A 144,179-nucleotide genomic window follows, 5' to 3' on the forward strand; every position below is an offset into this window, starting at 1 on the left:
GTTGGTGTATTGAAGGTAAAAACTCCGAAGGTTCAATTGACGCTGAGTCTAGGATTTTTTTTTTAAAACCAAAATTTATCCATCTTTCACTTACCCCTAGCCTAGCCACGTTACAACCCTGATAAAGACCTATTGATTCAAAGTCCTCATGCTACCTACATTAGTGGAGAGAAATTGCTACGATCAACATATGAAGACATAAGTTAAGCTTAATGATTGCAGCTTAGTCTCTAATAAAGGAATAAAAATCAAATTGGTAAGGATTAACATGTCTTTATTACAAAAGCATCTAGTCTAAATTTTGCTATAATAATAAGTGGTTGAATTTAATTTGAACAATATGCATACTTAAGTAGCATAACTAACAGATTTCTTGTCTTTGAGCATAAATATTTTAAGTTCATAATTTTGGGAAAAATGTTGTTCTGAAGGAATTTTTCAAAGGTGTTTCCGAGAGATTCTTTTCAAAATTTGCGCATTACTCGAGACGAGCAATGAATTAAGTTTGGGGGTGTGGAAACACAAAAATTTATATACTTTTTCATACCCGATTCTACTTAAATTCATGCAAATTCGGTTAAATTCTTGTCAAAAAAATAATTAAATATTATAAAATAATTAACTTAAGTTAAAAATATGAACATTGTGAATTTTAATTAATTTTATAGTTAATTTTTATTAAATTTGGTTATTTTTGACAGAATTACACAATTGGAGAAAAAGGGCCCGGTGAACACTGCGAGAAGAACAAAGCCGAGAGCAATTTGAATATCGAGGCCAATTAATTTCCAGCCCAAGACGGTCCAGAAATGTGTATTAATTCATAATTAAATTAATTTTAATTTATTTCCTATTTAATTTAGGTTAAATGAATTAATTTTAATTAATTATGAAAGGCCTAGTGAACCGCACTGGTTGAACCGAATGAAGTGAGCTGAACCAGCCACTAATTGGGCTGACCAGAACTGTCCATTGGCTGAACCAAATCAGAAAATTAGCTGATAAAATATTCTTGCAAAAAGGCCTTGAAAAACCTCCAAATTGCGTTCAAACCCCACCTTTATTTTAGGCTTTGTAGATTTGCCCCGGCCTATTTTTAGCAAGGTTGAAAGCTTCAACCTTGCCATGTGTGTGGCCGGCCATGGGAGGGCTCTCTTGGCTGCTGAATTTGCTATTTTTAGCAGCCCACTTCAGCTATAAAAGCCACCCTATGCTGCCCATTTCAAAGCATGCCTCAACATCCCTCATTCCACAACATTCTCTCATCCTCTCTTCACTTCTCTCAAGTTTCCTCTCCATTTTTTCATCCCATTTTCCCTTACTCTTGTGCCAATTTCCTCTCTTGAGAAAGAGGTGTTCTTCAGCCATCTTGGGCAGAAACAAAGGATTCATAGAAGCCTTGCTCGGCAAAGACAACAGAGACTAAGAACGGAGCAACAGTCGAGCCGCAGAGAAACACTGGATTTGCTTCATGTTCCCTTTCTTTTTAATTTTTGTTGTTTTTATGATGAACATATCTATGAAAAATATTGTTGTTGAAATGGTTATTTTAATCAATTTAGCTTGAATTTAATTCGTGTTAGGTTGATTATATTTTTCCTACTTGAATTATTAAAATAGTGTTTATGCTGTTATAGGCCTCAGTGAAATGCTTGATTAAGTAAATTCATGCTTAGGTTATCTGGCATTATAATTGTTTAGATAACTAAAGAATTAATTGTTTAAACAGATTGAAATTGCAATTAATGGACTCATTACTTAATCAGTGCATGTTTAATTCTTGTAAGGTAACTGAAAATTAAATTAGCATTGTATTTGGCGATACATATGCCTTGCATAACTTGCAAGATTGTTGTGATTAAATTGTTTCAAGGTATGGCTACTTTGTTACTTCACATAATCTTTTACATGTTTATTAAGTTGAATTAATCGGTTGAATCGCATAGGAATATGCGAGAGATAATTTAATTTAATTAGTATGTATGTGCGATAGCATGTTTACTTTATTAAATCTGTTTAGTCGGTTGAATTGGCATAGGGATATGTTCAAGAGATAAATGGAGTTTTTTAATTAGTAAATATGTTCATAAGTTAGCAAATTATTGGGTTGCCGTGAATTTACTCATAACAGCGTAAGCTCGAATTTAATATTTCTAAGTTAAAAAGGTATAATTAATCCAACACAATTATATCATATTGATTAAATCTTAATTGACATCGTGCACTAGAACTCTTTTATTTTATTTAAATTGTTTGCTTAGTTTTAAAATCTTAGTTTATAAATCACTCTTTTCAAACCAAAATTATTTTTACCTCACCAAAGTGTTTTAATTAAATTCATAAATATAGCTTTTTTACAGTCCCTGTGGGTACGATAACTCGACATTTACTTGTCACTTTATTACTTGTTACGATTGTGTACACTTGCACATTTCCACAGTTCCAGTCCCTCACCCGTGTTGAATTATCTGGATTTATTTTTTTTCATTTTGAACATACAGGGGTTTTCACACGGCCAAGCACACGCTCGTGTCCCTCACACGGCCTAGACACACCCGTGTCGTCGCCCGTGTCTAAAAACCCGAACATTCTATTTATAACGTCATCATTCATTTTGAGGCACATACCCATGTTCTAGGCCGTGTCCTCCACACGGTTGAGACACATGGTTGTGTCTCTGCTCGTGTGTTTACTACCATGTAAACTGACCTAAAATTTAAGGTGCAGGGGACACACGGCTGGGCAACACGACTATGGGGCTGACCGTGTGTCACACACGGCCTAGACACATTCCCGTGTGTCTACCCGTGTAAACGTTTTTAGGGTTATTTCGAAGCCTTTGGTCACCCTCTATCACCCATACACATTTAAAGATTTCAATGGTATTTAATATGACCTAATTATACTCTTAATCAACCTTGGCATAACTTATTTCATGTTAATCTGATCTTATCGGTTTAGTACATGCTAGATTATCCTTTTCGAATTAGGGATTAACATAGCACATTTTACATTTTACACTTAGGCCACATTATAACTATATACCATTATATGCTATGTCCACCCTCAACTTATTAGGTCCCATTTCGATCATCCATCCATGATAACCCTTATCATCATATCTTATGAAACATTTAAACATAAACATGCATCATTAGTATGTTTACAACCTACATCAATATGAGCCATATCTCATGGCCATATACAAAAGAATAAGTATACCATTTAAACCCTTACATTGGCTAGCCAAATGAAACATATAACAAAATAACCAAAAACCCTATACATGCCATTAAACAAAATAAAAGTATCTATATACCAAAGCGGGACAAGTAAATAGTGTGTTGATTCTCCAATCGTATTCCAATCTTCATGAGTCCATGAACTCTGTAAGACAGGGAAAAGAGAAAGGGGTAAGCATTTATATGCTTAGTAAGTCTAGATAACTGGAAAGTAAACTTACCAGTTAATTAGCATACAACCATATTTAGGTAATAATTCCAACAAGCATGAAATAGTTTCCCTATCACATATACTCAATCATCAAGTTAGTCTCATAAAAATACATCATGTCATTAGTCTTAGATGAGGTCATCAATTCAATATTTCCATTCTTTACTTCTCATGTTAATCCCGCTGAATTTCTCAAAAATCTCGATGGATAGCCCAATTACCATCTAGTCATACAAGTGATCATCTCACGTACGCTCTTTCGCGAACCTTACATCTTACGGCGGGATAACCAGTCCAAGTTAAATTCCCTCGTAATAATAACTCATAGAGTAATGCCAGGATTACCAGTCCAGGCTAAATCCCTTTTTATGACAATTGCTCCTATAAGCTCGGATCTGAATTGCCAGCCCAGGCTAAATTTCAGTCCTCAATCGAATTACCCGTCCGGACAAAATCCATATTGCACCTATATTCTTCGGAAGGCTCGATCACTCAAGGAACACCTATCCGAGCTAGGTCCTTTCTATTTTGAGATCATCGGATTACCCATCCAGGCTAAATCTTTTTTCTGCAACACATACAGGATCTCATGTCATGTAAGCCATAATTTATCCATCGGATTTCCCTTTCTATTTCACCCGGAACATTTATCATCTTTTCATTTACACTAGCACATTTCATGAATTATCATGAAGTGAATATCTAAATTTTCATATGTTCAAGAACATGCATTATTTAAAGACATTAAAAGTTTACTTCGGGTTATACAAACTTACCTGGTAGTTATTTTGGATTCGTGTCTCGATTATTTCTTAAACCTTTCGTTTTCCACGGTCGACCTCCGAAATTGGTTTCTTAGGGTTTATATCAATAAAAATAAATTATTAATACCTCCCATTGTTCATTTTAGGCTTAAGACTCACCCCCGGGAAAAATGACCAATTTGCCTCTAACCTTTCACACTTATATAATTTAGTCTTACGACTCGTATAATGAAATGCATGAAATTCCTAAGTTACCCAAGCCTAGCAAAATATTTTTCTTGCCTATAGCAGCCCATATTTTCTTTCATTTCACATTTTTCTACCCTTTCATTTTCGGTAGCCATGGAGAAGAAATGACTGAATGTTTCTTCCTTTTTCCCTTTTTATTAATTTTATTACCAAATGACCAAAATGCCCTTCCTTACTAAATTTTCAAAATTTTCCATTCATGCCCATTTTTGTCTAAAAACTCAAAAATTGGGAAAATTACTCTTTAAGGACCTCTAGTTAACATTCCAAAACAATTTCATACAAATTGCTTCTAGAACCCAAGTTTTGCAATTTATTCAATTTGGTCCTTAATTTCCAATTGGACACCTTACACATAGAATTTCTTCATGAAACTTTAACATATGCTTATTTTCATATCCTAGACCTCATAATGATCATGAAATAATTATTTTAACATTGGATTAGTGGTCCCAAAACCATTGTTCCAACTAGGCCCTATTTCGGGCTGTTACATTTCTCCCCCCTTGGGGACTTTCATCCTCAAAAGTCTTATCAGTAAACAAGTTCAAATATTGACTTCTTATAGTTTCTTCAGGTTCCTATGTAGCCTCTTCTACTCCGTGTCGATGCCATAAAATTTTCACTAAGGCTATATTCTTATTCCTCAACTATTTGACTTCTCGAGCTAAAATCTTGACCGGTTTTTCACCATAAGTCACGTCCAATCTAATTTCAACTTCCTTAGGTGAAATCACATAGGAGGGGTCTGATCGATATCGCGCAGCATGGATACATGGAATACATCATGAATCTTTTCCAATTCGGGTGGCAATGCCTAAACGATAGGCTAATGGTCCAAGTCTTTCAGTGATCTCATATGGTCCAATAAATTACGGACTTAGTTTGCCTTTTCGTCCAAATCTCAATACCTTTTTTCCATGGAGACACTTTTAATAGCACTTTATCTCTTACTTGAAACTCGATCTCTTTTCTTTTCAAATTAGCATATGACTTCTGCCAATCCGATGCCACTTTCAAGCAATCCTGTATCACTTTAACCTTTTCCTCAGCTTCCTTAACTAGGTCAACTCTGTGAATCTGGTTTTCTTTGAGTTCTGTTCAATACAATGGAGTTCGGTACTTCTTGCCATACAAGGCCTCATAGGGTGCTATTTTCAAACTCGTCTGGAAACTATTGTTGTAGACGAATTCCACCAATGGTAAGTATTTTTCCCAACTACCCTGAAATTCAAGGACGCAACACCGTAACATGTCCTCAAGAATTTGAATTGTCCGCTCAGACTAACCATCAGTCTACGGGTGAAAAGCTGTGCTAAAACTCAACTTTGTACCCAAGGCTTTCTGCAGCTTCTTCCAAAATCTCAAAGTGAATCTCGGGTCCCTGTCTAAGATAATCAATATCGGTACCCCGTGTAATCTCATAATTTCAAATACATACAAGTCGGCCAATTTTTCAAGTGAGTAGTCAGTCCGTACTAGAATAAAGTGAGCCGACTTCGTTAGCCTATCAACCACAACCCAAACAACATCTTTCTTTTTCAGGGTTAACAGCAATCCAGTTACAAAATCCATGGTAATTCCATCCCATTTCCATTCGGGGACTATCACAAGCTGTAACAAACCTGAAGGTACTTGGTGTTCAGCCTTGACTTGCTGACATATCAAGCATTTTGATACAAATTCAGAGATGTCTCTTTTCATGCCATTCCACCAGTACATTTTCTTGTACTTATTTATCAAATGGCTTTCATGTGCATATTTATCAGAAGATTCAAGCAATAATTCAGATTAAAACCGAATTCAAGCCTAAAAATAAAGTCATCTCCATTACACAAAATACTTACCACGACACACACCATCATCAAGAATAATCGCACATATCATACCAAAAAACAAGAAACATCATAACCAAGCACACACATAAGACCGAATCTAAACATATATATAACAAGCCATTTTCGTATGGCTTTTAATACATAACCAAAATCAACACTTCAAAACATATGTTCCAGCCTATACATGCCATAATACGAGTTTGATTATTTAAATACCAAAGCTGTAGATAGTGTGTTTGAATTTGCTGACGATCCCCGACCTTGTAACTTGAATCCAAAATCTATAAAACAGAGTAACCAGACACAAGGTAAGCTATCTTAGCTTAGTAAGCAATAAGCAAATAAACAGTTCAATAGTAACCACATAAGATACAATGATACATTTCCAAACTCCATTACTTTATATCTTTACCGAATGCTTACATGGACAAATAAATTATCACCATTCAACATTTCGGGTCCAAAATGTTACCAAATAATTAAGCATGATTACTATGTTAATAAACAACTTCCGAACCAAATGGACATAATAAACCTTACATACATTTACTCTCATCCACAAACTCAAGAAATCAATAATTATCAACACACATATATATAAGTATTACTTATATGACCGAATATACCAAATCATATATGCACATACATGAGAAACATTTCAATGATACACAATTTTATTCGTTCACAAGCTGAATATACACATCAAATACTCATATATTCTTCATTTGCAATGTGCATGGTTTACAACAAAAGTCCATAGTACTTACTTACCTTATCCCTAGTAAAAATCAAGTTAATTCATATCTAGCCATTTAACTCGTAATACATATCTGTACGCAGTTTACTTTTTTCCCGATGAACCATTCAAAATTGGATAGGACACTCGGATAATCATATAAATCGTACAATGCCAACGTCTCAGACGTGGTCTTACATGTAGCCACATATCGATGCCACTGTCCCAGACAGGGTCTTCCTCGAAACACATATTGGAATCACAAATCGATGCCATGGTCTTACTCGCACACACATATCGGAATCCTATGTCATGACATATGTATCCTAGCTATTCCTAAGGTTCATACGAGGCTTTCGGACGTCATATCTCGGTAGAAACGAATGCTCAAACATAGTTATCAGGCTTATACACATTCGGCATTTACATGTATAAATTCATACAAAACTTACTAGCATATATATTTAGCATTTAACTACATTTAGGCATGTCTATTTGCTTATAAACTTACCTCGGACGTCGTAAAACGGGACGGTGCTGCTAGTCGACAACTTTAGCTTTTCCCCGATCCAGATTCGATTTCTTTGGTTCTTGATCTAAACATATTCAAATTAAGCTCATTCAAACATATTTTCATTCAATTTGATCCAAAACACAAATAGGAAAATTACCAATTTACCCCTAACATTTACAATTTTTACAATTTAGTCCCTATTGCACAAGACACAAAATACACCAAATTTCTCCATACCCAAGCTAGGCCGAATATTACCCATGTCAACACAAGCCCATATAATTCATCAATTTCACATTTTACTCCCTCAAATTATTATTTTTGTAATTAAGTCCTAATTACTCAAAATCATCAAAAACTCCAATACAAAATATGTTAATCTAAAACATATCTTTCATTTTTCATCATCAAACAAAAAAAATCACAAGTTATCAGCAATGGCACAACTCAAAATATTCATCAAAATAAAAAATTAAAGCTTGAGTTTTGTAGTATTCGAAGCAACGATCTCAAAAACGTAGAAATTATCAAAAACCGAGCTAAACTCATACCTTGATTGAGCTTCAAACTGACCGAACGCTAGCTTGGTTTTTCTTTTCTCTTTTCTTTGTTTATATTCAGCAATGGTGAACATAAAAGTATGAACACTTTGTTTTTATGATATATTTTATATTATACTAAGTTATATTATTAATTTACTTTTTTAACCTTATTTAAATTATAACAAATTCACATAATATATGCCTATAGCCGTCCATTCAATATGTCAATGGACTATTTACTACTTAAATCCTTCATTTTTAAAAGCCACTAACAACTTGACCATTTATATATCAAACTACCAAATTTTCAATTTACGCGATTAAATCCTTTTATTTAATCGGACACCTAAACGACAATATTAAATCGCGAAAATTTCACAAATATAAATTCACACAAAATAAACACATAAAATAATTTTAAAATATTTTTCTGACTCAGATTCGTGGTCCCTAAACCACCGTTCTGATTGGGGTCTAATTTGGGTTGTTACAAAGCTCGTCATCTCCTGGTACACAGATCCTATCTCTGAACATCAAGCAACCGTCAGGACCGATCTGAAAATCTGATTTGGTGCCTAACTCGTATTGAGTTCTCTTGGCTTGTAAATCACTATCATTGACCTAGGCTGTACAAATTTCTTGTAGAAACGTTGGTCTGGCTCTTAACTCTGCCAAAACCAAACTATCGTCTAACAAGGCCAACTACGTGTTCAGGGCTCTCAAAGCAAACAAGGATTTGCTACTTAGTGCATCTACAACCACATTCACCTTTCCCGTGTCGTAGTCAATAATCAATTCATAATCTTTAATCAACTCTAACCATCTCTGCTGTCTCAGATTCAATTCTTTTTGAGTCATCAAGTACTTCAAACTCTTGTAATCAATGAATACACGGCATGTCTCACCATACAAATGGTGTCTCCAAACCTTCAGGGTAAATACAACGGTTGCTAGCTCCAAGTCATGTGTTGGATAATTTCTCTCGTGTGGTTTCAATTACCTCGAAGCATAGGCTATCATTTTACCTTCTTACATCAGTACGCAGCCCAGTCCATTCAAGGATGCATCACTATAAACCACAAATTCCTTTCCAGGCTTAGGTTGTACTACTACTGGAGCTTCGGTCAGCAATGTCTTCAATCTCTTGAAACTCTGCTGACACTTCTCTGACATTCAAACTTAATGTCTTTTTACAGCAACCTCGTCAAAGGAGTTGCAATCATCGAAAATCCTTTTACAAAGCCTCAGTAGTAGCAGGCCAAGCCCAAAAAGCTTCTAAGCTCGGTTACATTCTTTGGCGGCTTCCACTCAGCAATAGCAAATATTTTGTTTGTATCTACTTGGATGCCATCACCCGACACAATGTAACCCAAAAATCCTATCTCTTGAAGCTAGAACTCGCTTTTGCTGAACTTAGCATACAATTTCTTGTCTCGCAAGGTCTAAAAACAGTCCTCAGATGTTTAGCATGCTCGGACTCATTACGGGAATAGATCAAAAAATCGTTAATGAATACCACAACAAACTTGTCCAAGTATGGCTGAAATATCCTATTCATCAAGTCCATAAATATAGCCGGTGCATTTGTCAACCTAAAAGGCATCACAAGAAATTCATAATGGCCATACCTCGTTTTAAAAGCAGTCTTAGGTACATTTGACTCTTTTACTCGCAACTAGTAATAGTAGGATCTCAGATCTATCTTAGAAAACACAGTGGCTCCCCTTAGTTGATCAAACAAGTCGTCAATCCTAGGAAACGGATACTTGTTCTTGATGATTACCTTGTTAAGTTGTCGGTAGTCTATACATAGCCTCGTCGAACCATCTTTCTTCTTTACAAATAATACTGGAGCACCGCAAGGTGAAAAGCTCGATCTTGCAAAACCTTTATCCATCGGTTCTTTCAACTGTGCTTTTAACCTTCCTATATGGAAAAATAGTGATAGGAGTTGTCCCTGGCACCAGCTCAATACCAAATTCTACTTCTCTAACAGGAGGTAATTCGGGTAGTTCTTCTGGAAACACATCCGGGTACTTGCATACTATCAGTACCAATTCCAACTTCAGCTCAGATTCTTTAGTATTCAACACGAAAGCAAGGTAGACTTCATATCCTTTTCTCAAATACCATTGAGTCATCACTGAGGTAATCACAATCGGCGGAGTATCCAACTCGCTTGAGTTAATTCAGAGAATCTTACCATCTGAGCATTTCAATTCAATATACTTGCTACCAAAATTTACAATCACATCATGCACAGCTAACCAATCTATGCCCAGTATCACATCAAACTCATCTAATGGCAATAACATAAGGTTAGCCAGAAAACAATGACCTTGAATCGTCAAAGGACAATTCTTACAAACTTTGTCAACTAGGTCTGACTTGCCTAAAGGGTTTGACACATTAATCACAAATTTCGTAGGCTCTACAGACATATCCATGCTAGACACCAATTTTATGCAAATATACGAATGGGTTGACCCTGGATCAATTAAGGCAATGCACGAGTATTATAGACAGAAAATGTACCCGTGATGACATCGGGAGCAGAAGCTTCCTCTTGAGAACGTATTGCATAAGTTCTTGCCAGGGCTTTAGCCTCTGATTTTGCAGTAGCATCCTTAGCAACAATTCGACTGCCACTTGTACTTCCGAGATGTCTCAGAGGTCTACCTCGAGAAATAGGAGCATTCGGCTGCGGAGCTAATTCAACCTTTTTATTAGCTCGCTCTGGGCAGTCTCTGAGAAAATGGTCAAAAGACCCACATCTGAAACACACACCACTCTTCATTCGACACTTTCCAAAGTGAAATTTGTTGCAGCTTTTACACTTTGGCTTTTGATCATCTATGCTTCCCACACTAGTTACCATAGGGGAAGAAGACCTCAGGTTATGCCGCTTAGAGCTTCTTGCTATACCTGAATATCCTACTAAGGAAGTGGAACGTTCTTGATGACTTCTTGATTTCTTTGTGGGGAAAGAGTGTGCTCTACAGCTAGACCTCTTACCCGAAACTCGAGCTTCTCTCTTAGCTTGCTTCCTTTTATTATTTAGCTCTTCGGCCTTCTTGGCCTAGTCAGCTAATGAGGCAAATTCTCGTATCTCAAGTATCCTGATCAGTAATTTAATTTTCTCATTCAAGCCTTCCTCGAAGCGCTTACACATTTCTATCCTGATTGGACCCACTCCGTTGCATACTGACTTAACCTTATGAATTCCCTTTCGTACTCTGACACAGTCTTATTTCCTTGTTTAAGTTCCAGGAACTCTTTTCACTTCGAGTCTAAAAACCTTTGACTAATGTATTTCTTTTTAAACTCAGCTTGTAAGAACTCCCATGTAATGTCTTCCTTCAGTACCACTGAGGATACCGTATTCCGCGAATGGTATGCTGTATCTTTTAGAAGAGATACAGCACACTTCAAGCATTCCTTGGGTGTACATGACAATTCGTCCAAAACTCGTACAGTGTTCTCGAGCCAGAACTCAGCTCGTTTCGCATCATCCTTAACCCTAGCCCTAAACTCTTCAGCCCTGTATTTCTTAAGTTTACCCACTAGGGCCTTACCAATTCTCACAGGTGCCATACCTTGTGGCACTTCTCCCTCAGGCTGAGTAGGGGCCGGAGGAGGTCGTGGTATATTGGGGTGGTTTCTCAAGTAATCCCCAAACCATTCATCCATTATCTAGAAGAAGGTAGCTCTTGCCTCTTCTCGGCCTTCAAACATAGGTCGTCTACTACTAGTAGTAGTATCTCGCTGAACAGAAGCTGGAGCATGGCTCTCGACTCCCTCGGACTCATCTTGAGCTTGATTGGAAGACATTTACTATATTCAAATACAATTAAAAACGGTTAGGAGATATCACACTATCATAACCTGTGTAATGGCATGTAGAGCTGTACTCAATACATGTTATGTTAGTCCTAGAATTTACTAAATCGTAGCTCTGATACCACTAAATATAACAACCTTTACTTGTACCTGAGACTGGGACAAATTACGAGCTGTTATCGGACATATACTCAGACACTTTAAAAAATATGGGTTATAAAATTTCATTCTAATCTAAAATCGATCAAACAACATCATAGTGTCCTGATTATAGACTTACAAGGTCCAAAACATACATTAAAAGCGATCCAGGACTAAACCTAGAACTATAGAAAATTTTAGTAAAATTCTTAGGGTTATGTCTCACACGCCCGTGTGGAGGTAAAGCACATGCCCATGTGCTTGAGGACACACCCGTGTCCCTCACCCGTGTTGAATTATCTGGATTTTTTTTCCATTTCGAACCTACAAGGGTTTTCACACGGCCAAACACAAGTCCGTGTCCCTCACACGGCCTAGACACGCCCGTGTCGTCGCCCGTGTCCAAAAATTCAGACATTCTACTTATGACATCATCATTCATTTTGAGGCACACGGCCAAGGCACACGTCCGTGTTTTAGGCCGTGTCATCTACACGGTTGAAACACACGGCCGTGTCTCTGCCCATGTGTTTATTACCATACAAACTGACCTAAAATTTTAGGTGCAAGGGACACACGACTAAGCAACACGCCCATGGGGCTGACCGTGTGTCACACACGGCCTAGGCATATGCCCATGTGTCTACTCGTGTGGACCTTTTTAGGGCTATTTTCCAAGCCTTTAGTCACCCTCTATCACCCATACAAACTTAAAAATTTCAATGGTATTTAATATGACCTAATTATACTCTTAAACAACCTTGACATAACTTATTGCATGTTAATCTCATCTCATCGGTTTAGTACATGCTAGATTATCCTTTTCGAATTAGGGATTAACATAGCACATTTTTCATTTTCGGCTTAAGACTCACCCCATTTTTCATTAGGGAATTGGTTCCTCAAGATTTATATCAGTAAAAATAAATTATTAATACCTCCCATTTTTCATTTTTGGCTTAAGACTCACCCCCGGGCAAAATGACCAATTTGCCCTAACCTTTCACACTTTTACAATTTAGTCCTAAGGCTCGTATAATGAAATGCATGAAATTTCTAAATTACCCAAGCTTAGCCGAATATTTTTCTTGCCTATAGCAACCCACATTTTCTTTCATTTCACATTTTTCTACTCATTTTCACAACTTTTACAAAATGGTCCCTTAAGCCATTTCCATGAAAAACTACTTAGTAAAAGTTGTTTACTATCCTTTAAACTCATATTCCACCATAAATCATCAAAACAAAAACATCTCATGCATAGTTAAATTTTTGAACATGAACCTTAGCTTGAAATATGGGTAGAAATAGAGAGAGCATGTCACGAGGATCTCAAAAATACGAAGAACGTTAAAAACGGGGCTAAGAAGCACTTACTATTGAGCTTGAAAATGTTGAAAACCCTAGCTATGGAGACCCTTTAATTTTCGGCAGCCATGGAGAAGAAATGGCTGAATTTTGCTTCCTTTTTCCCTTTTTTATTAATTTTATTACTAAATGACCAAAATACCCTTCCTTACTAAACTTTCAAATTTTTCCATGCATGCCCATTTTTGTCCCAAAACTTAGAAATTGGGCAAATTACTCTTTAAGGACCTCTAATTAACATTCCAAAGCAATTTCATACAAATTGCTTCTAGAACCCAAGTGTTGAAATTTATTCAATTTGGTCCTTAATTTCTAATTGGACACCTTTGCACATAGAATTTCTTCATGAAACTTTAACACATGCTTATTTTCATATCCTAGACCTCATAATGATCATGAAATAATTATTTTAAAATCGTATTTGTGGTCCCAAAATCACTGTTCCAACCAGGCCCTATTTCGAGATGTTATAGTTTTAGAGTTGGCACTAGCGAACCTGCTCTATTGTTTTGACTGGAAATTACCAAGTGGAATGACAGAGATGGAAATTGACATGGAGGAGGAAGTATAACCATTGGTAAAAAATTTCCTCTTATGCTTATGCCAATCAACTATGACATGTGGGAAGATGATGAGATAAAGCATTGCTGAATAACACATCCGGATTTCGGAAGTTTTAAGAATCTGTATGATTGAAGTATATATATAGAAAAATAATTATGCACTGGGACCATTTGGAAGAGTGTGATTATTGTATCAAAATATATGGACGGCAATACATATAATTAGTTGCATCCATTTTACTTATCCTTTAACGTGTTTTTTATTCAATCTTTAAATTTAGTTTTAATTCTTTCTCGACTCTTAAATTTAAAAATTAAACTTATTTAAGCGTACTTAAACTTATGTTTTATTATACTAATAATAATATTGATACTAATCAACTTGTCATATTGAAGAATTAACATCTTATCCAATGTATCATGGACCTAGACCGGAATTTTTGTTATAACCAAAGTGTTAAAAGAGTTATAAAGTGTATAATTAGCTATTAAATGTTTGATTTTGTACTTAGTTCTTTTTCTAAAAAAAATTATTAAGATATTGAATGGTGTTCGGATTTTAATTTTTTGAATCATCTTACATTTTCGAACAAATGTGTACTTGGTTATTTATATTCGGTTTTATCTTTAGATTTTGTCTTTTGTTTTTCCTTCAATAGGTTTACAGAGTAGAAGTGTCTTCATTCACTAAGGTAGTAGTTAAGTTTCTCAGTCATGCTATTATATGGCATGGATTCAAATCCCACCAAATGTAAATAAAAAAATTAAACAAATTGGTTTACAGAGTAGAAGTGTCTTCATTCACTAAGGTAATAGTTAAGTTTCTCAGTCATGCCTATTATTATTTATTTGATTCCAATAAGATTTGAGTTTTTGGAACTGAAAAACTGTTGTTTTATATAAAAAAAATTATATAAAAAAAAAACTCTCTGACGACTTGTGATCTTTCTAGCATTGAAAACTAAAAACTTTTGAGTTTTTCAATGTCAGAGGATTAATATTTAATCTAAAGTGTTAAAAAAATTTTATCAACAACTTATAATCTTATGATTGTCCATCTCACTCAACTGATATTTTCCCATCTCAATATCAAATTTATATTTTGAAATTATCAAAATAGGTAATTCCCTCACATGCTAACAATTTACACATTTCCTCTAATGATGTTGAACACATAAATTCTTCTCTCTCATTAGAAACACTAATCTATCTCGGGGTCAAGTTTCAATAAGTTTAAAATAAAAATTAAGAACAATATAAAGAAAGTAAAGACAAAAGGGACCTACAAGTAACAATCATACCAAAAAAAAAAATAGACAAGGAAGGAAATCAAATCAACATTGGTAACAAATATAAAAAGATATAGATTCCAAAAAAATAGAAAACTCGGTAAAAAGATGATGACATTGCAAACCCTTATCCCTATTTATAACTTAAAGTAAAACCCTTCAACTATTTCGAAACTTACCAAGTAAGTTACTATGCGCTCACACATGCACTATTACTTATATACAAAAAGTTGTACCAATCAAGTCCATCATGTGTATCCAAACAATAATACTGATGACGGTTTCATTGGGTACCCAATAATATGCCGCAACATATCGCATATTTCACCAACTCTATAATTAAATGTATACAAAACTCCATATACAAATCTTTTAATCCCTCCATAAGTCCAAAGGACTTACAAAATTCAATTATTCAAATTTCAAAAAATAAAAATCTCCATACAATGAATAATACTTCAACATTGATGTCAAATTAACTATCCAAACGTTCATTACCTATATCTATATTGCAGACCTCCCCTACAAGCTCGCTAAGGTCATTTTATAACCTTCACTTGTCCAAGAGGCAATTGTATACCTTGTGTAGCGAAACTTGCAGACCTTATAGTGTTCCTCATGAACCTCACAGCATACTAATAGAGAGCTCGACATGTCTCCCAAGAGAACCAATGACACCGCAGACTTAGGGTTAGTTTGTGAATCTTAAATTAACGAACTTTAGAACTAGGCATCTCGACTAATACTATGTGAGGGCCATGTGGAGGCTTAGAGTGATTGATTGCTAATCACCCTAAAACGTCTCATCCTAGGACATAGCATCACCATCGTTGTCAAGAATATTAAATCTTACTTCCACATCAATAATCTTAGGACATGTATCTAAACTCGTCCCTCGCTATAAAAGAGTTGTGCAAACAAGTAATACAAATTCACGTGAAGACTCCTTCCTAAATTCCCAAACCTTTCCACAAACATAAATCTCTTCCAATTTTCACCCATCCTTCTTTTAACTACCGTCTTCCTCTCTTATTCACCTCACTAGTTAATAGAAAAAAAAAAGTCACTCAAGACCTTCACCATTTTATCATCAGATAGAGTACTTTTTTTTAACCATCTACAATCACCATAAATACATAACCATTACGATTCATCATTCCACAATCCATCATCACACGTCCTATCATCACAGGAACTCATATTTACAGAAACCAAAGCAAATTCAATAAAATCTAAGAAAAAAACAACCCTCGAATAAGCAAAAGAAAACGGGAGAAGAACTGAGCAAGAAGGGAGAAGTGCCACTCAGATTGGTTCTTGCATATTGGAGTTATGTCATCTAAACCCCTTGGTAATTTTTCAACTTTAAGCTATGATCTTTTTAATTACTCTATTTATGCCCTTATAATAAATGTTTGCATCAAGATGTAATTGTCATTTCGATATACATAAATTCTGTATGGTTAATTATGATTGATATTATTTTATATGTTTGTATGAGTGTGTGTAAATCTATAGTATTTTTCAGTAGTAAACTGCAGCCTATATGTTTCTACTTTTGCTTGGTTTAATGCATGTACACGTATGATATTGTGGACATTTTTGTTTGTTGAAATTTTAATTTGTTTAAGGTAATGTTTTATCTATATTTTTTATACTGCATGCGGAATCATTCAATTTTTTAAAAATAATATGACAAATTTTTATGCGATAATAATATTGAAGGTTATTATCCGGAATTTCACTCGATAATTATTTATTGTGAAACAAAATAATATTTTTAAAATTCTATTGAGAATTATTTTCGGGATTCTCGTCTTGAAAAACAAAAGTTATCCATATCCATGTTAGCTTGATTATTTATCTATTAAATATAAAATGTTAGTGTCGAATTTCTGTCGGGACCTTTGATAATTACTTATATAAAAAGTATATCATTTTCACAAATAAAATGATTTTATTATTATTTTGAGAACTACTTTCGGATTTCTATTGGGATTCTCATTTTTAAATTTTTTTTTTCTATTTTTATTATTCAAAACAAAACAAAAATTTTATTAGAGAGAATTTCTTTTAAATATTAAACTTATTTTCGATATTTGATGGTTAATGATAACACATAATTAAATAGTATCGCTTTTGTTAATAGACTTTGTGAGAGTGTTAATATTTTTTTCACGCGTAACCGTATTCCCGAATTAGATTCTTGTTTCGTTGACTAAATTTTTTTAATAAATTTTAAATTTTTTATTAAAAAGGTAATTTTTAGGTGGCCAATCACACCTAAGTACAAAAGATTAGTGGAGACTCTACATTTTTTTAATTCATCTAACGGACCTAAAAACAATTATATATGACATTTGCTATTAACATTAAATTTATTCTATGGACAAAATCAAGAACTAAACACTAAAAAGTTAACAATATTATTTTTAGGTACTAAAATATATAATTTTTTACAAATACAAATACTAGATTGAACCAAAAAATAACATAAATACAACATTAAAAAATTGTATCAAACTTAAATATCAAATGATATATTAAAGATTTCATCAACAACTAATGAATCAAAATTCTAGTTCTTTGACATACAAGTAACATTCATTTATATATATTTTGTTATTAGTAGTATTGTTATTATTAGTTGAGCAAAATTAACATTTTGCCTATTACTTTCACTCAAAATGTTACTTTTATAATAACTTTATCATTTTTATCAAATTCTCCTTTCAAATTCTCCTTAATCCATAACTAACACATTTTAATAATAAAAAAAGCATCATTTTTCTTCTTTCTTTTTCTTGTCATTTTGATCACAAGAGAAACCCTACCTGCTTATACTCTTTACCCATTTTATTTATTTAATAAAGAAAATATGAAATTAGTTTACTAGTTACATGTATTATTTATCAATAAAATAAAATTTTATAAACTTCAACATTTTTACAGTGTATAGTAAAGAAAAAGAAGTAAATTTTATGAGAAAAAATTATAGTAAAATGTGTTTTTAAATAATTTTACATTTCACAAACTAAATGATACAATTTTACATCAAATCAAATAGATCAAACAAAGTAATGTAGCATACTTGATAATATGCTAATAGAGCACTTGGTTTGAATCATGTAAAATTCCTAAGGGTAATGTGAAATTTTGGCATAATATAATCATGTTTGGTTTGCAAAGATTACCTTGAGTCAATAATCTTACATTTTCCAAAGATAATTTTTTCATAGAAGTGTCTTTTGGTGAAGTTTAAAATGGGTAAAAAGTTTTAACCATTGTTATTTGAATTGAACAAGATCGACTGATCGGTACAAATTAGGATACTGATTCGAAGAGAAGTATTAAATTTGTTGACATGTGAATCAGTATAAAAAAGTAAGTTGATTTTTTATTTTTATAAATTATTTAGTTAAATTGATTGAACCGATAAACTAATAACTTAACTTATTCGAGCACCAAACCTATATGAAAAACCTTGGTTTTACCACAACAGCTCAACTAGATGGCACAAAGCGACACAATCCAACAACTGTTGGATGAGAACTAGTGCATGATATATAGATGGACCACAAGTAATATTGATAGAGCAGCTGATTTACTGACTGGCATCGCATCCTCTGGTGGTGTCCTTAGGAACCATATTGATGAGTGGGGTCCTTGGCTAGAAGAGAAATATCGGAATAAGCTTAGTTTTAGTATGGAGCTTAGTTTTAACTTTTAATTATGGGGTCCTTTTGGCTATCGATTTATTCGAGGACAATATGGATTACTGGTTGTTCCATTACACATATATGCACGCGAGATTGGAGAGTTAACATAATTCAAACTTTCTGTGAAGCAAATCAAGTCGCAGATCACATGGTGAAGCTTCATACCAATGTTGAGACTGCTTTGGAAACTTCTTGAGGTTCCAGTACTGATAGTGGCTGACAGTGTTGGCACTAAATACTCAACAAGAACTGTGTTGATAAATACAAAATCAAACATTCACAGCTCATTATGAACACCTTATAACTCTTTTAACAATTTGGTTATAACAAATATTCCGGTCAAGTCCATGATATATGTTAAATCAGGATAAAATATTATTAGTCCTTCAACATTTCAAGGACAAGTAAAATGGAAACAAATGATTATAATGTAGTATCGTCCATTCATTTTGATACAAATATCACACTTTCCTAGATGGACTCAGTGCATAATTATTTTCCGAATTGTGTTTTTCAGCAATGCTTAATCTCATCATTTTCCTACATGTTATACTTGATGGGAATAAGCATAAGAGATGTGTTCTTACCAACTGTTAAACCTACTTTCTCTTCCATGTCAATGTCTATCTCCCTCATCCCAATTGGTAATTTCCAGTCAAAAAAGTAGAGCAGGTTCGCCAGTGCCAACTCTAAAACAGTCATTCCCATGTTAATTCCAGGGCAAATTCTTCTACCACCACCGAACGGCAATAATTCGAAATGTTGCCCCTTCAAATCGATTGCATTGTCGATGAACCTTTCGGGTATGAACTCTTCAGGGTTGTCCCAGATATCAGGATCTCGTCCTATTGCCCAAACGTTTACTGCGATTCTAGTTCTGGGGTTGATATCATAATCTCCAATCTTTATTTGGGACATAGTTTCTCTTGGAAGAAGTACACCTGGAGGATGTAATCTAAGAGTCTCTTTAATTACCATGTTGAGGTATGTAAGCTTGCTAACATCGTTTTCTGTTAGTTTTCCTTTCTTCCCAACGCAACTTCTAATCTCATTTTGTGCTTTCCTCATGGCTGTTGGCTTCCTTGCTAGCTCTGCCATTTCCCAGATCATGCTAATTGCAGCAGTATCTATTCCAGCTACGAAGATGTCCTAATGTTGAGGTTTAAAGACAATATTTTACCACATGATTAAAAAAATAGATGAATAATAATAAATAAAAAAAGGTAAGTTTCGTTATCTACCATAAGGATTGCGGGTGGGTTTGGGGCCGCGGCGCGATACGGTGTTGTGTGTTTAATTTACTTTTTTTTATCTCACGTTACAGTTTCGCTACAGTATCTAATCTTACTGCCACAGTTACTTTTACTCTAATTTATCTGCACCGCTCATTTTAACTCACCCTGCCTTGATTTGATCTTGAATGGCACCCTGCCTTGATTTGATCTTGAATGGCATCATTCTGGGTTTGATCTTTTTCCATTCTCAGCAGCACATCGACTATGTCTTCTTCGTCGTCCTTGGTCGGTCCCGAATCAAGATGATCTTTAATAACCCGCTGGAAAACAGAATCAAGTTCATGAAAGCTACTCTCAAGCCTTGTATGAAAACCAGTAAATCAGTCAATCACTTTTCCCACGTACGGGAGAAAATCTGAGGCACAAAAGCTTCCCAACATAGCTTCCGCCTCAAATACCACTTTTTGTAACTTATCGTTGTCAAGTTCACTTCCTTGAAATTGTTTACCGAAAACAATCCTAAAGATTATGCTAGCGGTGAGCGAAAAGGAACATTTGCTGAGATCTACCGGGTTCGCTAAAGTAGCCGATCCTGAGACTGATTCGATTAAAAAATCAACCTCTTCTTCCCTAACAGATTGAAACGACTGAAACTTGTCATGCTGAAAAGCTCAGCAACACAGATCTTTCGCATCTCTTTCCAGTAATGTCCATAGGGTGCGAAAGCAACGTCTTGGAAATTATAAGTAAGCCTTTTAGGGCCAGTTAATGGAGGTCGACTGCAACATTCAAGATCGTGAATTTTCAACACCTCTTTGGCAGCTTCAGCTGAGGATACCACGAGGGGGGGCGTAGAACCGAGTTGAAGAAGCATGATGGGGCCGTGTTTTTTCGAGAGTTGCCACGTTGAACGATGGGGGAATGGGCCAAGTTGATGCAAGTTACCCAGAATAGGAAGCTTAGGAGGGCCTGGAGGAAGTTTACCCTTTTTTGCGGTTAATGTCTTTATGAATATCAGCAATAGAGAGAGCAATAAGAGAAAGGGAATTAGCAACATTGTTATGGAGAATGGGGAATAAGACTGCAAAGGCGGAAGTTATTCTAGAGGAGTTTCTTCAATACCTTGGCCGCCGAACAAGATTCCCTCGACAATCATTATATAGTATCTATTGACGGTGAATAGACTTGTTGATAAGTCCAGTTGAGCTGTTTCAATCAGAAGATTCTTGGCCACAAAATTCTTGCGCAACCTAGGCGGCGAGTTGCAAATACGTTGATTTCAAATAAAATTTAGTGGAATAGATTATTTTTTTAAAAAAAATTAATGAAATAGGTCAATTTGGGGTTTTACTGTCACATAAGTAAAAGTGTGCTAAAAACACCTTTAGCAGGTACGTTTTTACTTGTGTCACTTAAAAAAAATTTAACCGTTGGATCCTCAACGGTTAAAAATATGGACCATCGATTTTTTAATGTTTGAACCAACTGTTAGAAACTGGAAAATGAAAAGGCTCTCAAACTCTAGCCCCGTATAAGCCCGTACACTTATCATTTTCTTTATTAAATTTCATCCATTTTTTCTCTCAATTTCAAATTCCTTTTCTCTTAATTTTCTATCCTAATCTCTCAATTTTCTCTCAAATTTTTTAAGGTTTAACGATATATTTTATGCTAAATAAATTGTTAATTTAGTGGTAATTTAATAATATTATAAAATTTTAGTTAATCTCATTGTATACATTTATGAATCTTATCTAATTTGATAAACATTACAAATTTTAAAAATGTTAATGTCTCTAATTTGTTTGAATCACAAACACATATCTGATTCCAATTACAAATGGTAAGAAAATATTATTATTATTTTAATTAATATCATTATTATGTTGTTAATATTATTGTATTACTATATTATTATGTTTATATAATTAGGACACATATTAAATTGTTGAAATATATATACACAATTGAAGTGCAACAACACCACGTGTCTCGTATGTTCGGTGGGGTTAAATTGGAGTTCACATTTATCAATGCTTTGTGGGAGAGATGGGGACTCGAAACACCCACATTTCATTTTCTATGCGGTGATTGTACGACTACACTCGAAGATGTAGCATTACAACTCGATCTACCGATTGATGGGGCAGTCGTTTCGGGGATAGTGCACGATGGGGATTGGAGGCCAATTTTCCACTAGCTATTAGACAAAGTGACATGCAATTTGCTCGACAACTCGACTTGAAATGGTTAGAAGATAATTTCTCACATCTCGACAGCTCTTCTAGTGCAATTGAAAGACAATAATTTGCTCAAGTATCCATATTTAGGTTGATCATGGATCTTCTAATACTAGATAAATCTCAAAACCGGTACATTTGAGGTGGCTCTTAGAACTAATTGATTTAAAAGAAGTCAAGTGACTTAGTTGGGGATCTGCTATCTTGGCTACATTGTATTGAGATATGTATCGAGCAACTAAAGCACAAAAAATTAAAATTAATGGTTGTATACTCCTTCAATCATGGGCATAATATCACTTACCATTTTTACATAATCGAGTAAACTTCCCTTATCAATTTCCACACGTAATAAGGTAAAATTTATTTAACAATATAGTTATCATATTATTTTTTCATTATTATATTTTTGGAATAACATTATTTGAATAGGTGGAACGTGGCGCAAGTCATGTGGGCATATTGAATGAGCTTGAAGACATTCGATTTTTATTAGATCACCTCTCAGAAAGTGGAGGTTAATTTTTGAAATTTTCAATTAAAAAATAATTACGTAAGGAATTAAAATCTAATATTAGGTAAGTAATGAAATTTATAATTTTGTATTGCAGTTTGAATGGATGGCATACTCTAATTTAGGGTTGAGCAAAACTCGATTCGACTCGAAAAAATAAAAAAAATATGAATTTTAAATTATTCGAATCGAGTTAATTAAGTCAACTCGATTTTTTTTTTCAAATTTTAAGTTTGAATCGAGTTGAATTTTCGAATTCGAATAACTCGAATAATTCAAATAAATCGAGTATTAAACTATACCACCCCCTACAAGCCCCCTTTTTTGCCTCATCAACTCTTCTCTTCAATTTTTTTTCTTGTCCCTCCATTCTTACCCCAAAAATTAAATCCCCACAAATTTTTTATCCCCCTTACCTCCAAAATTTTTTACTCTCCCTCCCCTTTTACTCCCAAAAATAAAAATCCCCCAAAAATATTTTATTTCTCCCCTTTTACCCCCAAAAATCAAAGCCCACTTATTTTTTTCATCAATTACTTTTATTTGTTAACTTCAATTTTACTTTGTATGATCATTTTTTAAAACTTTATAGAAAAGTATTTTTAAAAATTACATAAAAATAAAAAACACCAAAATCATTTTTTAAATTAACTCGAACAAATATATTTGATTCGAATTCCATCTCACTTGACTCGATTCGAGAAAATTTCAAATCAGTTTAGAATGATAAAATAGGATTCGTCAACTCGGCTAACTCAAATTGTTTTCATTTGATTCGATCGAATGCTCACCCCTACTCTAATATGAGAATTGAAGATTGTATTATAACACCCCTTGTCCAACCCGATCGTTAGGTCCGCGCTATAAGATGCTACAGTCGTTGTCGGAGCAACTACAATTAAATTCATAGTAAAATGTTCATATGCACAAGTGATTCAATCTTAATCATATTCATTTCATGTTAAATAATCAAATCTGGGTTTTAATTAAGCTTACAAAAGCTCTTTTGTTAACCCAAGTACGAAATAGGACCAAATTGTAAAATTTTAAAAATTTAGAGTGTTGGATCTGGTGCACTAAGTGTAGTATTTTCATCAATATACACTTGTCGTTTTTCTGAACAAATTGGTTAATAAAAAAAATTCATTGATTACATTAATATACTTTGTATAATTATCCTCACATGATTTTTGCACGCAAAGCAAAATGGAAGCAAATGTTGCTCATTAGTGGTCGGATTGTAGTACAGAAAGACAACTTGTATTAGTAAACGAACCTAAACATGTCCTTAGTCTAATAAAAAATTAGCAAACCGATTGAAAGGCTAATATGTTGTCTATCAAGTCCAATTGGGGAGATGTTTTTTCTTGGGCATCAGAGCGGATGACTCCTAGAAGATAGAGACATAAACGTGACTGATTGGACTGGCAGCACATCGGATATGTGATCTGCCATAATTCTGTGTAATAGATTAAACTAGTTTTCACACTTTAGGAGCTTGAACAGAAGCATTTTAGTTAAGCTTTAATTACGTTTTCGTAAGTTTACTTAAATTCAATAAAGTGTGTAATTTGAGTCTTTTATTAACCTTAAGGGCCGAATGAGGCCTAAGGGTGAGCTAATATACTTCATGAGTATGCAAGAGACTATTAAAAGGCGTGCTAACATGATACTTGTCGCTATGTTACAACATGGAGAGCTGGATGTCACAAAATAGGGAGCAGAATAAAAGAATTCCAAGACTGCCTTTAGTGTCGTGATACATCCTGAGGATGTAGCGACACACCCTTGAAGACACCTTGAATATGAAGTATATTGTCCTCGATGTATCAATTACATATTTATTTTGAGTATGATCTTACTAATTTGAGCTATTTATGGTTTTTTATCTTTTAGGGACTAAATTAAAGGTAAAAGAAAATTTAGGGGCAAAAAACGTGAATTTAAAGATAAAATGGGCCAGCGTGCGAAGTAGGAGAGAAGTGGTGCCGAAAATGCAAAGTATGGATGACTTGAGGGCAAAAGTACAAAGAAGAGATTTTATAAAAACAAGACTTTATTTTAATTATATTAGGATAATTGTTAAAGATTATTATTAGATTTAATTTTAGCTTTTATCTTCATTTATTTTTAATTATCTTTATTTATTTGTATTTATCTTTTAGAATTTAATTAGGAATAGACCAGGTTTCCTAATACTATAAATAGGGGATAGAGTGACACAAATTTCACACATCTTTTTCTGTAAACACTCCTTCTCCCAAAAAGCTTAGCTTTATTTCCTTTCATATTATTCAATAAAAATTCCATTATCAGTACATTTATTTCTTTTTCCCCAAAAATCATGAGCCACTAAACTTATCTAGCCAAAGAATGTCAAAATGCCCCAAAAGGGTTCATGAGACTTAGAATCCGCGCTTAGCCTTTTCGACGAGTATTCATCGCTTCTCAGTACTACGGGATTAACGCTTCCGTCCATGTCCCTTCAAAACTGATATTTTCAACTTTTGCAAAGGTGGCCGCTTTGTATGTTTCAGGAAGGTTGCACAGTCGGTTTGTTAGCTTATTGCGTTAGTGGTTGTTGAGCCTAAGAGAAAAAATGACGTGGCATTCGCCATTGAGAAGTGATGATCTAGTGTAAGACAGTCCCACAAAAGTGACGGTTGGCTAAAGTTGGTTGGCTAGAGTCAGTTTCCTCTAAATCATAAGTCTAAAAATCTAAGTGGAGCTAGTTGTCGTAAACGTCCTCTCCTACTATAACTAGCTTATTCTGTTCAAGAATGATCACCTAAAAGTCGAGGATTGAGCCCAAGGAGGATCGAGACAACCGGAGGCTATAATCTCTCCATAAAAAACTCTTTTCCCTCAACTCTATTTATCTTTACAATTTTAATTTTAATTTTCGTAATTTCAATTCAATCAACCCTTTAATTCTATTTTTTTTTATTTTTTCCAAGTACACAGGTTTTCTTGGGCACGACTCTGTCCGAGATCTCGAGGAACAGGAATTTGTGCAAATTCGGTCCCTAAGGATTTGACCCTACTTCCCTTATACTATTCTTTTCATTATTTTATAGGGATAGGATATTTTTGGTGCTCTCAATGACGCATCAATAAAGTATACTGTCCTCGATGTTGTGACATTTGTGTGTTACGACATCACCTTTGTATAAATAATAATAATGAGCTAGGGGCATTTTGGTCGGCACAATCAAATGTTAAGCATGAGGACAATAGCTGACTTAAGGTTAAGGACGACGACCACTCTAAAGTCTATAAATAGGGTCAGTTAACACATGTTAGGGACATCTTTCGTATTGTATAATTTTCATTTTAGATTTTGTGATCTATTCTAACAATAAAAAAAGAAAGAAAAATAAATAAATAAATCACGAGAAATCAAATAATAGAATATATCAAATCTACGAATGCGTGATTAGCTCGCTTCGGTAATCATAATCAACTATCACTTCAAGTTTTCTTGTTCAATCAACTAGTCGATATCCTAGTAGGATCTTCTGATCTTCCACTAGAATAATGAGTCAGCAAGAACTACTTATCTCTCGACCTCATAGTCCTGACTGGTTCAGGGTTAAGGTGTTCACAAATAGGCCATACCAAAATTGGGTTAATTCCCACCTTAATGACTTCCTAGAGTTTAGGTTCTTCCTTTCCTAAACAACTGATTCGCTAAGAGAACCTTACAAAATAGTTAATTAATCATACATCCACTCGCTAATCCCTCACAGGAGGATTAGTTCTTCATGGACCTCATAAACAATATAAACGTGATAGAATTAGTAGATATAAATAACAATTCAAGAGTATAAAGTTTAGAAGAAGCCTAATTTGTATTAGAATTGAGTGCAGAATCCTCACAGAGTTGATTATGTTTCACAAATTTGATTTCTTCCACAAAAGTAGATAACAAAAACTGAAATAAACTTAAACCTAAGAAAAGAGAAAAACTAAAGACTAATCTAGGAAGAAAATTATACAATATCAAAAGACGTCTATAACATGTGTTAAATGAGCCTATTTATAGAATTTAGAGTGGTCGTCGTACTTAACCTTAGGTCAGCTCCTGTCCTTGTGCTTAATGTTTGATTGTACGAGCCAAAACAACCCTGACTCATAATTATTTCCCATATAGAAGTGATGTCACGAGACACCAGGTCCTATGTCGCGACATCATCAAGCTTTGTCGCGACACTGAAGGCAGTCTTGAAATTCTTCTATGTTATGACCTCTAGCTCTTTATGTTGCAACACAACAACCAATATCGAATTAGTATGTCTTATAATGGTCTCCTACACACTCACAAACTTTATTAGCTCACCCTTAGGCCTCATTCGACCCCTAAAGTCAATAAAAGACTCAAATTACACACTTTATTGAATGTAACTAAAACTACGAAAACATAATTAAAATGAAACAAAAATTATTGTGCTCAAGCTCCTAAAGTGCGAAAACTAGTTTAATCTACTACATCAAATTACGACAGATCAATTGTACCCTTTACGTCTTTTCTTTTCATGCGATTTTTTAACATGAAAATTGACCCTATGCTTTATGTTATACCACTTAACTGCAATAACATCTTTGGAAGAAAACTTCATTCAACTTGTAAATCGCCAAAATTTGTAAAAAAAACTCGTATAGCCCAATCTTCTATAAGGAAATTTTGGAAATTCTAGCCCATCTTGAGCATCAATGTCGACATTAAGTATGTAGGTGGAGGTTCATACATAGTAAAATCCAGTTGAGTTCTTTCAGCATTGTCTAAACCATCACTATCAAAATCACTCCCCTCTAGTTTAGTAGGAATGGCCTCTGGTTCAGAAATAATGTAATTTTTAAAATATCGAGCACAAACTCCTGGATTAGGTCATCATCAGTTTCAACTTCCTCTTTGTTATTAACCTCAGTTGCGGTTTCATGTACCAGATTAGATGTCCTTTTGCCGGTGCAATTTTTAGGGAGAACATCATCTGTTCTTGTCAACCCTATGTTAAAACCAATATTACTTACGGATTGTCCACCAGTGTAACTTAGTGACATACTCATATAAGTGTTTCCAACATAGAACAATGACATTTTGAAGTTGAAATCAAAAGCACTCACAGAATGTTGTGCGTGAGTCTCCACATTAGGTTTACCAACTATCACACATTGGTTGGAGAACCGGATCAGTTCGGGAGACTACGCCAGCGAAACCTGTATAAGTTATGAGACTTAGACTAAATAAGGTTGGTAACTTTGTAGCGGAGTGCTACAAAAAACTTCACCAAGATTGCGGAGTATCTGAGCGATAATGAGGTTGTAGTTAGGGTGAAGACCTTATTAGATAGACTTTCCCCTAATAAGATCACCACCCATGTTTTAGTGCCATCACTTAAGTAAGTACGATGGCTTGTAGGATTCATTTAGGTCACCATGCATCCTAATGGAGGCTACGTGTTAGTAATTAAGACACTTGTAGAGCCTCGTTAGATGTGATTAATTAGTGGAAGTATGTAAGGATAAGTAATGATTATAGATAATCTTGATTGGGATTTAGATGTAGGTAATCTATAAATAAGATAACGTGGAAGTGGAGAGAAGATTTTTGATTCATCCTCTCCAATAGACTTTGCTATCATCGAATGAGTCGGAAGATTTCTTCTTTGCTAATAAGGGTGTTAACTGTAAGAGCCTAGGAAAAAATTTGTACTAGTTGTCTATTGGTAAATTCTTAAACCTTCCTTTAAGCTTTACTAGGTAGACAGAAACTAATTTAAGAAATGATTGGAAGGAACTTCTTGGAATAATAGGTAAGACGGAAACTTTTACCTGAAAATTGTTTGCATGTCTATAAATTCTTGCTAAATCATGAAGGTTTAGTCATTTTTTACTATTAAAGAAGTTGTTTTATTGTTTTAGCCAAAGAAACAAAACAAAGTCCTAGTAACAAAGGAAAAGAACCAGTAGAGTAGACAAAGCTCTAAGTAATGTATTCTGGTGAGTTCCTCTGTACCTTGTGTCTGATAACTGTGCTAATTCATTTACTCCTAAATATCGTACAATCTGGTAAGTGATTTTGTTAGTTGTCACTGGTGTTCATGTTTGAGAAAACCCAATCAAAGAGTCAATGCATGCATGGTTAAATGTAGTTAAATAGAACTAGAAAACCTAATATATATATAGTATGAGTACTCCTTGGTTCTCAAGCTCCGTATCCATATAGGTGTAAGGAGGTATAAGATGGATTTTGTGTATTACTGATAAAGAAGACACATGATAAAATGTTTACATTCGGTATGACACTTAGATGTAAACCGTGATTGGTGAAAACCCAAACCTTGCGAGAGAACACTCATATGTTCGTACAAGGAGGGGAGCTAGGAAGATATGAAGAAGATGTTATATAGCTTAGATAAACAGATATGGAGATACTAGAAAAAATTAGTTCTTTGAGAACCGGGATCAGAAGTTAGCACAAGGGAAGGATACGTGAAATAAAAAGGTGCATGTGGTAGTACACGTTGCATGAAAACATAAACAGTAAGCCTATTGGTCGTAAATGGTAATCCACACAAGTGGCGTATTCAAAGAACAAATGAGCCTGTAAATGTCTTATATGAGTTTAGAAACCAATGTTGTTCGCTAATGGGCTGAGATTGATGGTGGTATCGTCCGCTAGATGATCTACAGACTAGGGTAATGTATCTGTCAATTATGGCAAAGTAGTTGAAGCCTTTCTTTTTCTTAATGTCTGGTTGTAATCTTGGTGAGATTGTTCTTACTGGGAACTCACTAAATTCTTACGAACTTACCTAGTGTCTTCTTTCTCTCAAGTTCTTAGGTTAAGTATGGTGATGGAAGGGATATAGCCAAATCCACTACTATTTTTTAGCCTTCTTAGTTATGTGGATAACATGTATTTGTTTGGGGTGATAGGTCAACTATTAGAAACTACCATTTTGAAACTATTAAGATTTATTGAATGTTATTTTGAACACTTCGTATGTTAAATGGAAGCCTTGACGACATAACATTATTTATGACCTATTGATGTGATTTTAAGTAGCTGCCAAAGATTGATTTGTGCATCTATAAAACCTTAAATTTGGCAGGTTGTCATTCTAAAGACGTATTTTCAAATATAAGTGGTCTTAACCCCAAAGGAATACTACTACGGCATAGAGGGTATCCACCAAAATGGATAATGGTCTTTTCTCGATAAAAGGGTAAAATGTGTATTTTCTATTCAAGTTAACCTGTGACGCTCCATACCTAGATGGGACGACCGATTCGGGCGAGGGGTGTTACACCAATTAACTTCGACTATATCAAAAGTTGAAATCGAAGGTTGAAATCAATGAATGTCTTCCCATTAATGATTTTGGCATTCCCTGATACGATATTTGCAACAACACCATAAAACCACCACACAACCGTGTGGTTGGACTTTCTACTTCTTGTTCTTGAAATAAATTAACTAAAATTGTTGTTGAACTCGAATCACCTTCCTCTACAATGAAAAACTGGGCATATAACTCTAGTATAGCATGAGCAATATGTATCAAACATTAACTCGACATTCGTGTCACCTTTGAGCTCAAATGTATCATATCTTACAAGGTTCAATAACATTAGATATCTATATTTCAAGCTCAAAATTCTTCTCCAACTTGAAGTAAAGACTTTCCTTCCAATTCTTGACTGAAGTTCATTTAGTTTGATGCTCTGGTTAGATTGGGCTAATACAAAAAATAGCCACAATTTCAATGTCACAAATTTGACCGTTGTAATAAATCACGGCTCTAATGCGTTTACTCATCTTCGTCAAAAAAACCTATTTCACATGTTTACTATAAAATTAAAATGAAAACATTATAAAGAAAAATAAATAATCATTAACCAAATTCAAACAACGACGCCAAATTTACTTACTTGAACTAATTTACTTTGTTGGGTTGATTTTCCAACTTCAAATCTTTAACATCAACAATCTTCTCCTCAACATGCTAGTTTTTTACTCGAAATTTAACTCTGAAAACCTCTCCATATCAATATTCATTTTATAAGAAATGCTACCACCGAATATGAAACATTTTTCAAAATGTTGGAAAAGATCGAATCTACTCACAAATAAAAAAAATGCTTTTTTGCTAGAAGGATTTTTCTAAAAGTTTTTCTTTCATAAGATTCATATTCTTATGACAAAATTTTTCCATGGAAAAGACAAGATGAATTGCAAATTTTATCCCAAGATTTTCAAGTTTTCCGAATATTATTAATCTTTTCTCGATTTTTTCAAATTTCAATCCAACTGCTAATTTCTTTTATTTTTCTTTCAAGTTTTAATCCCACAGCTAGTATTTTTTTTTTTGCTAATGTGGATCACCAAAAAACACTTCCTGCATGGAGTGTTTTTGTCACCCCTACCCCAAATTGACCTATTTCCCTAAATTTCAAAAAAAAATATTCTATTTCCCTAATTATTTTTTAAAATCGACATATATGCCTAATTTCTCCAATTTTAGCATCCCCAAAGGGATGGAAAAGAAATTAATTTCAAATCCAAGCTCTACAACATGGCCTGGTTGAATTGGAAGTGTAGAAGATTTTCTTTTGGTATATATAACACTAGTGTCTTTATCTGTTTTGTGGTCTAAGTCGAGTCTTATTTGAACTAGGATAATATTCAAATAAAGCCCTCCCAATAATGACAACTCCAAATTCGAATTTAGTCCAAATTTTGAGGAAGAAGTCCACCTCCTTTTTGTGTCACAATATGTTTAAGAATAATCTAATTATGAAGTTAATCTATCATGAAGTTAATCTATCTTCTATTCAAAATTTTAAATAGTACGAAACTTTTTTTATTTATTTTGGGAGTGATGTATTTTATATGTTATTAATAGTATTAAATTGGGTCTTGAATAGATTATTTAATTGGAGGGAAATAGGACTCGATCATGTGGCCAAGAACTAGATTGGAAATTGAAATGGAATATGAGGGACTTAAAGAGAAATTAGACAATTTTATGAAAGACTTTATGATTGTGGGAAGTGGCAATTAACCCAAGCAATGCTAATCTTGTAATGGGACACTGGAATGATGATATAATTGGCACCTACCATTAGTTAAGGGATTTTTCTTTTTCTTTTTTCTTTTTAAACTGTCATCAAGCAACGAAGAATCGGTGGTGAAAGGTGGCAAACAAGATACTATTGGCCAATCTTTAAGCTTTAAGCATGGGTGAAAACGTGGGAGAATGATAAGTATGAAGTAGCAATTTCCTTTTAACTTGCTTCTTACACCGATTGTATGGGAGGTAGGTGTCAAATTGTAATGCAAGACTAGGTATCTTAAAAAGAAAGAGGCAAAAATCCCATATATGCATGGGAAGCATAGGGTGATTGAGAGGAAAAATGATGATAACATTTAGGATGGGGTTGGAATAAAGAGAAGGAACCGTAAAGGGAAGAAACACATTTGTCTACAATGGGCCAAAATGAGAATAGAGAAGAAACTTACAAAAGCCTGACCCTCCACCTAAAATTTCATGAGTTTTGTCTTGTACATAAATAAAACTCCAACACTAACTTAAACTACCAATTGCTACCTATGAAGAGACTTGAATGGAAGCAAATAGTAGAGAACTTAAATCCTTCAAGGGTGAAAGTAATTTAGAGTATAGATGAGAATTTGTTGAAACTTTGCATTCTTATATATAGAGAGACATTAATTAAAAAACAAACTTTAGTTTTAGATGAATTTTCTAATTGTAAAGTGTCATCCTTCAAACACCTAAGCAACTTTAAGATTTAAATTAATGGGTTCATTTGTATATATTTTATATATTATAAATTTAATTGGTAAATTAAAATAATCATAATTTATTATAAATTTAAAAATTTTACTATCAAATAAATATATGATTTACTTACATGCATAAATATATTTAATTGATCATAAATTTTAAAAATAGATGTAAACCGATGCATCAGTTAAACCATCGATTAAACTTTTTCAATTTATAATTATATATTTATTAAAATAATTTATTTATTTTATAAATTTAGTAAATAAATTTTCATATCAAAATATTAGAATGAATTTAGTAAATAAATATATAATTATAAATAATTTAATTGGATTGACAACTATTAATTACCATAAATATAAATCTTTAAAAGTTTTAAATTATAATTCCTTATTCTAATTTCTTTTAAATTTTTTTTTATTCTCCGGATCCTACTTTAATTCTTCCAAAGCTTCAGTAATTTAAATGTTAAAATGTAATCTCAAAATTCCATGTATCTCTATTGCTTTTCCCTTTTTTTTTTAATTTAATTTATTGTAAGGGTTTAAATTTATATAGGTATCAATTGTAATCAACTTCAATATAAAAAGATATCAATATGCTTTGTATAATTTAGTTAGGGTGAAAATAAAAGAAAATGTTTGGTGCAGACATACTAAAACCAATATAACATTTCAATCTATATATTGGCTTCTTTTTATATTAAAAGCATAAACAAAATAAAATTTAATGGGGTAACACATTTTTCACTTACTTTTTTTATTTTTATTTTCAAAATATATTTTAATTTTGTTGGTAGAGTCTTCAGACTTAAATAATTATTTCTAATTAATTCCGACTTTTATAAAGAAAAATGTTAGATAAAGATACTGTAATTTGGTCATCAACATGGTTGAATGTATTAATACTTTGCAAACAAATGAATAATTAATCGCCAAATCTTCTGTTGCGATTTCAGAAGCTAATATTACTACAATAAAAGAATAATTAGTTAAACACCAAAACTTTACAAATATAGCATCATAAAAGGTGAAATGGAGGTGTGAAATTTTGCAAGAGAATGAACTCTTGCTCCTCCACAACCCACGCCGGTGAATGCAACGTTCAGAGTGGAGAGACTTTTTATAGTGTCAGATTTAAAAGTAAGAATCCCAATTGACTTTTTTATATTTTATATTTATTTTTTTAGGATACAAACTAGAAACCCAATAATGCATAAAAAGGAGGAGAGTAGGTTCTATATTTTATATTTTATGGTAAAAGTATTAGGGAAACCGTGTGGATTTTATTTCGACTTTTTATTTTAAAAAATAGATAAATTAGTTATTATACATTTCAAAACGTGCAAATTAACATTTCTATTAAATTTTATGTGTTTAATAATGATGTGAAATGTTAAATTCATGCTGAAATTTTTTTATGGGTAAATTAAAAAAAATGGTCTCCAAATTATGTCTTTCGTTTTATTTTGGTCATCTAACTATTAACTTTTTTCATTTAATTGCTAACTTTTAAAATTAAATATTTTAGTCACTTGAGCTTACTTGAAATTTTTTATTGGTCTAGTAACAAAATTAGCCCTCTAATGTTTACACGCTCTATCAATTTGATCCTAAATATAAAAAATTCAATAAATTTAGCACTCAGTGTTTACAAAATTTGTCATTTTAGTTCTAATTCTTAAAAAAAAATTGGCCCTCAATATTTATAAAGTCTATCAATTTAGTCCTAACTCTAAAAATTAAAAATATTTTAAAAAAAATCATTTTTAGCCCCTTATTATCAGCTAACCTATGTCAAATATTAAAATAAGAAAAAAAATACCTTCTTTGAAGTCACTTGTAGAAGAACTCTAAAAAGTTGGGATAAAACACACAAAATTTAATATACAAAAGAAAATAAATGCATTAAAAATGTCATATGTTCGAGTAGTAATGCAGCCAATTAGTCCAAATATGTTCCAAATAAATAGGTTTGCTCCAGTGCGAAACTCAAATTATAGAAAAAGAAATTGTTGCAAATTACTTGAAAGAAGGTACTTTTTTTTCTTATTTTTATACCTCATCACATGGGTTAGACGATGTGTTATAAATGGTTAAAAATATTTTTTTAATTTTTAGAGTTAGGACTAAATTGACAGATTGTGTAAATATTGAGGGCCAAATTTATTGAATTTTTTAGAATTAGAACTAGAATGGCAAGTTTAGTAAGCATTGAGAGCTAAATTTATTGAATTTTTTATATTTAGGATCAAATTAATAGAATATGTAAACAATAGAGGGCTAATTTTGATACTAGACAATAAAAAAAGCCCACACCAGCTCAAAGTGACTAAAATATTTAATTTCGAAAAGTTTAGTGACTAAACTGAAAAAAATTACAGTTGAGTGACCAAAATAGAATGAAAAACATAATTGTGTATAGTTTACTTAAAAAAAATAATTTTCAGTATGAATTTAACGTTCCAAATCATCATTTAATAGATAAAACTTAACGAATGGGCAAATTTACACGTTTCAAAATATAAAAGGCTAATTTGTTCATTTTTCAATAAAGAGACCGAACTACAATCTTCCTCTAAGTACAAGGATTTTCCTTGTACTTTTACCTATCTTTTATACATATTTAAGGTACATGGGAAGATGTGCAATAAATGTCTATATTTATTTAATATATTAACTTGTATAAATAAATATGTGAAAAGTGAGCGTCAATAATAATGAATCACAAAGAAAGAGAGAAAATAGAGCATACAAAATTTTACGTGAAAACCCTTTCGGGGAAAAAATCATAGGCAAAGGAGAAGAAAATTCACTATGTCAAATTTGAATGATTATAAGAGGAGTATAGACTATGTCTATTTATAGTTTTGTAAAACTATATTCTAATCAAAGTATAATAGAAGTAATGCAGTAATGTTAAAAACACCTTATTCTAATCAAATATCAAATAGAGGAAGTAAACTCCAATACGGATTCCACTTGTGCAGCCTGTACCGTACCGCGGGGGCCTTGGCCCCCGTAGATCCCGTTATCTAATCACTTGTATTTTATTTTAATAGGAATTTGGGTCACACAACTCTAACAAAATATGTAGGATACTAAGTTAAAGTAATAGATTTTAATGTTTGACCAAAATTAATATATATTAAAAATTAGTTCTTTTAAACCAATAGCCCCCAAAACTATTAAATATAAGATTTGGGTACATAAATAAAAAAACATTCCTAAAGTAACATCTCTAATACTTTTAAATTAGAGATAAAAGGGAATTCTTTTTGTCATTCTTTTATCCAGTCTCTAAAACTCTTTAACTTTGTAGTGATAATCGCTTAAAAAGTTGAAGTGATCATTCAAAATGTAGTGTATTTTAAATTTTCTTTTGTTTTTTCAGTATTCTATTCTTATTATTATTGTTAAATATTGAGTTTCGATATTACTCATTCTCATTTTTCCAATCAATATTTTTTCTTAACTCGTAATCACATATTTATTAAGGTAAAGTTTGCAAAATTCAAGAGTACTTACCTCTTTAGATGACAACAATCAAAACAAGGTTTCTTTTTATTTTCTTAACACTTGAATCCACTTAAGCATTTATTCAAAGTCTATTTTTCTACCTATTCAACATTTCTCAACACTAAAATATAAGCAATTAAAATACACCTTCAATAAATTTTCTCATACTAAATACCTCAAATAACTAAAGTGTAGATGAAAAAAAAAAAATACTTTCTTACCTTGATTTGGAGTTTTCTCTCACTAACTGCAACTTCTCTCATTAAACCATAAAAACCTAAGTCTTGAATGAAGATTGTGGCAATGGAAAACAACAAAAAAAGATTGTTTTCTAGTAAGGAGGAAACTTAAGTGTTAGAGTGGAGTTTTATTTGGAAAAGGGAAGGGGGGAGGGAGGGGAAGAAATAGCCATGCAAAGGGAGGTATGTTGAATTTGAGGAAGAAAGGGTAAAAAAAATTAAACCTTTCTTTTTTTATTCACTAATTAAAAATTGGTCCTAAGTTAAAAAGTCAATTACTTAAAATGTGTCAATTACTTAAAATGTGTAGTCCACATTATATTTTCACCTAATTCCAGTCCAATATTTTGAAATTGGTTCTAAAAATATAATATCTCCCTATTTAATATTCCTAGTATAATATTCACCAAAATAGCTTCTTCTTTTTTCTTTCTTTTTTTTTTACGAAAAATTACATTTTATCCCCTTATTACTTATTATCTTTCTCTAATTTCATCCTCAACACTTAGTACTTCAAAAAAAAAATTTAACCAAACTTGTCATCCTCAATTATTAATGGCTTGTGCAAAATTTTGCATTTATGACCTTTTTTGGTAAAGTAGAAATTTTACAATTTAGTCTTGGTACTTTTTACTTTCATTCAATTTAGCCCAATCAGAAAATGCTTAGTAACAACCTGATTTTCGTCGGTGTCAAAAAAACTCGGTTCAAGATTGAATTCTTGAAAATCGAGAAATTTAGAATGTTAAGCTGAAAAGTTAGCAAGTTGTATGTGATATTAATAAATAGAACTGAATAGTAATTAAATAGATTAAATTTATTTATAAAATAGTTCAGGGAATAGATTATAAGATGAGTAAAAGAAGATAATTTGTTTGAAACTTTGTGCATGTCTTTTGTAACAGCCCGATTTAGACCCTAACAGAAATGGTGGTTTCGGGACCATGAATTCGAGTCATAAAAATATTTAAAGATTATTTTCTGTATTTATTATGTGTGAATTTGTGTGTGTGAAATTTTCGTAATTTAATTTTGTCGTTTGAGTGTCCGATTAAATAAAAGGACTTAATCACGTAAAATGAAAATTTGGTAGTTAATGTAGAAAGGGGCCGAATAGTGGTTGTTCTTTTAATATGGAGGTTTTGTGTTGCAATTAAACCATTGAAATATTGAGTGGACGGTAATAGCCAAGGTTGATAATGGTTTTATATTATATTATAAAGGTTATATATGTAATTTAGTTAATAAACTTATATTAATTAAAACCAAACTTATCATATTCATTATTTATCTTTGTTCATCAACCGAATATTAAATAAAAGAAAAATAAATAAGAGAAGTTAGGGTTCGGCCATCTTTTAAGCTCAATCAAGGTATGTAACTAGCTCGGTTTTTCATAATTTTTACGTTTTTGAGATCGTTGCTAAGTTATCTTCAAGACCCATGCTTGAATTTTTTATTTTGTTGAATATTTTGATTTATTCCATTGTTGAAAGCTTGTGTTTTTTGTTGTTTGATGATGAAATGTGAAAGATATGTTTTGGATTAACATGTTTTGAATTGGAGTTTTTGATGATTTTGAGTAATTAGGACTAAATTGCATAAATAATAAATTAAGGGACTAAAATGTGAAATAAATGAAATATATGGACTTGTATGAACACTAGGAACATTTGGCCTAACATGGGTGTAGTGAAAGTTTGCATATTTTGTGTTTTGTGCAATAGGGATTAAATTGTAAAAAGTGTAAAATGTCAAGGTAAAATGGTAATTTTCCCATTTATGTGTTTTTGGACTAAATTGAATGAAAATATGTTTGAATGAGTTTAATTTGAATATTTTTAGATCAAGAACCAAAGAAATTGGATTTGGATCGGAGGAAAATGAAAGTTGTCGACTAGTCGTCCCGTTCTATTTTACATCATCCGAGGTAAGTTTATAAGCAAATAGACGTACTTAATTTTAATTAAATGAAAATTATACATGCTGAAATGGAATGTGAGTATTTATATGCAATAGCTGAATGTGAGTAAGCTTGGCAACTATGTTTATCAATTCGTTCCGACCGAGTTACAACGTTTGAAAGTCCCATATGAACCTTAGGAATAGCTAGGATACATATGTCATGACATAGGATTCCAATATGTGATGTGCGAGTAAGACTATGGCATCGATATGTGACTCCGATATATGTGTGCGAGTAAGACCCTGTCTGGGACAGTGGCATCGATATGTGATTACATGTAAGACCACGTCTGGGACGTTGGCATTGTACGATATATGTGATTATCCAAGTGTCCTATCCAATTTCGAATGGTTCATCGGGCATCAATAAGTTATGATTGAATGTGTAAAACGAGCTAAATGACCAGGTATGAGTTAGCTTATTATCTACTTGTAATGAGGTAAGTAAGTACTTGATATTTGTTATAAATCACTTATGAGGTAAACAAAGAAGGAATGTGAATATGAAAGTGTAATTAGCCTTTGTGATGTATATTATGAATATCTTTGAGATGATACTTGAATAAGTGTAAATGGGGTAATGTATATTCGGCCATATAATTAGTATATATATGAAGTTATATTTTGATTCATGAGCTTGTGTATATGAGTGAACGCGTACTTGGTTATATAATGACATTTTGGCTATGAAAGTTGAATGATAATTTATTAATTTAACTATATGAGCATTCGGCCAAGGTAGTATTTATGTATGAAAGTATATATATATATTATTTATGAAATTGTAAGTTTGAGATTAAATGTAATATTGGTATTATAATTTGGTTTAGTCTAATTGAGTTGATTATATCATTGGGTTGTTTATTTGCTTACGACTTACTAAGCTATAAAAGCTTACTTTGTGTGTGTATGTTTGTTTTTGTTTTATAGATTTTGGATTCAAGTTACGAGCTCGGGGATCATTAGTAAAGGCTATCACACTATCGACTGCTTTCGGTATCTTTATAAGTGAATTTTTGAATCTATGGCATGTATAGGCTAGATTATACTTCTGGAAATGTTGGATTTTGGTTATGTATAATTTAAGCCATGCGAAAATGGCTTAACTACTAAGCTTGAATTTGGTTATGTTTGGTCATGGTTTAATCTTTTTTGGTTATAATGTTATATGCTATGAATGAATGGTATATGTGATAGGTGTTATACGTTTTGGAAATGGCTTGATAATGGTTGGTGAACTTCATTGTGGTTGATGAGTCGGTCATGGTGTATATAAATTTTCATAAGTATGGTTAGATGATTCGGCTATGGTTGTGTATAGATAAAGTATATATGAAATTGGTTGTTATGTTTGATATAGGTGTTAATATGTGAATGGGCATTAAATGATATATGTTTATGTTCGAATATGGTAAAGGATTATTATGATATGTTTTGTCTTGTAAATGGTCTAGTAATTTGGCTTAACAATGGAGCAAGATTGATCATATATATATATGTACATGTTTATGTGTGTGTAATCGAATGATGCTTGTCATTATGATTCGGTTTGTAATGGAAATGTATATGCATTTATTATGCTTATGTGGTTGGTAAAATAGGTACAATTGATGAAGATAAATATTGAATAGGTATTAGGTATGTTTTGTTAGTAAATTGCATATTTAATAAGTAACAAGTATATATATATATATATGTATTCGGGTATGCAATTGGTAAACTTCTTGTTTAAGATTGACTGGTGGAATTGGTATGACTTTAATGTTTTATGAAATATTTTTTTGATCAGTTGTGAAGTTGATAATGCCATATATGCTGAGGGATCAAATGCCTTGTGATATTATTTAATTGGTTAAATATGCGCATGTCTAGAATTAAGAAATAAAATGTTTGATTTTTATTGTGGTAATCGCTTATCAATAAAGTGATGAACCTGTGATTCGTATATGCAATATGTTTTTATAATGTATGTTTAATATTTAATTAGTTATATGCTCTACATATATATAAGAATATGACCTGTGTTAGCATGAGAATGTCCGGAACTGTGCTTATGTTCAGCAATGCCTCGTGACCCTAATCCGGCGACAGATACGGGTTATGGGTGTTACATCCTTGATGAGTAAATTGCCATGTCCTTAAAAACTATTGGGAATCGACCCATATAAACAACGAGATAGTAAAAGTAGAGAAGAACGAACACAAATATTTTACGTGGAAAACACTCAAAAAGGGAAAAATCACAAGCAAATGAGGTATCGACTTTTCACTCAATAAGTAAACAAACGAGAATATAAGATGGAGAAAATAACTTAAATGCACAACCTGTACATTACCTAAAACCTTGAATATAGAGCTCAAACTCTCAAATAGAAAATCAGTAAACAAAACCCTAAATCTCATAAGGCACTCACAAAAAGGGTATAAAATACTATCCATAATTACCTCGAAACTCTCACCAAAACCCATATGTGACTACATCTTATCGCCCTCAAAGAAAAAGCCTACGATTACATCTTGATTAGCTTAACAAAATAGGGATATAGTGGCACCTTTAAATAGACTAAGATTAGAGTTCTAAGCATACTAAAATATCCCTAGAATAATCAAAGTCTAACTGGGAGAAGAAGTCCTACTTGAAGTCTAAAACGTCGCTACCAAATAGAACATGTCGTGACATCGTTTTTGCCTCATCGCAACGTCGCCATCTGTTTTTTCAAAAATATGAGGCACACCCTATAAATCTCCACCTTGACTCATATTTATCAAGCCTTTTTTTCATGCCCCATCACGGGTCAAACTCGAATTTTCCAGTATGTCAACCAAGTCTAAATCATGCTTGAACTTGGGAAATGAAAGACTCTCAGTCTTCAAATCAAAATTGTATAATGTAACAAGGGCCAATAATACCCGAACAATAAAGAAAACATCACCTCTCTCCACCTAACTATAACCTTCTGCGACCAACCTTACTTCAAATACTCTGCGAACCATTCAATTCCTAAAGACCAAAGAGAGGATGAGATTCTTCTCTAAATCAGGCACATGTCTGACATTTAACACTACTCCACCTTCAATCGGATTATGTAAAGAGCGATGAATCATCACCCTCATTCTCGGCCACATCAGCTACTTCTGTAATTATTCGAAACTACCAGAAACTAAAATTTGTAATTCGTCAAACTTTTCGATATCTAAGAAAGTAGTTGTTTCATCGAATGAATCAATCTGCGAAAGTTGAATTGTAGCTTTGATACCAATTTGTTGGGGATCGACCCGTATAAATAATGAGATAGTAAAAGTAGAGAAGAATGAACACAAATATTTTATGTGAAAAACCTTCAAAGAGGGAAAACCCACGGGCAAAAGAGGTATCCACTTTCCACTAAATAAGTAAACAAACAAGAGTACAATATGAAGAGAATAACCTAAATGCACAACCTGTACATTACTTAAAACCCAGAATACAAAGCTCAAAATTCCAAAGAGAAAACCAATAAACAAAATCATAAATCTCATAAGGTACTCAAAAAAGGGGTATAAAGTACTATCCATAATTACCACGAAACTCTCACCAAAACTCATATACGAATACATCTTATCGTCCTAAAAAAAGCCTATGACTACATCTTGTCGCCCTCAAAGAAAAAACCTATGACTATATCTTGATTAGCTTAACAAAACAGGGATACAATGGTCCCTTTAAATAAGCTAAGATTAGAGTTCTAATCATACTAAAATATCTCTAGAATAATCAAAGTCTAACTGGGAGAAGAAGTCCTACTTGAAGTCTAAAACGTAGCTGCCAAATAGAACACGTCGTGACGTCGTTTTCACCTCGTCGCAATGTCGCAATCTGTTTCTCCAAAAATACAAGCACACTCTAAAAAACAAATATTCGTAAATTAAAATCAAGCTAGTGGCCTTACTTGACCATGGACATAGAATTCCACTTATGTAATTATGTTATGATGAGAGCCATTAATTTTATGGTAACTTTTAATTAAAAATTTATATTACCATGATGATATTAGTGGAAAGAAAGAGAAGAAAACTGGATACTCTTATTCTCCATTCGTTAAAACAAAAAAAAAGGAAAGAAAAACATCTCCTTTAAGATCTTATCATTATCGTGACCCCATAGCTATTTAGTAAGTTTTTTTCTTCTTTCAAAATTTAGTTAAAACTTTAATGAATAATATTACATAATGGAAGCAAATATAATAAATCTAAGAATTAACAATTTTTTAAGTTGGATTTCATTGTTAAAAAGCTTTAAAACATTTGATTAAGGTAATTTGAAATTCATGCATGAATGGGTTAATTAAATTAGGAAAGATAATGTTTTAAGTATGATAGATGGTAGTGAAACAAGCTAAAATTAAGATCATTTGATCAATTATGAAATTTTAATAATCTAATTAAATAAATTAAAAGCGACTAAAATTTTTTGTAATAAATTGGAAGCTACAAGACCCTAAACTATATTTATTAGGCAGAACTAAATTCGATTGAATAAATTGCGCAATATGGATGTTTTGAATATTAGGGTTGTAAGGATAAATTGAATTGAATGCATCATGTTTGATTTCATTGAATTTGTGTTGAATTGTGAGGCTAATGACATTTCTGTAATTGTATTTTTGAACGTAGTCAAAGACAATGATGGAATGTCAAAGGTAAAAGGAAAGAAAAAGACAAACGTCGTAGAGCTTTTTTGGCTTGTTCTATAATTCAATTTTAATAACTTGTTTGTACTCTAGTTTGTTGTTATAAGAGAACATAATATAAATGTCTAGCTAATCGTATCTTTCCCAAACTATGAAATGATGAATTTAATGTTGTGATTGTTGAAATCAATCTTGAATGCTTGAATTGTGTTGTATATATGTTGTATTTAGACATTAATATTATGTTGATATGTGTTACAATTATTATTACAATGTTAATTTCCTGTTAAATGGTGTTAAACGTAGTGTCGGGTATAGTTGGCATGCCATAGGGTCACCATTATCAGTGGTTTATTAGCTCCAATTCCCAGAGGGTCTTGGGCAGATACTAAAAGCCATCATTGTTGGGCAACCCGAGGTGACAAAATAAAACAATCCCAATTTTCATAGGGTCATAGACTTCTCTTTATATAGATTCAAGTATTCATTCTAATGTTTATCGTTGATTAATAAGGGTTGAAAAGAGTAAGTAACGAAAAAGACATTGAGTAAGATGTTGAACCATTGAGTACGTGATGATATAGAATTATGAAATATTGAGATAAGAAATGTAAAAGCCCAATTTTGAGCTTAATCAGAATAGTGGTTTCGAGACCATGAATTCAAAGTTAGAGAAATTATTATTTTATTATTATTTTGATGTTATATGATTATATTAGTGCATAAAAAATTTGGTGAGGTAATTTTAGCATTTGTGAGCTTAATTTTGAAATAAGACTAAATCGCAAAAAGGGGAAAAGTTGTGATTTGCTAGTCAAAGGTGTTTAATAGATAGAGAGCCATAATTGGAGGCCTTTAAAGTGCAATTAGACCCCCTTAAAGAGGCATGGCCGGCCATAGGGACAAGAAAATTAATGGGTCAAACGGTTAGGTAAATTGATGACCTAATATATGATAAAATAATACCCTAAGAGCCTAGCCTTCATCTTTTTCATTTTCCTTTCTCCTCCACCGAAATTTTCAGCCATTCTAAGGGTTTTAGAGGATTGAACTTTCATCCATTCATCTCTCTCTCAAGTAAGTGATTTAGATGGCCATTTTTGATAATTTTGGTACTTTTGGAACCCTTATAGCATGACCTAGCTAATGGGGGGACAATTTTGCAAAATGGTTGATAGTCTAGGGATTTTCCATGAAAGGATTTATGATGTTTGCTGAGTTTTAATGAAGAATATAAATCTTAGTTGTGTAGTAAACAACTTTTGTGAAAGAACTTCTCATGAAAACTCTAAAATGACCATTTTGTAAAGTTTGTAAAATAGATAGTAATATTGTAAAAAATGGGAATTTTGGGTCACTATAAGAGTAAAAAGGGTTTGGCTAGTCTTAATATTTGAATAAATTTGATAAAAATTGATTTTCGAGCCTAGGGGTAAAATGGTCATTTTATGAAAGTCTAAGGGCAAAATGGTTATTTTGCCAAAAATGTGAACTTATGATTGCTTAAATTTATTTAGAGGTTAAATGAGTGAATTTTTATTATTTTAGATCAAAAAAAAAGAAAATCGGACTTGGACTGGGGGAAGGCCAAGCAAGTAGAGTAAATCATCTAGCTGCCTACATTTTATAATCCGAGGTAAGTTGTACGTTAATAATTCAACTATATTGCTATGATGTATGAATGAATTGATATTGCGTAAATTATTTGATTGTGATTATGAGAATGCATGTCGAGAAATTAATGTAGTAAAGACTTCCGATTAAATATTTAGAATGGACTCGGATATTCGTACCATGACATTGGTTGGTATGTGAGCTAGTGTAAGACATGTCTGGGACATGCATCGGCATTGAGACGAAAGCTAGTGTAAGACATGTCTAGCACATTCATCGGCCTCGGGATATACAAGCTAGTGTAAGACCTGTTTAGGACATGGCGTCAGCTTGTTGTGTGACAGTGTAAGACCTGTCTGGGACATGGCATCAGCCTCGATATACGAAAGTTATTGTAAAACCTATCTAGGACATGGCATCGGCTTTAATGTACTAGTCAATGTAAGACCATGTCTGGGACATGGCGTCGGCATCTTATCCCATGTTTGGGGTTATTGAGTATCCTGTAATATTCCAAATAGTTCAACGGAAGATTTCTCAATTATAACAAAATGAGAAAAGTTATGACCATGTGGTGAGTGGTACAGGTAGTTACTTGAAATGTATGAGATGTGGATTTAGTACATGCTATATGAATGGTATTGGACAGTGATGAGTAAGTTGTGCTTATGTTTATTTATTGTATTCGAGAACAAGCTATGAAATTTTTATGAGCATATTGTGGTATGATGATTAGTTGATGTTTATTTTCATACAACTTATTAAGCTTTATGCTTACCCCTTTTCCTTTCCATTTTCTTATAGTGCCGCCAAAGTAGCTCGAGGATCATCGCTTACATCGGAGAAACCAGTCACACTATCCTCTGAAGCACTTGGTATAGTCAGTTCTTTTATTCTGATTATGTCATGTATAAGAACTTTTTTCTTGTTTTAGTGTCACATTTTTTTAGGGCCAAATGTGTTGGCTTGTTTTAGCATTTGACTCATTTTGTATAAGGCCATGAAAAATGGCTAATATTGAAAGTTGTTATATGAATACAAAAAGGTCTTTCATGAATGAAAAAATTGTTGGTATGGTTGAGTATGTGAATTTCAGTGTATGGATAGAAAAGTACATATATTAGTCGCTTAAACATATGTGAAATGTATATAGGTTTTAGTTATGGTTGCTTGATTGGGAAATCATGTTATGATAGACTTTGGTGTGATGGAAGGTATTGGATTGTGTTTTAGGGTGGCAAAAGGCTTGGTAGATAGCCTTATATTGTCCACACAGGTAGACACACGGGCGTGTGTCTGGGTCGTGTGTGATGCACGGTCAGCCCCGTGGGTGTGTTGTTCAGTCGTGTGCCTCCTGCGCGTAAAATTTGCAAGTCAGTATGCATGGTAATAAACACACGGGAAGAGACATGGTCGTCTGTCTCATCCGTGTGGAGGACACGGTCTCTGGACACAGGCTTGTGCCTTGGCCATGTGCCCCTAGTTTGTTGCTGACGTTAGAAACAAAATGTCAAGGTTTTTAGACATGGGCTAAGACATGGGCATGTCATGGCCGTGTGAGGGACACGGGCCATGGACACAGGCGTGCATCAGGCCATGTAAAAACTCCTGCATGTTCAAATTTGGAATTTAATTCACACGGGCTTAGGACACGGGCGTGTCCCCTTATGCTTAGGCCATGTAAACCATAAAGGCCTTTGGCGCGGCCAGGTCAATAGGGCCATACGGGCATGTTGCCCTTCCACACGAGCTTGTGCCCTGTTTCAAGTGATATTTTCCAAAGTTTTCATAAGCAATCGAATTAACCCCAGACCGTTTCCAAAATATGATTTGCCTCGTAGGCCCATATTAAGAATCAACATACTATGAAAGAAAAGTTTTAATTTGACCTAGTTTTTACATTTTAGAAAAGATTGAATGCATGCGTTTAAGTCAGGTAATGCTCCGTGCCCAGCTCCGATCTCAGACTTGGGTAAGGGGTGTTACATTTAATGGTATCAGAGCTGTGGTTTAGTCATTTTTAGGACTAACCTAGCGTGAGTACGAGTTTAGCTATACATGCCATAATTGTATATTGATAGTGTGACAACTCCTAACGAAATAAATTGTGTTTTTATATATAGTAAATGGATCCGGACGTAGCTACAGCGAATGACGTGGAAAGTAATGCGCCGGCTCCCACTAAAGGGACCGCGCCAGTTGATAATGGGCCCGTGACAATAAGTCAGGGCGGAGGGGCTAGAGAAGCTTACCTCCATATGATGGACGTGTGGTACTCGGAGTTTATTCGTGCAAATCTGAATACTCCACCTCCCCCACCTCCTCCAATTCCTCAACCCTTTCATATAGCTCCTCAAGAAGGAAACATAGCTAGAAGAGAGAAACCTCCAGTGGATAGAATTAGAAAGCACGGGTCCGAGGAATTTAGGGCAAATATTGATGATGACCCAGAGAGAGCAGAGTTTTCATTGGAAAATACCATTAGGGTATTTGATGAGCTATCACACACACCCGAGGAGTGCATGAAGTGTGTAGTGTCACTCCTACGAGATTTGGCCTACCAATAGCAGAACACTCTCGTGTCAGTCGTACCGAGAGATCGAGTAACTTGGGGATTCTTCAAGGAAAAATTATGAAAGAAGTATATTAGTCAGAGGTTCATCGATCAAAAGAGGAAAGAGTTTCTCGAGCTAAAACAAGGCCACATGATAGTGACGGAATATGAGTGCGAGTTTCTGAAGCTCAACAAATATGCGCGGGAGTGCATATCTATAGAAGCCATTATGTGTAAGAAGTTTGAAGATGGTTTGAATGAAGACATCCATCTACTAGTTGGCATCTTAGAGCTAAGGGAATTTGTGGTTCTAGTTGAGAAGGAACCTTTCGGATTCGTTGATAATTTTTTGAAAGATTTCTTCGAAAAGGTTTCATTAAGGCCGAAGAATTGGCCAAAAAAAAAGAAAAGCTGACATTGAGTCTTGTGACTCAAAGAAAAGACAAATGGGGAAATCATACCAGACCTTATCCAAGAGATCGAGGGAGCTTTCTGCTCGATCAATTGCATTAGTAGGATTTTCGAGCAGAAACAATAGCAAGCAGCATGCAGTGTCTAAAGCTCAAACCACTTCTATCGCAAGTGTTGGTAGTGCTAGACCAAATAGACCAGAATGTTCATAATACGGTAAACGTCATGTTGATGAGTGCCGAGGTAATGAAAAAGGCTACTTTAAATGTGGGTTATTGGACCATTTTATTCGTAGCTGTCTCGAGATGGTCGAGAAATATAAGGATCAAAGTGTGAGATCGGGTAATGCTCCTTCAAGGGGTAGACTACCTAAGAACTCGAGAAGTAGGGCTAGTAGTAGAGGTACGCCTAGAGATGCTGCAGTGACGTCCAAGGATAGAGCGCTTGCAAGGACTTATGCTATACGTGCCCGTAAAGAGGCAGAGTCTCCCGATGTGATTATGGGTATCTTTTCTATCCATGATATATCTGTTGTTCCTTTGATTGACCCGGGGTCTACCCACTCTTATATTTGTATGGAATTGATACCCCGTACGAACATGCTAGTCGAGTTCAATGAGTTCAATGTGTTAGTTGACCAAGTGTGTAGAAATAGCCCTTTGACAATTAGAGGTCATTGTTTTTTGGCTAACTTGATGTTATTGCCTTTTAATGAATTTACTGAAATCCTTGGGATGGATTGGTTGACTTCTCATAGTGTTGTAGTGGATTGTGGAAGAAAATCTATTGAGTTGACATGTAAAGACGGGGATGTTCTTCGGGTTGAAACGGGTGAATTAGACATTTTGCCTGTAGTGATACCGTCCATGTCGGCAGTGAGATATTTGAGAAAAGGATATGAAGCTTATCTTTCTTTTGTATTGAATACTCAAGTATCCAAATTGAAGATCGAGTTAGTACCAGTGGTTTGTGAGTTCACAGATGTATTTCCGGAGGAATTGCCGGGACTGCCCCCAGCGAAAGAAGTTGAATTTGGAATTGAGTTAGTCCCTGGTACGACACCTATCTCGATTGCTCCGTATAGGATGGCTCCGATGGAATTAAAGGAGTTGAAAGTACAGCTACAAGAACTAACGGATAAGGGTTTTGCGAGACCGAGCTATTCTCCGTGGGGTGCTCCAGTGCTCTTTGTGAAAAAAAAATAGGTGGATGAGGTTATGTATAGACTACAGACAGCTTAACAAGGTGACAGTGAAGAACAAGTATCCCTTGCCAAGGATTGACGATCTGTTTGACCAATTGAAAGAAGTCACCGTGTTTTCCAAGATAGACTTGAGGTCTAGTTATTATCAGTTTAGAGTAAAGGAGGAAGATGTATCGAAAACCGCATTTAGGACGAGTTCCTTGTGATGCCCTTCGGTTTAACAAATGCCCCTATGGTATTTATGGATTTGATGAACCGTATTTCTCAACCGTATTTGGATAAGTTCATGGTGGTCTTTATCGATGATATATTGATTTATTCTCGAGATGCAAGTGAACACGCGGAACATTTGATAACGGTTTTGCAAACTTTGAGGGATAAGCAGCTGTATGCCAAGGTTAGTAAAAGTGAGTTTTGGCTCCAAGAGGTCGAATTCTTAGGACATATAGTTTTGGGTGACGGAATTAGAGCTGATCCGAGTAAGGTCTCAGCTATTGTTGAGTAGAAACAACCAAAAAATATTTCAGAGATTAGAAGCTTTCTGGGCTTAGCTAGGTACTACAGAAGGTTTGTTAAAGGATTCTCGATGGTAGCCACTCCAATGACTAGACTGCTACAAAAAGATGTCAAGTTCGTATGGACGGAGAGGTGCCAACAGAGTTTCGAGAAACTAAAGACCTTGTTAACCGAAGCTCTAATTTTAGTGCAACCAAAACCAAGAAAGGAATTCGTAGTGTACAGCGACACTTCCTTAAATGGATTGGGATGTGTGCTCATGCAAGAAGGCAAGGTAATATCCTATACCTCTAGGCAGTTAAAGCCACACGAGAAAAACTACCCGACGCACAATTTAGAGTTGGCCTCTATCGTGTTCACATTGAAAATTTGGAGACACCATTTGTATGGCAAGAGATGCCGAGTGTTCATTGACTATAAAAGTCTCAAGTATTTGATGACTCAAAAGAAGTTGAATTTACAATAATGGAGATGGTTAGAGTTGATAATCGATTATCACTCGGGGAAGGTGAATGTATTCGTTGATGCTTTGAGTAGAAAATTGATCGCGTGATTCGTAACAAGTAATAAATATTTATAATTAAGATCAAACCTAGACTAACTATTATCACGACGAAAAGCCAAGCTGACCTATCGAACAATAGTATAGTAATGGCAAGACCAGGATATCGTACCCAAGGGAACCAAAAGTATTAGTAATAACTATCTTTTTATTATCTAGCCTAGAAATAAAGAAGGGCTGTTTATTAAACTAATTAACTAAACTAGGAACGCACAGAGAAAAGAATTGGGGAATTGCTTTTGGGAAAATCGATTGACTTGAGACAATACCTAAGGAAAAATCTACCTAGACTTTACTTGTTATTCTGGCTCCGAACTGGACGATGTATTCATTCAACTTGTTCCGTAGAGATCCCTAAGTTATGTTATTATCGCTATTCAAGACTAATAACGTCTAATCCCTAAATTGAATAACCGATACTTTTCTCTAATTAACACTCTAGGGTTGCATTAACTCGCTCTATGGATCCCCTTATTAGGTTTCACCCTAATCCGGCAAAATCTTGTCACCCTATTTCTAGGTGCGCAATCAACTCCGCTTAATTATGAAAAAAGTACTCTTAGACAGGGTCTAGTCCTCCTCTGAATAAGAGCATGTCTTGAATCAGTATCCTGGGATATAAAAACAAGAATTAAGTACACATAATTAAGAACAAGTTAAATAATTATCATACGATTCAGAAAATAATAACAAGATTCGTCTTAGGTTTCATTCCCCTTAGGTATTTAAGGGATTTAGTTCATAACTAAATAAGAAAACATCTCAGAAGAATAAATAATACAAAACATCAAGAAAACCCAAAACTCCTAAAGGGAAATTGAGGAGAGATCTTCAATCTTGATAATGAATCTGGCTTCTGAGATGGATCAATCGGCTTCCTTGGGGTAATTCCTTACCCTCCTTCTCTGTCCCCTTTTTCTTCCTCCTCTAGTGTGTATTTATAGGCTTTGGAACGCCTAGAAACCCTCAAAAGTGGCCTTTTCTGAATTGGACTTAACTTGGGCTCGACAAGGACACGCCCGTGTGACACGGCCGTGTGACGTGATTGCTAGGCCGTGTTTGATCTGTTAAATTGAATACAACCGTGTGGGTCAATGGCCAGGCCGTGTGAATCGTGAAAGCCTTGGTCGACACCCTCGAAAGATAAGGGCGTGTGAGCTGCCCGTGTGGCAAGGCTTAGGCTGTGTCATCTTCTCGATTTGGTCCGTTTTATCCCTTTTTGGCTCCTTTTGACTATTGGTGCTCTCCTGAGTACAAAACATGAAATTAAAGCATTAAGAGTATCGAATTCACCAATTCTAATGAGAAATCATCTATAAAATGCATTAAACATGGGGTAAAGATATGTATATTTTACGGTTTATCAAATACCCCCATACTTAAGCATTTGCTTGTCCTCAAGCAAAATCCTCAACTCATAATCAAAATAAATTCTCCTCAACTTATAATTCTTATCGATAATATCTCAAAATAATTCATAGGTAATCATACATTGAGAATCCAACTAAAAGAACATAAAAGTTTCAAACATTCCAAGTTGAGTATTTAATCATGCAAACATAGGTGTCTCTCCACATCTAAGTGATTACCTTTGATTCAGAATATGACAGAGTTTCACATCCTTACTAAAGATTCACTCAAATCACTCGAGGTGTTTAAGGACAATAAATGAAGCACTCAATAGTCAATAATGAAAAGTCATTACCATAGGCTTGCATGAAAATCAAATCTCCACCACTGTAATTTAAGATGATACATCAATGAAAAGGTCTTTAGAAGGTTGTAATGAGGCTTGGTTAGGGGGTGTGGTCACAAGCTGAAAGAAAAGGTTAGAATCGAGATTGACTTGAAAAGTTGCCTTAACTAGAAAAAGAGTTAATCTTCACTTGCGTATAATAGAGCTTTTCTCAGAATATGAAATTACAGATATGTATACATAGTTTTTTTTAAGAACAAGTTAAATAATATAGACTAAATATCAAGACAAAACATAGCTAGGCAATCCATTCGACTCAAATCTCGACAAAAATAGGGATTAATTTAGGGGATTTGAATAATAATGGGTTAAAGGTTAATATTAAGGGCAATAAAAGAATTGGTTTGTTGGGCTTAAGGGGGTTTACTAGAGGTTAATCGTGGAGGTAGGCTTTTCATGGCATGAGTGGGTTAATCTTAAGTGCCTTAATCATTTTGATATATCAAATCAAATGGTGTGGTCTCAACATGCATAATCAAGTAAGTTCTACAATAACAGTTCAATACTGACACACTCAAAGCAATAATAAAAGTGAGCATGAAAGGATGAATAGATGCTCAAAAGGCTCAAAAATCTCACAAAAAATTATGGCTTTTTGATGTTTAGACTCCTGAATTCTAATTCAAAGTAATACCTAGTCTTGGGGAAACAACCTATAATTTTAATTTCTTAAAAAATCAACTTATCATGCTTGATTCTCTAATGTCTTAAAGTTTAAATAATCAATGCATAAATCCCTATGTTTTAATTCAAGATATATCAATCAAAATCATAAATCAATTAAAATTTATCCTAAATATGATATGAGAGTTTTTCATTAGAACAAGGTGATTATTCAGGGATTTTTCTGATAGTAAAATAAATACCTCCCCACACTTAAGATGTACATTGCCCTCAATGTACAAAGATAGATGTTAGAGAATAAAAATAAGATAGGGAGAGAAGTGAAACTTCCTGTATGATGAATTCCTCGAACTAGAGTTTTGGAGAGTGATCGGTTTGAGAGTGGAGGAGGATACTCCGGCGGTCGTAGAGGTTCATTAGGCCATAAGTCCTGCGCCAAAAGAATATTATATCTAGTGGTAGCTATGGTCGTGGTCGAGCAGGACATGGCAGTCGTGAAGAACCTTCCCCGGTGGAGTTGTAGTTCCTATGTGATGATGAGCTTAAGAGCTCTATATAACTGTGATAAAATTAGGAACTTTTTAGGAGATATTAGGAAGAATAAGGACTCGAAAAGAAATAACCAAAATTAATAATAATAAATAAAATAAAATTCTAAAATCTAACAAAAATAAAAATTAGTTTCGATAAAAATTAAAAACATAAAATATTAAATAAATATTTCTAAACATCTTCATCGCTGGATGGTTCGTGAGGTGGGACTGGCGATGAGATGTGGATGTGCTGGCAAAACTGCTGTAGAGTAGCATTAATGTTGTCAAATCATTGAAAGCACTGTTGCCCGAATCGGATGAGGCGCTCAGAGACGTCAGCATATGAAGCCGTCGCATGAACTGGACGAGAGGGTGGTGGTGGCTGAGTCGATAGGTCCTCGTGCTGTGGGGAGGTGCACACAGCCTAGGACCACGCCCGTGTACTCTGAAGGTGAGCCCGTGTTTTTCAATTTTTTTGCAATTTAGGTCATGCCTGGCTACTATCCCACACCCGTGTGTCTTAGGCCTGTGTGGCACACGACTATGTCGCACAACCGTGCCTAGCTTTGTTCACTTCTTCCACGCCCGTGTGTTATTATAGCACGCCTGTGTATTGTTGTACACGGCTGAATGGCACAGGCGTGTCTCACTCCCGTGTCGAAGAAATAGAATCGAGCCTTGTCCTAGGCACACCCGTGGTTTTCTATTCCCACGCCTGTGGTCTCTTATCAAGTTCACCCACGGCCATGTCGCACGGCCGTGGGGATTTATCGCATCCCGTGTTTTGGGGAAATCATGTCCCGCTTCAACACAGCCGTATCGCATGGTCGTGTCTCTTCCCCTGTTTGGCCATGGCTTTAGGCACGCTCGTGTGCCTGGCCGTGTGTGCTGAAAAACTTTGCAATTCAAAGATTAAGTTAATGATTCAAAGTGTTGAAATTAAAAATAAAGAAATCAAAATATGTTAGTGCTTGGGCCGCCTCTCGTGAAGCGTTTATTTATAGTCTAAGCTCGACTTACCTTTCCATTGAATGATCATGGTGGTTTGAGGAGTTCATACTCCTCATTCCTACTATCAATCTTAAAATAAGGTTTTAATCGGGTGTTGTTTACCTTAAAAGTACCGAACTTGGGATGACTCACCTCCACCGTACCGAATGGAAAAATACTGAGTACCAGTATGTGGGATTTCCTTATTTGGTGTGGTAGTGACAATATGGGGATTTGTGGCATCTAGTAAGACTTTATCGCCAACCTTAAGTTGATTATGAGAGGTATCGGGCTTGTTTTTGCGTAGTTTCGGTTTATCATATGTTCTCAGTTTGTGTGCTCGCCATTCATCTAGCTCCTCTATTTGAAGTCTTCGTTCCTCATGGGTGTCTTTGTTCGCTACTTGATAATAGTGAATTCTCTCCGTTGTCTTAGTTCGAGGAGGTTCCTGCTAGGACGATTGAATATTATTTTTATCATCGACAAGTTTCATAGCGTTATCTTGAGTCTTAGAAGTTTTGAATAAATCGCGTGCTTGGAGTGTTACTGCATCATTTTCTGCACGAAGTGTTAGCTCTTCTGTGCCTACATTAATAATGGTTCTGGCAGTTGCTAAAAAGGGTTGTCCTAAAATTAAAGGTACCTCGTTATCCTCATCCATATCTAAGATGACAAATTCTACTAGGTAAATAAATTTATCAATTTTAACGAGAACATCTTCAATAATACCTTTAGGAAATCTAATTATTTTGTCAGCCAATTGTATGCTCATCCTAGTCTGTTTGGGTTTACCGAGACCTAGTCGTTTAAACATTTTATACGGCATAACATTTATACTTGCCCCTAGATCACCTAAAGCATTATTCACAGATAAACTACCAGTTAAGCAAGGAATTGTAAAACTCCCTGGATCTTTCAATTTGTTAGGTAGCTTATTCTTTAGAATAGCTGAGCAGACTGCATTGAGTTCCACATACGATGTAGCGTCTAAATTTCTTTTATTGGTCAGAAGTTCCTTTAAGAATTTTCCTGAGTTGGGCATCTGTGACAGAACTTCAATAAAGGGTAAGTTAATATGTAATTTCTTTAAGAGTTTGAAAAACTTACCGAATTGTTCTTCTATTCTGTCTTTCGTCATCGCTTTAGGATATGGCACACGAGGTTCATGATTCGTACTTACCTGTTTAGGATCATTATCGTTTACCTCTTCTCGACCTTTGTTCATCGCGTTGTCTTGCTGTAATTCTGGCTTCGGTGTAATGAATCATTCCTTATTTTGAGTACTAATTGCATTGAGGTGTTCCCTCGGATTAGGTTCAGTATTACTTGGTAAGCTACCTTGTAGTCGTTCGGAGATTAGTTTGGATAGCTGGTCTATCTGAGTTTCGAGTCCTTGGATCGATTCTTGTTGATTCTTAAGTGCTGTCTCAGTATTTTGGAAACGGGTTTCTGACACTGAGATGAATTTAGAAAGCATCTCTTCAAGGTTTGGTTTCTTCTCTTGTTGATAAGGTGACTGTTGAAAACCCTGAAGATTTTGTGGCTTTTGATTCCCTTGACCACCCCAGGAGAAATTTGGGTAGTTCCTCCAACCTGCATTATAAGTATTACTGTATGGGTTATTTTGAGATCGGAAGTTATTGTTACCCATATAGTTGACTTGTTCTTCTTCAGTTGTAGGATTGAAGGATTGGTATTCTGTATGAACACCTCCGCCACTTGAGTCACACCTCATTACTGGATGTACCTGCGTAGAACCAAGTAAACTGTCAATCTTTTTATTGAGAAGTTCTACCTGATTAGAGAGCATGGTGACTGAATCGATGTTATAAATGCCGGCTGTTTTCGTTGGCTTTGTCCTCATAACTTGACACTAATAGTTATTCAGTGTCATCTCCTCTATAAATTCATAGGCATCTTCTGGTGTTTTATTGTTGATGGTTCCGCTAGCAGCTGCGTCAACCATTTGCCAAGTCGAGGAATTCAGGCCATTGTGGAATGTTTGTACTTGAGCCAAAGCGATAACCTATGGTGAGGGCACCTTCTCAGTAAGTTCTTGTATCTCTCCCATGCATCGTAAAGTGTTTCTAAATCCATCTGCACAAAAGAAGAGATATCATTATATAATTTAGCCATTTTAGCCAGCAGAAAATATCTTAGTAAAAATTTCTCAGTCATTTGTTCCCAAGTAGTGATAGACCCTCGTGGTAATGAGTTCAACCACTGTTTAGCTTTGTTTCTTAGTGAAAATGGAAACAACCGAAGACGTATGGCATCATCAGAAACGCCATTGATTTTAAATGTATCGCAAAATTCCAGAAAGTTTGCTAAGTGAGCGTTGGGATCTTCATCCTGCAAACCATCAAACTGAATAAACTGTTGTATCATCTGAATAGTGTTAGGTTTTAATTCAAAAGTATTTGCAGCTACAGCAGGTATAACTATGCTAGATTCAGTTCCTGTTAAAGAAGGTTTAGCATAATCATACATAGTATGTGGAGCAGGATTTTGATTAGCCGCAATTACAGGAGGTAGCTGATTGCCTTGGTTTTCAACCATCTCATCGGTTGGGGATTGAGTACCGTCTTCTCGCTCGTTCTCCGTGTATTGTAAGCTACGCCTTATCTCTCTTTGATTTCTACGAACTGTGCAATCGATTTCTTCGTCAAAAAGTAATGGTCCTAACGGGTTTCTTCTAGTCATAAACTATAAAAACCTACCAAGAGAAAAAATAAGTAAATTATTGAATAATAGTAATAATAAACTAAAATTAAATTGCAAGAAAAACAAATGGCTAAAGTAATAAAAATTTAGCGTTCCTAATATTTTGAATCCCTGGCAGCGGCGCCAAAAACTTGATCGCGTGATTCGTAACAAGTAATAAATATTTATAATGAAGATCAAACCTAGACTAACTATTATCACGACGAAAAGGCAAGTTCACCCATCGAACAATAGTATAGTAATGGCAAGACCGGGATATTATACCTAAGGGAACCAAAAGTACTAGTAATAACTATCTTTTTATTATCTAACTTAGAAATAAAGAGGGGTTGTTTATTAAACTAATTCACTAAACTAGGAATGCACAAAGAAAAGAATTGGGGAATTGCTTTTGGAAAAATCGATTGACTTGAGACAATACCTAAGAAAAATCCACCTAGACTTTACTTGTTATTCTGGCTCCGAACTGGACGATGTATTCATTCAACTTGTTCTGTAGAGATCCCTGAGTTATGTTATTATCTCTATTGAAGACTAATAACGTCTAATCCCTAAATTGAATAACCGAGACTTTTCTCTAATTAACACTCTAGGGTTGCATTAATTCGCTCTAAAATGCACATGGTCGTGTGGGTCAATGGCCAGGCCGTGTGAATCGTGAAAGCCTTGGTCGACACCCTCGAAAGACATAGGCGTGTGAGCTGCCCGTGTGGCAAGGCTTAGGCCATGTCATCTTCTCGATTTGGTCCGTTTTGTCCCTTTTTGGCTCGTTTTTGGCTCTTTTTGACTCTTGGTGCTCTCCTGAGTACAAAACATGAAATTAAAGCATTAGGAGTATCGAATTCACCAATTCTAATGAGAAATCATCTATAAAATGCATTAAACATGGGGTAAAAATATGTATATTTTACGGTTTATTAGAAATCATTGTTCACCTTGAAGGCTATGAATACTTAATTGACCGTGATTGACGATATTTCGATTCTAGCCGAGATGAGAGCTAGACCGATGTTCCTTCAAGAGATTTGTGAAGCTCAGAAATGTGATAAGGACTTGCAAGCTAACATGGCTCAGTGTGAGACAGGAAATGAATTAGAATTTCATATTGGTATCGACAGTTGTATGATATACCAAGACAGAATTTGTGTACCCAAGGATAATGAGCTCATACAAAAGATTTTACGAGAGTTACAAAGTGTTGCTTATCTATCCATCCGGGTAGTGTGAAAATGTATAACGACTTGAAGAAAATGTACTAGTGGTCGGGGATGAAAAGAGACATTTCTGAGTTTGTTTCTAAGTGTCTAGTTTGTCAGCAAGTGAAGGTTGAACACCAAGCACCTTCAGGTTTACTTCTACCCGTAATGGTTCCCGAATGGAAATGGGACTGTGTAACTATGGATTTTGTATCAGGATTGTCGTTGACACCAAGGAAAAAGGATTATGTTTGGGTTGTTGTGGATAGGCTTACCAAGTCGGCACATTTTATACCGGTGCATACAGACTACTCCCTTGAGAAATTAGCTGATTTGTATGTTTTTGAAATCATGAGACTTCATGGGATGCCCTTGTCGATTATCTCAGATAGGGATCCAAGGTTTACCTCGAGGTTTTGGAAGAAGTTGCAAGAAACTTTAGGGACAAAATTGAATTTTAGCACAACTTTCCACCCACAAACCGAAGGTCAGTCGGAGAGAGTAATTCAAGTCCTTGAAGACATGTTGCAGTGTTGTGTTTTCTAGTTTCAAAGTAGTTGGGAAAAGTACTTACCGCTAGTTGAATTCGCCTACAACAATAGCTATCAGCCGAGTTTGAAAATGGCGCCCTATGAGGCTTTGTATGGACGCAAGTTTAGAACACCCTTGTATTGGATAAAACTTAAAGAGAATTAGATTCACGGGGTCGATTTAGTCAAAGAGACTAAAGAGAAGGTTAAGGTTATTCGTGATTACTTGAGAGCCACTTCAGATAGACAGAAATCTTAAGTGGATTTGAAACGAAAAGAGATCGAGTTTCAAGTCAGTGATAAGGTGTTTTTGAAAGTATCCCCGTAGAGAAAGTCCTCAGATTCGGTAGAAAGGGCAAGCTGAGTCCTCGTTTCATAGGGCCTTATGAGATTACCGAGAGAGTAGGGCATGTTGCCTACCGACTGACTTTTCCATCAGAGTTGGAAAAGATTCACGACGTGTTTCATGTGTCCATGTTACGTAGAGATAGATCGGATCCTTCGCCTGTGATCGCACCAACTGAGGTTGAAATTCAGCCGGATATGAGTTATGGCGAAGAGCCGATTAAGATTTTGGCTCGAGAGGTTAAACAATTGAGGAATAAGAGTATAGAACTTGTAAAAGTGTTATGGAATAGACATAGAGTTGAGAAAGCCATGTGGGAGCCCGTAGAGATCATGAGAGATCAATACCTGAACTTATTCACCGGTAAGATTTTCGGGGACAAAAATCCCTCAGGGGGAGAATTGTAACAGCCGAGTTTTAGGCTTAGCCAGAATAGTGGTTTTGAGACCACAAATTTGAAGTCAAAGAAATTATTTTATTATTATTTTGATGTTATACATGATTATATTAGTACATGAAAATTTTGGTGAGGTAATTTTAGTATTTGTGAGCTTAATTCTGAAAAAGGACTAAATCGCATAAAGGGAAAAAGTTGTGATTTGCTAGTCAAAGGTGTTTAATAGATAGAGAGTCATAATTGGAGGCCTTTAAAGTGCAACTATACCCCCTTAAAGAGGCATGGCCGGCCATAGGGGCAAGAAAATCAATGGGTCAAATGGTTAGGTAAATGGATTACCTAATGTATGATAAAATAATACCCTTAGAGCCTAGCCTTTATCTTTTTCATTTTCCTTTCTCCACTGAAATTTTCATCCATTCTAAGGGTTTTGGAAGCTTGAAATTTCTGCCATTCATCTCTCCCTCAAGTAAGTGATTTAGATGCCCATTTTTGATAATTTTTGTACTTTTGGAACCCTTATAGCATAACCTAGCTAATAGGGGACCATTTTGCAAAATGGTTGATAGTCTAGGGATTTACCATGAAAGGATTTATGATGTTTGCTGAGTTTTAAGGAAGAAAATGAATCTTAGTTGTGTTGTAAACAACTTTTGTGAAAGAACTTCTCATGAAAACCCTAAAAGGACCATTTTGTAAAGTTTGTAAAATAGATAGTAATGTTGTAAAAAATGGGAATTTTGGGTCACTATAAGAGTAAAAAGGGTTTGGCTAGTCTTAATATTTGAAGAAATTCGATAAAAATCAATTTTCAAGCCTAGGGGTAAAATGGTCATTTTTTGTGAAAGTCTAAGGGCAAAATGGTTATTTTGCCAAAAATGTGAAATTATGACTGCTTAAATTTATTTAGAGGTTAAATGAGTGAACTTTTATTATTTTAGATCAAAAAATAAGAAAATCAGACTTGGACCGGGGGAAGGCCAAGCAAGTAGAGTAAATCATCTAGCCGCCTACATTTTATAATTTGAGGTAAGTTATACGTTAATAATGCAACTATATTGCTATGATGTATGAATGAATTGATATTGCGTAAATTTTTTATTGTGATTATGAGAATGCATGTCGAGAAATTAATGTAGTAAAGACTTCTGATTGAATATTTGGAATAGACTTGGATATTTGTACCATGACATTGTGTGGTATATGAGCTAGTGTAAGACATGTCTGGAAAATGCATCGGCCTCGAGATATACAAGCTAGTGTAAGACCTATCTGGGACATGGCGTCAGCTTGTTGTGCGTTAGTGTAAGACCTGTCTGAGACATAGCATCGACACCGATAGATGCGAGCTAGTGTAAGACCTGTCTGGCACATGGCATTAGCCTCGATATACGAAAGTTAGTGTAAGACCTGTCTGGGACATGGCATCGACTTTAATGTACAAGCCAGTGTAAGACCATGTCTAGGACATGGCGTCGACATCTTATCCCATGTTTGGGGTTATTGAGTATCCTATAATATTCCAAATAGTTCAACGGAAGATTTCTCAATTATATCGAAATGATAAAAGTTATGACCATATAGTGAGTGGTACAGGTACCTACTTGAAGTGTATGAGATGTGGATTCAGTACATGCTATATGAATGCTATTGGATAGTGATGAGTAAGTTGTGCTTATGTTTATTTATTGTATTCGAGAACAAGCTATGGAATTGTTATGAGGATACTGTGGTATGATGATTAGTTGATGTTTATTTTCATGCAATTTACTAAGCTTTATGCTTACCCCTTTTCCTTTCCATTTTCTTATAGTGTCGCCAAAGTAGCTCAAGGATCATCGCTTACGTCAGAGAAACCAGCCACACTATCATCTGAAGCACTTGGTATAGTCAGTTCTTTTATTTTGATTATGGCATGTATAGGAACTTTTGTCTTTTTTAGTGTCACACTATTTTGGGGCCAAATGTGTTGGCTTATTTTAGCATTTGACTCATTTTGTATAAGGCCATGAAAAATGACTAATTTTGAAAGTTGTTATATGAATACAAGAAGGTCTTTCATGAATGAGAAAATTATTGGTATGGTTGTGTATGTGAATTTTAGTGTGTGGTACATAAATTAGTCGCTTAAACATATGTGAAATATATATAGGTCTTAGTTATGGTTGCTTGATTGGGAAATCATGTTATGATAGACTTTGGTGTGATTGAAGGTATTGGATTGTGTTTCAGGGTGGCAAAAGGCTTGGTAGATAGCCTTATATTGTCCACACGGGTAGACACATGGGCGTGTGTCTGGGTCGTGTGTGACGCACGGTCAGCCCCATGGGCGTGTTGTTCGATCGTGTGTACCCTACTCGTAAAATTTGCAAGTCAGTATGTATGGTAGTAAACACACGAGTAGAGACACAGCCGTGTGTCTCAGCCGTGAGGAGGACATGGTTTCTGGCCACGGGCGTGTGCCTTAGTCGTGTGCCCCTAGTTTGTTGCTGACATCAAAAATAAAATGTCAGGGTTTTTAGACACAGGCTAAGGCACGGGCATGTCATGGCCGTGTGAGGGACACGGGCCATGGACACAGGCGTGTGTCAGGCCGTGTGAAAACCCCTGTAGGTTTGAATTTGGAATTTAATTCACACGGGCTCGGAACACGGGCGTGTCCCCTTATGCTTAGGCCGTGTGAACCACACGGGCCTTTGGCACGACTAGGTCAATAGGGCCACACGAGCGTGTTGCCCTTCCACACAGGCATGTGCCCTGTTTCAAGTGATATTTTCCAAAGCTTTCATAAGCGATCAAATTAATCCCAGACCATTTCTAAAGTATGATTTAGGCCTCGTAGGCCTATATTAGGAATTAAAAAACTATGAAAGGAAAGTTTTAATTTGACCTAGTTTTTACATTTCAGAAAAGATTGAATGCATGCGTTTAAGTCAAGTAATGCTTCATGCCCAGCTCCGATCTTTGACTCGGGTAAAGGGTGTTACAAGAAATGAATGACAATTTTGGGAATGATATGATTCTAGATTTTGTAATATAGTAAAACAAAGTAGCTAATGTTATATTTATGTATTTGTTTTAATTTAGTTTAAATATATTGAATTTGATTTGAATTATATTAGCACCATTGAGTATTCAATACTTCAATACTCAGTGTACAATCATGTTTATTTCCATGCGTAGGACTCGATCAAGGATTTTCGTAGATTAAAAGTGTTCAAGTATTTGTTTCAACAACTCAACTCGGGAATCATTTTTCTACCTATTTTGTATGTATATATGTGTTTGGGTTGAAATAGCATGTACCTGGGTTATTTTAATCATGTTGCTTAAGTTAACATTTTGGTATATTTGATACTTAGCCTATAAGGTTTATAAAGGTGAACTTCATCCCTAGATTAGTAAATAAATATCCTTAGTTTATATGAGTTTGAATATGTAAATTAGTTGGTTAATTAATGATGAATTGATTGTTATGATTTGATGATGTTTGCTTGTGTTAACATGTGCTAAATTGAGGGTCTTACATTGAGGTAAGCTTTAGCTGTGTTTAAGGTACATTTTGGTATGGTTTGGATACTTGAAAATGTACATTTAGGGTCCCTTTACCATTAAGTATCGAGACAACATGAACATGTCTCAAGACCATAAGAACAAAATTTATCTTATTGTTCAACCTCTATGCTTAGTGACTCAAAACTTGCAAGCTAGTCTCGAGACAATCCCATTTATGTCTCAAGACAAGTGGTTTTTGTCTCGAGATAAGGAAACATCGAAGCTAAATTAGTTTTGCCTTATTCCAAGTCTCGAGATAGGAATCCCTTATCTCGAGGCATTCAAACATCGAAGCTAAATTAAGAAAACAATGGAGGTTAGTCTCGAGTGTAACGACCTGATAGTCAGGGGTGTCAGAAAGTGCATTCTCAGGACTCCGTTCCCGTAAATCGGACTCGTAAATATTTATTATAAATATTTAAGAAGTTAATTGTATAGTTAATTAGGTTTTGGTTACATTTGCATGAATTAAGAGTTATTATAGTATAATGAGTAAATTGTGTTTAAGGTAAAAGTTAATTTATGATTTAAAAATAATTAAAGAGACTCAAGCAGCAATTACACCATTGTTTCTTTAAGTGGGACGACATTAGTGAATTATATATACAACTTATATGTAAATTTATTTTATATATTACAATAATTAAAGTTAAAATATATTATAATATTAAGAAATATTAATAATTAAGTAAATGTATATATATGTATTATATAATAATAAATTAAAGTATAATAAAACAAATAGGTAATAAATGAGAAAGCCATACAAAACTAAGAAAAAAAAAGAAAGAAAAATAAAGAAAAGGAGAATGAAAGTCATGCATGGCCTAAGGACTTTAAAGGTTCAAACTTCAATTGCTAACGTCGTATCGGAATCCTCGACTAAAAAGGAGAAGGATAAAATTGACCTCGTATAGCTCGGAATCCACGGTTTATATTTCTATAATTCGAACTTAGTTACAAATTGTTGTATTTTGATTTAATGCATATGGTAAGTGGTTGAGGTGAGTACTTGGCACTTTGATATTGAATTGAATTAAAGTTGATTGAAATGGGTTGAATTGGTATATATATTATGAATGTATCGATTATTTGAATTGAAATGAATATATATGTGTAAATGTGATAATGTGCAAATATGATAATTGGATATTGGTTGTATTTGGAAAGTGAATTGGAACCCTATTAACTGTATCGGGCTAAGTCAAATATAGATGGTATGCCATAAGATTGGAAGAGTTCAGGGATTTCTTCAACTTCAAGTTAATGAGGCACTAGGTGCCAATTTACTTTGATTTAACCGATGAGATATTCGGTGTCAATTTATATAGCGCTAGGTGCAATTACTACTTCAGATTTGTCTGATGAAGCGTTAGGTGCCAAACTGGTGTGTTGATTGGATCCGTGTATCCATCCAAGTCCAAGTCATGTTAATAGGGGTAATTAAATAAAATGGTTCTATGATTGATATTGGATGATATTGTATGAGAATTGAAAATGGGATAGTGATTTGAAACATGAAAATGAGATATATTGTGATTAAATAAGAATACATGAGTTATGTACTCATTAAGTGGATATGGAATGGATAATGCCATTGTTTAAATGAAATGTGAATCAAATTGTGAAAAGCTATTTAAATAGTAAGTGATGAGAATTGAAATTAGTATGAAATGGTATGCTAATATGTATGAATTAAAAAGGTTGGCATATAATAATTGTGATATTAAATAATATTATGTGTTTAAAATTCAATTGTGCATTTAATATTATCTTGTCTTGAAATGATTGGATTATAGAAATATCACTGAGTTTTATTCAGTGTACGGTTTTGTTTTTCCATGCGCAGGTTAGATACTTCACTTTTGATCACCGATTCAGCATTCAACAACGATCCCGAACTCAAATGTGGTGATGTTTATCTTTTGTGTCGGCATGTACCTATGATGTCTTAATGATAGTTATTTTGTGGATGGATTGTAAATGAGGTTATAAGTGTAATGTTGGTTTGGTATATATATAAACATGTGTTTGTGTTTGAAGCCATAGTATGGTATGGTAAATTGAACCAAAGTTTGGTATGTGCATGTGAATTTAAGTTAATGTTTTATGTAGATATGAGCTAGGCCAAATTAATGGATTTTGGAACGTTTATAATTTTAATTTGAATGATGCATTGATAATATGTTTTGATGATATAAATGTGGTACCAATGAGGGTACATTGGTTAGGCACCTAGGATGATTTTTTTGGAATGTTTTGAATGTGTTTGATCATGTTTTGAACAGGTTAAACGGATGGTTTTTTAGTTGTTTAATGCGCAAGCATGTAGGAAATGGTAAATTTTTTGTTTAAGGCACATTTTAGGTCTACAAGGCCAGACACAAGGGCGTGTGAGTTGGCCGTGTGAGACACACGGTTAGCACATGGGCATGCGAGGCCATTTCGAATGGTACATGGCAGGCACATGTGCGTGTGGCTTGGTCGTGTGACCCAAGTCAGAGAGTTACACGGGTACAGACACGGGCTGGGACACTACCGTGTATCCCTACTTCAAATGCCCATACGGCCAGACACACGAACTTGTGACTTGGCCGTGTGAGTCACACGGCCGTGTGAACCCTGCAGTTAAAATTTTTTTAACTTTTTCCTAAAATTTTTAAATGTTCCCAATTTAGTCTCAAATCATTTCTGAAGTGATTTCAAACCCTTAAAGGCTTTAATAATGGACTCTATGCATGTTAATGATAAATCATTTTATAATTTTTGAAATGTATGAAATGAATGATTAGACTACGGTTACTCGGTAATGCTCTAAAAACTTATTTAGGTAACGGATACGGGTTAGGGGTGTTACATCGAGACATAAGAGACCTTGCCTCGAGACATAATTTTAGTGTTTCGAGACATGTTAACATTGAAGCTAAAATTTCTCAAAAGTAAAATAAGTCTTAATTGAGACATGAAGTTTCCTGTCTCGAGACACAACACTGAAATTGATAATCAAGTTTAGATTCAAGTCCTGCCTTTAAATTTGACCTTGCATAATTTCGTAAAATGATGAATTTGATTATTAACATTATGACTATATAATTGTGATTATGATTGGTAGTTAAATTGATTTGAATAATAATAATGAATTAAAATTTGTGATTTTGTAATGAGATCGCTTGAGTTGTTTCAGCAACATAATATAACATCATATTCGGATCCAACAATCGTGTCAGGTGTGGGTGTTATAGCTTAACCCTAGTATAGACTTCTTGACATTCTGTAACAACCTGATTTAGACCCTAATCAAAACAGTGGTTTCAGACCACGAATCCGAGTCAAAAAAATATTTAAAAATTATTTTCCGTGTTTATTATGTGTGAATTTATGTTTGTGAAATTTTTGTGATTTAATTTTGTCATTTGAGTGCCCGATTTAATAAAAGGACTTAATCACGTAAATTAAAAACTTGATAGTTAAAAGCATAAGGGCCAAATTGTTAGTGGCTTTCTAAGTTGGAATTTTTATGTTGTAAATAACCCATTTAAGTTGGTAATGGCCGGTTGTGACCTTGATTAATACATTTTGTTATTAAATAGTACAGGTTAATAAGGTAAACTAATAATAAGTTAATATATATGATATAATATATGATAATTAAAATAGGTGTTCATATTATTATATCATTGCCGAAACTAAAACAAGGGAGAAAAAGAAAATAAAACCTAGGATTTGCACTTTCAAGCTTGATTCAAGGTAAGTTTTAGTTCTAATTTTTACATTTCTGAGATCGTTACTTTGAGTACTACAAAACCATGCTTGAATTTTTTATTTTGATGAATATTTTGAGTTGTGACATTGTTGAGAGTTTGTGATTTTTGTTGTTTGATGATGAAATATGAAAGATATGTTTTAGATTAACATGTTTTGTATTGGAGTTTTTGATGATTTTGAGTAATTAGGACTAAATTGCAAAAATAATAATTTGAGGGACTAAAATGTGAAATAAATGAATTATATGGGCTTTTATAGATATGGGTAGTATTTGGCCTATCTTGGGTATAGGGAAATTTTGTGTATTTTGTGTTTTATGCTATAGCGACTAAATTGTAAAAAGTGTAAATGTTAGGGGTAAAATGGTAACTTTCCCATTTATGTGTTTTTGGACTAAATTGAATGAAAATATGTTTGAATGAGCTTAATTTGAATATGTCTAGATCAAGAACCAAAGAAATCGGATTTGGATCGGGGAAAAACGAAAGTTGTCGTCTAGCCGCTCCGTTCTGTTTTATATTGTCCGAGGTAAGTTTATAAGCAAACAGACGTGTTTAATTGTAGTTAAATGCTAGATATATTTACTGTTATGAAATGTATGAATTTATATTTATTATGGCCGAACATGAAAAGGCTTGACTACTCCATTTCCGAATTCGTTTCGACCGAGTTACGACATCCGAAACCCCGTATGAACCTTAGGAATAGTTAGGATACATATGTCATGACTTAGGATTTCGATTTATGTGTGCGAGTAAGACCATCGCATCGATATGTGATTTCGATATATGTGTGCGAGTAAGACCCTGTTAAGACCATGGCATCGATATGTGATTTCGATATATGTGTGCGAGTAAGACCCTGTCAGGGACAGTGGCATCAATATGTGATTACATGTAAGACCACGTCTGGGACGTTGGCATTGTACGATGTGTGTGATTATCCAAGTGTCCTATCCAATTCTGAATGGTTCATCGGGTATCGATAAGTGGTGAACAAATATGTAAAATTATCTAAGTGATCAGGTACGTGTTAGCTTGGTACTTAATTGAAATACGGTCAGTGAGTATTATGATATTAGTTACAAATATGTGTAACATGAATGAAAAGTATATGTGAATATGACATGTGTATTCGGCCTCGTGAACAAGAAGTATGATTTTTATTATGCATATATATATGATCTTGCATATTCGGCCATTTAGTTAATGTATGTATATAAAATTTTATCTTGATTTAAGAGCTTACGGATACAAATGTATGTGCATTAGGTTTTATAATGACAATTTGGCTTTTGAAAATTGAACAATGATTTGATGACTTAACTTTGTGAATATTCAGCCAAAGTAATGGTTATATGTGCAGGTATATTATTCATGAAACTTGTAAGCTGAGAATAAGCTTGATATTGATAATGTAATTTGGTTAGATAAAATGAGTTGATTACATTATCGGTTTGTTTGTTTATGACTTACTAAGCCTAAATAGCTTATTGTGTGTATATGTTTGTCTCTGTTTTATAGATTTTGGATTCAAGTTACAAGCTCGGGGATCGTCAACAAAGCCTATCACACTATCGACTGTCTTCAGTATTTTACAAGTTACATTTCGGAACTATGGCATGTATAGGCTGGAATATGTTTCGGAATGCTGTACTTTAGTTTTGTATAAAGGCCATGCAAAAATGGCTAAACTTGTAACACCCCTAACCCTTATCCGTCGTCGAAACAAGGTTTCGGAGCATTGCTCGGATTTACATATCATTTAGCAAAAACTTCCATTAAATACTTACCGATTCAATGCATCATATAGATAAAATATTATCATTCAATCAATAGCTTGGCACTTGTCTTAGCATCAATCAACATTGTTAGTATACTTACGCATATTTTATATAAATTCAACATTGATATACTTATTTTCTCAACACGTCACACTTGAGTTTAATAATTGTCACCACATACATAATTTCCTTGTATCAATAAATCAAAGATAATCATATATGTGCATGTCATGAAATATATCATTCTCTTACCATTTAAAATCATTTATTTCATTATATTAAAATTTCATGTACCGTAATTTCCATATATTTCACGTATACTTATTCCGATAATAATTCATATCAAACTTAACATAAATCAAATTCTATATGCACATACTTTCCACACCATGTGTCCATATAACATGTACAAATCATTATATATATACTTCAAGCATATATGGTAATAATTCATTTCATATTCATATTGTTTCATATTATACGAATGTACTAATATTTCACATTCAATCCAGTATAACATACAATTTAACATATTTTCATGCTCAATTATGATACACAAATTTACCTGACAAAATTGCAAAAATACCCAGATTTAGGGGCATTTTGGTAATTTTTTATTTTCCCCGATTCTCATCCGATCTTGATCTAAATTGATAATTCCATTCAATTTATTAATTTAGACAATAAGTCAATTCATTTCCTTCAAATTGGTCATTTTTTATATCCTTACAAAATTGCCCCTAAAATTTTACTTTTCTTCAATTTAGTCTCTGAGCCTAAAACATAGAAATTAGCCATGCTAGCTGAATATTCATACATAATCTCCTCCTCCTCCTCTCCATTCCTCATCCTTAATTTATATAACATGCTACAAGTAACATTATCAATACTTTCACTATTCACTTATATGTATATTCAAAACTGTCCATCTGCATCATAGTCAGTAAATTATTTATATCTTGAGCTATAGACCTGAAAATTAAGATCGGAAAATTTTCCCTAAAACTATACTTACATATCTTCTTACCGAAAATTTTTGGCTTATCCAATAAGTACAGTTTATTCTTTAAAATCACTTCTATTCTGCTGTCTGACAGATCTGACCCTTCTTTACTAAAATTAATTATCTTCTCGTATAGGATTCAAATGTTGTTCTCATTTGTTTCTCTTGAAACAAGACTCATTTATAATTCTAAACATATAAATTTAAGCCCCTAATTATTTTTCTCCAATTTTTGATGATTTTCCAAAGTCAGAATAGGGTAACCCGAAATCATTCTGACCTTGTCTCACGAAATGTATCATATTTCATGATTTACAATTTCATTTCTTACACCATTTCTTCTATAAGAAACTAAACTCAATAATATTTAATTTCACATTTTATTCAACCTCTAATTCAACTTCCACAATTTTTGGTGATTTTTCAAAGTTAGCTTACTGCTGCTGTCCAAAACCGTTTTAGTGCAAGATATTATTTACCATGTTTATAACACCCTTATTCCCTTTCTCTACAATATTTTCCATCACTTTCTCCCATTTCCCTTCACTAACTCATCAAGATCATAGAACCCTATAAAAGAAGACTATACTATAACATTATTTCCAGGTTTTCTCAATAATAACAAACTTAAAAATATATTGAAATATTGATGTACTTACCTTGTTCTATTGATTCCAATCTTTAATTTGATTCTCTCTCCTCCAGCTTCTATTCCTTGAATCCAATCTGATATTCTAACTCCCCATAGTCTCCTTAACATTTTTCTCCCGTGGTAGCTATGGAAATTCTTTTGATTTCTAGGTGAAAATGGTGAATTTTTGGTAGAAGGACTAAATTGTAAAAAATGAAAAGTTTCTTTCTTCTCTTCTCTTCTTCCTAACATGAATGCATGGAAAAATGGATGAGAATTTCCTCATCTTTCTTTCTTTATATATACTAATAAAATAATAATATAATAAAATATCATATAAAAAAATTAAATTAAAATATTAATAACTAATATTTAATTAATTTATTAATCTAAAATATCTCCAACATCATCATTACTTTCTAGATTTCTCTCTCTTCCAATTGACCATTTTTCCCTTTATGATCTTTTAAAATTCCATTATTGAGTCATCACTTAATTTTGGTAAAATTGTAATTTAGTCCCTCATAATTCTCACCTATTCAATTTGGTCCTAATTCATCAATTTTTCCTTGGTTTCTAGATCCTTCCACCCTTAAAATATTTGCACTATTATCCCTTCAACTTTTTCATATTTACCCTTTAATCCCTCAAATTTTGAGTATTTACTCTTGGGCCACAAAAATTTTCTTACTTCTACAATTTAGTTCTTTCTTGAATCAATATGTCATAATATACTTCCCAGTGACATAACTCAATTTTCTTTTTCTTGTCACTTTATTTCTTTATTTTACTATATTAAGAGTAATATCTTACTGTATAAATTTTCAGGGTGTTACAAAACTTTTATTGTTAAATTCGGTTATGTTAAGTTTGGTTTATGCTTACTTTGGTTTTATAGTTATGTGCCATGTATGTGTAAAGTATGTGTTAGGTACCACGTGCTTTAAGAATAGTTTGCTTGTTATGTCTAAATTCGGTTTTATATGCTCTTGGTTAAATATTCATGGAGCTTAATAGTTGATAAATATTGTATATGCTTCATGGATAAATTTGGCCGATTGTTTGGTATGTATTTTATGTTAAATGTGATCATTATTTTAGGTAAGATGTATATATTACATATGTGCAACATTAACAGGTTCGGCTATGATATAATGTATAGAAAACATTGTTTATTAGATTATATAAAATGATTGTATGTGTTAATTTAGTTACAATGGAATTGTTGTATGAGTTAGGTCAAGAATGTTAATAAGTAATCAATAATTTCTAAAATTCCTAATTTTGATTAATATTTTGTTATTGAACAAGTAATTTTAGATGTATTAACTAGTATATGTAACAAGTGTATATTAAATAGTGTGAGCATAAAATAGTTAAATTTACTAAGACCAATTTTTTATAATTTAATGATTAAATAGTATGTATAATCTTTAATGATGACTCACTTTAAATAGCGTATTTAGAAAAGCATGTTCATTACCATACAAATGCTTTAATATGTATCAAAGTGAAAGTCATGCATGTTTAAATGGCACATGACCTAAACCGTATAGGTAAGTACTTTAAGACGAGTATTATGGCTTGTTGAGTTTTGAGGACGTGATCATGATTCGATAGCTACATGTATAGATACATAAGTAATATTAGAAATATGTTCAGCCATTTGATGATAGTTTAAGCCGTGCATATAAATACATTATAGGTACTGTTAGTTGTAAAAATTGAAATTGGTTGTGACTTATATGAAAGGTGTATATGGATATATATTCTGAAACGAGAATTGATTGTATTTTAATTATAAATGAGTATGACTTGAGTGAATATATATATTAGTGCTTGAAATTTTTCCTTTGATCGGTAATGCTTCGCAACCCAGTCCGACGACGGATACGGGTTAGGGGTGTTACATTTAATTGGTATCAGAGCTACGGTTTAGTAGTTTTAGGACTAACGTAGAGCGTGTGAGTCTAGCTATACATGCCATATTATATACTGTGATAGTGTGATGACTTCTGATATTTGAAAATGTGTTTTCATATAGTAAATGGATCCCGACAGAGTTGTAGTTGATGATGTTAAGAGTGTAGCGACTGCTCCCGTGCAAGGGACAGTGTCATTTGATTCTTGACCGATTTCGAGTAACCAGGAAGGAGAAGCTAGACAAGCCTTTTTACCAAATGATGAATGACTGGTTTACTCAGTATATCCAGACTAACTCGGCTGCACAACAACCTCCACCCCCAACTAATCCATCTTTGATGCCTGCTGTACCTCAAGTAAGTGATCCGTAAAGATTATATAAGCCACTTGTCGAAAAAATCAGAAAACACGGGGCTGAGGAGTTTAAAGCTACTGATGATGATGATGCTAAGCGGGCTGAGTTCTGGCTTGATAATACTATCCGTGTGTTTGACGAGCTGTCATGTACCCTGGATAAGTGTCTAAAATGTGCCATATCTTTGCTTCAAGACACAACATATCACTGGTGGAATACCTTAGTATCGGTGGTTTCGAAAGAATGGGTTACCTAGGAGTTCTTCCAGACTGAGTTCCGTAAGAAGTATATCAGCCAGAGATTTATTGATCAGAAGTGTAAAGAATTTATGGAGCTGAAACAGGGTCGGATGACCGTGACAAAGTATGAGTGAAAATTTGTGAGACTCAGTCGGTATGCCCGAGAGTGTGTTTCTACCTAAGCCATAATGTGTAAAAGATTTGAAGATTGGCTGAATGAAGACATTAAACTGTTAGTTGGCATACTTGAGATAAAGGAGTTTGTAGTACTGGTTGAGCGACCTTGTAAAGCTGAAGCGCTCGAGAAAGTGAAAAGAGAAGCTAACTTTGAAGCTAGATATGCACGTAAAAGAACATTCAGTAAGTAATTCCAGTTGGCACCAAAGAAGTTCCGAGATGATTTCAGCCGTTCTAAAGCCACTTCAGGTTATTCTAGACGAGACCAGAGTAGACCATCTATGAGCTCGAGAGCTAACTCAGTAACTAGTATGGGGAATGTCAGATCAAATCAACCCAAGTGTAAACACTTTGGTAAACAACATCCCAGCAGTTACAGATTGCATGATCAGCCTTGTTTTAAATACGGATTGATAGATTATTATATTCGTGATTGCCTAGTGTCAGCTGAAGAAAATCCAGTGCAGAATACGAGATCCGGTAATACTGTAGCTCAGGGTAGACCACTCAGAAATACGAGTAATGCGAGTGGCAGTCAAAGAGGGACTAAAGATACAACAGTCAGATCTGAGGCTCGTGCCCCTACCAGAGCCTATGCTATTCGCGCACGAGAGGAGGCTTCATCCCCAGATGTCATTACTAGTACATTCACTCTTTATGATACTAATGTAATTGCATTGATTGATCATGGTTCTACTCATTCTTATGTGTGTGAGACATTAGTATTCAGTAAGACTCTGCCTGTTGAGTCTACTGAGTTTGTGATTAGAGTGTCAAACCCCTTAGGCCGATGTGTTATGGTTGACAAAGTGTGTAAGAATTGTCCCTTGATGGTTCGAGATTCGTGCTTTCCAGCTAACTTGATGTTGTTGTCGTTTGATAAGTTCGACATAATTTTGGATATGGATTGGTTGACTTTACATGGTGCTGTTGTGAACTGTAAGAGAAAGGCCATTAATCTACAAAGCTGGAATAATGAGGTTATTCAGATTGAATCTAGTGATTTGAATGGGTTACTACCAGTGATTTCTTCGATGTTAGCTCAGAAATATGTGAGAAAAGGATGAAAAGCTTACTTTGCATATGTGCTTGACAATAAAGTTACCAAAAGAAACATTGAATCAGTTCCAGTTGTATGTGAGTATCCAGATGTGTTTTCTGAAGAATTATCGGGTTTGCCACCTATTTAGGAGGTAGAGTTTGGTATTGAGTTAATACCTAGGACGACTCCGATATCCATAGCTCTGTACAGAATGGAACCTACAGAATTAAAAGAATTGAAAGCTCAATTACAAGAGTTGACAGATATAGGTTTCGCGCGACCGAGTTTTTCAATTTGGGGTGAACTAGTGCTGTTTGTGAAAAAAGAAAGACGGAACTATGAGAATGTGTACTGATTATAGACAGCTCAATAAGGTGACTATAAAGAATAAGTATCCATTGTCACGAACTGATGATTTGTTTGATCAGCTGAAAGGGGCTACAGTGTTTTCGAAGATAGACCTGAGATCTGGCTACTATCAGTTACGAGTTAAAAACTCCAATGTGCCAAAGACTGCATTTCGAACGAGGTACGGACACTATGATTTCTTGGTTATGCCTTTCGAACTTACTAATGCACCTGTTGTTTTTATGGATTTGATGAATTGGATCTTCAGACCATATCTAGATCAGTTTGTGGTTGTGTTCATAGATGATATTCTGATCTACTTCCATGATGAAACTGAACATGCCGAACATTTGAGACTTGTGTTACAGACTTTACGAGATAAGAAGTTGTATGTGAAGTTCAGTAAATGTGAGTTCTGGTTAAGTGAAGTTAGTTTTCTGGGCCATGTGGTATCAGCATCGGGTATCGGGTTAATCCAAGCAAAATTTCAACTATACTTGATTGGAAACCTCTGAGGAATGTTTCTGAAGTCCCAAGTTTTCTAGGATTTGCTGGTTACTATAGACGGTTCGTGAAAGGTTTCTCTATGATTGTAGCTTTGATGACAAAGCTATTACAGAAAGATGTTAAGATTGAATGGTCAGAGAAGTGCCAGAAAAGTTTTGATTAGTTGAAAGCCCTTTTGATCGAAGCTCCAATGTTAGTTCAGCCAGAATTGAGTAAAGAATTTGTTATCTATACTGATGCATCTTTAAATGGTTTGGGATATGTTTTGATGCAAGAAGGTAAAGTTATAGGTTATGCCTCGAGAAAGTTAAAGCCACATGAAAAAAACTATCCGACACATGACCTAGAGTTGGTAGCTATCATGTTTACATTAAAAATTTGGCATCACTATCTGTTCGGTGAGAAATGCCATATTTATTCTGGCCAAAAAAGCCTGAAATACTTGATAACTCAGAAAGATCTGAATTTGAAACAACGCCGATGGTTAGAATTGCTAAAATACTATGAGCTTGTGATTAACTATCACCCGGGAAAGGCTAATGTTGTTGCTAATGCTTTAAGCCGAAAATCACTGTTTGCTTTGCGTGCAATGAATGCACATATGGCTATGTCTGATGATGGTTTGATAATAGCTGAATTGAAAGCAAGACCATTATTTGTTCAACAAATTTTTGAGGCCCAGAAGGTTGATAATGAATTATTAGCAAAATAAGCTCAATGCGATTCAAATGCTGATTCGGAGTTTAGAGTTGATGTTGATGCCTGTTTGAGATTCAGAAACCGAATATGTTTCCTGAGGAATTCAAAGTTGATTCAGATGATTTTGAATGAAGCTCATAGCAGTCAGTTGTCTATTCACCCAGGTAGTACGAAGATGTATAATGATCTGCAACAGCTTTATTGGTGGCATGGTATGAAATGAGACATTCTAACTTTGTTTTAAAATGATTAATCTGTCAACAAGTAAAAGCTGAGCATCATGTACCTTCTGGATTGCTTCAGCTGATTATGATACCAGAGTGGAACTGGGACAGAGTTACTATAGACTTTGTATCCGGTTTACCGTTAACACCGAGCAAGAAAGATGCATTCTGGGTTGTTGTAGATAATTGACTAAACCAGCTCACTTTGTTCCGATACGTACAAATTACTCACTTGATAAGCTGGCTGAATTGTATGTTTCTCAGATTGTGAGATTACATGGTGTGCCTATAGTCAGTCTGAGCGAATCATTCAGATACTTGAGGATATGTTGAGATGTTGCATTCTCGAGTTTGAAGGTACATGGGAACGATACCTACCTCTGATTGAATTGGCGTATAATAATAGCTTTCAGTCAAGTATTAAAATGACACCTTATGAGGCTTTGTACGATCATAAAGGTCGTACACCATTCTATTGGACTGAGCTCAGTGAAAATAAAATACACGTAGTCAATTTGATTAGAGAGATTGAACAGAAAGTGAAAGTGATCCGAGAAAGTCTGAAGGCAGCATCAAATCGTCAAAAATCATATGCAGATTTGAAACGTAAAGATATAGAGTTTCAGATCGAAGATATAGTCTTTTTGAAAGTCTCACCGTGGAAAAAGATACTCAGATTCGGACATAAAGGCAAATTGAGTCCAATATTCATTGGGTCGTATGAAATTATAGAGCGTATTGGGCTAGTTGCTTACAGACTGTTGTTGCCACCTGAGTTAGAAAATATCCACAATGTATTCCATGTTTCGATGCTTCGTAGATATCAATCTAATCCTTCACATGTGATTAATCCATCTGAGATTGAGATTAAGTCCGATATGACGTACGAGGAAAAACCGATTCATATTCTAGATCACGAGATTAAAGAGTTGCGAAATAAGAAGATTTCGTTAGTTAAATTACTGGGGCATAAAAACAAAGTCGAAGAAGCAACGTGGGAGCTAGATGATGCAATGAGAGAATGCTATCCGAACCTATTCAGTGGTAAGATTTTCGGAAACGAAAATCCCTAAGGAGGGAGAGTTGTAACAGCCCGATTTTGACCCTAATCGAAACGATGGTTTCAGGACCACGAATTCGAGTCGGAAAAATATTTAAAAATTATTTTTCGTGTTTATTATGTGTGAATTTATGTTTGTGAAATTTTCATGATTTAATTTTATCGTTTGAGTGCCGGATTTAATAAAAGGACTAAATCACGTAAATTAAAAACTTAATAGTTAAAAGCATAAGGGCCAAATTGTTAGTGGCTTCCTAAGTTGGAGCTTTTATGTTGTAAATAACCCATTTAAGTTGGTAATGGCCAGTTGTGACCTTGATTAATACATTTTGTTATTAAATAGTACAGGTTAATAAGGTAAAATAATAATAAGTTAATATATATGATATAATATATGATAATTAAAATAGGTGTTCATATTATTATATCATTGCCGAAACTAAAACAAGGGAGAAAAAGAAAAGAAAACCTAGGTTTTGCACTTTCAAGCTTGATTCAAGGTAAGTTTTAGTTCTAATTTTTACATTTCTGAGATCGTTACTTCGAGTACTACAAAACCATGCTTGAATTTTTTATTTTGATGAATATTTTGAGTTGTGACATTGTTGAGAGTTTGTGATTTTTGTTGTTTGATGATGAAATATGAAAGATATGTTTTAGATTAACATGTTTTTTATTGGAGTTTTTGATGATTTTGAGTAATTAGGACTAAATTGCAAAATAATAATTTGAGGGACTAAAATGTGAAATAAATGAATTATATGGGCTTTTATAGATATGGGTAGTCTTTGGCCTATCTTGGGTATAGGGAAATTTTGTGTATTTTGTGTTTTATGCTATAGCGACTAAATTGTAAAAAGTGTAAATGTCAGGGGTAAAATGGTAGCTTTCCCATTTATGTGTTTTTGGACTAAATTGAATGAAAATATGTTTGAATGAGCTTAATTTGAATATGTCTAGATCAAGAACCAAAGAAATCGGATTTGGATCGGGGAAAAACGAAAGTTGTCGTCTAACCGCTCCGTTCTGTTTTATATTGTCCGAGGTAAGTTTATAAGCAAACAGACGTGTTTAATTGTAGTTAAATGCTAGATATATTTACTGTTATGAAATGTATGAATTTATATTTATTACGGCCGAACATGAAAAGGCTTGACTACTCCATTTCTGAATTCATTTCGACCGAGTTACGACATCCGAAAGCCCCGTATGAACCTTAGGAATAGTTAGGATACATATGTTATGACATAAGATTTCGATTTATGTGTGCGATTAAGACCATGGCATCGATATGAGATTTCGATATATGTGTGCGAGTAAGACCCTGTTAAGACCATGGCATCGATATGTGATTTCGATATATGTGTGTGAGTAAGCCCCTGTTAGGGATAGTGGCATCGATATGTGATTGCATGTAAGACCACGTCTGGGACGTTGGCATTGTACAATGTGTATGATTATCCGAGTGACCTATCCAATTCTGAATGGTTCATCGGGTATCGATAAGTGGTGAACAAATATGTAAAATTAGCTAAGTGATCAGGTACGTGTTAGCTTGGTACTTAATTGAAATAAGGTCAGTGAGTATTATGATATTAGTTACAAATATGTGTAACATGAATGAAAAGTATATGTGAATATGACATGTGTATTCGGCCTTGTGAACAAGAAGTATGATTTTTATTATGCATATATATATGATCTTGCATATTTGGCCATTTAGTTAATGTATGTATATAAAATTTTATCTTGATTTAAGAGCTTACGTATACAAATGTATGTGCATTAGGTTTTATCATGACAATTTGGCTTTTCAAAATTGAACAATGATTTGATGACTTAACTTTGTGAATATTTGGCCAAGGTAATGGTTATGTGTGTAGGTATATTATTCATGAAACTTGTAAGTTGAGAATAAGCTTGATATTGATAATGTCATTTGGTTAGATAAAATGAGTTGATTACATTATCGATGTGTTTGCTTATGACTTACTAAGCTTAAATTGCATATTGTGTGTATATATTTGTCTCTATTTTATAGATTTTGGATTCAAGTTACAAGCTCAAAGATCGTCAGCAAAGCCTATCACACTATCGACCGTTTTCTGTATTTTACAAGTTACATTTTGGAACTATGGCATGTCTAGGCTGGAATATGTTTTGGAATGTTGTACTTTAGTTTTGTATTTAAATTCAGTTATGTTAAGTTCGGTTTATGCTCACTTTGGTTTTATAGTTATGTGCCATGTATGTGTACAGTATGTGTTAGGTACCAAGTGCTTTGAGAATAGTTTGCTTGTTATGTCTAAATTCGGTTTTATATACTCTTGGTTAAATATTCATGGAGCTTAATAGTTGATAAATATTGTATATGCTTCATGGATAAATTTGGTCGATTGTTTGGTATGTATTTTATGTTAAATGTGATCATTATTTTAGGTAAGATGTATATATTATATATGTGCAACATTAACAGGTTCGGCTATGGTATAATGTATGGAAAACATATATGATTGTTTATTAGATTATATAAAATGATTGTATGTGTTAATTTGGTTACAATGGAATTGATGTATGAGTTAGGTCAAGAATGTTAATAAGTAATCAATAATTTCTAAAAGTCCGAATATTGACTAATATTTTGTTATTGAACAAGTAATTTTAGATGTGTTAGCTAGTATATGTAACAAGTGTATATTAAATAGTGTGAGCATAAAATAGTTAAATTTACTAAGACCAATTGTTTATGATTTAATGATTAAATAGTATGTATAATCTTTAGTGATGACTCACTTTAAATAGCGTATTTAGAAAAGCATGTTCATTACCATACAAACGCTTTAATATGTATCAAAGTGAAAGGCATGCATGTTTAAATGGCACATGACCTAAACCGTATAGGTAAGTACATTAAGACGAGTATTATGACTTGTTGAGTTTTGAGGACGTGATCATGATTCAGTAGCTACATGTATAGATACATAAGTGATATTAGAAATATGTTTAGCCATGTTGATGATAGTTTAAGCCGTGCATATAAATACATTAAAGGTATTGTTAGTTGTAAAAATTGAAATTGGTTGTGACTTATATGCAAGGTGTACATGGATATATATTCTGAAACGATAATTGATAGTATTTTAATTATAAATGAGTTTGAATTGAGTGAATATATATATATTAGTGTTTGAAATTTTTCCTTTGATCGGTAATGCTTCGCAACCCAGTCCGGCGACGGATACAGGTTAGGGGTGTTGCACATTCCCATGCCAAATAATCATTATCTCATTTTTCTTTGTTTGATCAAACTTCACTTTAGTCTTTACACTTTTTCAACTCATTCAATGTGGTCTCTCTTTTTTTCAATACTTCAAGTTCTCACTCATACTCCATACAAAATTTAAATTAACTCAATAAGAATATTTACTTAATAACTTTTTTTTAATTTTCATTTTCTACTCTACCAAAATAGTACTATGAATAAAAAATTTATGGGCATTGCATAAATGGCTTGAGGTTGTCCCACTTATTTCCTTTTGTACTCGAGACCTTCCCCCAATAGAAACGATGTGATCGATGTGTCAACGAGTGTTAACGTAATAATGAATGGGCCATTCAACAACTAGGTCTCTGGTTGCATAGAGATGTTTTAAAACTCTTGGAGGAGTTATCCCGTCTTGTTGAATATATTTGGGGCATGTCATCTAATGGCGTATTCACGCTTAAATCGGGCTTTAAGATTCTTATTGATAATGATAGTACCCATTAGCAACTTGCTAAGCTTATTTGGAAGCTTCCATGCCAACCTAAGATCCAATGTTTTTCTTTGGTTGCCTTGAAAAGGATAGGCTCATGAAAAATGAAAACCACAAGCTTCAACAGTTAGCGACTGGTGAGAGGTGCTGCATTTGTTGTGCAACAGTGGAAAATATTTTATACGTCCTATGTGATTGTCATACAGCTAGAGAGGTTTGGAATATTTTGCTTGGAGATTCCTCAAATAGTGGTTTTTTCTTGACCGATTGTATATATTGGTTACTTACTAATTGTGAAAAATAAAATGTCAGTAATGGAAATATATCGCAAAGAAAAAGAGAAATAAAAATAAAGAACACACAGATTTTACATGGAAACCCTTTCGAGAAAAAAACCATGGACAGTGGAGAAGAAAATTCACTATTTCAAATTCGAATAATTACAAGAGGAATAGACTATGTCTATTTATAGGCTTCTAAAACCATATTCTAATAGAAGTGTAGTAAGATTGAAACACCTTATTCTAATCAATATCAAATAGATGGAGTTTAATAAGGTTTAAAAAACCTTATTCTAAAATAAAATAAAAGAAGTGTAGTTCTATATGAATTTTACTTTTATTTTATTTTACCAATGTATTTTATTTAAATAGGGATTCAGGTCACTTAATTCTAACAATCTTCACCTTGACACGAACTCTCAATGAACAAGTTCTTCATCGTGAACTCTCAACGAACAAGTTCTCCACCTCTTCCATAAAACCCCTTAAGGGTTTAACTTCAACAATGAACACCAACCAAGTCTAAGCAATGCTTAAACATGATTATAGGAAGTGGCTTAGTCATCATATCTGCAGGATTTTTATGAGTACTAATTTTGCTCACAACAATATCACCACGAGAAATAATATCACAAAAAAATGATACCGAACATCAATGTGTTTTGTTCTCTCATGAAACTTTTGATCTTTTGTAAAGAAGATGGCACTCTGACTGTCACAAAATATTGTGCTGATTTGAAGGTCTTCATTGAGTTCATTAAAGAGTCCCTTCAACCAAATAGCTTCTACAAGCCTTAGTAATCGCCATGTACTCAGCTTCAGTGGTAGACAAAGCGATTGTAAGTGGCTTTCCAACTGATTGCACAACCTCCGATTGTAAAGACATAACCTGTGAGAGATCTTCTATCAAGCTCTCCAGCAAAATCAACATCAACATACCCAATGACTCCATCTCTAGTTCTTCCAAACTGTAAGCAAACATCAGTAGTACCTCGTAAGTATCTTAAAATCCACTAAACTACTTTCAAATGTTCTTTACCAGGATTCGCTATGTATCTGCTAACTGCACTGGCTGCATATGATAAATCTAGACATGAACAAACCATAACATACATGAGAGATCCCACTGCACTAGAGTATGGAACATGTGACATGTACACAATTTCATCATCTGATTGTGGAGACAAAGCCGATGAAAGTCTTAAATGGGCTGCTAAAGGAGTACTAACAGGCTTAGCACTCTGCATATTAAACCTGTAAAGAACTTTCTCAATGTGCCCCTTCTGACTTAGGTACAATTTACTTTCTTTTCTATCTCTAAGAATCTCCATACAAAGTATCTTCTTTGCTGGTCCCAAATCTTTCATCTCAAATTCTTCACTTAGTTGGGCTTTGACATTTCTTATCTCCTTTATCTTTTGATGTTATCAACATGTCGTCAACATAACGGAATAGATACACAAAAAAACCATCACTGTTTTTGTTGAAATAAACACAACTGTCAAAGCTACTTCTTTTGAAATCATGAGAAGTCATAAAGGAATTAAACCTCTTGTACAACTATCTTGGTGACTGTTTCAAACCATAAAGGGATTTTTTAGCAAGCAAACATAGTCCTCTTTTTCTGAGACCTAAAAACCCTCTGGTTGTTGCATATAAATATCCTCCTCAAGTTCTCCATGTAAAAATGCAGTTTTTACATCTAACTGCTCAAACTCCATATCATGCATGGCCACAATACTAAGCAAAGCTCGAATCAAACTATGCTTCACAACTGGGGAGAACACATCTGTAAAGTCCACTCCTGGAATTTGACTGTAACCCTTTGCAACAAGCCTTGCTTTATATCTGAGTTCTTTAACTCCTAAAGTCCATTCTTTCTTTTTAAGCACCATTTACAATGAACAGCCTTTTTACCTTTAGGAAGTTTCACAAGATCCTATGTTTTGTTTCTGTGGAGTGATTCCATTTTCTCTTGCGTAGCAAACATCCACTTTTTTAGTCTTTACAGCTAACCGCCTTAGAAAAATTAGATGGCTCTTGGTTTGCATCTATATCTTCAGCCACATTTAAAGCATAAGCAACTAGATCAGCCTCGGCATACTACTTTAGAGGTTTAATTTCTCTTCTAGTTTTGTTTTTGGCAATAGAGTATTGTGGTGAATAAGCAACTTTATTCTGAATTTTTGTACTAGCTTGAGGAGTCGACTCTATTATAGATTCTGGATTAATCTGATGCTCCACCTGCTTTTGATTTTCTTTGTTGGAAGAGTCTTTAAGAGATAAGTTAGGTAGCATAACAGTTTCATCAAAAACAACATCTCTACTAATCACAACTTTTCTATTTTCAGGACACCATAACTTATACCCTTTTACACCAGCTTTTTAACCAAGAAAAACACATTTAATGGATCTCGGTTCTAATTTTCCATTATCAACATGAGCATACACAAGACACCCAAAGATCTTTAAATCAGAATAGCCAGCAGGATTACCAGATCATACCTCTTGTGGAGTCTTTTTATCAATGGCAATTAATGGAGATTGGTTGATCAAAAAACATGCAATAGAGGCTGCTTCGGCCCAAAACAAATTTGGTAAGTTAGCATTTAACAACATTCATCTAACCTTCCCCATGATCGTTTTATTCATTCGTTCTACAACGCTGTTTTGCTGTGGAGTATGACGAACTGTCAAGTGTCTCACGATCCTTTCTAACTTGCATAGTTTATTAAACTCATCAGAACAAAACTCTAAGCCATTATCTGTGCGGAGGTATTTTATTTGTTTTCTCATCTATTTTTCAACCATTGTTTTACAAGACTTAAATGCGGAAAACACATTATTTTTCTGCTTCAAGAAGAACGCCCAAACTTTTTTGGAAAAATAATCAATAAAAGTTAGCATATAATTAGCTCCACCTCTCGAAGACGCTCTGGATAGTCCCCACAGATCAGAATAAATATACTCCAATATTCCCTTCATGTTATAGATTCCTCTAATGAATTGAACTCTTTTACTTCCCAAAAATGCAGTGCTCACAGAACTTTAGTTTGCAAATTCCTTACCCATCAAGAAGTCCTCTTTTACTCAATTCTACCATGCCATTCTCACTCATATGCCCTAAGCGCATATGTCAAATTTTAGTAATACCGTCATCTGACAAGGAAGAGGAAGTGATAGTTGCATCACCAGTAACAGTAGAACCCTGCAAAACATTTAACTTGGCAGTCTCTCTATGCCCTTTCATCACAACGAGGGAACCTTTGGAAATATTCCAAAACCCTACTTTCAGCTGTGTATTTGTACCCTTTTGAATTAAGAGTACTCAATGAAATTAAATTTCTCTTCAACTCTGGAACATGTCGCACGTCACTAAGTGTTCTGACAACTCCGTCAAACATCTTAACTTTAATTGTTCCAACACTTACAATTTTACACGAAGCATTATTTCCCATCAAAACAACACCTTCAGACACTGTTTCATAAGTTGTAAACCAATCCCGATTGGGACTCATGTGGAAGGTGCAGTCGAATCAAGGATCCACTCATCACTTACTTTAGAATTATTGACAGAAACGACTAGAAGTTCACCATCGCTGTAGTCTTCTACAATATCAACTTCACCAAAATTTTCTGGTTTTTTTACCTTTTGATTCGCATCCTCCCTTTTGATCTTATTCTGTAGCTTACAGCATTCAGATTTAAAGTGTCATTTCTTCTTGCAGAAGTTACAAGTTTTACCTCTGTTTGAAGACTTCGATCTACCCTTAGATTTACCGCGAGGATTCCATTCCTGTGTCCTTCCATGATCATCATCAACATTCCAATCTTGTCTCCCATGAACAATGAGACCCTCACCTTGAGAGTCGATTTTAACCACAATATGCTTCATCTTATCATATGAGGTCAAAGAATCATAAACCTCATCAACTATGAGAGACACGCGGCTATATAAAATCGTGTATCTAAAGGTTGAATAAGATGAGGGCAACAAACAAAGTAGAATCAACCCTATCTCTTCCTTATCATACTGAACCTCCATGGCCTCCAAGTTTAAGAGAATTTCTTTAAACACTGTTAAGTGTTCGTGCATAGATCCACCTTCCTCCAAATGATGAGCATAAAGACGCTGCTTCATATACAGCTTGCTGGTTAGAGTTTTTGACATACATATTTGTTCCAGCCTCTTCCATAATCTAGCAGCGGTCTTCTTCTTCATCACATCCTGTAAAATTTCGTTAGACAAATTCAGATGTAACTGTGTTAACGCCTTTCGATCCTTGCGCTTCTTCTATTTCTCCTCAATGTCGAAGGCATCTTATCTACCTCTAGCAGGGCTTCCTCTAAGTCCATCTGTACAAGAACTACCTGTATCTTTATCTGCCACAATGCAAATCTGTTGTTGCGATCCAACAGTGGAATTTCATACTTCAAAGACGTCATTACCGTGATCGAGATGAACAACCCGGAAGCTCGGATACCAATTTGTGAAAACTAGAATGTCGGTAATGGCAATATATCGTAAAGAAAAAGAGAAATAAAAATAAAGAATACACAAATTTTACGTGGAAACCTTTTCGGGAAAAAAACCACTGGTAGAGGAGAAGAAAATTCATTATGTCGAATTTGAATAATTAAGAAGGAGTAGACTATGTCTATTTATATGCTTCTAAAACCATATTCTAATAGAAGTATAGTAAGATTGAAACACCTTATTCTAATCAATATCAAATAGATGGAGTTTAATAAGGTTTAAAAAACCTTATTCTAAAATAAATAAATAAAAAGAAGTGTAGTTTTATATAGATTTTACTTTTATTTTATTTTACCATTGTATTTTATTTAAATAAGGATTCGGGTCACTTAATTCTAACACTAATAATTTGCTTGTGCTTAGAAAGATAAAGCTAAAGGTATGAGATTGGTCGCCACTTTTCTCCTATGTCAACCGGTGTATATGAAAATGGCGTAATAAGTGTCAGTTTTCTGCGAAGGTCAGACCTATTTGTGTGAAAATTGTTAGTATTTATCATGGTTTGCATGAATATTGGACAAGGTTGTTACACATTCTCACATGAATAAAAAATATGAAATTCTTTTAGGGTGGGAGAAGCTGACTATTCGGGTTGTTAAACTGAACAATTATGGCAGTTGTAATATTCAAGAGGGAACTGCTAGTGCAATGGGGGTTCTTAAGGATACCTTCACTCATTGGCTTGGTGGTTTCCAAGTGGTGGCAAATGCTCCATTGATTTTGCTAAACTTTGGGTGCTTTTGAAGGGCTTCATATGACTTGGGTGATGGGGTATAGGGATGTAATTATTGAAACTGATTCTCTAACATTAGTTAGTATGATCAGGAATGGTGTTGGTGAGAAGCATGCCCTGTACTACCTTGTCTCATTTATAAGATAATTAATGCGATGTGATTGGAGGTGTAAGATGTGTTTTGTCCCTTGACAAAAGAACTTCGTGGCTAACTAGATGGCGAGGGCAAGCTTACAAATCATGAAGTGAACAACTTTCTTTGATCATCATCCCCAAGGTGTTATGCAACTAATGGAGGCTGATACGGGAGACATTGTTTTTCCAAGAATAGCTCACACTATCTAAATTCTAGGATTGTTGCCCTCTTTGTATTCATTTTTTCCATTTTCTTCCTCTTTCTCTCACATTTCCTTGAAATCAAAAAATCCCAAAAACACGACTTACATTCTCAAAGCTAAACTTCTACCATGCTTTGTGTATCTTCCCTTTAATAGATTTTAGAATATAGGGCAAATTATATCCAAGTTTACTAAATTATTAGTAACTTTATGTTTTAATCATTGAACAAGTTTTTCATAAAACAGTTTTGAACATCACAAATTTGTGAACTAAAATCCTAATAGCTTTCTTCTTCAATCTTCGACACTAGCCATCAGACTAACTTAGATTTAAGATATATTTTTCTATTCGTCGAGGAGTACTAATTCACCGTACCAAATCATCGACTCGTCGCTCGAAACTCACTAGCCAAATTTAATAATAATAAAAAATCTTAACAGCCTAGTGACTTAAATGAAAACTTTCATATAGTTCAATGACTTAAATGAAAACTTGCAAATAATTCAGTAATCATTTTGTATTTTTTTGAAGTCATGTGGCCAAAACGTAAACTTATTAATAATTTAATGACCTCAAGTGTAATTTACCCTAAATTTTATGATGATTACAAATACATTTTCGTAAATTAAATCATTTTTATTTAATTATTTATACTTTTAAATATTATTATATAATTAGATTAATGTTTGTCCAATTATAAATTATAATTTTTCATATTATTGATCAAATTGATATTCAGCTTAAATCATATTGATGTCGCACTCACGTAGTTAACAAGTTAGAATTTTCTTGATCAGGAGTTTTATTGAAATATGAAATTTTGGGACAAATTTTCTTGAAGTCATATTATTACTTAAATAAAGTCCAACAAGATTTATAGGTGAAATCTATTTTGCCAACAATAATATGATTAATAAACTTCAAGCTGATAGTTTTGATTAATAAAATCACTGGTTATTTTCTTTTGTAACCCGTTGGGGTAATAATGTTGAAAACTGTCTTAGCCGTGTGGCTTAGAGTGGAAGAATAATACTCTTACATTTGAGCTGAATCACTCACCTTTAATTATGGTCTTGATTAATGATACTTGAAGTTATAATTCATGACATTTTGCTCTAAAAATATATATAATATGATTAAAAAAGATTGCCAAGGAGAACAAAAGAAAAAACTCAACTGCGGTAGAACTCCAACTACAGGTAACCGGCCATGATCAAAGAGAATGATCTACTATATAAACTAAACAAATAAACGATTCTGATCAATCCTCAGGCACCCCAAAGATCATTGCCAGTGCCAGAGATTCCGATTTTTCCCTTAATTCTTTCTCCTTCAACACTCTTTGTCAAATATAGTCTCCTTTCCTCTATGTAATTATCCGGACTGAAAAACAAATGTGGGTAGGAAGCAGTAAGAAAAAAGATGGGGACCAACCCAATCGGTGAAGATTTCTTCTTACATTTGCAAAAAAAAAATAAATCAATTTTGATATATATGAAAAGGCTTCTTCAAAGTGTTCTTTGTTTCAAGAAAGAGCAAAATCTAATTTCAAGATATTATTACAATGAGCTTTGAACCAAAAAAATAAATAGAAACAAATGATTGCGGTCAGTGTTTGGTCTTGCATTTTTTATCTCTAAGGACCCCAGTTGGGGGGCTGGACAGCATTATGCCACATTGACCGTGCAACCAATACGAATATTTCAAGAAACTTCCGAGATTGGATCGCGCTCGGAACATCCCCTTTACTGTAAAAATGACTCGGTTGTTCTGGATCTGCTTTTGGAGCAGCATGCTTTCTTTCATCGACAACTTAACCTGACTGCTCACCATGTGGATATTTGCAAATATGGACTGACCCCTTGTTGCCGAGAATGGTTCTATGTATTGGGTGGCAATCAGGGTATTCTCGAAGTAAAGATCCAGGTACAAGTAACTGAAATCCACGCTGACTTTCTTGTTTAGATTTGTGAAGTTAGCCAGCACTGTAAGATCAGCATTGAGCAGGTTACCCATGTCCAGGTAAGCTGCATTCCAGGTCACGCTAATCACATCAAAATGTGGGCTACGTGGCCGAAAGACGAGATAGACTATAAGCACGATTATGCCTCCTATTATAATGACTAGCCAAAATATTATACAGAAAACTGCCCCAAACCATGTATGTGGTTTGGTTCGACGGTCTTGTGGGAGAAGACGAGAGCGGGGGCGTAGCTCTTGGGGTTGTCGATCATGGTGCAGTGGTGTCATTGTTACTGGACTAGGCTGGTGTTCCGCCTGTGGTCTTACCAATGACGCTTCAGGATGTTGGTCTTGAAGCTGTGGTTGCATCCCAACTTCCTTACGTGGCCGACTTTTCTCCTTCTTCGGCGCTGGAACTTGAGTCTTTGAGGTTGGCGGAACCCACATTTCAAGCGGCTGCCGTTGGCCTTGACGAGGTTGCGACTGAGGTTGAGATTGGTCCTCATGATGTACCGGTGGCACCCATACATGCAATGGCAAGTGAGGTTGGCCTTCATGAGGTGGTTGCGGTGGAGACGGACCAAGCGGCCACGGACGTTCCTCCTGAGATTGTCTTGGCTGAGGTTGTCGGTCATGACTACCACGTGACGGGATACGGTGGGTATGATCTCGTCGCGGCAACAAAATAGATGGTAGATACTGACGTTGCTCCTCTGTTAGTTCTTCAGGATCAACAAAATGTGGGTTAGTTTCATCGTGATGATGAGCCATTGCAGTTGTGTAATATGAAAGATAAGACCAGGAAATGGAAGTAGGGAGCAAAGGGAAAATACGAGTTGATGATGCAAAAGGGGATGACTTGAAGGGAAATTCATGTAAGAGAAGGATTCATGTAAAGGCAAAGAATCAAACATAAACCAAGTATCGGAGGCAAGTAATCATTCTTGATTCCTTTTTGTATTTTATTTTTAACTTTTTTCTAAAATGAACTACTCAGGGTAGGGGCAGCTTAGAATAAAACTATTCGTTCCTATTTTCTCCCTTTTTGGCTTTCTTAAGTAAGGCATTTGTATTGTGGTGCAAAATGGTCCACCAGGACCACTATTTGCCTAAATGTCAGATTGCTGTTCTTTTTACCAAGCCAAAAATTAGATTTTGGGCAATGGCAACACTTTTTATGCTGGCCGTCTTTTTGATTCGTGTTTAGAAGCTCCATTTAAACCCAACCTGCAATACCTTTTCAACTTCAACTCGTCCCAAACAAGGGAAACAACACAGAAAAGCTTAAAAACGAGCTAACTTGCGTTTCCTTTATTTATAAGTTTTCAGTCCTTTGCTTCTGTTCTTTTCAAGGCACCTGCAGTTTTTCTTTCTTGATTTTCGTTATGGAAAGCAGTATATTAATTCAAAAGTAAAGCCTTCATCTATTCATAAATTCTTAATAATTCTACATCGGACTCATTATTAAGGATGCAGAGTGTACAAATTTAGATGGTAGAAACAGATTTCTAGCAAAAAAAAAAAAAAGGTTTTCCTAAGCTCACTCGTACATTGCTGTTTTTTATGATATGGTGTCATTATCTGCTGTTGGTGCTAAAACTTGAAAGATTCTCTCAAGTGGCTCAAAACAATTGGTAAATGTTACAAGTTAACAACCTTTACGACATGTTTAGCACATTGAAGATGCAATTTTGATCTATGAATTTGACAAGATCAGAGCTTTCTTTAACTTGTGGACTGTCAAACATCACCTGACTGAAATATCTAAGTTCATTCCTTTTGGAGACCTGGACAAAGATGGTGTCAACTTTAGGTAAAATGGAAGATCCATTTTAAATTTCTCTGTTGAATTATAGTAATTCCATACTGCTGCTACGCATTAGAAAACTATGAAAGAACAGAGAAGAATAATTAAAAAAAAGGGGGGGCTTCCCATCAGTGCACTGAATGTAAGAGATACCTTATCTGAATATGTAGGCTCTCATTTCAATTGCAAACTGGCAAATCCTTGATGTATCTGAAAACAGACCAAGGCCCAGTGGACATGCTGTAAAACAGAACTGTAAGCATCATTAATAAAAAAATTCTTCATAACTAAAACATGTTACCAAAATAATACAGGAAAAGAAAACGTGAAAATTTACGTTCTAATAATACCCGGAACTGACAGGATGATAAAAACAATCAGGTTATATTGTCGTGTCTTGTAAAGTTTGACAATTTAGTTCTCTCTTCAACTACGGGGAGAACGTCTTAAATCCCGGACTCATTTGATCATGATCAACTCTTGATAACTCGTTTTACTCCAGGTGCAGTTACAGATATAATATTTGATTTTTCCTGGATTATGACATACTGCTCTATTAGAGTTGTCAACAAGTAAAGAGGGGGAAAGAAGGCAAGATCCTTTTAATCTATATTTGACATTGAAATCATCTTTTATGTCAAACGTGAAATAGTATTATTGTATGCATCCATACGCTAAGGATATAACTACCTAATTTACAAGATATAAGATGTAATATATCATTCTTTTCAGAAAGGATGATGATTGAATAAAATTAAAGAACTTACCATAAAACACTAAGCCTGCTCCACTTATCCATATCCTCGAAAGAAAACAGCAAATGGTTAATATGTAGAACCACCAGAGCAAGACATGGATTCCAACTGAAGCCAAGTGGGAAAAAAAGGCCAGGAGGAACATAGATATGTGATATAGTTATTTGAATCGTATAGAGAAAGTATTTATCAACTTCAGAGAGATGTAACATATAATTTTGAGCTAAAAGCTTTTGGAAGCATTCAGTCCAATTTCAAGGCTAGCATAACACATTTTTCAATGGCAATACACACGCACACAGAAAGATATTGGCTGGTTACATGAGCCCATAGAAGAGAGTATCAAACAGAAATTTGTACCAAGGCCAAAGCCTACACTCATATTGATGCTACAACATGCTCTTACACTATAAATTACTGATGATCTTTCAAATATTGGGGCCTTCCCCATTGGTAGTCTGCATACCCTATTTCCTAACAGCTATCCTTTTACACGTAAAAAATTACCTGCTAGTACACAATTCATCTGTGTATATTCAAGAAAGAAAACAGCTCAAACCTGAGATTTATATTTGCTGAGTCTGTGGGAAGGGAAAATAGAGGCAAGAATAGACAAACAGAAGCCTTGACCAAAAAAATCCATCCATATGGCTATTCAACACCAATACCTATTAATTCCCCTGAAAAGACAATTTTATTGTTAAATGAGGCATTATCGGTTGCTTAAAAGAAAACAAAAGAGCAATTAAAATTGCAAAATAATCAACCTTGTATTTAATACTCCGCCAACCAGATAAATAATAATTCATTATACAGATGCAAAACCCGTGAAATAACAATATACAAGCACTGGATTAGTTGGATGCACATTACATGCAACATAACAAAATGTAGCAACATGGTGGCTAATAACAATAATGCCACAATGTAACTTCCATTGTATGTGTCATACCAATGCAACAGATAAACACTACCTGCAATGCAATATCAAAAATCCTTTAGCTACTTGATATTATGTCAATTTTTGAAGTGCCAGTAAGCTAGTTTCAAAGTTTATGGAAGTGTGGCAAACAAAACTATAGTAGAATTGGAATCAGCTTTCAGCAGAATGACATGAACGAAAGCATTGCCCAGTGCTAGTATTGTCCAAAGGATCATTCACACCATGCGTTGCCCTTAGAAAAAACAACCAAGTACTGTCAAAGCAATTGAAGAAAAAATCACCCAAAAGATAAACATAGAAGGAAATGATGGAATTTGAAATGCAAATTACTACCATGTTCATGCATAGTCTATTGAATGGATAGCATTGATCAGTGTTTCAGAAACAGCTCTATCAAGAGTAAAACCCTTCTCCATCAGCTGATCCCATACTTGGCAAGCCTCAGAGAGCTTCTTTTCACATATGAGCCCGCCAATTATCAATTTGAAAGTCGTCTCATCTGGAGAGAATCCTTTACTCTGCATTTCTTCATATAGATGTATGGCTTCAGTTACTCTCTTGGACTTGCAAAATCCGTTTATGAGGGCATTGTATGAAATCACATCAGGGCCAACTCCCTGTATTATCATATCATTAAAAACACTACAAGCCGTTTCAACTTTCCCTCTTTTGCATAGGTGGTCAATAATTGTAGTATAGAAAATACAATCCGGCAACAGACCCATCCCTGACATCCTATCAAGAAGTGTTTTTGCTATACCAGAACTACCTTTGTTAAGAAAATTTTTTATAAGAGTTGTGAATGTCACCACATCTGGTGCAATCCCCTTCCTATCCATATCCTCAAACAGATTGTAAGCCTTTCCAATATGACTATCCTTGCAAAATGCTTTGATGACGGTATTATAAGAAACAGCATCAACCGACCCATCCGCCTCCATCTTGTTCACCATCAACAAATATGCTTTATCTGGCTTATTAGTATTACAAAGCCCCTTAATCATCTGGTTATAACTATAGACATCACGTCTGATCCCACTCCTCTCCATCTTTTTAAACAACTTGTCAGCCTCCTGCAACATAAGCTCATTACAAAAATAATTCAACAACACATTATATGTAACCAAATCTGGCTCACACTCATTTTCCGTCATAAACAACTTTATGGCCTGTGCCTTATCAATTCTACCAATTCTACAAAACCCACTAACCAACGCATTATAGATCAACGTGCTAAACTCAACATTTCCACCCTTAATGACCTCAACAACAAGCTCATACGCCAAATCAACCTTCCCAACCTCACACAAGCCAACAACAAGCGCACAACACGCTTTATTATCGGGACTTAAACCTTTCCCTACCATTTCCTTCCAAAGCCCAACAGCACTATTAAACCCTCCGCATTATAGCATACGTTACGACATCTGGGTCTCTCCCTTTCTTAACAATGCTATGGAAAACCTCTAAAGCTAAATCTATCATTTTATCTCTACACAAAAGATTCAAATGAATGTTAAAAGCCCAAATATCAGGAACATAATTCAATTTATCCATGTCGTCTAAAAGAAGCTGGATAAGATTAAAGTTTTTGACAGAGCATAAAGCGGAGATAAAGCGAGAGTAAGTGAAGGGAGTGAGAAAGAAACCCTGAGGGAACATCTGGAAGTAGTAGCGTTCGGCTAAGTCGAAACGAGAACTGCAAAGAAGTACGCCAATAAAGCGGTTATAGTCGACGCCAAAAACGCGGCAGTCTGATTGCGTCATTTTGTCGAACAGTTTGATGGCTTGGTTGATGAGGCCGGCTTTAACAAGTCTAGAGATTTGAGCACGGTATAGTAGACGTGGCGTGCCTAGAGCGTGATACATATCACAGACAAATGCATATCAAATGATTTTTAAGGGATTGGGACCCGACCAGAATCGATGTGGGAGAAGAATTTGGAAAAACAGGAACGGAGATAGTGAAGGTAGGAAGGAAATGGTGGTGTTTATGGTTATTTCGGCTACGGCGGAGATTCGTAGGAGGAATGGACGTCCATCACCGGTGGCCCAAACGGTATAAGATCACTGTTAGTAAATTATCAGAACGCATAAGTTAATAACATATTTGCTCCTTAATATTTGCACATTCTATCAATGTAGTCCTAATTTTAACAAATTCAACAAAGTTAACCTTTTATGTTTACAAATTCTACCAATTTAATCCTTAAATAGATCTTCATCATAAAATCAAAATTATAAATTAGGAGAGCAAAGATGATGAGATTAGAACTGAGTCTTATTAATAACCTACGGATCATGGGATTGATACAATTTAAATAATTAAAGATGGATAAAAATTAGTGAGTTATCAAAATATTTGGATTAATTTACAATTGAAATACACAATAGAAAAAATCACAAAGTATTCAACATTAACAAAATTCTAAAAAAACCCCCCCAAAAAAAACCCTCATTTATAAAACTTGAAAATAAACATTAGTATCCAAAAAGGAACATAAATCCAACCTTAAAAACACAAACAAAAACTAAAATTTTACAAATTTTAATAATACAACTTTTCCAGAAAGAAACAGTGTTTTTCAGCAAAATCTTTTGAGTTAAAAATAATAGATAAACTAAAATGAAAAGTCATTCTTGCAAATGTTAAAAGTACAAAAACGTCAAGCTTGCAACTTCTCTAAATAAAGACATTGACTTTAAGTAGAATTTTAGTTTGCGTTGGTTTTAATGAAAATAATTTAAAAGATAAATTGATTTTTTAGAATAATTAAAATTTCTTAATATTTGAATAATTTTGTATATAATATTTTATGTTGTTTGGTTTTTTTTAAATCATTTTTAGTAAAACAAACATAATATAAATCATATTTATTACAAAATATTATAAAAATATTTCGTTTTGACGATCGAAACTTATTTTATAATAAAATAATATTTTATAACATTAACATCTTATATAAATTTAATAATATATAATGTCTAATTAAAGTTTAATTTGAAGTTACATATATTATATATATAAGGCTAGATGGCGACATATATAAGTAGAAAGGAATAAATGAAGCTACATCGTGATTTAAACAAATATTCGTATTTATATTATTAAAATATTCATATTTTGTACTATAAACCATTTATTATTAAAATAAAATTGAAACATTTAATCATTTTATTAAGTTAATAAGTTATATTAATTATTTATTTATTATTAAAATATGAATATGTATGTTTAATCATATTTAAATTATAATATTTATATCAAATTAATTTAACATTTATTACTTTTTAACATTCCTTTTTATTGAAATTTATAAAATATATATTAATTAATTTTAAATAAAAATAATTTTTTAAAGATTATTATTTGATACATTCTTTATGGAAATTTTTAACTTCACAAATGATATTGAGAATTTATTATATATTTTATTTAGTTATTTTTAATTTTTTAAATATAATTTAAAAATTATTTGTAAAATTAATAATTTTTATTAGTGAGTGATACATCTATCTGCGGTTAGTGTAAAAATAAAGATGACGGTGAGATAAAATATTATAACTATAATGTAACATGAGATTAAAAAAAGAAAAAAAGAAAAAACTGTAGTATACCGAAGGTAAACATGTGGGAAAGAACCTTTAGCATACAAGTGAAAATAATAAAATGTTATTTTCGAATGTTTCTAGGATTGGTTGTGTTTTGATTTTTTAAAGATACTTTAGATTTCGTATGGTGATCGTAATGGTGGAAATTGTTGGTGTGAGATTGAACACACCAATTTTGAGACTTATGATCCGATGATGGCTTCTGTCCACTACTTTTCCTACTATCAAATGTTATGGTTTTTCGCTACATATGACTTGATTTCGGTCTAACATTCCTACTATTTCTTTGATATATTTTGTCTAAAATGCATGACCAACTCCTTAATACAATGTTTTTATTCTTTTTCTTAAGGGCGAAAACAGAGTTAGTCTCTCGCCCAACCTTTTTTACCATTATTTTAATATTTTAAATATAAATGTGAATAAGTTGTTTGAATTATTGTTTTAGGTAAGGAATATAACATCATAAAAATTAATTTTCCACTCAGATAGACATTAAAATAAAACAAATTATTCCATCAAAATGACAAACAATTATTTTCCCTATCCCTACTAAAAATAATTCAAAAACACTTTCTATCCAGGTAAGCCATTGCGAAATTCAGGGTGTTTCCTTTCTTTGACTTCTCAATACCCCAAAAAAAAACACGTGCCAAAACTGTTAATTATTTCATCTGTTGACCAGCTACTATACCTTCTCGAATTTTTTTTAATTATTCTTTTACAAATAAATAAAGTCTTTTTCGATATATATAAATTACCCAATCACCATATCTATAATCTATAAAAAGAATATATAAAAGTTATTCCCAAGCTCAATTAAAGTTTAAGGAAGGCTATTAGAATTTCACATGAGGGTAATTTTGGTAATCTGAGATTGAAGCTTTCTTACGGTGTTCGAATGAAATGATGTGGTGTCTTAATTTTTTTTATATTCGAAATATCATAATTTTATATTTTTTTATTTATATAAGTTTTAGATACTAATAATTTGATTTTGTTATGCTATCCTTGGTATATAATTATATATATATAAACCAAAATATAAATTATTCAGAATATTATAAATTTGCATTTCTTTTACATATCAAATATTCTTCTTCTTCTTTTTTCCTTTTAAAAATTTTAATTTTTTTTATATGTGTCCTTTTATGTTGTTTTCTTATGATATATCATGCTTCCACAATCTATCTTAATGGTTCAATTTATACAATAGAATATTTCTATGCCATGTTTTTGTTATGTCTTAATTTGTCGTGTAGCTAAAGGAGTTGGTAGGCCTTACGCCCTTTAAAATAATTTTTTTTATTTAAGTCATTTAAAATTTTAAATTAATAAAGATAAAATTATTTTTTGATTCCCTAAAAATAATAATATTTTAATTTAATTATTTAAAAATTATAAAGATATAAACTAATAAAATGATAAAATTATATTTTTATCATCATAAAAATTGTAATTTAATTTTAATCTCCTAAAAAGTTCTTCTAGTTTCATCCTTGCTTCTCATATTTTGCACATTTTATAATAGTGATTGAATTAAAGAAAAATACATATGTTTGTAGTGTGTTCAAAGTTTTATATAAATTTCGACACAATTGTAATTTTGATTTTTTTTGTATAATTTTGAGTTAAATAATTTTGAGTCTGAGTCCAAATTTTTTCAAGTTGGGTTCCTTACATAGATGTTGACATACTTATACATTTTGTTATGTTTATTTTATTCTTTATGACATGATATATCTTAATTATAATCATTTTTTATCATATTGCAATTAAATTCATAATTTATATAGTTTTATCATAGTAATTTAATTTTAAATCTAAATTTATTTGTTAAAAACAGAATCATTATACTAATCATATATTAATATAAATAATATGTTTAATTAAAAAAAATATTCTGATTTGATGAAGCAATGTGAGTAAGTATATTATAGTATAAATGCAGGGGCTCTAGACATCTACAAGAGTATATATAATACATGAACATCATTAATGCTCATAAACGTACATTATAACATTAATGTATATTCACAGTTGATGAATGTGCATCATTAATGCATAGTACATGTATTGGGACTATTAATTTGAATGGGATCAGTCTGCAGCAATATTTTTTTTAATCAAACCCAAGTTCACGAGTTATAGCTCATATCACAAGACAAGCTTGTAAAATTTGTATTTGAAAATTTTGCAATCAAAAGGTCCTTTTAAGAGCCGTAAACATGTTAATATTTAATGTTAAATAAGACAAAATTCTTCAACAAAAATTTAATTAAGGTAGTTAGTATTGTATTGTACTGGTGATAAACATGCCATTTTCCTATCAGTTTATATCAATCATTTTGAACTTCTTGTTATTTTTGAGAAATATTTGATATATATATATATTAAATAATAAGATTGAATAGATCTCAATGTAAAATACTTAACATTTATATAGAATATTTTTTAATAAACATCATAAATACAAGTTATTGTTAAACAAACTTAAAATAAGTAAATAAAAAAATTATTTTTTAAATTAAATAATAAGATCATCTCATATCTAATATATATATAATATATATATATACACTACAGTAATTTAAAGTTAAAATTAAAGAAAACATTTTAATGTACCACAGTTAAAAATTGTCATTTGGCATGTTAATAATTTGTCACGTATCTTTATTGACTAAAGTTTAAACTGAATATTATTTCAATCTAATTTTTTTATAAAAATATATCAACATTGAATACACATTAATATAACAATAATCATATATGTCAATAATCTTTTCTATAATTGATTTTACGAAAAAAATATAAATATGTAAACACTTACTCTGATTTTAATTTTTTTCTTAATATTAAGTCCATATATATGATTTTTAATATTTAATATTAAAAAATATAAATACGTACTTCAATTCTGTAACACATTCATTCATGCACTCATTTTTTTAGTTATTGAAAATTAAATTTCATTTATAATATATATATCAAACATTTCTTTCTTTATCTAAAAAGATATTAAAATCATATAGATTAATTTATTAATTTAGTTACTAATGGTATTTTTTTTTTTTTGGATGAGCATACTTTTTATACAACTTTTCTTTATATAATCTTTTGTTTAATAACTTAATTTACATATAATATAATTTAAAAGATTAAAAAAACTATTCTTTTAAGAGCAAAGATAAAATTATAATTTAGAATAATATCAAATCATTCAAATTTATTTTAAATATATATTTTTTGGTATTATTTTATAGTGATTAAATTATTATATTTATATTTATTTCTAATTTTTTAATAATATTATTTATGAAATGTTACAAATTTTGTATTGTTTTTTAATAATTTCATACAATATATGTTAATTAATACATACAATTTACTTTTGCATCGCACGGAAAAAATTAGTTATGCATATAGTAATCTATAATTCAATAAATCTAAAATAAATAACTAAAGAATTAAATGAAAATTTTAAAATTTATTTTTTTGTATTGGTTAGTACAACATATTTCAACTAGTACAAGCGAAATCAACCTGTATGTATTGGTACAAGTGAAATTTACACTGGAAAAAAACCTAAATGTGTTGTTCCAATTTATTATTGGAATGAAGTATCTAACCGGTATGAGTGGTACTAGAACAAATTGACTACCTTGGATTTAACAACAAATGCAACTATTTAACACATTTATGCTATGTTTGCTAGAAATGGTTTTTTAAAGACATTTTAGTATATAAGTTAGCAATAAATTAATTTCAATTGACAATTTTTAACTACTTATCTAACTTGTTTTAAGCAAGGGATGAAAGAGTTTTTACTTATTTTGAAAATGTATTATTTTTTTACTTTGATTTTACTCATTTTTAATTTTAATTTTAATTTTATACTATTTTTTATAGTGTAAATTATACTAGTAGTGACCCAACTATTAGTAAATTTCTTTTTTGGTCACTCAACTACGAAAAGCTATAAAAAAAATCACCCAACTATTCAATTTTGTCTTTTTTTGTCACTAGCTGGCTAATGGTGGCAACTTTTAAAATTGGTATGATAGCAATTTTAACCCTCAACATGTATACATTTTGTCAGTTTAGTTTTGATTCTAAAAACATTTTAACCCTGAATATTTACACATTGTATAATTTGGTCCTTTTTTGTAGTTTTGTTTTTCTTTGTGACATTGAGGGTTAATTTTAAAAGAAGAAAAGATGAAACGGTTAATTTTAAAAGGAGAAAAGATGAAATATATTGTATTTTTGGGTGTTTCTATTTTTTATATTTTCAATCAAATTTAGTTGATAATTTTATTTTTTTTAGGTGAAAGTGTCACAAAGAAAAGCAAAAATTCAAAAAAAAATCAAATTACACAATGTGCAAATGTTGAGGGTTAGATTTATTTTAGAATTAAGACTAAATTGACACAATGTATAAATATTGATGGTTAAAGTTGCTATTATGCCAATTCTAAAAGCTATTACCATTAGCCAATTGGTAACCAAAAACTACAAATTTAAATAATACGGTAATCATTTTATAACTTTTCATAATTAAGTGACCAAAAAAGGAATTTACTAATAGTTAGGTGACAATTTTATAAACTTTTATAATTGAATGACAAAAAAAATTACTAATAACTGGATGACTGTAACACCCCAAACTCGGCCTGGAAGTTTAAGCCGAACTTGGACGAGTTACATCAACACATTGAAAACCGATTTCTTTTCGAAAATTTATCCTTGAAAACTAGAAATTTATTTTTGTCGGTTTAGGTGTTTATATAGTTTCGTGTTAGAAATTGACTGATACAGATGAGATTATCGAAAGGAAAGCAAAGGAAAGTGCAAAGATCATTTACAAACCCAAAAGATCAAATCACAACTATTATAGTGCAAGCCAATCTGAGCTCCTGAGCGCCGTCCGATCCTAAGTCATATGTCCACTTGAACAGAATAAGGTAAAACGAAGGGTGAGTTAACAAACATTGCGTAACCATAAAACGAAGGGTGAGTTAACAAACATTGCGTAACCAAACTCAGATAAAAATGACAATTCTTGACATATAAATCAAAGTCACGCAAGGAACTTAAGATAGTTTAATAACCAGTACAAAACAGATCTAGAGTATCACCAAGGTTTCAACAGAGGTAATACAATAGAACAAAGCAAAACAGATCAGAGCAGGACAACACAATTCAAGCAAAACAGAACCGAATAGAGCATAACAGAATAGGTAGAACAAAGCAGAATAATACTGAATGGAACAGACCAGTACGGCGTAAAGCAGAATAATACTTAATGGAATAGAACAGTACGGAGCAAAGTAGGATAGAACAGAGCATGTACGTTTATGCAGATGTATTTTTCCAATAGATCAGAATGTAGATGTATTAGACGTAGTCTTCCCAAACTTCGTTACACACCAAAATAGATTTCTCTCCTGAACTTATCCATCCAAAACAGACCAATAAAGTCATTCCGAGTTGCCCGGCAACGATGACCCACCATCCTGGGTTGCCCAGCAATGATGGCTTATCACTATGCAGTTAAACTGCCAATCAAATATGTGTGGTCAAGCCATTATAGTATAGCCAAACTTTCAGAACAGAATTATGGACAAACCACCAAATAATACAGATCATTAAACTGCTAGAAACTCCCTCCTTTCACATCAACCCAAGCCCATACAATGTGTCATGGCATGCATATGCAGAATCAAAGTAATGAGCATGTAAATCACATGCACGGTTATAAATCAGAATCAGTAACCATCAGTCTAACATGTTCAGATATCGTATATTATTCATCAACAGAGTAACGTCGAGGTGTACCAATAAATTTAATAGAATACATATCGTACTTGGATAATTTGCACACATGGACAATAGCACATTACGTTTTGACAGATCCTACTCACTTAGGTTCAAATTTAACAGATATACATACCAATCACAAGTTGTTCATCATCAGTCTAACACGTTCAGATATCGCACATAATCCATATATCAGTCTTAAGGCATCAGATAGTCCTTTTACGATCAAATTCAGATCATTCATACATTGAGAAGGTCAATATTGGTGTTGGACAACACTTACAGCCTCAAGAATAGAATTAAGACACTATTTATATGCCACACAGCCTGAACACACGCCTATGTCCTTGCCCGTATGGCTCACACGGCTAAGACACATGCCCATGTCTTTGCCCATGTGGTTCTAAAACTTAAATAGTGAGTTACATGGCCTAGACATACACCAGTGTCCTTACCCGTGTGACTCACACGACATAGGCACACGCCCATGTCCCTGGCCATGTGGTCTTAAGTCCCAAATAGTGAGTTACACGACCTAGACACACACTAGTGTCTATTACCCGTATGAACCCTGCACTAATATGGCCACACATGGCGTGGACACACGCCCATGTGCCTTGCCCATGTGGCTCCAAATCGATGAATAGTGAGTTACATGGGGTATGTGTCTGGCCGTGTAGCATCGACAACCACATTTTTCGGCATTCAACATTCACAAAATTTAAGGGTTTCAGTACGCACCTGAAGAGATTTCAAAGTAGTAACAACACAAAAGATCCTCATAGCCTAAAACAACCATTCATATACACAACTTAGCCATTGAATCAACAAAAGTTCCTGATTATGCACATGACGCCTATGTCGAAAGTTCGACACAAAACCTTCAACGGGCCCAAACTTATTGAAACTTCAGTGACAGTAATGGAAATTGTCGTGTTGTTATTCCCTACTGCCAATATTCTCAACTATTAGGGAAACAAACAATCTTTTACCAGAGATTCTCACAACTCACAAAATACCCAATTCAAAGCAAGTTACGAAACGAAAGAAAACCACGAAAATGCACAATTGACAGTTACTTACTCGATCGCCTTCTGACCAATGACTAACAACAAAATTTCATTTAATCCCGTATCTCTCACGACCATGATTAGCAACATAAAAGAAAAAAAATAAAGACTAAGGAACAAAAGTGATGAAGAAGAGAAGGGAGGAAAAACTAAAGAAGGAAAAAAAACTAACGTTAATTAAACTTTTAACTTCCAAGCAGATTCCAGCATTTGAAAAAAAATATTCCTTTTTTGTCCCCTCTAGAACTTGAACACGGGACTTTACAAAATACAGATATTTAACTATTGATCCAACAAGCTTATTCTTGTCATTAGTTGTAACGCCCCAAATTTTATGTTTCTGATTTTGTGATTAATTGACACAATTGTGTATCTGTTTCAGTGGTTAAGTGTTCTGGTGTGTGTGAGGTCTCAAGTTCAAGCCTTACTTGGGTTAAATTTTGATTATTTTTGGAATTAAACCCTATCTCTGATCAATGGGCTTATATTAAGTTAATTGTAAAAGCATGTCAGAATAGGCTTGCTGGTCTAGTGGTTAAGTGAAGTGTTAATCTGCTGAAGGTCCTGTGTTCGAACCTCTGCGGGAGCAAGTATGTTATTTTTGCTCATTTGACTGAAAGAGTTTCGGTCAAACAGAAATTCTAAGAAATAGGTTAGTGGGAGAGTGAATTTAGGGATTTGGGTGTTTCTTGATTATCTTTTTATTTTTTATTTTTGATACTTTCTTTTCAAAAATTTTGATTCCCTTGGAAAAAAACTTTGACATTCTCTATTGTTTTCTTCCCTCTCTCTCTATTGCTTTTCTCTTTAATTGGCATATCCTGGTTTTCAAATTATTGATTTCTATTTGCGATTGGTGTACGTGGTAAGTGATATGTCTTGTTCATTTGGTTAGCCTCAGTTTTAATCCGTTTAGAACTTTGTGTTTTTTTTTTGTATTAACATTGAAGTTACATTTTAGCAGCAGTGAATCGAGAAAATCTTCACCCTTTGATTGTTTTGGAGTGATTGGGGTAAGGTTGAACGCTATTTTAGATTCTTATGGGTATCAAGTTTTAGATCAAATCGTGTGTTGGGAGTAATTACGTTTGTCGTTAGGACAATTTTAGGCTTTGGAAGGTTTGGGAGTGGATTCGCCTCGAAACAGAACCAGGTGTGTACCCGAAAACACAGAAAATAAGAAACAGTGAAAGTTAAAAAATGAATGTGTCAATGCCACACGGGCGTGTGGTCACCCGTGTGGTAGGCTGTGATTCAGTACACGGGCATGTGATCGACAAGCTAGGCCATGCACGCAAGACACGGGCGCATGACACGACCGTGTGATGGGTAGTGAGGCCTTGTGAGACACACGGGCTCGACTTATTGGGTCGTGTAGGTCCACACGAGCGTGTGGAATTCTGGGCCAGACCGTGTGATCCACATGGCCAAGGCCAATTTAGGCCATGTGGGTCATACAGGTGTGTGGGCCCATACGAATAGGCCACATAGGCGTATGAGACCATTTTTTATAAATGATCTATAAGGTTGCACAAGTCGCTCAAGTCGACTGTGGAGCTACCGTAGGGTCGGTAAATACTACTTAGACCCCTCATTGAGTATTCTAACTATCTGATTTCTGTATCGAGCATGAACTGAGATATATGTACTGAATGTATGATCTGATATATTGTATAATAGCATGTCTTTTTTGTATGTTGCATTGCATCGGGGTTGGGATGATGTCATTTGGAGGAAGTATTCCGAAAGACTCTTAAGCTTGGTATCTGGCAGCTCAGCTGCAATTATCTGACTATGTGCCGCATTTCGGCACAGCATGGTGTGTAGGGATGGGTGGGTTGACTTAATCCCTACATGGTGTGTAGGGTTGGATGGAGATGGTGTGTAGAGGATAGTCGGTAGGATTCTGATATCCTGTCTGCATACTGTATATGACATGGGCTAAGGCTCTAAGTTGTATCTGATTCTGTATCTGTTGGGCTAAGGCCCTAACTAAATCTGTAAAGGTCTCCAACCCCATACTGTTTATTTATGACACCTGATGTGTATTCTGTATGTGTGATTTCTGTAAGGATTACACACTAAGTTGCAAAAACTTAACCTAATCCCCGGATTTGACGGATCGGTACAGTGGAGGACTCGACGGTGGCCACACGTATTTAAATATTTCTCTCTCATTTATGGATTTATTGACTATGGGAAATGTTTATGTAATTGGACTTTATGGATTGTTTGCTTAAGCTTTGGAAGAATTTAAATGTTTTTACGGGTTTTTAACTTCAAACTTAACAAATACGGATTTTCCTAACAATCAAGGTTTTCTATAAAGTAAGCTAATTTTGCTAAAAAAATGATTGCTAAAGCTTCCGCAACGAAATTATGTTTTAAAGTAATCGATTAATTAGGGAAATGATTTAGAGGTAACAAAAGTCAACAAATGAAAATGGTTTTTATCGCAACAACTCAATTTTCAAAAGCTATCATGTGACATCGCCTGGTTCGGTCATAACGTCTAGGCCGGGTCTGGGGTGTTATATTAGTTGATCAGAATTAGAACTTATGCCAGACGATCAAGAATAAGGGTTTGATGAAAATAACAAAATTTCAAGGAACAGGGCTCAAACCCAGAACCTCACACACATATTTAGAACACTTGACCACTGAACCACATCAATTTACTTGTCAAAAATTTCCAACATCTAAACTCAGAATCGAAGGATGACCATACTTGGTTTCAAAACCCATTTCTTCTAACCCGATTTTTGGAGTGTTACAATGACTACTAGTGTAGTTTATCCTTTTTTTTATATTATAACAAATTATTTTAATTCCTATGTAATAATTGAAATTACTTAGATAGTCACTAATAAACAACTAAAAACAACATTCTTGACATGAAATATGTCCCATTAGACATGTTTTGTAAAACCATTTTTCACCAACCTTGTGTCATGCTTGGGTGAAAAATGGAGGGATGGAAAAGAGTTGAAAAGTGGAAATAAAATAAATTTTAATTGTGTTTAGTTAGAAAGAAAGTAAGAGGAAATAAAATAGGAAAATGGCCATTTTCCATCCTACCACATAAAACATCAATCCTTCCAAGTTGGGATGATGAGAGGAGAAAAATGTAAGAGAAGTGTGTAGTTCAAAATTATGCATTTTCCGATTGTTTTAATTTTTTTTCCTTCTCACCTTTCAACTCTACTAAGCAAAGAAAATTATTTTTTTATTTTTATTTTTTTATAAAGAAAGAAAAATTATTTTTTCTATCTTTCTAATTTTTGACCGCTTCAATTTTTTGTTCTTTTCATTTTCTTTCTATTCTACCGAACAAAGCGTTAATGTCTTTCAAACTTTACTTCCATGACAATAAAGGGCCAACTAACCTTGGTCTTTTGGCATCATTTTTCATTTTTTTTCTTCTTCAAATGATATATCCTCTCTTTTAGTAACAATTTATTCTTCACTCATAATCATCCATTTCTCTTAATAAAAATCAAATTTAATTGCATGGAAAAAAGCTATAAACATATCCATGATCAAGTCGGATCTCCATAAAATTAGGACACGAATTGGATCTGAATGAGGTTAAATGTTATAGTGAACTATATTCGTTCCATTTTAAACCATATTACTTGCCTTTTAGAAACGAAATACTACAATTATTGTTTACAGTTAATAATTTAGGTAAATTAGGCTATCTATTTTTTTACTTAATAGTATTATAAGCCCTCAAATTTAAGAAAAAAAATTATTTATGTTCTTCTAAACTTTTTACATCCAATTGAGCAATTGAACTAATAAAATTAGTAAAATAAATCCTTTGATTCATGTTGACTGTTAATATTTAACGGCAATTTCAACAAAAAATAAAATATATTTTAAATTTATTTTTAAAATAAGTAAACAATAAATCTAGATAATTGGTTATTTAGGTTCATTTGAATATGGACACCCATTTGTCGATATAAATTCTAGAATTATAAAAAACATAAAATTTTATAAAAATTATTAGAAATTAATTAAAAAATCATAAAACTTTATAAAAATATAATTTTGTTATGAATATCTTATTAAGTGGATGTCCATCATGATCAAGATAAAGTTTTGATGTACTTTACATTCTAATAGTTATTAGAATTATATATCTACTTCTTTTATACTTATTATGCCTATAAATAGAGACTTTGATGAAGTATTGTAATCATTCCTTTTGATCAATAAAGTACATTATGTATTGCTTTCATATTTTATTTATTCTTTATTCTCCCCATCTCTCTTTATTTTATAACACGTTATCAGCACGATGATTCTCTATTTTTTAAAATCTTTCGAAGTCGTCCCACAAATCAAATTCCTTTTCACCTTAAACTTTCTCCCTTACAACTTCATCTTCAGGATGTTGAAAGATTCAATCTTAGAATGGATTGTGATTCTCATTCCCGATCTTTGATTTATAATTGTATAAGTATGGGTAAAGAATAGATTTGTGCTCATGATAATAGTCAAGGTGATGATGATGTTGTTAAAAATCTTCAGGTATATTTTACTATGTTTTATTTATTATTTCATGTTTATTATAATTTAAGAATAATCATGACAACATGAATGGATATATTCTGATTTAAAATCCATGCATATTTACGATGGTAATTTTGAAATAAAAAATTAATAGAGGCATTTATAAGTCTGTCCTACCAGATTTGCTGCATTCCCCGAAATGAATGTAAACATAAAGAAAATAAAAGATATACTCATTGACCACTAAAAGTGGGAACATAGTAATAAATAAGAGAACAGTGAGAGTTCTTAAGAAACCTATTCAAAGGGTAAAGATAACTTATGTTTTCAATGTGATTATGAAATATTATTAGCCACATATGTGGCGCATGCCCAAATATTTTGTTTCTGTTAATATTCTTTGAGGAATGATATGAAAATGTGGTAATAAATTTTATCATTACAAATAGAAAATATTTATCTTATTTGGTACTGAAATAAACAAATATTTTTCAATATTTAATAGTACAAAATTAGTTAAAAGCTCTAGAAGAGCTAATATATCAATATTTAAAACGCACAAAATTTGTGATGGTTAATGCATTACTTTTAAAATATATTTGTAATGGATCTCATATTGAGATTGTGAATGAGGAAAATATTATATTTCACATGAATAAAAAAGGGGATTGCGTTATTAATTTATATTTATTTTATAATCTTTGTGATATTTTTTTGTCATCATCCTTATTAAAGGGTTGAAAGCAAAATATTTGACTATGAAAGATTTACTTATAAGTAATAGAATATGATAATTTTATCTAAAGCTTATTATGGCTGGATGCACCTAAAGTTGCAAGTTTTTAAAAACTGTGAGTATAACTGTAACGACCCGGATTTTACGGTTATCGAAAAAGTGTATTATTAGGTCTCCGTTTTTGGAAAATAAATTCTTAAATATTTATTAAAAATATTTACGAAGTTAATTGAGTGGTTAATTAAGTTTTTATTAAGTGAATTTAGTTGAGTAATTAGTAAAAAGAACTAAATTGAATAAAGGGTAAAGATTTAATTATAGATTAATAAAAAGAAAGGAGGACCAAAATGACAAATATGCCATTTGATATAGTTGAGGCGGCAATTAAATTGAAAAATCTTAGATTTTTCTTAGGTATATATATTATATATTATTAATTGATTATATTATAATTATATTATATTATGAAACAATTTAAATAAATACAAATGTATGGTAATAAAAATATACATGTGCAAAAATTATATTTTTATAATTATAATTTAAATATATAATTTACTTATAATTTAAGTATAAAGATATTTTATGATTATTAATTATATTAAAATATTTTTATATGATAAATAAATTAATAAGTTGACAAATGTAAGGTGATAGTAAAATACAAGTGTGATAAATCATGTACATATAATTGTAATATTTTTATTTAATTATTTAAGTAAATAGATATTTATTATTTATAATTATTAAATTAAATTAAAGACAAGTGTAGGGTGATGATGATATACAAATGTAACAATGTATATAATGTACATTTGTTATATATATATATTGATTATTAAATAGATATTAATTATTTGATATTTGTTAATTAATTATTTTATAAAATTTTTTATTTGATAAATAAATTAGATGAATGACAAGTGTATGTGTGTAGTTAAATATCTATTATACAATTAACTACACACATACAATTGTACATATATTTTTCACTACATTTGTACATCATCAATAAAATAAAAGAATTAATATATAAAGAAAGAAACAAAAGAAGAAAAAAGAACAGAAGCTTGGCCGGAAGTGGGAAAGAAAGAATAAAAAAGAAAAATAAAAATAAAAAGAGAAACTAGGATTTGAAAGTTTGGAATTTAAATAAGTAAGTTAATTAAGTCTTTTTCTTTTAATTTTGATGTTTTAGAAGTTTTAGAATAAAGTTTTACAAAAATTAAGATGAGATTTTGGAAGTTCTTAGGTTTTTGAGTATAGTTCATGTTGAACAAATGATTGAATTAGGGATTAAATTGATAGAATTTTTAGTTAGAATTGATTAAAGGATTAAATTGTAAAAGAAGCTATTAGTTTTACATAGTAGGGACTACATTGAAAGAATTTCAAAATTAGGGTTTTATGATGAAATTTAGATAGTTATGTTTAAGTTTGGTTGAAAATTGAGTAGAAACAAAGTATGAATTGAGATAGAAAAGTAAGTGAATTTAATTAAGATTAAAATTGAAATTAAAGTAGAAATTGAATAGAAATTGAGTAACAAATTTAAATATTAAATGTAAATTAATATTGTATTAATGATTATGAAAATTATCTTAATTTTTCATAGCTAACATTGCACCCGAGGCATTTACGAAGAAAGGAAAAGAAAAGGTGGACGAAGAATAATTTGAGAAATTACGGTTTATATTTCTATAATCCGAATTTAATTATTAATTGTTATATTCTAATTTAAATGTTTATGGTAAGAAAATTAAGGTAAGTGTAGTATATTTGATATTGAATTGAGTATTTGTGAAATTATAATTTATATGATATTTGAGCATTGGTATTGAATTTAAATTGAATAGGTAATTAATCTAAATTGTAATTATTAACTGTTATATTCTGGTTTATATGTTATTGTAAGTAATTAAGGTAAGTATTAGTAATTGTTATTGAATTGAATTTATATGGATATATGTGGTTGATATGAAAATTGAATATTGGATGTATGTTATATTTGAAAAATATATTGATCGGGAATGTGATGAAATTAATTATGAATATGTGATTATTGTGAAATTTAAATATTTGTTATTGAAAAGTAAAGTGAATTGTATCGATTTGAGAATATATGTGATTAATTGAAATGTGTATTGGTTGAAAAAAATTGAAAGTGAAATTGAAAACCCTATTAACAGTATTCGGGCTAAGTCAGATATAGTTGGCATGCCATAGGATTCGGGGACACTTCGACCTTTAGTCGATGAGGCACTATAAGTGTCACACTGTTACTTCGACTTTAAGTCGATGAGGCACCTTGTGTGTCATACTGTTACTATTACTTCGGATTAATCTGATGAGGTACTGAGTACCGTACTGTTACTATTTATTTCGGCATAGTCGATGAGACACTGAGTGCCGTACTGGTGTGTTGGTTGGATCCGTGTATCCGTCTATGTCCGAGTCATGTTAATAGGGGTAAATAAAAGTACTGAATGACTGATTCCTCTAATGGTTGACTGTTACTGAATAATAAAGATCAATTGATTGCTACTGAAAAATATTGCCTGTTATTGAATGATATTGATAAATTGATTGATATTGAAAAATATTGATTGATAATGAGCTTGGAATAAAACAGATTACTGATTAAGAAATGAATAGCTAAATATTATTTATTGATATTGAACAGTGAACTGAAGTATGAGTGAGACATGTGAATTTAGTATCTCTGAACTAGATATGAATAGAAAATATTATTTTTCAAATGATTTGTGAATTTATTTTGAAAGCTAATCGGGTTAGTAGATGAGAAAAAAAATTGAGTGAGTTATAAAAGATTTAATTTTTGTAATGAATATATATATAATTTTGATTGACATATGATTTAAGTGTATGATATATTGTTAAGTGTTTGGATTATAGAAATACCACTAAGTGCATACTCAGTGTACGGTTTGTTTCTGTGCGCAAGTTAGATACGAAAGTGATTAACGACTCAGCATCCAAGCCGATCCCGAAATCAAAGTGGTAAAGTACTTTCCTTTGGTAAATGACATGTACCTTGGATGTTAAAAGTGGTTATTTTGGGATATTATTGTAAATATTGTTACAAATGATTACGGTTGATTATATAACATGTTAAAAGTTTAGAAATTGAATTGCTTGTGGTTTATGATTTACAAGATTGGTAAACTTGAATTGTAAGACTCATTTTGAGTCCACACGGCCTGGCACACCGGTGTGTGTCTTGGCCGTGTGAAACTAATTTTTTCATAAGTAATAAGTCAGAGAGTTATATGGGTAAAGGACACGGGCATGTCCCTTAGACCACACGGGTGTGTGGGTACTATTCGATAGGAAAATTTTGAAATTTTCAGAAAAATTTGTAGTGATTTTAAATTAGTCCCAAATTAATTTTACTGTTCATATTGGACTTCGAAGGCCCATTAAAGGGATGATATGTTAAATTTAGGATAAGTGTAAATAATTATCTTAATTTATGTCCGTAATTGAACTGTATTGACTGGTAATGCCCAGTAATCTTATTCCAGGGACGGATAAGGGTTAGGGGGTGTTTCAATAACTCTACAATATTCAAAATAAGTTCTGAATTAAAATTATGTTGTAAAATATTACTGATGAGAACTTACAAGAGAGAAAACTTATGTAGGAAAAGTCATTGGTTATGTAACTGTTGTACACCTGGAAAATAAGACTCACTCTCAAAGTTTGCTATTAATAGTTTTTTGGGCATCTGAAGATTTTGACATATTCCCTGAAGCAAATAATGCATATAATTATTTGGAAATTATATTTATTGATTTAGTGGCATTATAGACTTCAAATTGATTTAGACATTTCCAGTAGTAAATGTCACAATAATACTTATATATGGATACAAATTAAAAGGAATGATAATAAAATTATCAATTTGTTACAATTTAGTACAATTGAAACACATGTTAAAGTAAACTAGAAGTTTACTAATACAAATGCATTTACTACTTGGCGTGACCAGTTACGTCATCTTGGATCATATATGATGCGAAAATTAATTGAGATTTCATATGGACATTCATTAAAGAACCATAAGATTCTTTAATTTAAAGAATTCTCATTTGTTGCTTGTTGTCAATGAAAATTGATTCTTAGAAACTCACTAGTTAAAGTTGAGATTTAATGTCTTACATTTCCGAAATGAATATGGGCCCATTCATCCACTATGTGGATGGTTTTGATATTATATGATTTTGGTAGATGCATATACAAAATAATCACATGCATTATCAACTTGCAACATGTCGTTTGTAAGATTGCTTATTTAAATGATTAATTTCAGATTATGCAATTAAAACATTTCATCTTGCTATTAGTGAGTTTACATCCCAAGTTTTCAATGATTATTGCATGTCAGTTGGGATAAAAGTTGAACATCCTGTAGCTCATGTTCACATACAAAATGATTTAGCTGAACTGTTTATCAAATGTCTCCAACTAATAGCTAAATCAATATATGAGAACAAAATTTTCTATTTCAACATGAGATTGTATTGACTTACATGTTGTATTCATCAAACCAATAAATTATAAAAACTCCCCATTGCAATTGATTTTTGGTCAAGAGCCAAATATTTCCCATATTACAATTTTTGGATGTGCAGTATATGTTCCAACTGTTCCACCACAACGCACAAAGATAGGTCATAATAAGAGATTAAGAATGTATGTTTATATGAGTCTCCTTATAATATTTTTGAGCTATTAATTTGAGATTTAATTATGACATGAGTTGTTAGTTTTCCTAACACTAGGGGGAGAAGATAAAAGTTGGATTTATAAAGTACTTGAAATGAATTATCAATGTCTAAGTTTCTCGTACAAAGCAAACATTAGTTGTTGCTTCTTCAAATCATGCAAAAATAATTGCAATGCATGAGCAAGTCGAGAGTGTGTTTGGCTAAGATTATTGACCCAACATATCCAGAAGATATGCAATTTGCCTTTATAGGAAAAGATGCCAACTATCTTATATGAAGATAATGCAACATGTATGGCTCAATTGAAGGGTGGTTACATTAAAGGTGATAGAACGAAATATATTTTGCCAAAATTATTCTTCAACCATGATATTGAGAAAAGAGGTGATATAAATGTTCAAAAAGTTCATTCTTGTGATAATTTATCATGTCTTTTATTAAGGCATTGCCAACTTCAACATTTGAAAGACTACTATACAAGATTGGAATGCACCAACTCAAAGATATAATGTAATGTTGCCATTAGAGGGAGTCTAAAACAAGTTGTACTATTTTCCTTTAACAAGGTTTTGTCCCATTGGGTTTTCCTAATAAAGGTTTTTAATAAGGCAACTTATAATAGAAGATTACGTACTTTTTTTCCTTTCATTAGGTTTTTATCCCACAAGGTTTTTCCTAATAAGGTTTTAACGAGACACATTATCTACAAATGAACATCTAAGGGGGAGTGTTATGAATATCTTATTAAGTGGATGTCCATCATGATCAAGATAAAGTTTTGATGTACTTTAAATTCTAATAGTTATTAGAATTAGATCTCTACTTCTTTTATACTTCTTATACCTATAAATAAAGTACATCCTCTCTTACTTTTATATTTTCTTTGTTCTTTATTCTCCCTATCTCTCTTTATTTTATAACAAATTTATTATTTTTTATATTTTAAATCAAAAAATGAACAATAACAAATTATATAATAAAATTAAGATTAGCAATTTTTGTAATATTTTTGCCTCTCATTTTTTAATTTGCACAAGTTCTATTAGTCAAATAATTTCATAAAAATGAGAAAAATAATTTTTATAAAATAGTGATTTCTTTTCTTATTAAATTTTATGGTTTTTAATTCATTTCTAACAATTCTTATATAATTTCCAATTTTTAATGGTTTTAATAAATTTGTTTATAAATTTTATGATTTTTAATTAATTTTTAATAATTATTATAAATTTTAATTATTTTAAACTTTTTTATACTTATAAAATAAATTTAAACAAATGGATCTGGTTTATTGTGTACTTATTTTAAAAGTATTTTTTTATTTTTTGCTGACATGACATATGTTAATAGTCACGCCAATGTTGTTGTTAAATACTAACTATCAACATTATATAATATCTCCAAATCAATTTGTGCAAAAGAATAGATGTCGTTTATCAACTTAGTTGTTTTAGCCGGTGGGAAGTACTTCAAGAGGAACTTCTCAGTCATTTGATCCCAAGTCGTGATAGAACCCCATGAAAGTGAATTCAACCACTGCGTTGCCTTGCTCCTCAAATAGAATAGGAATAACTATAAAGTTATGATGTCATCAGTAACACCGTTGATCTTGAAAGTGTTGCAAATCTCTATAAAGTTAGCCAAATAAGCATCTGGATCTTCATCTTACAACCCATCAAACTAAACATACTGTTATACCATCTAAATTGTGTTCAGCTTCAGCTCAAAATTGTTTGCAGTAATAGTCGGTCTGATGATACTTGATTTAACCCCAATTAGAGTAGGATTAGCCTAATCATACATAGTACGAGGAGTAGGAGGTGCAAGAGGCTGCTGATTATTTTGATTATCCATCTTCATAGTAATATCTTTTTCCTCTTGATCATTTATTAAAATCTGTTGATATTGCCTTAATTCTTTAACTTTTGTCCGATTTCTACGAGCATTTCTTTTAATCTTATTGTCAAAAATTAATGGTTCCAATGGGCTTCCTCTAGTCATAAACCAAAAGAACCTGTTAAAATCAAACAAATGAAAAATTAGAATGTAAGAATTAAATTTAAAACAAAAATATTAAAATAAAATTGCTAAATTAATAGAAATAAAATTTTCCTAATATTTTAATCCTCGGCAACGGCGCCAAAAACTTGATGCAATTGTAAATCAACTGAAAATCCAACTAAGGCAAGTGCACCTATTAATTAATAGTATAACTACCGTGAGCAAAGATATCATTCCTATAAAAACTAAAAGTACTAGTAATTACCGTCTTTTTATTATTTAACCGATAAATTTGAGCGATTGATTGAAAACTAAAATTAACTAAATTAATTAACTACGAACACAACAAAGAACAAATCAGGAAAATAATCGAAAAAATACCTAGGAAACAATTCACCTAGGTTTCATCTGTCACTATCAATCTAAAATGCACAATTTCTTCACTTAGTATCTTAATCCGTAGAAATCTTTAAAGTATGTTAATATCTCTCTTCAAGAATAAGAGCAACTGACTCTAGGTTGATTAATTGAAATTTCTTTCTAATTAAAACACCTATTATTGCATTAACTCAATCTATGGATTCCCCTATTAGATTTGAATATAATCTGGTAGATTTATGTCGTCCTATTTCTAAGATTGCATGCAACTCCACTCAATTACGCTAGATCTACTCTTAAATAAGGTTTATTTCTCTTCTGATTTAAGCACATCAAACATGAATTAATAGTCTAGAAATATTAAACTAAGAATTAAGCACACATAATTGAGAATAAGATCTAAGTCCTAATTGCGTAAAATAAAAATCAAACGACAGAATCCATTTTAGGGTTCATCTCTTTAGTTATTTTGCAAATTAGTTCATGCTAACAACTATAAACATCCAAAATACAATATAACCACAAGAAACAAAGAAACTCATAATAATCTCCAAAGAAATCAAAAATGAGTCTTCAATCGTGATGGAAATATATTTCAGAATCCACTTCAATGGAGTTTTTCCAGTTGTTTTCTTAAGTATTCTATGACGACTCTCTCATATCTTCTTATTTTTGTCATATATAGGTCTTAGAATGCCCGAAAAATCCTAAAAATTACATTTTTCTGCTGTTTGGAGTGCAATACGCGAAATCGACACGGTCTGCCAAATGGTCCTGTGGCAGCCCGTGTGGTCACACAATCGTTTTTCTAGGTTGTGTGGAAGGTAGGGGTGAGCGTTCGATCGAATCGAATGAAAAATTTTCGAGTTAATCGAGTTGACGAATCATATTTTATCATCCTAACTTGATTTGAAATTTTCTCGAATCGAGTCGAGTGAGATGGAATTCGAATCGAATTGAATCGAATATATTTGTTCGAGTTAAATTTTAAAAAATAATTTTGGATCCTTGTAACCACTGTCACCCATTATAATAAAATTTGTCCACCATAATCAAATTTTTTATTACCTTTCATCACCTCATAATTTATTTACTATTCTTTTATATACGAATTAGCTTATTTGCTTGCTTAGTTGTTTCAATTATCTTCATATTCTTGTCACTATGTATTTTTGAATTAAAAAATATATTAAATGTAAAAATATGGTTTTTTAATAAAAATTATTTTAAAGATAAAATATGAAATTGGTACCAATATAAAATTTTAACACGAATATTTTATGGCATCATTAATAATTCAATTTTAATATAAATATTCAATATGACTAAACAATTCAATAATATAAATAATATAAAATGTGAAATTTAATTTAATTTAATAATTAAATAGTAGATATAAATAAAATTATTACTATTTATGATTAGAGATTTTTTTTGGGATAATTTTGATTTTTTATTTGGGAGTAAAGAGTGAGAAGTAAAAGTTTAGAGGGAAAATAAAAATTTTTGGAGAATAAAAGTTTGAGGGAAAGTAAATAGGGGGAGTAAAATTTTGGAGGGAAAATATTAAAAAAATAAGAGGGATGGTTTTGGGGAAGATGGGGGGTGGGATGGGAAGGAAGTAAAAGTTTTGGGGAGAAAGTAGGAGGGAGTAAAAATTTAGGGGGAAAATAAAAAGTTTTAAGGGTTTTTAGGAGTAAAATTTTGAGGAAAAGTAAATGAGAGAGTAAAATTTTGGTGGGAAATGGATTTTGGATAGATGGGGGGTTGGGATAGGAGGAGGGTAAAAGTTTTGGGGGAAAGTGAGAAGGAGTAAAAGTTTTGAGGGAAAAATAAAAAGGTTTGAGAGTTTGGGGTAAAAATGTAAAATATTATAGTTTAATATTCGAATTATTCGAATTATTCGAGTTATTCGAATTCGAAAACTCAACTCGATTCGAACTCAAAATTCGAAAAAAAATTCGAGTTGACTCAAATAATTCGATTAACTCGAAATTCGAATTTTTTTTTCAATTTTTTTGAGTCGAGGCAAATTTTACTCACCTCTAGTGGAAGGGTCCATCCCATGTGGCTCCTATAACTTGCTCCGATTTTTTGATTTTCCAATTGTCACTTGTTTTTCACTCATTTTGCTCCCAAATGCTTTCCTAAGTATAAAAACTTGAATTTAATGGATTAGGAGCATAAAATTCACAATTAACATCGAATAATCACCTAAAAACACATTAAGAATGGGGATAAAACATGTTACTTTTGACACCTATCAACAATATTTTTTCAAAATTATAAATATATCTCCTTTCAACTTTTAACATCTAATGAAAATTCTAATTTTTCTCAACTTCATACTTGATGATTCATTTTAGTGCATTATGGTGGAACATAAAATAGATATTGCACATCCAAATATTTTTAGATGAAATCTATTGGCTTATAAATGAAAGTCAATTCTCATGATACAAATATTTCTTACATGTTGGCTTGATACAAATAAAATTAGATGCTTATTGTAAAATTATTCTTATATTAATTGTAACACCCCAAACCCAACCTAGACGTTATGGTCGAATCCGGGAGTGCCACGAAGAAGGGTTTTGAAACCGAAGATACTTCTATAAATTGTCCAAGTTTAATAAAACATATTCATTTATATATTTATTACTAACCATTACAAGTTACCTTTTAAGGTTAACCAATTAATTTCACAGCGGAAGTTTGAAAAACCATTTAAATCAAAACCACGCTAGTTAACCAGAATTATAAGCCATATGAAAAACCGTTTCAAAAACCATTTGTTTGCGTAAAAATGATATTTTGTCAAATCGTTGCAGTTTAAAAATCATAACGTATCCAAACCAAATAGTCCAAAAGTCTGGAGAGTCCAAAAATTACAAAACTCTCACGAAAACCATTAAATTATAATAATGAAAATAGTTTCTCCTCAAGTGGTCACCGCTGAGCCTTAGTCGCACCGACCCGCCTATGTCTATGGACTACCTGAATAGAACGGACAGTAGATGTGAGTCTTCGTAAACTCAGTGTGTAACCTAAAAGAAATAGTCGTGGACATACACAAAATTTCATGTACAATCAAATACAGAGTCAGACCTAAGTCCATAACAGATACAAATATCAGAATCAGATAAATAGAACAGATATACAGAATCCTACCTCCATCCTATACACACCATCTCCGACCATCCCATCACACCATGTGGGGTTAAAAAAACCCACCCATCTCTGCATACCATATAGTGTTGATGCGAAACATAACAGAATAATATGCAGTCAAGTAACCAAAATATAGGCGTAAGGTCGCCGTACAGATCACTTCCCCCGCACATACAAATCCCACCCCAAACCCAGATACATAATACAGATACAGAATTAACAGATTTAACATGCTTAACATGCTTATATACAGATAATATACATATTTAAACAGTACGATCAAAAATACATATCAATTTCTACTCGGATCAGACTATCAGAATACCAGATCACATAAAAAGGGTTTGATTAGCCCTTACCGACCATACGATAGGCCTACAGTCAATTGGAATGTCTCGTGTGACCCTAGGGAAAATTTTAGAATTTTGGGCCCACATGCACGTATGGCCCACACGCCCAAATTCGCCTTGCCCGTGTGGCTTACACGGCCTAGCCCAAAACCTACACGCCCAACCTGGCCTAACCTGTGTGGCCCATACGGCCACACTCACACCGTCACACGACTGTGTCAAACATACGGCCACACATTCATTAGTCACACGGCCGGGCATACACCCATGTGGCGTCGACAATGCCCTTTTTCTGCTTTCACTGAACCTTGATTTTTCATGTTTAGGGTACACACTTGGTTCATTTTTTATGCGTAAGCAATCCATAGCCCTTCCAACCTAAAAAAACACCATTCAATCGATCAATTTCAAGTATTGAAACACCAATCTATGAAAACCCCTATCGACATACTTGAAAATTTAACTCAATCGAAAGGCTCAATCACTTACCAAAACAGTTACGATAACCCAAACATGATACACGATAGAAGATGAATTTTGATCCCCTTGATTAACACCTACACAAGAATTCACCATATTAACACACCTGAAAATGATACCTAATTGCACAAAACTTCAAGAATACCTACCTACCACAGTTCGAGCAGGGATTACAGACCCAAAACATAATGATTGAACGACAGTATAGTAAACAAAAATCAAAGAAAGAAGAAATAAAAAGAGAAAATGTTTGGAAAATGAATTTGGAGAAGAAACGTCAAAAGGTATTTGGGAAGAGAGAAAAAAGAAAGAAGATAAAGATAAAATTGATTAATTGGACACAATCCTACTGCATCCACTAACAACCCAACCAACTCAGAATTTCAAGACCATCCAAACTCTCTCAGCCAACCGAAACAAAAATTATCACTCATGCTCACGCTAAGATTCAAACACAAGACCTCCAACAAACTAACTCTTTACCACTCGAACCAGTAAACTCATTCTGATATGAGTTTACAAAGAATATCACATAAGCTTACCTAGCAGGGATAAGGTTAGGATAAAAATAACAAAGTTTTCCATAAATGGGACTTGAACCCAAGACCACAAACACACACCCACATCACTTAACCATTGAAGCAGATTCTTATTTTATGTTAGGATGTACAGAAACAAAAATAAATTATTCAGGGCATTACATTAATGGTTAAGCAATTAAATGGAGACATAATTTTCTAACCATTAAGTATAACATATATAGGCATAAACAACTTAATATTATCCTAGCTAAAACTATGAAAATCAAGCTTGGGATATAATGCACCAGCATTGTTAGCACAAATTGCATATTATAGAGATTGTGCATAATCAAATTATTTCAAGAAATAATATCGCAAACTTCGGGTTGTACACATCCGATACATGAGCTCATATATTATGTAACACCCCAAACTCAGCCTAAACGTTATGGCCAAATCTGGAGGAGTTACATCGACTCATTTGAAAAACAATTAAAATCCATCTTAAAAATCGTGTGATCTGAAATCTTAATTTAGCTAAGCTCATATAAGTTTTAGGAAATCTCAAGTTTGAAAAATTTTGTTTTCAGTGTGTGTTTCGTAAGTATAAGTATAGCAAAAACTCTTACATATTTTAGTCAAATCTTATGTTCGAAACACTTATCTTCCAGTAAAATCACTTGATGACTTATTTAGTTTCGTAGCGAAAAATTCAAAGTTTTAATTTTTAAAAACTGGATTCTAATTTGATAAATTGTATGATTTGCAATTTCATGTTAAAATATAAAAAAAAAACGGCGATCAAAGCAAATACCCAAAAACAAAACTAACACTGAAAACTTAGTCCAAAAATCAAAAGTCCGAAAAACTTGATTAATTAAAAATAATCAAACCAACTTAAACGAGAAATCAATCCAAGATCTCGCACGCCATCTGATCCTAAACTTAATGATTACCTAAAAAGTCAGAGATAAAACAAAAGGGTGAGCTATAAAGCTTAGTGTGTAACACATCCCAAACAACAAATCAGATACAAAAAATAAAATAATAATAAACATATACGTTTTCAGATACATATTCAAACATATTCTCGTATACAAAATTAGATGTATTTTCATAATCAGAAATAGATATAGATGCATATTTAGATTCAAATACAAATGCAGACACAGATCTTACCCCTATCCATTACACACCAACTCCATCCAATCAATCACACCAAATAGGACTACAAGAGTCCATCCATCCAATCACATTAGATCGTACTGATATGCCACTCATAAAGGTGTAGCAGAGCTGCCAGATAGATATTGCGGTTTAACCGCCAAAGTTGCAGTAATAATGCCAAAATACACTTCCTCCATCACATATCAAATCCCACCCCAATGCACATGCAATAACATGCTAACATATATTCGTAACGTATTAGAAATATGACATGCTTATGTAAATTTCATTGACACAGATTATATCATATAGCCTACACAGAGTTTATTAATCCAAGTCATGTGTATCATATGTAATCATGCTTTCAGAATTATTAGAACACGAAACGTAAATATATTTTTCACATACCTTACCCATAGCACTTACAGACACATATAATAGATGTCACATTTCAAGTCTTATTTACCAAGCAGACCCCACAGAAGGTCTAATTACAAATTCTAAAGTCAAATGGGCCTAGGTGAATTTTTTTAGAAAATGGGCCCACACGGCCCAAACAACCCATACAGTGAGGCTGCCACACAGCCTGGCGCATGGCCATGTGACGTCAACAATGAGTTTTTCGACTTTTTGTCGATCTTCATTTTTATAAGTTCGAGTCACACACTTGACTGTAATACGATGTAGACACAACAGCAACAATTACGATTCTCCAAAAAAAATTAGTGGTTAAACAACAACTAGAATGCTAGCGAGTTACATATCTTGCTATTTTCAATGAAGTTCCAAAGCACACACGACCAGTGATGAAAACATAGAATTGCCAACGCCACTATGAGGAATCAAGGTCTGGATGACACTAAAGAAAATAAACAAGGGAAGATAACAAGAGATTACCCACGTGAAATTATGGAAAATTGATAGGAGAAGGAAAAGGAGAAGAGAATCTGAATAAACAAACGTATTTTATAAAACTAATCAATAATTTCCATATAAAGTTTAAAAATTAAATATTGCAAATGTTAAATTTTTAAAAAGGAGACCGATTAAACTTAAAAGAAAATCATCATCACATGAGGCTTAATGATAAGCATAGAAGGCCCACAAAATATCATGAGGGCGAAATCAAAATATATTTACAGAAGACTTCGAAATTTGCAAGTTATTTTTTACCATGCGTAATACATATTTGTTGTAAAAACCGTGTTATCAACATAGAGACTGTTAACTATGCCCTCACATGAACAACACTTCACAATTTAAAGAATCTTGGAAGCTTATGCCAAATGCAAGCAATTGACCAAGCCCAAGAAGAACCATAATAATGAAATGCAGCCTAAAAATTTTCAACGCATTGAATTTAAAACATAAAATTAATATATCGTTTCTCCTACAAATTCATAAATAGTCGTCAATAGAATAATTAACTCAAAGTTTATGAAACTCACCATGGAATAGATGATAATAAGAGATTGGTAAAATCTTTAGATCCCAGTAGGTAAGGGATTGATTGAACATCGTTTACCTTTTAAAAGATATCAAGAATAAAATTGTAAACCTAAACTGTGAATAGAAATTAAAAAGTTGCTACCAAAAATTTAATACGCACTAGCTAAGATTCCCTCTTACATAGACTTGAACCCCCCCCCCAACAAAAATGAAAATCAAGAAAGTGGGAGGAGTGGGACCGCAAGCAATGGAGAGTAATACGAGGAATAATTTCTTGTTTTTTTCAAAAAATAAACTAAAAAAATAAAAACATTAATTGAATCAATTTTGATTTCTTGATAACCTATCAGATTGTTAGGAGTTTAAATTTAATAACTTACTGATACTATGGGTCGCACAGCAGAAAGAAAACAAAAGTTAATTTCATTTTAACACAACGATTTTCGAACTCGAGACCTAAAAATAAGCTAAGACCTTACCACTAAACCAACATACTCATTCTTGTTAACAATTAAACAAAAATAAAATATAACCCTTACGAAACAAGTCGGATATAATTTCAAAATTAATGGAAATATTCCAAAGGGAAAAGAAATTGAACACAAATCCTCAAACACATAACTAGAACACCTAACCACTGAACCAGATCAAATTAATTTACACGATTCCTACAACCTTAATTCAAAAACAACAGGATGTGACCACTCTTGGTTTCACTGACCCAATTCCTACTAACCCGGTTTTCAGGATGTGACATATTATTTGGTTATCATCTAAAAATGCAACCGACCTCTAACTTTAGTCGGTGGTAGTTCAATATTTTCTCCAAAGAATTAGTATTGATGACAATTATTAAAATATAACTTCTAATTATTCAATAAAATAATATAAATTTTCATCAAACTGTTTTGCATCATCATTGACTCGGGATGGTCTAACCGGTTATAGCAACACTATGAACTTCTTTTCACTATCTCATATGTCATTCATATAAGTGTAATGTATTCCTTCAGGGAATATATATAATACAAATACATGAGTATCTCTTGTTATTTCTATCTATGGTTTTAATGTATAACACATAAATATTTCCTTTAGCTTATATCTTCTTGATCTAAAATAATAATATTATATTTTATAAAATTTTGCATCACAAGGAGGTAAAATATTAGCTCTTAAAGAGCTTTTTATAGTTTGATGCAATATTAGCTATTCAGGAGTATGTAATCATTTTATTATATAACATTTATGAATGTTTAATTTATTTTAAATAATATATACTTTTGCACTTCTTTTCAACGTGAATGATAAAAAAAATTATCTTCAAAAACTTTATTATTCATATAAAAATAAAATGAATAGGTATAAATAAAACATATATTAAACATAACAAATAATAAATTCATGTAACTAATAAATCACTATGGTTAGATGATATTTTTTTATATACCATAACACAACAAAATGCAAAATATTATAAAGCCAGATTAAAGTATCTTTACAGCTATAAAGGTTTAAACATAAACATATTCTAACCTCTACCTTAATCATGAAACTATCCAGACAGGGCGGATATCTCAAATTTCATGACAGGTAAGTATTTTTACTTCCATTTCGCAATAATCATATATATTAATCAAAATTAAAATTAAACTAATCAGTTCTATTGAAAATAAAAAAAATAAAAACATTTATCTCCACATGAACATCCCAATAACTAAATGCATGAAGAGTTTTATAAATTCATAGAGTTTTATAAATTGAACTTCGTAATAGAAATCAAATGAAATTTTAAAAGAAGTTGATTAAACAGACTTAGGTTACCATAGATGAGAAGTAGTGATTCTGAGCATCCTTCGTAATGAAGAGAAAGAGATCATCTGCAAGCAAATATCAAACAGACATTGATTCTAATGATTCTTACATCAAATAATTAAATTTCAATGCTTGGATCCCAATAAAATTTTGACACAAACTAAAAACATATTAATCGTCCTTGTATACATGGTCAGCTTTAGCTTCATATTGAAAATTTTCATCTTTTGCCGAAAAATTATCCTCCATTTCATCATTTTGGGACAACGAAATTTGTCTCAATATTATTTCCTTTCTTTTTAATGGATGCTTTGATAAAATTTTACTAGATGCTTAAACATACGGACATTTATGTGACCAATACATTTTCATACCACATTGGTAGCATGAATTTTTAATAACACTCGAATATTTTGACCACCATTTTCTTGTTTTTTATGTATTATTCTTTTTCTAGTGGTTAGAAGTATCATTATTATAACCACCATGATAACAATTATCAATATGTCTCTAACTACATCCTCAATTACAACGACAACCACAATCTCTATATTTTGATTTTTCATAATTGTTATGTATTATTATATTCACTTCAAGGAATGGAGCGTTTTTCACTAGAAGGCATGAAATCATTTTAAAATACTTTTTTAAAGTCTTTTTCACAATATTGTTGCTGCAGGAGCACATAAAATATTTCAAACATAACAAGCTTTAAAAAGTATTATCATTTTCTAATGGTTTAATCATTCTTTCAAATTATTACGTAATTCAAGAGTCAAGAGGATCTTTCGCAATTAAATATTTCATTTTTAATCCTTCATGTAGATGATGTTGGTAAAAAACAATTGTTTTTGCTTTGTCTATATAAAAATTGAAATTCATTTGTACTCACAAATCATGTGTAGCTCTATTAGAAATAATTTAATAGGCAACGTAGTTATCATATCAATAACATCAATGACATATGTTATGAAATATATACATATTTAAGCAAAAAAGTTGAAGTTGTTGATACTTCAATCTTATTCAAAGTCTTAAGTTATAAAAAAGCATAACATGGAATATATAAAACATAAATTCATACTTAAATACGAAGAAAAAAATGAGCATCATTTTTAACTTTTTTTTTCATTAAGAATATTGGAATCTCAAAATCATTCAAGCACGCATAGAAAATCACATACTTTAGGATTGTTGCTTCAATAAAGATGTTATACATCTAGATTACTTGTTTTCCAACGGAATGTTGAATCCTATTGGGCAAGCTCGTGCTAATAACGTGTTATAAAATAATAATAATGATGCAAAGAACACAAGAATAATAAATGAGAATAAAAGGGAGATTTCTATTGCATTTCTCTTATTTTCCATCATCATTACAAGTAGGATACTCCAATATATATATATAGGAAGATTAGATTCCTCATTTTCTAATACATAAATTGTAACAACCCGTTTTCAGTGAAATCAGAATAGTGGTTTCTAGACCCCAAATTTGAGTTAGAAAGAAAATTATTTTAATATTAATGCATGGTTTGCATTATGATAGAAATAATTTAAGAAAATTTCATTAAGAAAATTTTACAGATTACATGTCTAATTTATTAAAGGACTAAATTGCATAAAATACAAAAGTTGAGTTCTATTAGCTACAAGTATCAAATAGCTATGGAATTCAAAATTTGAGGTCCTTATATGACAAATAGACCATTAAGAGGAGTTAGTAGATAAGTTTGATGAATCATCCATGGAAAATTAGAAAAAAAAAGGACTAAATTGGAAATTGAAATAATTAAAGATGATAATAAACTAATATTATCTTATTTCATCATCTTCCCCAAATTAAAAATACATGGAAACCTTAACTAAGAGAAAAGAGTTCAAGCAAACTTTGTTGGCTTAATTAGGTATGTTTTCTTATCCTACTTCTAGTAATTTTTATATTTCCGAATCGTAATAACCTAATCTAGCTATTCAGGGGGACTAGTTATGTAACACCCCAAACTCGACCTAGACATTATGGCCGAATCCGGAGGTGTCGCAAAGAATGGGTTTTGATAACAAAGTTTGTATGATAAAACCATTTCAGTTTTTCAACAATTATTTGCTTATATCCATTGTCAAAATGTTTATTCAATTAATTAACTTGCCTTAAGATGTGTCTTATAGCATCAATTTATGAAAACCGTTGTATTTCAAATAGACAGATTGTATTTTAGAAAATCTTTGTTTTAGTAAAAATCGTATTTTTAGCTAGTTGTCCAAGCAAAATATTAAACAAAAATCCAAATTCTAAAAATTTAATCAACAGTCCAGAGAGTCCAATTAATAAAAAACTCCCAGAAATATCCTTTAAGTAAATAAAACCATTAATTAAATTTAGTTCGTAGACTAGTGGTCACCGCAAGACTCTGCCACACCGGTCCGTCTAAGTCTGTGGTTTACCTGAACAGAACAGAAAAACAGAGGTGAGTTTACGTAAACTCAGTGTATAACTCAACAGAAATAGACATGCAAACATGCAGAATAACTCACACACAATTAGATACAGATTCGGGCTCATGCCCATTTCAGATACAGATAAAGAGTCAGATATAAAGATCAGATAATCAGAATCCTACCCCCATCCTTTACACACCAACTTCAACCATCCCATCACACCATGTAGGGTTAAAAACACCCACCCAACCTTACACACCATATCGTGCCAATACAACATATATTAGATAATATACATCTAAGCTGCCAGAATATAAACGATGATCACCATACAGAACATTTCTTCCACATATACAAATCCTACCCCATAACAGATACAGAAAACAGATATGGAAATAACAGATTAAATATGCTCAACATGCTTATATACAGATAACGAAACAATCAGACATGCATAGCATTATCATACTCAGAACAGAATATCAGACTATCAGATCTATAGTTTTAGGGTTTAGGTAGCCCTTACCAACCCTATAGTGGGCTAGGGAAAGTTTTAAAAATGTGGGCCCACACGCCCGTATGGCCCATACGCCCAGATTGGCTTTGCCCGTGTGGCTCACACGGTCTGGCGTAAAACCTACAAGCTTGTGTGGCCTACATGCCTATCTTGGCCGAACTCGTATGGCGCACACAGCCACACACATTACACCATACGGCCATGTCTTGCATACGACCATGTCTTCATCGAACACACGAATGTGTCTCGCACATGGCCAACCACACAGGTGACCACAAGCCCGTGTGGCATCGACAAAACAATTTTTTAGCTTTCATCGAAGCTCATTTTTTTACGTTTCAGGTACACACCTGGTATCGTTACGATGCAAAAATAATCCTGAGCCTTCTAAAACCTAAATACAGAGTACCCAACAACAATTTAGCGGATTGATTATTGAATTCGACATAAGAATCAACATGGAACTGACTTACCTCCGTCGACAGACAACCCCTTACGCACGCAAAACTGTTGGAGTGCAATTCCTTGCTCCACAATCTACTCCTAAACACAAATTACCACTATTTAATCACTATAGATTGCCATTGCTAAAATCCCAACAAAAAGTTAAAGGTATGTCAAGCATACTTACCAACCGATCAGAGAACCGACAAGACCAAATACACGATAGAACGATAGATTCACAATAGAATTAAAGAATAAGAACGAAACAAGGATTTGCCAAAAAAAGGGAAAAATCAGAAATAACAGAGAAAGCTTGAAGAAACGTTAGAGGAACTTTGGGAAGAAAGAGAAAATATTTGAAAAAGAAATAAAAATAAAATAAATTATGAAGGATATCCTACAAATCCCTTAATTTCCTCCACAATCCTACTACTCACAACTCCCTCAGAAACCCAACTTCACCGAAACTCAATCAGATAACAGAGCAAAAATATAACACCCTCACTAACGTAGGGATTCGAACACAAGACCTCTAACACACTAACTCTCTTACCACTCGAACTAGCAGGCTCATTCTGATATGAATTTATAGACAATTTAATATAAGCCCACTCAACAAGGGTAAGGTTTGGATTTAAAAATAACCAGAATTTACTAAAAGTGGAACTTGAACCCAAGACCTCATACACACACCCAGAACACTTAACCACTAAAGCAGACAGATATTTATGTCAAATATTTACAGAATCAGAAATAAATTATTCAGATGCTACAACTCTTCCCCTTAAAAGAAATTCTGACCTCGAAATTTACCTAATCAGAACAGATGAGGATACTACCAACACATCGAGTCCTCAGGTTCCTATATGGCTTCTTCAGTACAATGATTCCGCCACAAAACCTTTGCTAAAAGAATGGACTTCCTCCTCAAAACCTTAATATCATGATCTAGAATTTGAACCGGCTCATCCTCAAAAGTCAAATCCGGTCTAACTTCGATCTCCTTAACAGAGATAACATGAGAAGGATCAGATCGATACCGCCTCAACAACGAGACGTGAAACACATCGTGGATACAGTCTAACTCTGGAGGTAGTCCAACTGATACGCGACCGGTCCCACACGCTTCAAAATCTAATATGGTTCAATAAACCTAGGGCTCAACTTGCCCTTACGACTGAATCTCAGAACTTTCTTCCATGGAGAACCCTCAAGAAACACGAAGTCCTCCACAGAGTACTCAATATCACGCATCTTCAGATCTGCATAAGATTTCTGTCCATCATTAGCTTCCTTTAAATGATCCCGAATCAGTCTAACCTTATCTTTGGTTTCAGAAACCAACTTAGGACCCAAAACCCAACGTTTACCTAGCTCACTCTAACATAGCAGAGGACGACACTTACAACTATATAAAGCCTCGTAAGTTGCCATTTGGATGCTAGCCTAGAAACTGTTATTGTAGGTGAACTCAGCTAGCGGCAGATAATCCTCCCAATTATCTCAGAAATCAATCACACAACTTTGAAGCACATCCTCCAGTATCTGAATCGCCCTCTCATGTTGACCATTGGTCTGAGGATGGAATACAATACTGAAATCCAATCTCCAACCCAGAGCCTCATGTAGAGGCATAGCCAAGAGGGTTGGCATAGGCCCCGGCCCCCCTAAAATATAAAATTACATTTTAGGCCCTTAAATTTTTTTAAAAAATTTTAAATTAGTAAAGGTAAAATTTCACTTTGGCCCCCTAAAATTATAAAAATTCGATTTAATCATTTACAAATTATAAAGATATAAACTATAAAAAATTAAAATTTCATCCGGCCACTCCTAAAAAAATTTTCTAGCTTCGCCCCTACCCTCATGCAATTTCTTTCAAAACCAAGAAGTAAAATGAGGATCTCTATTAGAAATAAGCAACATAGGAAACCCATGCAACCTTACAATCTCAGAGATATAAAGTTTCACTAACTTTTGCAGTGAGTAATCCGTCCAAACTGGAATAAAATGAGCGGACTTGATCAATCAATCCACGATGACCCAAACAGAATCCTTCTTAGTGGGCGTTAAGGGTAACCCACTAACGAAATCCATCATCACTTGTTCCTATTTCCATAAGGGGATCTTTACGAGTTGCAGCAAACCCGAAGGCAACTGGTGCTCAACCTTAACCTGTTGGCATGTCAGATAACGAGTAACAAAATTTGTAACCTCACGCTTTAAACTCGGCCACCAGTACAACTCACAAAGGTCGTGATACATCTTATTACCACCGGGATACATAACATAAGGGCTACTATGCGCCTCCCTCAGAATCAACAACCACCTCAAATTAGAATCATTCGACACACAAATTCGAACCCCAAAAACATAGAACTCCATCGTTATTCAGCCCAAAGTCAGAAGTACTACCACTTTCAACTTGACAGAACCACAAACCCAAAGACTAATCCCCCAACAGCTTAACTCAAACCTGATTAATCCAAGTCGGCTTGACTTGCAACTCGGCTAACAGACTCTCATCATCAAACAGACTAAGACGAGTAAACATCACCCTCAAATCAGCCATCACTTTACGACTTAGAGCATCGGCCACCACATTGGCCTTACCAGGATGATACTCTATCATGCAATCATAATCTTTGAGCAACTTAATCTATTGTCGCTGTCTAAGATTCAACTTCTTCTGAGTAATGAGGTTCTTGAGGCTCTTGTAATCAGTATGGATAATACACCTCTCACCATACAGATAGTGTCTCCACATTTTCAACACAAAAACCACAACAGCTAACTCAAGATCATACGTTTGATAATTCCCTTCATGTGTCTTAAGCTGAAGGGACACATAAGCTATAACTTTACCATCTTGCATCAACATACATCCCAAACCAATATGCGATAAATCACTATACATAACAAACTCTTTACCAGATTCAGGCTGTATCAGAACAAGAGCTTGAGTTAGAACAGACTTGAACTTCTTGAAACTCGATTGCTACGTATTGGTCTAAACAAAAGGAATACCTTTACACAAAAGCTTAGTCAAAGGAGCTGCAATCAGAGAGAACCCTTCCACAAACCGCTGATAATAAGCTGCAAGACCTAAAAAATTACATATTTTTTATACTTTTTTAGGCTATTTCTGATCAAACACAGCCTCAATCTTCCTCGGATCAACTCAAATTCCCTCAGCAGACACTACGTGCCCCAGAAAGGTCACCTCAAGCAATCAGAACTCACACTTGCTCAATTTAACGTAGTGTAATTTGTCACGGAGAATCTGAAGTACTACTCTAAAATGCTCATCATGCTGATCCTTGGTCTTAGAGTAAACCAGAATATCATCGATGAAGAACATGATGAACTGATTCAGATATGGCTAAAAACTCAATTCATCAGAACTATGAATGCAGCCAAAGCATTCGTCAGACCGAAAGGCATAACTAGGAACTTGTAATGCCCATAATGAGTCCTAAATGCAGTCTTATGAACATCCACTTCCTTAACTCTCAACTGATGATATCCAGAATGAAGATCAATATTTGAAAATACTGAAGCCCCACGGAACTGATCAAACAAATCATTGATCCTCAAAAGTGGATACTTATTCTTCACAGTCAGCTTATTCTGTTGTCGATAATCAATACAAATCCTCATGGTCCCATCCTTATTCTTTACAAATAGAACTGGTGCCCCCACGGAGACACATTGGGGCGGATGAACCCATGATCCAAAAAGTACTTGAAGTTGAGCCTTAAGCTCTGTAAGCTCCTTCGGTGCCATTCGGTAGGGAGTGATGGACACCAGAGCTGTACTCGGTAAAAGCTCAATATCGAACTCAACTTCTCGATTCAAAGGTAATCCTGGTAACTCCTCAAGAAAGACATCTAGAAAATCCTTCACAGTTTTGATATCCCCGGTAGAAGAGTCCCTAGATGCAGAAACACTGACGTAAGCCAAATACGCCTCACACCCTTTCCGAACCAATTTCTCAGCCATAAGAGTGAAGATCACGTTGGACAGATAATCTCGACACTCACCGATCACAACTACTTCCTTATCATTCTCATTCCTCAGAATAACCCTCTTAGATATGTAGTCCAAACTAACACGGTGCTTAACCAACCAGTCCATACCCAGAATTAAGTCGAACTCCCGAAACGAAAGCTCCATCAGATTTTCTAGGAAACCAACCCCTTGTACCACTAACAGAACAACCCTATAAAGCTTATTAACCTGAATAGACTACCCCAACGGACTTAATACAGTAACCTCACTAGAAGTACTCTCAACAGAAATCTTTAAGTTTTAAGAAACAGAACTAACTACATCAGAATGTGTAAAACCTATGTCTATAAGAGCGGTATAAGGTACATCAAAAATTAAGGACGTACCGGTGATAATGTTAGGAACGTCTCTATCCTTTCGGCGTCGAGTGTCATGAACCAACACAGGCTGTCTCATCTCAGTATAACTGGCACCTCTGCCCGGTGCTCTTTGCCCACGGCCCAAACCGTTACCACCCCTAGCCAATCCACGGCCACTAAGTGGCTGTTGAATTGCCCTATGAGGCTGCACAGAACACCATCCTGAAGCTTTCATCTGATCTACCCGCTCTAGACACTTTTTAATACGGTGCTCCAAAGAACCATACCTCAAACAAGCCCCAATCTTCCTCCAACACTCGCCCGGATGGTGCTTACCACAATCTCCACAAGGCTGAATCCTAATAGAAGCAATAGAGCTCCCTCTAACCGGCCCATCAGGTCTGACCTTTTTCTTAAGCCTCTGAACAGAACTAGAGGGCTCTAAATCCCTCTTATTCTTACCTCTCTCTCGGTCCATCTTCTGGCACTCTACACGCTTAACATCATCGACGATCTTCGTCTTCTCAACCAGAACCACGAATTCCTGCTCTGTGTGTGGAGCATTCAGTACCCTAAAATTATCCCTCAAGCCATCTTCAAACTAGACGCACATCTCATATTCAGACGCCACCATGCCTCGAGCGTAGAAGCTCAGCCTCAGAAACTCGGCTTCATACTCGACCAAAGATCTATCACCTTGCGTGAGATTCATAAACTCACGCCTACAAGTATCTATATAGCTCACGCCCACATACTTTCCCTAGAAGATAATCTTGAAAAAATCCCAATTCAGATGATCAAGCTAAGTACCCTCCTCAACCGATAACCATCATTGATATGCCTCATTGCGAAGTAATAAGACTGCACCCCTAAATTTCTACTCGGGAGTACAGTCGATATCATTCATAATCGTCTTTGTAGCCTCCAACCAATACTCGGCCACAGTAGGGGCCACTCCAGTGACACCCCTAAATAGCTCTGCACCATTGGACCGAAGTCACTCAGTTACCAACCCACGGCCCTCAAATCCAGATTGGGATCCAGTGATCCTTTCTAATATTCTCAACATAGTCTGAGACAGTGTGTTGTCTCCACTCGAACAACTTTGAGACCCAGTCTCACTCGTATATAAATTTGGCATACTATCCAGGGAAGAAGACTTAGTTCGAGCCCCTTTATAGCCTCTACCACGATCACAAATACCACGTCCACGAGTTTCATGAGCGCTCATCGCATATTTCAAATTTTATCTATATTATAAAATTTTATTCATCAGTTCCACTATTTATTTTACAGATATTTTATGCATAAATTATCAGAATTTTAGAAATATTTTCAGAAGTTTTAGTTTCTAACTATTTTAGTACAGTTTCAGAAGGTACTATCTACAGTGTTTTCAGAACAATTCTATCTAAGTACAGAGATACTTACAGGATCGACACCGAAGACTCAGTATACCACATACTTTCTCAAATTATCCAAATTAATTAAAAACCAATTTCTTTTTTAAATAAAATTTTGGGACCCAAAATTTACAGCTGAGTTTTGTAACCTGACTCTGATACCACTAAATGTAACACCCCAAACCGGCCTAAACGTTATAGCAGAATTCAAATGTGTCATAAAGAATGGATTTTGATAACAAAGTCTGTATGATAAAACCATTTTAGTTTTTCAACTCTCATTTGCTTATATCCATTGTCAAAACTTTTATTCAATTAATTAATTTTCTTAAAACGTGTTTTATAGCAGCAGTTTATGAAAATTGTTGTATTTCAAATAGACAAATCGTATTTTAAAAAACCTTTGTTTTAGTAAAAATCATTTTTTTAGCGTGTTGTCCAAACAAAATATTAAACAAAAATCAAAATCCCAAAAATTTATCAACAGTCCAGAGAGTCCAATTAATACAAAACTCCCAAAAATATCCTTTTAGTAAATAAAACCATTAATTAAATTTAGTTCGTAGACTAGTGGTCACCGCAAGACTCTGCCGCATCGATCCGTCTAAGTTTGTGGATTACCTGAACAGAACAGACAAACAGAGGTGAGTTTATGTAAACTCAATGTGTAACCCAATATAAATAGACATGCGAACATGTAGAATAACTCACACACAATCAGATACTGATTCGGGCTCATGCCCATTTCAGATACAGATAACAGAGTCAGATATACATATTAGATAATCAGAATCCTACCCCCATCCTCTACACACAAACTCCGACCATCCCATCATACCATGTGGGGTTAAAAACACCCACCCAACCTTACACACCATATCATGCCGATATGACACATATCAGATAATGTGCAGCCAAACTGCCAGAATATAGGCGATGATCGCCATATAGAACACTTCCTCCGCATATACAAATCCCACCCCATAACAAATACATAAAATAGATATGGAAATAACAGATTAAATATGCTCAACATGCTTATATACAGATAACTGAACAATCAGACATGCATAGCATTATCATACTCAGAACAGAATATTAGACTATCAGATCTACAGTTTTAGGGTTTGGTTACCTTTACTGACCCTACGGTAGCCCACAGTTGATTGGTACGACCCGTATGACCTTAGGGAAAATTTCAAAAATATGGGCCCACATGCCCATCTTAGCCTAACCTGTATAGTCCACACAGCCACTCACACTGTACCACACGGCCGTGTCTTGTGCATGGCCATGTCTTCATCGACCAGACGGCCGTGTCTTGCACAAGGCCAACCACACGGGTGACCATACGCTAGTGTGGGGTCAACAAAATAATTTTTTAGCTTTTTTTAAAGCTCTTTTTTGCGTTTCGGGTACACACCTGGTACCGTTTCGATGTAAAAATAATCCCGAGCCTTCCAAAACCTAAATACAGAGTACCCAACAACAATTTAACGGATTGATTATTGAATTCAACATAAGAATCAACATAGAATCGACTTACCACCATCGACAGACAACTCCTTACGCACGCTAAACCATTGGAGTGCAATTCCTTACTCCACAATCTGCTCCTAAATACAAATTACCACTACTCAATCATTATAGATTGCCATTGCTAACCCCAAAAAAAATTAAAGGTATGTCAAGCATACTTACCAACCGATCAGAGAACCCGACAAAACCAAAGACACGATAGAACGATAGATTCACAACAAAATTAAAAAATAAGAAGGAAACAAGGATTTGCCGAAAAAGAGAAAAAATATCAGAAATAAAAAAGAAAGCTTGAAGAAATGTTAGAGGAACTATTGGGAAGAAAGAGAAATATTTGAAAAAGAAATAAAAAATAAAATAAATTATGAAGGATATCCCACAAATCCCTTAATTTCTTCCACAATCCCACTACTCACAAATCTCTCAGAAACCCAACTCCACCGGAACTTTATTAGACAACAGAGCAAAAATATACACCCTCGCTAACGCAGGGATTCAAACACAGGACCTTTAACACACTAAATCCCTTACCACTCGAACCAGCAGGCTCATTCTGGTATGAATTTACAGACAATTTAATATAATCCCACTAAAAAAGGGTAAGGCTTGGATCTAAAAATAACCAGAATTTACTAAAACTGAGACTTGCTCCCAAGACCTCACACACATACCCAGAACACTTAACCACTGAAACAGACAGATATTTTTGTCAGATATTTACAGAATCAAAAATAAATTATTTAGGGGGCTACAAATTTGCAAAGTTATCAAAGTATTAAAGTTTTTCCATGGATGAATACGCATGAATTATGAAGTTTTATGGTAGAAATAGAAAGGTTGTTGATAGATAAACAACTTTTGTAAAGGAAATTTTCATGAAATTGTGATTTAGGGACTAAATTGAAAAGATGTGAAATTTATGGAAAAATTCTAATTTTTTTGAAATACATAGGCTGTTATTGTGATATATAAATATCAGCTAGGCTTGGAATAAGGATTAAATTGCATGAATTTCATTTTTCGAGCCTAGGGACGAAATCAGAATTAATTAAAAGTATAAGGGTAAAATGGTAATTTTTCCTAAGATGTGAATTGGATGGAATTAAATGTGAATTTTATTAAATTGAGTTGAATTTACTCGTATAGATCCGGATAGGCTTAGTACGGAATTGAATCGAGGAAAATAAAAAGTATCTGATTAGTACTCTACAAACAAGAACATTGTCGAGGTAAGTTCTTGTAACTAAATTGTATATTTATGTAATATGCTTGATTTATATACATGTGATTTGAATAATTTTTAAGTATGAAAATAAATCACATATTCGACAATGTCCGACAAGAAATAAATCCCGTTTGAACAAATGAAATTAGATGGATATAGGGTTCCTGAAGTGGTTGTGGTTCTGCATATGTTACGAACACACCATAGCTCACAAGAGCATCTTGATATAAGCTCTTTTGAGCTTTCTAATACATGGTTCTTCCAAGCTTCCCGTTTATATGCTCCTATGAACATTCTGATTGGTAGTGATCCTACGTGTGTTGCGAACACACTACAGCTTTTATGAGCGTCCCGATATATGGATATCCAGAGCTTCCCGGTTAAAAGCTCTTTCATGAGCTTCCTAATAATAGCTCTTCGGAGTTACCCATTAAGCTCGCATGAGCTTTCTGATTTAAGCTCTTATGAGCTTTTTGTTATTAAGCCCGAATAATCTTCCTGTTACAAGCTCACATGAGCTTTCTGTTATTTGGTTTGGAAGAACTTCCTGTTTATGTGCTCGTATGAGTATTCTCGAATATGATTTGACGGATTACAATTTTGTACACTTTGTGTGTACTACCTTTGTATCCATCGAGATTTTTAAATGGTTCAACGGGAAAAGTTCTGATATGAGATAATATGGATTCGGAATGGATTATTACTGAATATATCTGAAATACATGGAAACGGTTTGTACATGTTATATATTCATGATATGGAAAGTATATGTATATGGAAATTCTATTGTTATGAGTTCATATATGTCCCTTGATATTTCTAAGAAATACACGACTAACATGCTTGATGAAGATATGTGTTTAAGTAATTGGCCAAATTGGTTTGGGCATGTTTAGTTAGCTTACCTTAATATAAAATAAATGGTAAGTTAATTTCATGTTATACAGACTTACTAAGTAATAAATGTTTGCTCAGTTTTATTTCTTCTATTTTATAGTACTTCGGAAGCTCGTTGGGTTGGAAGCTTGGCGAAGATAACTCACACTAACCATCGGCTCATTTCGGTATAAATATTAAATTAATTTTGGTTATAATAGCATGTATAAGTTTAAATAGCCAATATTGGCATATAAATATTTTAGTTGTAATTAGCCATTAGTATGGCTTATAAATGGTATGTTTTGATATGTAAAATGGTTTTAATATGCTTGATGTGTGATTGAAAAAAATGATTAATGATAATCGTATAGGCATATTGGTTTATGATGGTATAATTGATAAAACATGCCTATATGTAACATCCCGAAATAGGGCCTAAATGGAATAGTGGTTGCGAAACCACAAATTCGAGGTAGAAAAATTTATTTTATTATTATTTTGAGGTTCATGGTATGATTACATGATTGTGTGAAAATTTCATGATGAAATTCTATGCATAAAGTGCTTAAGTTGAGGTTAGGGACTAAATCGAATAATTTGCAAAACTTGCATTCTAGAAGTTTTTAGTATGAAATTACTTTGGAATATTAATTAGGAGGGTTTAAATAACAATTTGACCAATTTTAAGTTCATGGACAAAAATTAGGACATGGAAGGAATTTTTGAAAGTTTAGTAAGGAGGGGTAATTTGGTCATTTTGATATTAAATGAATTAAAAAGGGAAAAATAACACAAAAATGGTCATCTTCACAATTAGTTTCTGCCGATTTTTTCTCTCCTCCATAGCTGGGGTTTCTTCAACTTTCAAGTTTCATAGTAAGTGATTCCAAGCCCCGTTTTTAATGATCTTTACGTTTTTGGAGTACCGGTAACTTGATTAAGCTTATTCTAGCAATAATTCAACCTAGGGTTCATATTTGGAAAAATACCCATGGCTGAAATTTGTGTATTTTGGTGTTTTATGATAGAATATGAGGTTTTAAATTATGTTAAACAACTTATGCTACTCGGTTTTAAGTGAAAACGAGTAAAAGGGCTTAAATTGGAAAAAAATACCAATAGTCATAAGTATATGTTAGAGTGTGATTTTGATATTTCCATAGAAGGGAAAAATGATCAGCATGTCATAAAACATAAGAAAATAGGATGAAGTTTAATTTACGAGCCTTGGGGAAGAAGTGCAAATATGTGAATGTTTAGGGGTAAAAATATAATTTTGCCAAAGTTTGGGTCAAGGACTGTTTTAATAAATGTGAATATTAAATAAGTTAAATTTGCTATTATAGATCAAGAAGAACGAAATTCGGGAGTAGATCGGGGAAAAGAAAATGTAAAGGACTAAATTGTAAAGTTTAGTCACATTTTGTATCAAGGTAAGTTACAGTAAATAAATGCAATATTCTTTTATTTTACATTATTATTGTCAACTTCCAGCATTTATATATTTATGTTATGAAAATATTTAAAGTCGAATTTAAGGTGAAGTGACAAAGGAAGAGTGTTAGAAAGCCCCGGTTGAACCCTAGGAATGTTAGGATATTAGGGTTGACAGGACAGAACAGAAATGAGCCATGTAAGTCCATATTAGAAATATGGCTTTGGAGACAGGATTGAGCCATGTAATTCCATATTATATATGGCATTGGAGACAGGAATAATTCATGTAAGTCCATGTCAAAGACATGGCATTGGCAGGATATTGATAGACAGGAACGACCCTAGTATCCTTAATATTCCGAGTGGTTCAACGGGTCAGGATACGAGTTAAATTACAGTGAATTAACAGCAAAGGAAAAGTAGATTATACTTATGAAAAAGGAAAGGTCAGGTAAGAAAGAAGATAAGGGAATAAAGAAGAAGATAGAAATTGAGAAGTAAAGAAATTTATGATGTTAGATGATATTATGCATAATTATCCATTATGTTGAATGTTCTGATTTATTTGCTTGTAAGCTTACTAAGCCTAGTGCTTAATCTCTTTATTTTCTTCTTCTTATAGTACTTATCTAGTCGCTCGGGGATCGAAGGAAACGTCGGAGGCCGATCACACTATCAAAGAAATAACTCGGTATAATTAGACGTTTTGTTTTGGGTATGGCATGTATAGAAACTTAGCTACTTTTGGTATAATATGAACAATTAATGATGTGTAAATACTTGCTAGTGATTAGCTAATAAAATAGCCGATGATATACATGTTTATTAATATGTATGATTGAATGGTGATTATCACATGAAAATTATGAAAAATGTGAAAGAAACCTAAAAACAGATTCCAGTAACAGAAATGATGTAACTTTAAAAAATCACTAAAAATTGTAGAAACATAGTTTGAAGATGAATAATATATGAAATTAAAGCTTATTATGTATGCTTTCTTATGGAATAATCAAAAAAGGTAAAAGTATTTTATTTTATGAGATATCTGAGTTTTAGTGAAACAGGGTCAGAGCAATTTCTAGATCCCCTATTTCAACTTTGGAAATTCACCATAAATTGTAAAAAACTAATTAGAAGGTTTAATTTATATGGTTAGAATCCTTGTTTAATCTAGTTTTAATAGAAACAAACGGATTAGTCATATAAATTTTGTACAAGAAGAAAAATGATTCGTAGTAAGAAGAGGTCAGTGCAGTCGAGTTTTGAAACAGGGGAAACTTTAACTAATAAACTGTACTAATTGGCCGAGTAAAAAATTCTAGAAAAAAAATTAGTAGATATATATATGAGTCTAGTTTCATGAAAAATTTACGGATCTTAATTTTGAGTTTTTAAACTCGAGAAATGAATTTTTAAGCAACCATGACGCAGAAAAACAGTTTATTCCGAAAATTAAAAGAAGTGGTTTAGAGTTGTTTAAAAGGTAAGATAAGTTTAGTAACACCTCAAGCTTGACTCCGGTGACGGTTTCGGGCGTGGGGGTGTTACACTATATGTAAGTATGGTATTTTGGTAAGTATGGATACTTGAACATATGTGTTGATATGTCTTGCATAAAATTTGGTTTTGGCTTGAACTGAATGATTTATATTGGCTTGGGACTGTGTGTAAGTGTTAATGTAGATGGAAGACAAGTTTGGGTGAGAAATAATGCGTAGAAATGGTCTTATTTTGTCCACACGGGTAGAGATACGGGCGTGTGTCTCAACTGTATGTGACACATGGCCTAACACATGGGCGTGTGTTCCCTGCATCTTTTTAATTGCAAAATAGAATGCTCATATATTGTCACACGGGCTGAGACACGGGCGTGTCTCTCGACCATGTGAGTCACACGGCCTGACCACACGGGCGTGTGTACCCTACACTTAGGAAAATTTTTGAAATTTCACGAAAAATTCTCTAAGTACCCAAATTAGTCCTGATTAATTTCTATTGCATATTTTGGGCCTTGAGAGCTCATATAAGGGACAATATGATTATTTATGATTGATTTCTGATATAAATGAGCAATGATATGAAATGATTGTATTTGATCTTTTTATTCCGATAATGCTCCGTAACTCTGTTCCGACGACAGATACAGGTTAGGGGTGTTACATAAATAGGAAAGGGATTACAAGAAGTTAAAAGGTGAAGAGTTGAGGAAGATGAAAAGTGAAATGTTGATTATAATAAACATCCACTTAATAGCATTCATAACATACAACTATTAATTTAGGTAAACTAGGCTTTCTATTTTTTGGCTTGATGGTATTATAAGCTCTTGAATTTAAAAAAAAAAATCAATTAAGTTCTTGTGAACTTTTTGCATTCAATTGAGCAATTGAACTAATAAAATTGGTCAAATAGGCCCTTTGATTGATGTTGATTGTTAATATTTAACGATAATTTCAGCAAAAAATAAAATTTATTTGAAATTTATTTTTAAAATAAGTAAACAGGACAATTGGTTATTTAGATTCATTTGAATATGGACACCCATTTGTCGAGATACATTCTACACCCGTTTGTCGATATACATTCTAGAATTATAAAAAAATATATAAAATTTTACAAAAATTATTAGAAATTAATAAAAAATCATAAAACTTTATAAAAAGTATAATTTATTATTTTTATATTTTAAATAAAAAATGAACAATAACAACTTATATAATAAAATCAAGATTAGCAATTTTTTGTAATATTTGTGTGTCTCGTTTTTTAATTTGTGCAAGTTATACTACTCAAATAATTTCATAAAAATGAGAAGAATATTTTTTATAAAATTTTATAAAAATTAATTTCTTTTTTTTTTTAAATTTTGTGGTTTTTAATTCAGTTCTACTAATTCTTATAATTTTTCCAATTTTTAAGGGTTGTAATAAATTATTTTTTATAAATTTTATGATTTTTAATTAATTTTTAATAATTATTATAGATTTAATTATTTTTATTTTTTTGAATTTTTTATTTTTATTTTTTGCTGACATGACATATGTTAATGGCCACATCAATGTTGCCGTTAAATACTAACGATCAACATCAATTAAAGAACCTATTTGGCCAGTTTTATTAGTTTAGGGACTCAACTAAGTACAAAAAGTTCGGAGGAATTTAATTAATTTTTTTAAAGTTTGAGATTTTATATTACCAATAAACTTTTTTCCTTTTGGTTTTAAAATTATTCAAATTTATTTATTTTTAATTGTCAATATCAAAATATACACATTTAGGCCAAAATTTCTACCCTTGAAAAAGAAAAAAAGCCAATGAGACCGAGACCATTACTTGTTAGTTAAGACATAAGTGTTAGGTTTTTGAATATTTAGGTTGAAGTTTTATCATATATAATTATAATGTGTAGATCTTTGTCTTATTATGTGCATTAATTATATGTGAGTTTGATCTCGTTCATTTTTTATATACTTTATATTAATTTGATTTTACATTATAATTCATCTTATATGAAGTTGTATTATTATATTTGTAATATTCACTCTAAAAAAAATCTCTAATAACATTGGATCATGAAATACGAGCTTGGCTCAAATTCTATGAGAATGATAAAGTAATTTTGTTTTGTGTAATTAGCTTTGTTACTCAACTTTTTCTGGGAAAGAGTAAAAGTGGGTAAAAAATTTTGATTCAATTAAAAAATATATTCATTTTAAAATTAATTGAATCGATTTTTTTTTAATATTAGAGAGAATTTGCTGAAAAATATTCATTGATGAGAAGTTTACAAGAATGTATATACATGACCAGCTATCAATAGATAACTAACTTCCTAATTAAAATTAATTAACTAATTACATAATCATTATAATAAATTATATAATATTTAGTTTGTTCGAATCAATTAGAATAAGTAATATAACTTTTCGAGTTTAAGTCAAATTGAATTTTATAATTTGAATAATTGGAATAGCAAGTTGGTCTAAATACCCCTTAGTCTCTATCAATTTTAAATTAATAAAAATAATAAGATAATTTTCAAAATTTCAAAATATTTATAAAAAAATTTCAAAATTTCAAAATATTTATAAAAAATTTTCAAAATTTTATAAAAATTATAAAAATATCAAAAACTAAAAAGCATTATACAAAATTCTGAAAATTATATAAAAATGTAAAAATTAAAAATTAAAATATATTTTGAAATTGGTATATTTGAGGCCTTACTACTAAATTACTAAATCAAGTTTATGATATTAAAATATCTTTTCCTTTGAAATAGTTTTAAAATATATACAGTAAACTAAAATGTCTTTCCTTTGAAATAATTTAAAAATATATACGGTGTCAAATTTATGTACTTAATTTATGTGCTTTACCTTGGAACTAGTAATATTGTCAACAAGATTCTATTTAACATGTTTAATTTTTTTTTCAAAAAAATTTAACTCGAACAATGTCACTTAACTAGGTTCAGGAAAAAAATTCAAGTCGAATTAGAATGATAAAATAAAATTTGTCAATTAGACTAACTCAAAAGTTTTTACTCAATTTGATTGATTCAATTCGACAAATGCTCACTCTTATGTGTGAGTCTAGGTATTATGATGATGTGATTGTTGAAAAAGATAAAAACAAAAAATTTTTAATTTTTAATATATATACATTAGGTGATAAAAATAGTCTACATGGAATATGTATGTGTTAAAAATAGTATTCATTACTATTCCATGAAGATTAAAATGGAAGAGTGAAAAAAAAATCTTAAGTGATCCTTCATTATTGATTAAATTAGAAATTGTTTTCAAGTAGCCAAAATAATTTCCCCTTACAGTACTTATAAATTTAATACTAAAGAAAGAAGGTTAAAATATTTTATTAATCTCTATACTTAAATGAGGATTATGATTTAATCACAAGTTGAAAATTAAATCATAATACTTTTTTTATTTAAAAATATTAATCCAATGAATGAGATTATTATAAATTTCTATTAAAATTTCCATCGTTGCACTATTGGAGTATTTACAACTTCTCAAGAGTTATTTAACATAACACTTCTCTCTTTTTTTTTAAACATATTACCTATATTAAACTAATATAATAATAAAAAAGCTATTCTATCAATATCAAAAAATAAATAGTATATCTTCAAGAATGTCTTTAAACACTTGCATATCTGTACTCCTTGTCGTAGCCATCTTTGCAATATGATCTATGACTTGGTTTCTCTCACTAGGAATATGCTTTATCTTTAATGTTGTATAGTTTGTAAGCTCATATGTATCCTTTGTAACAAAGTCGAGGAAGAATTTGTTAAATGAACATCTTGAATGGCTTTGACTACCTCTAGATTGCCTGTGTGGATCACAACCTTTTGATATCCCTTCCTTTGGTTAATGGATAAACCATCTAGAATACCCCAGAGTTCAGCATCAAAAACTGAACAAAGCCCCAGATATCAATTAAATTCAAGGATACATTCCCCTTCTTGCTTATACATCACCCCTAGTAGCCAGGGGCTGGTAGGGGCCCCGACCCCCTTAAAATTGAACATTTTCCATTTAGGCCATTTAAAATTTTATATTAGTAAAGGTAAAATTGCACTTTGACCCTTCTTAAAAATATAAAATTTGATTTAATCCTTTAAAAATTATAAAGAAATAGGGAATTAAAATGGTGAAATTGCATTTTTACTATCATAAAAATTACAATTTAATTTTGGCTCCTACAATATTTTTTTGGTTTCGCCCTTACCAGCAGCAGCAACTCTCGCATCCATCTTATCAGTTCCATTAGTGCATAGTTGAATCCAATTACCTATCATAGAAGATTCATAAGCAGTTTCAAAGTGTTCTATCGAATTGACTCTATGAGCTAAAAATATTGTTTTGCCCAGCTCACAGAAGACTTAATAGTTTTGGTGAAGTTCCAAATTGTTCCTTGGAAGATAAAAGGTTCTTGTTCTTCCATATGCGTTGAGCGATTATACCAATAATACTTGCCCAAAGACTACCCATTTTCAGTAGCCAGATCTAGGAGCATAAGTTCATTTCCATCCACTCAATCAGATCACTTGTAAAAAACATGCTTTGTAAGGTCCATTGGTACGGCATGAAGCCAAACTTCACTAGCCATTGGACAGTCTCTAAGGACAATAATTAAGTCTTCATTGCAATGCCGACATAACAGACACAGACCATGTTGATTGATACCCCTCCTTAACTATTCCATATTCGTTAGAATGCGTTGTTTGAAGATTAATCATAAAAATAACCGAATACGTTGATGTCTCAAGAACTTCCAAATAACCTTCCACCATCTATATTTAGTATGCCAAGAATTCTCTCGAAGTGATCTATACGCATTTTTCACAAAAAAAGACCCAGTGGAGGTGCCAATCCAATTAATTCTATCTTTCCCTGTAGAGGGATACGGAGAGGGATTAACAATTCTTTTAACAATATCCTCCAATAACCAAACTCTAAA

At 33.1% G+C, this 144,179-nt stretch overlaps 1 non-coding gene and 2 pseudogenes across 1 annotated transcript; 1 reads left to right on the forward strand and 2 right to left on the reverse strand.

Moving 5' to 3' along the window:
- Positions 1-19,146: 19,146 nt before the first annotated feature.
- On the reverse strand, positions 19,147-88,375 carry LOC107888076 (cytochrome P450 71B34-like; annotated as a pseudogene).
- LOC121227327 (small nucleolar RNA R71) lies at positions 56,000-56,105 on the forward strand. Its single transcript, XR_005924954.1, has one exon. It is a non-coding gene; the product is annotated as a small nucleolar RNA R71 (small nucleolar RNA).
- A 1,112-nt stretch (positions 88,376-89,487) lies between the features above and the next one.
- LOC107886533 (pentatricopeptide repeat-containing protein At1g13040, mitochondrial-like) lies at positions 89,488-93,918 on the reverse strand (annotated as a pseudogene).
- Between the last annotated feature and the right edge of the window lie 50,261 nt (positions 93,919-144,179).

This window comes from Gossypium hirsutum, chromosome A03 (assembly GCF_007990345.1).
Source record: "Gossypium hirsutum isolate 1008001.06 chromosome A03, Gossypium_hirsutum_v2.1, whole genome shotgun sequence".
In the NCBI taxonomy this organism is placed as follows: domain Eukaryota; kingdom Viridiplantae; phylum Streptophyta; class Magnoliopsida; order Malvales; family Malvaceae; genus Gossypium; species Gossypium hirsutum.